This window comes from Ammodytes marinus, assembly GCF_949987685.1.
Source record: "Ammodytes marinus genome assembly, chromosome: 14".
NCBI lineage: Eukaryota > Metazoa > Chordata > Actinopteri > Uranoscopiformes > Ammodytidae > Ammodytes > Ammodytes marinus.
The window spans coordinates 5,660,592-5,804,770 of NC_137218.1; the positions used below are offsets into that span (position 1 = coordinate 5,660,592).

A 144,179-nucleotide genomic window follows, 5' to 3' on the forward strand; every position below is an offset into this window, starting at 1 on the left:
GTACTACCTTTTATATAAGTAGGCTTTTGAATGCATACTAGTAGCATTGTATTTTCGCAGTGTGGTATTGATACTTTAAGACTAATAAAGGATCTAATATTTCTCCCAACAGTGATCGTAACACATGCTGAAAGGTGTTAATGCGGCTTTAGACTTAACACCTTTAATACAACATTCAAGCTTATTTATGCTTCTGGCTAAGATACAGTATTGTGGTTCACAACAGAGACTTTGTTGTTCTCACTAATAAACAAGTGATAAACTAAGGTCGGGTCGAATGAGTATTAAGAGATATTAAATAGTTACACACTGCATACTTTGTCAGTGGCTAAACATTGCAGCTACTGTTTTTACTTCTATTCTGCTACATTTCAGAAGGAAATATTGCAGTTTCTACTCCAATTCAGATAACTATTCCAAAATGCTGTTAAGTGCACTAATAAATTGCAATGTTTGTTTTTATAGGTTCAACTACAAATAAGGTTAAATGAATTAAAATAAGCTCAACCTCAAAAGCAACTCTAACATTAGTGATGCTAACACAGAAATCCTTAAATAATTATAATGCAGTATTGTCATATACTGTAGTTTGCATCATGAGTCATCATCATATTTAATGTTGAGATGTTAAATGCGGGAAATTTACTTGGAGCATGTCTTTTTTTCACACTGTGATTTTGATACTTTTCCTATTTGACTGATCAGTATAAGACATGTCGAAAAGTAAACATCCCTGACATCCGACATCCCTGCATGTCACTTAGCAGTAAACAGTCGGCCTGGCCACTAGAGAGCATCAGAGAGCTGCTATGATTTAGCATACTTAGCTATTACTATAAACAAATTCATGCTGCAATAAGACCTTTTAGATTTTTTTTTAAACACTTTAATTTAACAGTTTTAATTAATCGTTTTATATTCAAGAGATGTACAGACAAAACAAAACAGAACAATACAAAAATTTAATTCCTTTATAAAGTGTCCCAGTTCTGCCAGCAGATCATATATCTTTCTTCATGTCAAGAAAATGTGCAGCAACAACGTACAAATTAATGATGTTCCCACTCAAAAAAACGCCCTGCAGTTCAGCAGATGCAAATCCTGACTCCTTTTGCTTCATGTTTGAGTGATGGAATAGGTTATGGTATCACTGTGTCTCTAGCAGAGAGTCAGGGTTTGTTCCTTTAAAGGTGTAGTCAGTGATTCTGTACGAATGCTTGTTAATATCAAGTTTAGTCAAAATCAGTGAATATCTCCTCACGATCCACTACCTGTCCATACTGTGTGTTCTGAAAAATAATACAGTGTTAATCCACAGCGTAGACTCTGTGCACAGGCATGTTGCTATAGCTACGGTGTCCCCTTTTGTTAACCTACCAATTTACAGAGCCTAGGCTGTGTATTAACATTGAATTTTATTTCAGCACACACACAGTACGGACAGGTAGTGAATCATGAGGAGATATACACTGATTTTGACAAAAAAGTGCTCTTGTCAACAAGAATTCTCTAGAATCACCGAATCCTCCTTGAAGTAGGGATCCAAAGTTTTAATTTTTAAATTTTGTCAGCGAGGCAGATTTCTCCTTAAACGACTTTTCATCACATTTAAATGTATGTAGGCGAGTTAACTGGGCTTCATCTGCATAACAATGAAAAGTAAAAACTGTCGAGAGGGAAAAGAGAGAAAGAAAGAAAAGCCAGACAGAGGAGAGAGAGAGAGGGCTGAGCGGAAAGTACAGCAGTGTCTGTGTCTTAATCTGATGGAGCCCAGAGCTGCTTCACTGATAACACTCGCAATTTATTCCCTATTGGACAGAGACAGGGCAAATTTACAGAGGTGGAACATCTTGTACTGAAGTTAAATAAGAAATAGTGCAGGCAAGACAGGAATACTTTGTTACAAGAGAAATTCTACTTTAAAGTGACTATGAGGAACTCTGAAATGTGTCTGAAACAGTCTAATTTTTTATCTGATTATTATAAATGAGTTTGACATGCAACAGCAAATGAGACCATCAGCGGAAAGAACACTGTTTTTTAATATTGTTATTATCAATGCCTTTGCACAGGTACGATTCCCTGCAAACTCAGACCAAACGATTTACGGAAGGCAGACCTGAACATCCTGTGTTTATGAACGGTACTAATAAATCAATGTTTAATTTGCTGTTTAATCATGGTCATATTAACCATAATTAATCTTACACACATAAAAAAAAAAAAAATTAACAATGGCCTTGTCCCAGATCTGATCAATTCTCTGGGTCGAACAGTTTCTCAAATGACTAATTATTAAACTTAACTCAACCAAAGTAACTAAATATTTAAAGTATCTTGTGTTGCAAAGAAAATTCTATATAAAATAAATATCCCCATCTAAACTCGTCGACACAAAGTCATGCCAAAAACAAGGACATAATTCAAATCGGAGAATGGCAAATGTATTTTATTGACCAGTCCTGAATCCACACGAATGGAAATCATTTCATGTGTAAACATGTCGGTTAAGGTCACTTGGATGTGTCGAGCGCGTTGGTAGGAAGATGTATTCCCACTGAAAGTCTGTTTCAATATTGAGTCAACCACAGACTGTATATATATAGTGAGTCAACATGCTCATGTTTAGTAATTCTGCTTTACGTAACAGCTGAGCATGCATAAGACCCGTTCCCAGCCGCCTTCGTTTTTTAATCACCTAAAGCGATTAATTAGACTTCAAGAAAATTTAAATTAAATTCCCCCCTCGGATCAATCATGTTTAAAACATCACAAGGCCTTCACAGATTAACAGTTCACACCCAGACGTATGGATTTAAATTAAGACGTTCTTCATAAAATAAACCGCTTACAGCTCATTAAATAAACTTTAAAGGAACATGTTAAAGGTCACCTTCTATGCAAAATGCCTTTAATGTTTTGCAACATTAATATGGGTCCCAGCGCCGGTGGTGTGACTAGAGATTCAGAAAGTATGAGAATAAATAACCCTCTAAATAATCTCTCTTTTTCTACCTCCATCTTTCAAACACAACAATAGATAGAATAAATCATCACACACAATAGATCAGATATTTCCCCTGATGACCTCATAAGGGGAGACACCATGCCCCCTCATTACCAACCTAACTTAGCTAACACTACCTCCACCTGTGATAAGCCCGCCACCCACCTAGATCCCCAGTTAGATTCAGGGTCAATCAGGCCAGACTGGGATTTTTAGTTGGCTGTGTTTGAAAGGGACAGGCTCTAAAATGGAGCATTTCATTCAGAGGCTGAAGAGAGCAGATTCAGCAATAGCACTGTGAGAAATATAAAGTTTTTTTTGGACACTACACCATGGGTTTCAGTTTTTTAGTACAAACCCAAATTACAGGTCTTTACCTAAACATGAGCATAATATGTTGTTACCTTTAAACATTTTGACTCGAGAAATCTTCTGATATTTTTGGATTATGAGCAACATGCACTAGATGAGGGCTATTATATATCATATGGCCTGATTGTTACGAGGCAACAGGGGTAATCACAGAGCAACTGTGCTCTCTTTTAATGAAGCATTTCATGATTAATTAGTGAAGCTAATGGCGCTACTGTTCATTTAGGAACTAATTTACTGGTGTGTAATTACTGCAGTGCTTTCATTTTTAGACGCTTATATTCCCAACGCTCACACACACACACGCACGCACGCACACACACACGCACACACACACATACACACTTCAGTTCCCAATTAAGCGTTTTGGATTATGCTTCTGCTGTCAGTTTTTATAATTTTATAATCTTTACATAGTAAATTTGTGAAACTGCTGCATATAAAAACAAATAATGAGCGGAACGTTGTCATATCAATAAAACCATCCCTGCGTACTGTACCTCAATATTTACATACTATATTATGCTGTGCTATTTAGTATGCCAGAAAAAAAAATTAAGGATGTCCCAATACATGATGTCAGAGGCAGTTTGTTAAAAATACAACCGGATGTCAGATAACATCCGTTTGTATTTTGCAGTGTGCAAACCAGCATGATTTATGGCTGTCTGGACCCACAATCCATTGCACAGTGGCAGTAACGTCAAATGGAATAAGCTGCTAAGAGAAAAACCAGCGATGCAACGGATCTGTTAGCAAAAGGGTCAATTTCAGGGCATTGTAATATTTGTTGTAAGATTTCATTGGAAAACACTGATGTTAAACTAGTAGTTGGATAAATTGGATTAAAGGTGGAGTCAGAAATTCTGAATGCTTGTTAATACACAGCCTAGGCGGTGTAAACGGGCAATGTGCAAACTAAAGTGAGCCCACTTTGTTTACATACCCTTTGTTTACAAATCCCAGGCTGTGTATAAACACCAGATTACTTTTCAGCATGCCCACAGTATGTACAGGTAGTGGATTATGAGGAGTTATTCACTGATTTTGTAAAAAAAAAAAAAAGTACAACAAGCATTCTCCAGAATCGCTGTCTCCACCTATAATCTTCTTGGGAACAGGAATGTCTGAAGCAAAATTCAAGACAATCCAAGGAATAATTTAGACAAAAGTATTTGATCTACATACAATGGTAGAAGTTTTACAGAAAACCAAAATGTAAATCTATTGGTGGCAGTCAGTGGATCAGCATTCTTTCTCTGGGAATCATACTTTGCATGGGAATACATTCGACAGTTTAATATATTGATTAATGTAGTTTTAAAAGTTAAGATTACCCAATGCAACGCAGGATTCAAGTGAGTGTAGCAGCTGTTTATGCTTTGGTGGTTACTCTGCTAAATCTCTGTAACAAGAGATCTTGACATTTTCATTTATTTGGGGCTTTTTCCTGTCATAGAAAGTGTTGCAAATGCACACACACACACACACACACACACACACACACACACACACACACACACACACACACACACTTTTTTATACTCTATTGTTCTTGAAATGTCGTCTCCACAGAGCAACCCACACAAACACACAACATCAGAAATCAGATGTTCAGACGGCGTCTCAGAGTAGATACAGCTGGTCAACTGCCAGTGAAAAGAGTTTTGTAGCTTTTCAAACCACACTCAGTATTCTATGCCCTCATGTATTTTGAATGAATATTTAGCTTTCAACTTTTTCCAGCTGCTTCATAAAGTATGCAACTTTCTTTAACAAATTAAATTCTTAAATTATCAATCAATCATAAACGGTCCCTATGGAGACAAAATCTGTTCAGGGAAGGCCTTCATTTCCCTCCATTTGATATTTCAAAGTGTGTAACTTCTGTCGCCCCTTTGTGGAATTCTGAGTAATTCATTTTAAAAAAAGGGGAAAAAAAGTTACGCACAATAGCTTTAATAAATAAAATTCCTAAATTGTAAATCAATCATTTTGTCCCGTATGGGTTAGAAATGGGTTAAAGCTTATGGAATCTGTAACAACTAAAGCATGTTTCCGCCCACTATAGCTTTTAAGACGGATGAGGTTTCCATGGTGAGGGTCACCTCGCCGACACAGTTAATGGATTGGGATTGTGAGTGGTCTTGACTTTTCTTCCCCTTAGTGATATAAACCAGTGACCTTCCCGACACACACCTGCAGACAGTGAGATAAGTGCTTTTATTCTCTTCCGTATTAAACGTACATTGCTTCTGTAAATCAGAGACTATAGCTTTAGGTTTAGAGTAGAAAGAATTAATTGATTTGACATTTCCCGCTCTGTGGCTCGTTACTCTTTTATACGGCGGCTATAGAATATTTATTACGGCAAAGAAGTAATGTCTACCGGTTGCAAACACTGACGATATGAGGCCAGTTCAGTCAAATGCTGTTCATTTCTCTTTATGTGTTGACCAGGTTTTTAATTAGTTTTCTACTGAACTGAAAGTACTTCACACTTGGCACTGCACTTCCCCGGGTCCTCAACAACACATACATGAATAGTTGAAGGACAAACACAAAGACAGAGACGTCTAATTTAACTGTATGATATTCTTGTCTCTTGGCATTGCATATGAAAAATTTACTTTGCTGTAAACCTGATTTTTTTGACCCCTCAAATGAATCCTGTGCCCCCTTATGAGGACCCAACCCATACATTGGGAACCACAGTGCAGTTAATCTTATCTACTGAACTTGTATTTTGGTTTATTGCATTTTTATATATTTTCGTATTTGTTTGCTGGTTCCTGTTTGTCTTCACTTACTATGCTTCACAACTCACAGCTGGACCAGTGTCAGAACATATGAATAAGGATTTTACTCCCATTTACTTGTGGACAGGTTGTACCCACACAGACGTTGCTATAGTGTTGATGAGTAATGCGTTATGCTTCAATGAGTAGTTGTGACTCTGGGGCTTGTGCGAGGCCTTTTGGGTTTTAAAAGGGGGCTGGAAAATGTATAAAAGCTTTCGTCTTTAGATCATTTAGCATAATTGTCTCGTCTTGGAAAGTAGCTGTCACAGCAGATTATGGCCGTGGCTGGTCTGTGCAGCCTTCGAGCCTATTTCTGGAGATTTTACGATACTAGAACTAGACTAGACTCGAGTCACAAAATGTGTTCAAGATTGTCCCAGTGTTCGGATTTTTTCCTACCTACTCTAGTAGAAACACAGCAGGACGTATTAACATTTTGTGGCTGAGCTGTTTTCTTTTCATGTATTTGCTTTACATATGGCAGCTGACAAGCTTGTTTACAAAATGGCTTGCAGCTCCGTAGACACTTATACAGTTTCAGTGTGTAGACTCCCTGGAAGAGGTAGAAGGATTTCAATAGAATAAATAACTAAATACATCTCCACCTAATCACTTGATATTGTGGAAAGACTTGAGGCAGTGGTGGATGATCCCATCTTTAGTAACTATAGCTTCTTGTCCTTGAAGGCCACCGTAGCTTCTGTAACTTCTCAGAGCAAGGAAGCGTTGTAATCTTCTAGAACTTTCACCACTTCTACATCTCGGTAAATACTCCAATATTGCACACTGTACCTAAAAAGTGTCACTTTTAAAGTTTTTTAAAGTGTCTATTGGAGCTGCAAGCCGTTCTGCAGACGTTTGTTTCTTTTCCTTTTGACAATTATGTTGAGATGTGTTGTGCCAGATAACACAACGCCTTTTTAAGCTTAAATGCTTCTCATGCATATCATGACATTTAGAGGACTTCCATATCGTTCTTATTTTAAGTTGTAGATCCATAAACCGTTCATATACGAGTCCCCTTGAAATTCACCTTTAACTCGGAAAGACATTTTATCAGGTCTACCAGCCACTGAATACAAAAAAAAACTCAGCGATGCATTCAGATGTTAAAGCATGCTGTAATTTATTTAACAGTCCGCTCCCTGGTTTATTTATTATTTTATTTCCCTTTGAATGTCCAAGTTGACATTTCCTTCCTTTTCCGTTCCGTTGTAACTCTGAGGTGTTTTGACAGCACGTGTGTCCCTGTGTGTGTGTGTGTGTGTGTGTGTGCGTGTGTGTGTAGCTTTGTAGAGACACGGAAATGTCTTGACTCTGATATTATTAGCTCTTCTTCACTCACTGAGGCGCTGATAAGTTTAGACATCGCCCACAATCAGCTGGTGTGCAAATGAAACAAACGCCTGCTGTTATAAGCTACCTCGACTGAGATGTAAAATCTGCCAGAATATCTAGGGGTGTTTTTTTTCTCTTGTTCAGTGAGTGGCAGCAAATTATTCAAATTTCAAATTCTAAAGCAACATAAATGTATTTATATTTTCTTATTTTATATTTATATTTTTTTTTTATCAAAGAAGGCTGCTGGGATGAGTCCTTGAATAGAAAAAGATACACACAATTTATCTTAGAGACCAGACAAACATATCACCACAGTCGCAGAAACAAGCATTTTACATTTAGAGCATTTTTTTAACACATACTGTATGTAAGCATCCCATCTTACACAAACATGAATTATCTGGCCTGAATAAAAAAGTCATCAAAAGGTGGAGTCCGAGATTCCGGAGAACGCTTGTTGTCAAAATCACGTTTTGTAAAAATCAGTGAATATCTCCTCATGATCTGCTACCTATGTGTGCTGCAATAAAAAGTCCAGTGTTAACAGGCAACCTAGGCTCTGTAAACTGGTCTGTAAAACAAAGTGGGCCAACCATACCTAACAACATGCCAGTTCACATTGCATAGGCTGTGTAATAACACTAGATTTTATTCCCCCTGCACGCACACACAGTATGGACAGGTAGTGAATCGTGAGGCGATATTCACTGATTTTGACAAAAAGCGTTCTCCAGAATCGCTGACTCCACCTTAAAATGTAGGCCAGGTTGGATTCTTCAGACAGCACTGTTACAACAAAAATATAAAAATAGATGATTGGAGATGATTTGGTTTCTGATGAAATGGTACAGCATATTTTTTTGTTTCTCTTAAAACCCTGAGTGGACACACAACTGCATGTTTTAGTTGGAGCCAGCGCCCAGTTACATCGAATGTTTATGAGCAGATTATTTTCCCAGATGTAGTTTGACATTTTGTGGGTGAATAAACTTACTGTATTTCCTGTCTTTGTCCAATGGGAATACAAATCCACTTGCTAGAGCATTTACAAGTCTCTAAATAACTCTTTACATTTGGATCTGGTCACATTTGAATTTTTAAAATGCATTAATTATGTTCAAAGCAAGAAATAATTCCCCAAATGTTTTGTGATGAGGAGGTAGGGTTATAATTAAGTTTTGATCACAAATCAAACTTTTTTCTTTGCATATTAAAAAGGCGAGGTATCCTTCCTTTATTCATTAAGAGATGAGAGACAAAACCGTGTATTCAAAGGCATACAATTAAATAAAAACAATTAAACAAAATAAATGTAAAAAAAAAAAAAAATCTGGCAAAACTGGATTCATGATGAGAAAAACTAAAAATATTGCAAAGTATCTTCCAGTTTGGAGAGACGAATGTCCTTGGCACATTCCAATTTCATTCACTGATCAGAACAAGTTTCATTGTTTAAGATTTAACATTGTATGTGTACCAGAAAACAGAAGAAATGTTGGCAAAAACAGCATTAAAATGACCCAAGATGAAAAACAAGAAATGACACTTGTAAAGGAAATCCTCAGAGCCTTGAAATGCATTTCCAATTCTTACTTACAAGAATATTTCCCAAGAACAACACTTTCTTAACAATGTAATCTTTGGAGGTTTTATGCAACTGGGCACTGGCCTGCAAAAGGCATTTTCATGTACTTTTTTTTCAGCTGTAGTAAGCATGCACTTATATGAGTTATTCATGAGGAAAATGTTTGTTGAAGAACAGAAAACAATACAAAAAATAAAACTATAATCCAAAACTTTTCCCTTTAAATGCTTAAAGCTATAGTGCGTAACTTCTGTCGCCCCCATGAGGAATTCTGAGTTATTAAAGCAACACTTTCGTATCTACATTAGGCAAGCCTTCTGTGATCGCACATGGATTTTATACCTTCTGCTTTATGTCCAGGTTTTTTGCTTAGCAGTAGAATAAACAACTGAAACATTTCTTGGTTGCTTTTTGTAGATTTTGATGAGCTGCACCTGTGTCGGCGGGGCGACACCAGTTTGTAAATGCTGCCATACTGAGAAATACAGAGAGAGTTTTGTGGAGCTGATAGGCTCAATCAACTTTGTGTCAACTCGTTTAGCAATGGCTTGATTGTAACCGAAAGTCATCATTGATGTGAAAAAGTTACGCACTATAGCTTTAAATGCTTGAGGACGGATAATAAGGGAAGCCTCCTTCTTGCAGAGAGAGAGCGTTGGTATTCTCATAGAGATTAAATTCCCACACACTCTGAATCTCATACCGGAAGAGGGTTGAGTGGTGTGAGAAATAAAATAATAAAATATGGCTGGCTGCCTTGATCTGGAGGAAGCCGCTCTTAATTTAGCACGGTGAGCAAGAAAGCTTTGAAGTCGGCCATTTAAAATAGGATTTACATGAATAAATAAAAAAATCGGGCTCGAGCTCCAACACTGTTCATGAAAATCGCACAAGAAGGCAGACGGCTTTGGGTAATCGCCTGTGATGCTGAGACACACACACACACACGCACGCACACACGCAAACACACACACACACACACACACACACACACACACACACACACACACAATCAGTCTCTAACACACACACACACTACACAACAAATAATAATATTGGACGGCTTATAGTTTGGGAATACATAATAAATACCAACCGCTCTGTTTGTTTTTGTTTAAACTTTGCTCTGCAGTAAACACAATGTCGGCGTTCATGATCTTCCAAAAAGGTTCCAGTGATGTCATATGATCGCTATTATGATGTAATGGATACAGAACAATGGCTGTGTATATTAAAAACCACTTAATTGATGCCATATTTCATGTCAACGACTCCTCACACGGCATCAAGTTGTATGATTGAGCAATGGGATACTTTTTTTGTTCCTTTAAAATCGGCGTTGAAGATGTGCTAAACAAACCCTGTGCTTCATGTCCTTCTGTGTTAAACATAAAAATAATTATAGAATTAAAAATAACTATAAAAAACTGTCATGTACTCCCTAGGGATGGGGTCCGATAGCGCTTAATCGGGTTCAAAATGTGGTCTCGGATCGAAAAAAAAAAATAGTAGTCCCTTGTCGAATCTTGTTTTCAAAGGCCCATGGTGTCACAGTGATTCATAATATAATAAGTGGTTGATAATGTAACAAAAATGCCCAGCCCAAAACATGATTATTTTTTTGCCCATCATTTATTTGGGCCTTGCGTCTGAATTGTTATTTTCACCCAAAACTCGGTGTCATCATTCCAACATTTACACGCTCTACCTTAATACAATATTTTTATCTTTATACTTTACTTTATTCGACTTGCCTTATAGTATGTTTTAACTTTGAATTGCCTTGTGTCTGTACTGTGAACTGTGCTGTATGAATAAACTTGCCTGGTCTTGTCTTGCCTGATGCATCCGGCTATCGGGGCCCATCCCTGGTCCTTCCTGTCAGTGTTCTCTGCTGTCTGTCTGTATCTCTCGCTCTCTCTCTTCTGTATGTCTCTCTCTCTCTCTTTCTCTCTCTCTCTGTCTGTCTCTCTTTGTCTCTCTCTCTTTCTCTCTCTCTTTGTCTGTCTCTCTTTGTCTCTCTCTCTCTCTTTCTCTCTCTCTCTGTCTGTCTCTCTTTGTCTCTTTCTCTGTCTCTCTCTGTGTCTCTCTCTGCTGTTTACATTTGTATGTCATGAATGGAGAATGTAACCGGACTGCAGCGCTGCCTGCCTGCATGTCTGTCTGTCTGTGAATCAGAGTCTTTTGCCTACATGATTGTGACAGCCCCGGTTTGGTTCCATATCTCTAACGACCTTTCAAACCTCAAATCGGGCTTTTTTTTTATTTTCTTCTTCTTCTTCTTCCCCCTTTTTCAAGTTTATTTTATCGATATGGCGGTTCTGCCTGTTGCATGTTGGGCCTATAAAGCTGCTGTACTCTCACGGGCCGTCCGTTAGCAGGCCAGCCTCCCGGTAACTGTCCGATAACCCTTAGTCCCACCGGTTGAGCGTGTCCGTGTCCCGTGTGTGGGTAAGTCGGGCTCAAAATATGCGTCTGTCCATGACCATGTGGAGAATGGGGTTCGGGTAGCGGACTTGGGCAGCACGGGGCGGAGGCAGGGGGTGAAACGGGGTAATGCGGGAGGAGGATTGCTGGCGTTAGGCCGTAGCGAACTTGGAATACCCTGAGAGGTCCCTGGGCTACGTAGCCGTTCGGCCGCTGCTGAGGCTCTGGCGGTTTTTCAGAGTCCTTCGTAACCACTTCAGGGAGTTTTCCGTTTACAATTTTGGGTTTGCGCTTGGCCTTAGCAGCAACGTCCTGCATCTTCTCGGCTTGAGCCCGGCGGATGTGATATGTCTTTCGGGAGCTTTGGAACGAGTCCAAGAATTCATCCAGGCTTACGTTCCCCTCCATGAATTTCTCCAGCAGCTCCTGTGTGAGAAACGGGGGGGGGGGGCAGACAAATAAACCGAAAGTTAGCGGGACAGGGGCAACACACACAAAGGGAGGTCCCATTGCACTAGTAGGGAACTGTTCATAGTTTAAACAAACCCTCTGCTAGGAATATAAAGAGGATTTTAATTAGCTCTTGGGGATGTTTACCCTTGAACATTGGGATTGTTTTGCCAGCTGCAATATCACACTGCAAGTAGATTTAAAGGTGCACTATGTAACTTTTGGAGTGTCAGAGAAGTGAACATTTTGTAAGGTATATTCTCATAACTGAATAAGCAAACCTTCCTCATAGGAAAATTGGATCCCTGGAACACTGTTTGAAGTGAGAAAGCGTCCTGAATAGTTACGGTTTCACTGTTGTTGTTTACAGCGGCAGGGCCCACAGTTTTGTCGCAACAATTTTTTTTTTATATATACGATAGAAGTTATTCAATACTCAGAATTACATGTATGAGTGAATGTGTTTTGTAGACTAACTACAGGCTCTGTGAATGTGAACAAATCCTCCTCTTCTGAAACTGCATAGTGCACCTTTAACACCGCTAACAATCCTCCGTATGCTGCAACTGTTATATTTGGCAAAGCTTGAAAGCCGAGGGATCTGTGAGTGAGTGTGTGTGTTCCCAGGATGTGAGAGCTTGAGTGTGAGCCTCGCCTAGTAGCGGAAAGAAGTTATATTTGTGAAGTAAACGCTTCATAAACCGCAGTGATTGTTCAAAGGCCAATTCTGACCAAGACACTAAATAAACTAAAAAAAACTATGACATAGTTTAATTAATTAAAAGTATGTATCTCACCACAAAACACAATAAATGCTACTTGTCATGCACATTTGTTGTTGTTGTAAAACCCTTGTTTGAAGCCTATTTTTGAGTCAATATTATGGCCATGAAATCAAAAAGTAACTGTGTTAACCTCGATTCTTTAATCCTTTACAAATATTCAGGAAACCTCATTTACGTGAAGGGTAGAACTTTGTTAACTGTGAACTTAAGTGCATGTAAAGACCAATTCATCATCACATTTAGGCTACACATACAGACCCACTATTTGCATTTATGAACAAGAAGAATATAAATTAAAGGTCCAAAATTTAAATAATACCCTTGCTATTTTATTCCAAGGACTTCAAAACCAAACTAAATCAGAATTGGCACCAAAAGTAACTTAATTTCTGATACCTAATAGAATCAAAAGATTGGAAAGATATGAGAGAAATATGATTCAGCATTATTTCTGCTGGAGAATTCTTCATTTTCCACAACATTGTTCCCCTCTTGGCTGCTCTCCGGCCGCTGTGAACCCAAAACTAAAAAACCCAAACCAGTCGAATCAAAATCAACAAGCTTAGTTTAAAGCCTGGAGGATCATTTGAACAACAACAAACCTGTTATTGATTTATACAAGGCAGATATGCAGCCCAACTACAATGTGCTACAATGTTCTTTTAAATGTGTTTTAATTGCATTTGTTTTCAGTTCTTTATTGCATTTAAGGCACTTAAGTACAGTATGACATATATATATGATTTAGATGGATTGCTGTTTTTTGAATGAGTATGTTAGTATAAATGTAAGGGAATATGGGTATTTAATTGATGTGTATATATATATATATATATTTTATACGGATAGACTTTCTAAACTGTTTTAAATTCTGCCTAAATTCTCTTGCAATAAATTCAAACAAACACAGAGGACAACAACAGCACCTTTAAGTAGTTGATTTTTCTGTTTTCATGTCGGTACCTGACGAAGAATCCACTTAATGAGGAAGCTTGTTTGACTTTAGGCAGAATAGTAAAATGCTTTTGGCCTCAGTCTTCAAAGGGATTTCAGAGATTTTTCCTTTAGACAAGACAGCCGAGGGAAGAACATGCTTTTCCAGATTCTCATGGTCACGGTGCCACTTCTGGGTTTATAAATCAAAATTAAGAGGTTTTGGAAACGGCTGTATTTGTTGCATAGCTACGATGGAAATAAATAAGAGAATTTTTTTTTTTTTACTAAAGCGATGAACCTCTAAGGGGCCTTATCTCTCGTCACAGAACAAGAGAGGAATCTTTGCATTGTTTCAACTTCTAAATAACACAGGTTGTGTAGCGCACACACACACACACACACACACACACACACACACACACACACACACACACACACTAGGGTTGGGTGCTTACCGTATCCTGAGGGTGTTTCAAATTAACTAAGGTATTCCTTTAAGTACCGTCATTAAACAATCTGCTGTGTAATGTGTGTGCTTTAAGGGTGTGTGTGTGTGCGTGTGTGTGTGTGTGTGTGTGTGTGTGTGTGTGTGTGTGTGTGTGTGTGTGTGTGTCTGTGTCCAGCAGCAGCACCAATGCCTGTCTTTGAAGACGCTATCAAAGTGATGACAGAACTCCTGTTAATGATGATGGCATAATTTGTCAAATAAAGAACCTGTCAAAAAATGACAACGCTATTTAGACGAAGCACTTATACTCGCTATGCTTAATGTGACAGCCTCTTCTCAGATCATTAGTAAGAAAAGATAATGAACGCAAAACAGTTGGTCCCAAAATGCAACTTCTGTTTCATTGTGTATACCATCTTATTTGGAAGAATGCAGCATAAATAACATTACAAATAAATTACATGCAGTGATTGTGTTGGTATCCTTTGATTGGAAAGAGGTTATAATTAGTTACATTGTGATGTGTTCAAGTGCTGTTCAGTAAAAATGTGTATTTGGCGACTTGATCGTGATTAGTTCAATGAAATCTTGTATCGAAAGCTAGAAACGTAGACAAATCGGTTACAGTTGAAGTAGATAGAGCTATTACCTGACAGTAAAATGGTACAATTTGGGGAATGTAGTATATAAAAGATCACAAATTGGATACAGTCAAACCTTACTAAACATATAAGATCTTTACCATGCAGCATTAACTGTTTTGAATATATGTATATAAACAACTATTATGTATCTATAAAATAAAACGGCACCATCCATCTAATGCTAAAATGCACTGAGGTGTTTAGATATGCGATGCTGTCCTGCCCGGTATGTTGCTTAATCAATAAGCAGACAGCCTCTCTAAAGACAGAGACATGGAGATATTGATTGGAGCCCGGTGTGGTGAGGTGGGGGAGGTGTGTGTGTGTGTGTGTGTGTGTGTGTGTGTGTGTGTGTGTGTGTGTGTGTGTGTGTGTGTGTGTGTGTGTGTGTGTGTGTGTGTGTGTGCTGGCGTGGATCAATCTCAGCCTTGGGGGGGGGCAGCAGTAGTGGTGTGTGTTTCATGTGTAAATAAGACTCCATGCTCAACAGCAGGACCACTTCCTAATGCATTATGTTACAGGAGTGAATGTGAGTGATTATTGCAATTCAATTCATTATACAATACACATTGATACATTTCAAACCCACAGGAAGAAGAGTTAATGTCCCTGCAATGTTGCATGACAGCGGAGGATACTGTTCTACGTTTTTTCTGCTTGTTTGAACATGTTTGGATTGATAGAAACAAAAAGAATCCAGACATATTTGGTGGCCATTTTGGGGCTTTTGGTTAAAGGTAAAGGCTGATTTTAAGCCACTCACATAAAGGAGTCACGCAATACCTGCCATGTCCAAACATCTTGCATCCCTGCAAGTCCTCTAAACTGGGTCAATTCCAGGCCACTGTAGCTATGTCTACTGGCATCTAATGCTATGTCACACAGAATGGCATTTATATTTCTCTCTTCTGTGGAGACCAGTAACACAGGCAAAACCCTAATTCAAATAATACAGCCTCTAGCGTGTTTGCAAACTGTTGTCATTTGAACATAAAGCCGTTTGTAGTAATGCAGTGATGAAGATCTCATCGGCCTTTCACAGATTATGAACGCTTCAAGGTCACACCAGATAATCTATTCTCCCTCGTGGCTTCAAATGGTTTTGGATGTCTGGATTTGTGTCCTACTGAATTTTTATTTATTTTATTCACAGAGATTTGTTGATTTTCCTGAGTAATAAGCGTGATGTTTTTCAGAAATAATATTGTTTTCAGCTTTGAGCAGCGCAAACAAAACACACTTTAGATCTTATCTCGTATCACAAATCTCTATAAAAAAACATCACAGTTCTTTTAAATCAAGTCTGAAGACTTTTCTGTTTCCATTTTAACCTGCAATTTTATTTTATTTAAATGTTCTATTTCTAATCATTAGCTTTTAAATGTTTTATTTCTATTCATTCGCTTTTCTAATGTGTATTATGTATTTTAATCTTGCCCCCTGTAAAGCACTTTGAATGGCGTTGTGAATTGTGCTATATAAATAAGCTTGCCTTGCCACAGTCTCTTGATAGATAGACTGCAGTACGGGCTATGTACAAGAATATGCTTTAGGGATGTGTTGTGGTCGGTTGATTCTGCTTGACATACTGTATATCAGAAGCGTTTTGACATTGCCCTTTATTAAGGAGGCTGCATATTCATGTTTTGAATTAAACCGACAACGAAAATGAATTAATAACAAGGTTTAAAACATTAAACTGTGAACTCCATGCCCCCTTGTTCTATTCTAGAATATCAAATACGTTTTAACATTGTTTTGTAGCATTCACATGGTGTACAGTTTCCAAGTGAAAAAACAGGAGGATTTAGACGCCTACAATAATACTTTAATGTTAATCTCAAACACAGCCACGTTCACATTATGTCTGTTTCTCCACTTTTCTACATAAGTCAGGAAAATGGACTCACACGTAAGAGTTAGTTCATGCAAACAAAAACATTTAAGCATCCTCTTGAATTTTCATCCCCAAGAGGGATCACTCTTAGGACATTCATTTTATAATAGTAGGATACAGAGAACGGGATAAAACATGTTGGTGCATCTGAATGCAGGATTGAAAGAACACATGTAAAGGCCATGAGATTCCCAATAGAGTTGCCATCTTGACCAACATCATAACCTTTTATTAAGTGCAAAAATGGCTTGTAAAAAAAGGCAGAGAAGCCAATCTCTCCAATGAACTGTGCTTCGACATAATTCAGCGAAAAGGCCTGCATATGTGGTCAGCCATTGGACACCAACCGTCAGAGCCAGAAGCGTAAAGTATCTGTACACACATCAAACTCTAACAGTGTAATTTGACAGGATACTGTAGTATATAAGTGAGCTGCATTTGAGGAGCTTTCGAGTTTTATTTGTGTGCGTTACCTCCGATTGATCCTCTGCTCGTGCCACCTCTTCCTGTAGGACGTTCTGGGCCGTCTGCACACTTTGCTTCTGGACGTGATTCTCTGAAAAGACAAAGAAAACACACTAGTATAATGTATCCAGAGAGAGAGAGAGATGTTTGTATTATGAGAGAGAGAGAGAGAGAGAGAGAGAGAGAGAGAGAGAGACAGAGAGACAGAGAGATTTTTTTATAATGTACAATGTTTGTAGTATTGTATATATTGTATGTAAATTTGAACTCATCATATTGTAATATCTGTAATGCAATTTGGTATTGTAATGGAATTTAATTGAATTGAAAGAGAGAGAGAGAGAGAGAGAGAGAGAGACAAGATAGATAGATAGATAGATAGATAGATAGATAGATAGATAGATAGATAGATAGATAGATAGATAGATAGATAGATAGATAGATAGATAGATAGATAGATAGATAGATAGATAGATAGATAGATAGATAGATAGATAGATAGATAGATAGATAGATAGATAGATAGATAGATAGATAGATAGATAGATAGATAGATAGATAGATAGATAGATAGATAGATAGATAGATGGATAGATAGATAGATAGTGAGAGAGGGGGGAAAACCAACTTTCCAACTTCACCGGAGTTGGAAAAGACTAGAGAAAAACCAGTAACCAAGAAGGAACTGTCGCCGCAGTAGCAGAGAAAAATATTATTTTCCAAATCACACCAAGCCTTCAGGCGATGTATATGTGCTGACGAGGAGATGGTTGGTGGTGGTGATGGAGTGGACAGTTGGCTACAGAAAAGGGGAAACAGGGGCTGTAGATATTCAACTTTTAGCTATTTTGGGAAGCTGGTCTTTGCTTTGGTTTGACCACGAAACTCAATTTATCATTTTTGCCATCCACTTATACATGAATCAGATTGCATCATGCCTCCTGTATGCAGCCAATAAATTTAGAAAACTATAACAAACAATACATATGAATGCATCTTTTTTCTCTATTTCTTAGAATTTATTAAACTGTTGTTACAAAGTATAACCCATCTAGGTTGTTCTGGATATATTGTTATTTTTTATAGCTGTATAACGTGTTTCAACTGTCCCGGTACAAACATAATACTAGTCTGTTAACACTAAATTAACCTTTTTGGACCAATGCACATATTTTTTATACTGCTTTTATTTTAAATTAGAATTAATTAAGTCTTATTTTAGCATAATGCGTGAATAAATATTTCAAAAAAAAATTCCATAGGTTTCCTGGACATTGTAAGTCAGCAACAATGCTCAGTGTTCATGCACACACACATGTACGTTTGAATTATTTATATCCATAACACAATAAAAAATGCATGGAGCCTCAACATAAAGATGGAAGAAACAGCTCACAGAAAACCCCCACATCCACTATAATCTGCCACAACACATTGAAACGAGCTCATATCAACATCATACCAGGAACATGGAAGCGATGCCATGACGACTGACAAGATATTGTTTAGACACTGTGATGCCGTTAGACAGCAAACTGCCAGGAGACAATAACGCACTCTGAATGCTCCCTGTGTTCCTGAAGGGTTATATTAGAATATCTTAGTAGTTTGGTTCATGGTTCTGAAAATTATCAATTATGTACACGGTATATATCAAATAAAGATATTTTTTCTTATAAATTGGGTCTTATTGGCAGACAAAATATCATACTTTTGTATTTGTAGGATCTGGGAATGTTACTACAGGAAACACAAGCATTATTCGATCAGACAACATTATAAACCATGTCATATACTGTATGAAGATAACACTTTTAGTAAAGTTGGGTATATTGAAGCTTTCAGAAAAATCCAGTTTTGCAGTTGTTATTACAACTAGAATGTAAATAATACAAATTTAAGTTTTGCATTGAGACCTTTCTGATCATATCACTCACATTAACTTTTATGTTGACATGAATGCTTATTTTTATGTTGTAGACTTGTGATTGTGATTTAAGGTACCCACAAGTGGAGTAGATCGAAATTTAACAATTGAGTCAGCCGAGACAGCGAACTGTGATGGATTGCTTGCAACAATTTGAATGTTCAGCCTTTTTCTCCTAGATATAAAAGTTTGTGTACCTTAGAGTCCAGTCTGATTGCTCGTATTTTCTGGCCTATTGGAATTTATTTTTAGCAATGTCATCATCACCACGTTCCTCGATCTCAGCAGTTACAACGGCCAGTTACAATGGTGTTATTACAAATAGGAATGGTGGCCTAAATACAAAGAATGTTTACCCAAGCCAAGTCTGCCCGGATGTCGGTAATGATGCACTTATTTTTAGATTCAGTTTGAGTGACTTCTACTTCCAGAGAACATCATGAAATATATCCATCACGATTTAAACATCCATAGCTCAGCTCAGAAATCCTTAGAAAATAAACTGCTTTCAGAATTATAATTTTTTTTTAAAGATTTCTTCAGTATGAAAATATTCCAGTTATACTTTTCTGCACTCAGTGGAGGATCCGGAAAATTTTACATGGGGTGGCGAAGGGGGGGGGGGCAAGAGGTCTTGGCAGGGGGGCATGGGAGGACGGTAGAGGGAATCCCCATACACTGTGTGCAAAATGTTTAGGCAAGTTGTATTGCCCCCCCTTACCTCCCTGTAGAACCGCCCCTGCTGCACATTGACATAGATGTAATACTCTGTTTCCTGCCCAGGGACTACAGATGAAAATTTGCTTATAGCTAACTCTGGTACTGCTAATGAGCTGTGCATTGTCCCTGTTAAATAAACAAATAAATAAAACATCCATATAAACGCTGCAAATATGCTGGTTAATTAGGCTGTCTTGAAATGATGCAATTTGGCCCCAGTGTAAACAGCATATACAGCTCCGGAAAAAATTAAGAGAGCAATCTGGATTTTTCTTCAATCTTCATCTCTACATAATTTATTGAAAATGCTCTTAATTACTAAAATGTATTGGAATTTGGTAGAAATGTTTATATCATAAAACCAAAATGTTCATTCTACTCAAACATATGCCTATATAGAGTAAAACAAGAGACACTGACAATTTGGAGTGGTCTCTTAATTTTTTACAGAGCTGTGTATACAGAAACACATGGTTTAAGATGTAGCACAGCTTGAGATGTGACAAAAACAACACTTCATTACATACAGGAAGCAACACCAATGTCATAGTGACCAACAGGCACTGGGTGAAAGGGGCACATCCTGCCAGATAAATATGTTTTAGTATGACTTAACCACACTCTCTCTCTCTCACATGTACGCAGCATGTGTTGGCTCCCGGGGACTGGGGAGGAGGTCCTGATTATTAACGAGCTCGGGCCCAGCTGACTGTAGCCACGGTAACCCCCCCCCGGGTCAAACGGGACGGGGACTGAGTCACAGTAATGACTCTAATAACTCTATAAGCCCCTAAGGGAGATCTCCACACACCCTAACACACACACACACACACACACACACACAAGCCAACGTCTCGCACATACACACACACATTCAAATACACACACACGGCAACGTCACACACACACACGCAGGCGTACACACACACACGCCAACGTCACAACCACACACACACACACACACACACACACACACACACACACACACACAAACGCCAATGTCTCACACACACACACACACACACACACACACACACACACACAAACACACACCCCAACGTCTCACACACCCAACGCACACACACACACACACAAGCCAACGTCTCTCTCACACACACACACACACACACACACACACACACACACACACACACACACACACACACACACACACACACCAACATCTCACACACACGCACACACCCTCTCACCCACCCACTCATCTGCACTGAAAGAGAAAATGCACAACATGTGCATCATGTGTCACATTTGCAGTCAAGATGTCCTCTTTGCTTCTCACTGAAGGATGTTAAAGGTGGTGTCAGCGATTCTGGAGAATGCTTGTTGTCAAAATCATTGAATATCTAAAACTGGCATGTTGCTAGCTAGGGTGTGCCCCCTTTGTTTACATTCTCTTTGTTAACACACCAGTTTACAGAGCCTATGGTGTGTATTAACGCCAGATTTATTTTCAGCGCGCACTTAGTACTGATCATGAGGAAATATTCACTGAATTTGACAAAACGTGATTTTGACAACAATCATACGATACCCCACCTTTGGGATACCGTTGCTATTTTAAAATTCCCAGGGATACGCTATCACCATATTACCGCCGACCCTACAGTAACCTCTGCATTACTAATCTATTGCTACACATCACATTCAAGCGCTCTGTGGCTATTGTCGACATACTGTAGTAAACAATACACACGCTTTAGGGGAAGGGGCTGCTCGCGACCCCGACCCTACAGATGTCGGGTGATGGGGGTCTGATGAGAGGTGACAACGAGGCAAAGAAATGCTCCTGTAGCAGCTGTATGTGACCTACATCGGAGTAGGGGGTTATACGGAGGGTAGTGTGTGTGTGTGTGTGTGTGTGTGTGTGTGTGTGTGTGTGTGTGTGTGTGTGTGTGTGTGTGTGTGTGTGTGTGTGTGTATATGTGGTCGGGGTTGTGTGTGTGTGTGTGGTCGGGGGTTGGGTTTTCTCATCTGCTTCTGTGTGAGTGCGCGTGTGCTTCTGTGTGTGTGTGTGTGTGTGTGTGTGCGTGCCTCCGTGTGATTGGGGGTTGGGTGGACCCAGGGGCCAGTGCGGACTCATGCTATGCCTTACAAGTGAATGGTGTCGGTGATGGGGTGACACACTGTGTCTGGCAGCGAACATGAGAACATTAGAAGTCAAGGGCGGGTCACACAATGCAGCTACAGCTCTCAGTTCATCCATATAACGTTTCCCTGAAAAAGGGTTTTATGTTGCATATGATTATGAGTGTTTCTCTAATTAGTTTGTTAAAGGATGCTGGATAGGTTTTTATACAAATTGCACAAAGATTATATCATCGATAATAATGAGTGCTTGTGTTGGGAATGCGTACATTTACATACTCAGTCTCTTATTATTATTTTCTATGTGTCGTATGCATGTGCATGTAATTTCTATAAATATTATGTCTGTTTTTTCTTTCTTTATTTGTCAAAAAATGGAAAACTCAATAAACACATTGCTTAAAAAAAAGGGTTTTATTGACTAAACAGCTGGCCTTGATTACAACCGAAACCATTAGTTAATGAATAGATCGATTGACAACAACAGCTGATCTTATGAAGGTTAACAAATACCATGGCGTATTGATATGGCACCCCACGTGTTAAAAGTGCTTTCAATTACTTTGGCTGACTGGATATATGGATGTTAACATTGATTTGTTTTCCGATATTGGAGCTTTCAGAAAAATTGTATCCACCAACATGTTATCACAGCTTCGATGCTGAGTGCACAAGTTGGAAAATTGAATATACAGTAATTCCCATATTTCACATGGATAATCTGGCAGGCAAAGGGATGGACTTCCTTTTAGCAATGGCATTCCCAGCTCTAAGCAATCAACTTGAAGGCCTATGTTGTTTTACAGACATCTACCAATGCATACCGATAATAATACTATTAAATTAAATTATATTGTAAATTTAATATCTGGCATTTTTTCAGGATTTTTCTTAAATTTTGAAGACCAAATTAATGACAGATTATTCGGGAAAATTTCAGATGACTATTAACAAACTATTCTGGATTATCTTGTGAGAACAGAAGGATGCACAGAGGGAGGGATGGATGGATGGATGGATGGATGGACAGGGCGATGGACAGATGGACACAGTGACCTCTCCTCCCTTTTGGCACTGCTGTTAAAGGGTCAGTCAGAGTCTAAATGATGGGGGGGGAAACACATGGCCTCCCACTTCCTCCTGGAGGCACCTGTTCATGCAGATCCTTAAATTGGTATTTGTCCCATTGGATGAATTTGTTTTGTAATGTTGACACTGATGTTTATTCTACTGGAGCATTTCATTTACATTATTAATGAGACACATCGACTTTGTAATTGCATGCTTATTAGTTTTTAAACTGGTGGTCAATTCCTCTAAAGGAAATTTGAATTATTTATTTTTTAAAATAAATAAAGTAGAAATGGTAAAATAATGGTATAGAGCGACAGGCACCGATATCGTCAACATGTCCAGACCAGTCAAGTTTATATTCAGCCTTAAAATCCTTGGCATTGAGTCCATTGTGTTCTGGGAAGGCCCCGTGCTGTTGTAATGTGATCGTTGTGGCAGGTGCCGTCACTGTTTGGCAAACTGCTGATGTCAACAAGCTAACGCTAACGGCCTGCACTCAAACCCTGAGAAAGAATACAGCAGTAATTCACCTGTATCGGATTGCAAATAGTGGCTACTGGCTATACAGGCTCTGCTACGTCTTACAATTACATTAGTTCCTGCTATGATCTAGTCCTTTAAAAGGATTGTGTGAGAAAATGCAAACCTTGAATACTGCCTCTAATAAATACTATCAAAAGCTTAGTTTTATTTATTTATTTTTAAGATTTTTTTTGGGCATTTTTTTATGCTTTATTGATAGTGTAGAGACAGAGTTGAAATGGAGCAGAGAGCGGAGTGACATGCAGAGAACGAACGCGGGCTGGAATCGAACCCGGGTCCGCTGCTGGCCGAGGCCCATGGGGGGGACGCCCTACCAACTGAGCTAAGGGCGCCCCCATTAAGCTTAGTTTCAAAGGTGCAGTGTGTGTAATTACGTGTATTTTGGTGTCATCTATTGGTGAAATTTCTGGATTGCAATTCTCTGTGTCTACCCCTTGGGTAGAATTTACAGAAGCTATGGTGGCCTTCAAGGACAAGAAGCTATAGTCACTAAAGATGGCATCATCCACCACTTCCTCAAGTCTTTCCACAATATCAAGTAATAAAGGGGAGATGTATTTAGTTATTTTTTATATAGAACTTCTTCTTCGGCTTTCAACAGGTGCATTTCCCCAAGACACCAACTATACTGTATGAAACACAGACTGTTTTCCCGGCGTTCCATGTCTACCCATGACTTATTTGATGCAGAATTATTTTTTGGGGCATTATTATTCCACATTCTAATCCATCATGAGAGATACTTTTCCAATCGGTGTAAAAACGGTATGCATGTCTTTCAAAATGGAACGGGAACTGATTTATTGTACTCGCAAAAATGCACATAAACGTCAGTAAAACATCAATGCTGCATAGCTGTTGTTTTTGCAGTATTTATTGTTGCCCTTAGCAACACAGATTTCCACACATTCCATGCCTGACCGGCTGTTGGATATCAATGCAACCGACTTGACGGAGCGTACCGCTTTGAAACAACACAAAACACAGAGACATGCCATCGGTCGACAATGATACAATGAATTATTTCCCCTTCAAAAGCTGCTAACTCCACTGCACTGTATGGTGTACTGTAAGGAATGCAGTAAGTTGAACATGTCGGGCAAGTGATTATACGCAAATAGGTCACGGTATTGCAGATGGGGCCTTGTAGGGCATGGATCTATCCCAGGCTTGAAAATTAGCCAGCGACGACAGAGTCAGCATGTGAATTACACCCCTGCAGCGCTCCAGACGCGTGTTTGTCCTTTTCTAACACAACATGTTACTAAGCGTGACAACCTGAGACCAGATCCAACAACAGTGTGATAGCAGCTTCACTGTGTGTAAAAACTGGCAGTGACACATTGCTGTTTTTAAGTCCATTAAGGCCAGAAACTGCAGGCAAAAAGCACTGGTCAATTTTGAGATTTTTAGTCTATTAAGTGCTTAAGAAGTGGAGATGTTTGGTTCAGAATATTAACAAAAATTAATGTTGCGATAATGGCCGTTAAATGTTCATTTTGGACCTTTTATTACTAGTATGAAAGAAGACATGTTACGGAAAATCTAATACAAACTGACAGTAACCGATTGCTATTTCTGAGTCCATTAAGAGGTCTCATGTGAAAGCTGGCACGCTCCACTGAGGAGAAATAATATTTGCAATCAATATCAGTCCGGTGCATTTTTTCCACCATCTGGCCCTTTTACGTGCTGACCACTGTGGTGAGTCCCGTCAATCAAACCAGTGTGATCGGCACCAAGACATCCTTTTCCCCACTGTTGTTTTGAGTTTTTGTGGGTTTGTGATCTTTTCTCGGCCTGTTCATTCACGGTCAATGCAGCCCATGGGATTAATAATACTGGCTTTATATCAGCTGTCCAAAACCAGAACTTGTGTTCCTACAAGTGAAAGAGCTCCTCTGAGAGCGTTTTTATTCAAGCTATTCCAAGGATTTCCCTCTGTTTTATAAGCATTCGGAGAACCCAAGGCCCTTTTGCATTTCCGTCCATGTCACTGGTAACTCTATTGTTGCTTCATGGGAGGTTAAGCCAAAAAATCAAACCCCAACTGAGCAAGTCCCCCGACAACCAAGTTTGACATTTGAAAGAGAAAATGTTTCAACAGCTAAAGACGGCATTTTACTTTGAACTTCTTGTATGATTAAAAATGTCAGAACAAGCGAGTGACAGTCTAAGCCGTCAGCTGTGGACTTCATTGTTGTGTGTAAACCTGTAGACATAGTAGGTGTAACTTGTGTTTACTCTATCCAGCCAAACAAGACTTCAATGAAACTGAAAACACCCTTTTAATCTGACATCTCCAAAAGGACAGCAAAAATACACTTTGTCTGGTTAATTAGCTGTCTGCATGCTTGTGTCTGAAGTTGAATTTACACTTGGCCAAAGATGGAGTTTTTGTTTTTTGCCAAGAGGAGACATGGATCTGTATCATTTCAATCACAAAATAACAATTGGTTGTGTCGTTTTCCAAAAAAGTATTTTCTTCTACATGGACAAGAATCCATTCTGTTGCATAACCAAGCCAACAAAAAAACTCTACTGGGTATCCTACCCCTGGGTTTGGTATACAGGAACTTCACACTTGTACTGAAAGGCTACCAACTGTTAGTAACACACACGCACCATCTTGACTTGTTCTGTGTCCCTCTGAAACAACTTCTTTCACTCTGAACTTCTGAAATATGTATCAGACCCTGAACCCCGTCACAGATTAAGAAAGCAAATCTGACCTGACAGCATGAGTCATAAATGTCTAAAATCTACAAGATGAGTTGGTATCACGCACTGAGAAACACAATGAAACATTCCCCCTTTTTTACATCCTTAAAAACCACATCTAACATTGACTTTGATAAGTAGAAGGCCTTTATTCAAATCTGAAGTTGGAAAGTCCCAAACAAAAAGGGGCTTTGGTTCCTGGACACTACATGCACTTCCCAGAGGAAGTTAACACAAAAGCTTCGTCTCCCAGTTCACACAGTTTATTTAGATCTGGTGTGATGGCAACAAACAAGCCCGTAATCCCATTAGGATTACCACACCCAACATCACAAATAAAAGTATTAACATGAGACGCAGCACGCACAGCTCAAACAGCAGATGTTCAAACGCTGACCTCCGCTTGTCCTGAACTAAGTGGGTGTGTGGAGAGTTTAGTATGTGGTCGGTGGGTAAAAGGTTCAATTTGATATTATATCATATTACATGTATTTATTTTTTTGGTCACATGAATGTTATTTCTGCAGTTTCAAGCTATATTTTATGTAAAACAACGGTTTGGCACTTGGATATCAGGAGACAAAGGAAGAATTGTAACAGAGGGAAAAGGTGCCGTCTGGCCGTTGTCAGTAGACTGTTAAAACAGCTGAAAGCCTTCAATGGCATCAAATGATCTGCCACGGTCTACCTACAACGTTTTGACTAAACTGATGCCAGGAACCAAACATGCGGACGCTGCTTACATAGCTGAGATACAGTGTTGAAATAGAAATAGTGTTGTTGTTTCAAAGCTGTCAAAGTCATGCCTCATTTTCATGTATCCAATTATGATACAAAAGTATTGATATATTAAAAATTTGACCTGATACTGAATTCAACATCTAATAGCAATAGGTAAATGTAAAGGGTTCTTAGTCGTAGTAGGAAAGAGTTATATATAAATATAATCCATCCGCAATGTGAATCACTTTAGAGCAACGTTTTGCAAAAGAAATTGCCTACCAATCGCAGATTTAACGTTGTAACTTTAGATGGGTAATGACAGCCTCTCATTTCTAGCTGACAACCATCTGGCTTCAGGTTTTCCTTCCAACCAGGCAAGAGCACACCAGACTGGACTTATTAAATCAACTGATCTGTCTTCACACACAGTTGATTTGTTGGATCAGGTGGGCTCTTCCTTGGTTGTGAAACCCAACAGCGACACTGGTCTTTTCATTGATCAGTTTGACACCCTCGTGCTAGCAGATTTTGTCAATTTACTAGCTTATTAAGCAAACACTATCTTCAAACAAACAAATGGTTGAGTAATCTAATTGTTTCCAGCTGACATGTTTTAAAATAAGGATCTTTAAAAAGGTGACTTAAGTATGTACTTAGTGGCACTGGCTACTGGCTACATATAAGCCTGAGAATGCGTATACTAAACCAATCCCAAGTAAGCATCCTAACCATGTAGAAGACATTTAATCAAATAAACACTGCAGCATTGTTCTTGTAACATGTAAAGTGTGTTAGTCCTTGGAAAATAAATGTGATAAGAGATTATTGTAACCAAGGCTCTCTTCTTAGCTTACTTACATAGATATGTATTGTGTAGTGTGTAAGTCTGTATGTATATTTGTGTTATATGTTTTGTAAGTTGAAACCTGTACCAAGCTTTACTGACAACAAAGTCCACCAGCCTGGCTGTGTGGTCATTAAAATAATCAATCAATCAATCAATCAATCAATCAATCAATCAATCAATCAATCAATCAATCAATCAATCAATCAATCAATCAATCAATCAATCTATGCTGTTGTGGTCATTTTTTGACTGTTTATTTTCCACATTTCAAGAGACAGGGCTTTTAGCAAGAGGACTGATCAATGGGTTGGACGTATAGTGAAATGTATTGCGAATGGTGAAATCAGATGGTGGTTCCAGGATTGTAAACTTTGCTGATTCCAATAGAGCAAGCTGCCAATGGTAGACTGTATTGTGATATAGTAGCATCCAGGCCTTAGGCTCCCTAGTGGGTCATTACCGGAGCTTTTAACCTGTAACTCCTCAAAATGATGGAGTATGAAATGCCACTGGCCTTGGAAATAAAACACTGTGTCGTGTCACTAGTGTAGGTTACAAGCTTGTTAGCCAGACACACACTAATGTTTGCAGTTTACTTTGGAGCAGACATACACAGTTTTTAGCTGTATTTTTAGCTCAGTTGTATGAAGTACGGCTCTAACCTTGAGGGAGGAATTAAGCGAACAGTCAATTTACCTCCGAGAATAGTTCTTAAGTGTTGCAGAATTCTTTTCAACACCCACAGAGGAATCAAGAGTGGCCAAATGGGAATATAAATACCGCAAACTAGTCTGTGCTTCGTTAACATTGACACTTACAACTTACAGCTGCTGAATGTTATGGCTGCAGTCAGTGGCGAGGCTGCTGTTGTAGCTTGAAATATTGGCATCTCTTCCTTTGTGTCATTTTAAAACCATATCTGCATAATCTTGAGAGAAGCATGGGCTCTTTGATTCATAGTAAGTAACACCATATCTGACAGCGGGTGTTGATGTTTTAAATAGCACCGTCGCTGTGCCAAAATTATCTCAGCGTGATCTGATACTGTCAAAATAGACCTGCTAAGCCTTTTATCAGTCAGTTACTTGGAGGAAATTTTTTCTTTGAAGAACTTATCTGCTCTGTAAACTATCAAAACCTCAAATCATTGTGATCTCTAGCTGAAAGTTTCAGTTCCAAATATGTCTACAATCCATCATATATACTGTAGGTGTGCTCGGTAGTAAAGAGGGGACAGATCCTTAATGATATCAGGTGCCGAATCTGCCGATACGGTCGCAATTTATTGGCTAACAGACTGAAGTCTCCGATCCATATTCCAGAGGCAGTTTCTTTCTTGGTTCTCTTGGTCTTTAATGATGCTGTTGCTATAAAATTACTGTTGCTGGATTAACATACTGCCAAACTTGATTTGTCCTGTTCAGACTTAAGAAGCAGCCATTGTTGTTTTTGAAATGCAGAATAGATCTCTCTCACTGATCACTTATGCCCCACTAGAATGTGTTGAGGGGAGTTTATCAACTGTATTTTGCTTTGTTTTGGATCACAAACATTGCGACATTTTCGAGCATCCACCAATTGAGCAGTGAACCCTCAAGCAATAACAGCGCGAGGCTCATGTCGCTGAGGCGAGCTCTGCCATAGTAGGGCGCACAGCATGCTAAGCACGAGAAAAGGTTTTCATTTAAGTTTTTTAAGTTCAAATAAAATACTGTATCTGCAAAAAGTCCACTGGCATATTCCCATTCTCTTCTCTTGTGACACAATATCTGCTCAGAGCAACTAAAGCCAACCAAAGTTGTTTCAATGGTTACATTTGGGCACTTAAAGCCTGTTAGTTCTGGTAGGGGAAAGTTCACAGTCTTGGCTTGATGTTGGAAAACTCAGCAGTGACTTAAAGCAAAATAAGTGTTTATTTTAACTATAAACATTCAACCTAATTAAGTCAACCACAATCTCTCCCTGGCCACTGCTTCTGTAACCCAAACGTAACCACACCAGATTAAAATCCATAATTAATAGATATATGTAATTCCTAAGAGAGACAGGGTTGCTTTAGAAGGTCAGCTACTGTATCCGTGTGTGTGTGTGTCTGTGTGTGTGTGTGTGTGTGTGTGTGTGTGTGTGTGTGTGTGTGTGTGTGTGTGTGTGTGTGTGTGTGTGTGTGTGTGTTAAGGGTATTATCTTTTATCGCAAATGTTTAAAAGTCAGTGCGGATGATTGGAGACTATCAGCAGAAAGAAGCTGAGAAAAAAATCAATGCCAATAATGTGTTGTGAGCAACGTCTGGAGGAGGCGATAAGACATACTCAAAAGAGAACCACAACCACAGCAAATCTGTCTGCCAGGTTTCTATGGCCACAGATCCACATCCACTCAGACAGCAGGATGTATTAAAGCAATACAGCTGTCTGCGATGATCCACTCCGAAGTTTCAATCAAAGAATCGATAAAAAAAATTGATTTATAAAGCACCGCCACCGCCACCTTTCAAACGAATCTCATGTAGTTTAAGGCTTTACATTGATTGCAATATAGAGAAGAAAGAAAGGAGAAATGGATGCGGAGACCAATGCAGGCTAAGCATTAAAATATGAGTGGTAGTTAAAATGATAAAAGAATTAGAAGCAGTCAATAAAAAAGTGATAGCAATAATAGTCAAATATAATAATACATCTTGAATTAAAACTGTTTAAAAATAATAAAATCTAATAATACAATTAAAATTATAAAATGTTATATAAAAATATTAAATCAAATAAAGTTAAAACTGAGAAAAATAGATTAAAAATGTATAAATACAGTAAGAATAAATCATAATAAAATGTGTAATAATAAAGTACTACAATATTTCTTCAATATTTTCTGCTCCTCTTAGAAAATATTGAGTTTTTTATTGGGTTTTTCTCCGCTACAATAACTCGCTTCAAGGAAACACTTCTCAATCATCCTCTTATCCTCTACAACCCTCACGTCCCGTCTCCGTTGTTGCAGCAAATGAGAATCAGATGTTTTAGCAGAGGAAGGACAGCCCCCACCCCCCACCCTCCACCCCCTCCACCACACCCATCCTGCTTTGCTGGGGATTCGGGATAGCATCTGTGTATTGCGCACACATTGACAGGAAGTTTAACATTCCACCCAACTTCCATCACCGGCCGGCAGCTGAGCCCGTAGCACAATCTTGGCAATGCCTCTTCGTTAGGGTGAAACAGCGCTTTGCACCAGTGGGCCCGCGCCATAAAAGCGTGCGCCCAAGAGGTATAAATAAGCAGCAGTTGACATTAGTTACCTCTGGAAAAAACTGCATCTGGATATATTTTATCACCTGCTCGCTCGCTGCTTGCCACTTATGTCAAATGGAATTCCTGCAGCTTTGCCCCATGGGGCTTCAGAGTTAAAGGTGGAGTCAGCGATTCTGATGAATGTGAGTTGTCAAAATCACTTTCTGTCAAAATATCTCCTCCCACACGCTGAAAAAGAATCCTGTGTTAAGATACAGCCTAAGCACTGTAAACGGGCAGGTTGATAACTACCAAACATGGGCCCCCTTTGTCTACATGTACCAGTTTACAGAGCCTAGGCTGTGTATTAACGGAAACACCAGATTTTTTGGTCAGTGCCTGCACACACAGTATGGAATGTCAGAGGATCATGAGGAGATATTCAGTGATTTTGGCACCGAGCGTCCTCCAGAACCGCTGACTCTACCTTGGAGGGGCTGATGTCTAAACAGAAGACATCCTCTGGTGCTGCTCTAATAGCTGCTCTGTCAAAAGCCTGGCTTGCCTAAACAAAGACAAGGGCCCTTTCACCCCGCAAATTCCTTGACAACTGCTGCAAAGCTTCCTGCTGGCATTTGATATGCTCCATTTCGTTCCCATGACCAAACTTACAGTCATGCTGAGGCTTTCGCTGAGCACTTGAAGGCTTGTCTCTGAGCTGACACGTCAAGCTGGAGCTTTCTCTTCTTTAGTCATTCTCATTCTCTGCACCAGCGAGAGTGTCACAGCCAGTCAGAAGCGATTTAACTTTTCATTTTGCTTTCTATGTCTCAAAATCATGCTGGTTTTTTTTGTTTTGTTTTTAAATCATGCAAGAAAAGCCATATTTCACGCAGCAGTTGCAAGGTGAGACAATGAGGAGCCACTGTGGGAACTTACATATAATTAAGTTTTAACCTTGGCTTGGCTCGGACGCTAGCTTTTCTTGAGTTTTATGCGATTTCTTCTTCTGGTTTTCACTGAAGTTCACATAAAAATCTCAGGAAATCTCTGTGGCCCTTTTAAACCTTTAAACCCCTACGAGGAATTCTCATTTTTCATCCGATGATCATAAATGCCCTTTTAACAGCAAACGAGAGAATCAGCAAAAGGATTCCTATATAGTTATTATAAATGCATTTGCTCTGGTCTGAATCCCCGCCAACTCAGGCAAAACGATTAAGGGCAGGCAGACCGGAACATCCTGTGTTTACTTTGCTTCACGGTCGTCATATTACCATCATTATGAATCTGACAGCCACAGTGATTGGTCACATATAAATACATATCCTCATTGAGATGCATCCTGTGGTTTCTCTTCCACTTACTTCTTAAACAGATGAATGCGCTGCCGGCACTTGCTTGGGTGCTGATGACGTAAAAACACTACTGCTTTTGTCCAAAGGGGGACGCTAGAATCAACACAAACTGAAAGCTACTTGTAGTCAGTTTTAGTAGTGTCTACAACATGTCACCAGCCGTTTAAGGACACATAGAAAGTTGTCTTATCACAAAAATGGCAGCAATGCTACTTACGCTGGCCTTTTGAATGCTTGACATGTTTACCGATTCAGTCCTGGAATCTGAACTCTGCGACCTTGTCATCACCACCACACTCTGACTAATGTCTCGACAGCGATCGTCCGCTGGCATCCTAAATGAAACCAGAACCGGCCCCCCACCCCTAGACACACACACACACACACACACACACACACACACACACACACACACACACACTCTGGATAAACTAACTCACCAAGCTGACTCTTCTTTTCACAGCATGTGGTTGCCAGGTTGGACAGTTCGCGGTATTTTTCCGCCAGTTGGAGTTTGCCGTTACACAGTCGGGGTCGTCGGGCGAGACTCTCCTCGGCCAGACTCCGGTTGGTGGTCAGCAGCATCTCCCTGTCCACCTGAAGGTCCTGGAACTGAACACAAGGCAACACGTGACTGATTAGTCTTTCATTTTAACCTGTCATTTTTTTTTTTTCATGTTCTACTTCTATTCATTCGCATTTAAATGTTTTATGTCTATTCATTCGATATTCTAATGTGTATTATGTATTCTAATCTTGCCCCTGTAGAGGCACTTTGAAGGGCCTTGTGTCTGAATTGTGCTATATAAATAAACTTGCCTTGCCTTGCCTTTCATGCATGATGTATAGCATGAGTACAAGTGTGTGTTGATTCCCTAAACAACAAAACGTACAGTATATCTAACAGAATGTCTTGCTTAGAGTATTTAAGCGGCATATTAAGAGTTGCACAGAATGACAGAAAATGTATCTGCAACATATTTTGATGTTGAATTAATCGTTTTAAGTCGTTTTGCAAGGAATATCTCAGATCTCTGTCTGGTTCCAGTATTTTAAGTGCCCTTTCACAACTTAAAGTCCAAACCAAAGTAATTGGGAGTCCAGCATAGTGACTTGTGGCAAAAGGCAAGTGGTCCAAATAGCTAGAGGAATAGCTGCTGCTTTATAGCGCCCCTTTAGAAAAACTAACAGTCTTTCTAAATATTGTATTCCTTCTGCCATCAAGCTCCTAAACCTAAAAGTGGTGAATTCGAGTGAATAAATTGTTGTATTCATTTGAATTCCTGTTTTGCCTCTCATCATATAATGGTTTACACTCGAAGATAGACTCTCATTTCAGTGGCCTATTTGTTTGTTCATTTATTCATTGTCCATACATTATCTGAATGTAGGCTTAACTCAATGTGCAGTGCATCTTCTTATGCCTCATCTACTTACATGTATATTTTATTTATTTATCATTTCAACTGTGTATTTCACATTGCTATGTCCTCCTGTGTGTAGTGCCAGTGAGCATCTCTGTTAATGTACTGACTGTTTTATTTATTGTCTATATGGCATAGATCTGTCTGTTTGTTTGTATGTTTGTAAATGTATCTGAATGGCCTCCTCGGTTGACTGATTAAACTGAATTGCCCTTTGGGATATAAACAACTGAACTGGAAGATCAGAGAAAATGTATAGAAGAATGACCCTGTAGATGATTGTATTTTCTACAGATGTAGTCAAGGTATGTTGGTGCCTTTGCCTTGAAATAAATTGTTGTTCCAATGGATTTAGTGTCCTATACACACACATTCACAGCTAGTCCCTCTACAGCTGGATGAGTTCACACAGCCCGAGTGACCCCTAGAGTTTGGAGGGAACGTGGCTGAAATGAGAAAGTTTTTGGTCTATTTGAAAGTCCCTCGGAGCTGCCTGATATAATCCCTTTGCTATTGGATAATAGACAATGTAGTGCACAGGACATTGAATAACCTTTAAAAAGTGGAGTCAGCAATGAAGAATACACTTATTTTCTAAATCACTTTGTCAAAATCAGTGAACATTTCCTGCATTTTTGGATGGTATTGAGGCATCTTGGTCGATGCCAAAAAAGTATGGAACTTTGATACCCAGCAGCACTACTCCAACTTAAACCAGCTCTGAAAAACTACACCTGCTTCTCAAACAACCAACACCATCCTTGGTCAAACTAGACTTAAGCAGAGCGCAAACAGAAATTATACTTTGACATGTCTCACATTATCTCCCTAACCGCCTTTACATCCACATTATTTTCATAATGACAAACAAACATAACATTTGAGGGGCCATCTCCGATATCAACTGCTGCTTGTCTTGTTTTGACTTAAAAGTAGGTCGCAGCTCAAACAGAATTATTTATATCTTCCAAACACCATTTTTTTCTCAAATCAAATCATTTTAGAATACACCCCCTTGAGCATGTTTGTGTTGAGTTTAAGCATGAGGTTTTTTTTTCTTAAGAATATGGATTGGAACGCAAAGGCAAATAATCCATGAGTCACTGGGATGGATTATTGATTATATACTATCTTTGGGCTCCACTAAGGCTGTCTGGTGTCACAACAGTCTCATTTTGAACCAGTTTAGTTTGTCTTAGTAAACTGAGCTGCACAGCCTGAGACAACCTATTATGTTGCAGGTTCAGGTTCAATGTAACTGGAGAAATGAGTCAGTTTGAAGGATCTCGACAGGGAGAAAACTACTTCTACCAGTAGGCTGCACAGATAATCAAATTTAAATCAACAATTTTGCATTCCCATGATCAAACTAACATGATTTAGCTATGTTGAAATTGTGTGCCTGCTGAAAATTCCTAAATATGTACCATTTTGATTTGATGCTAGTGTGATGTTCTTTATTTCAGGCACCGGTGGGCGATTTCACTATGGTGGTGACGCCAGGCTGGTGGAAAACCCTGTAAATCGTAACTGTTTTAGGACTAAAGAAGTTGAATACTTATACTAATACTCACAGACCTTTGGATTTTGAATACCGGACTTTTACTTGTAATGGAGGGATTTGTTTTCATTATCAAACTAGTTATTTTACTTCTTCTATCAGTGAAATTGTGGCTTTTAGTTTTTCTGCGTGATGTATCCCCACTGCTCATATTCCGTGCCCAATATTACAATTCATTTTATATGACCCGTTTTCTTTTGATGTCAGTGGTGGTCTTTATTTCAGATGACGCCGGGCGATTTTACTATTAAACGCTGGTGGAAAACCCTGAGCCGAAGGTAATAAAAGTAATGTGTGGTGAAAGATCAGAATTCTGGATGTTTATGGCTTCATCGGGCTGTCAAATGCATTTATCATGCCATTGGGGATTTGAGAGACGGCGGTGTAGGGGCATGTGTGTGTATATAATGTGGAGGGGGAGGGGTGGCCAATGTCTGTCACTAGACCATAAGAGAGCCATAAATTATTTAAAAGGAAAGCCACTCCCTTCAAGGACTGGCAAACAATAGCATTGCTGTAAAGAAACCGGTCTCAATCAAGGACACAATACTTTTCTTGCACAATTGCTTTCTCTCAACAGTCACTTTCACCTAGGGCCTGAATTTAGTTCATTTGATGAGGTTTTAGTTCATTTGAATCCTAACCCTTTTTTGTAATATTTACTCATTCATTTGATGTGGAAATTGTTTTAATTAATTCTATTTAGAAACAAAAAGGGTTTAAATTTTTTCTTGTTTTTACAAAGAAAGGAAATGTGCATTCACTGAATATAGTATGTATTGTATTTGCAGTTATACCATTTTGTAGTTGAAATAGTAAACAAAGTCATAGTTCGTCTGTAGGCCAAATCTCACTTTGTGTAAACAAATCTTGAGAAAATCGTATCGTGAACCCAGTGTTGTGAATCGTATCAAATGTGAGTTGAGTGAATCGTTACATCCCTGGTAAAATCTTTCACCAGACCATAAGAAAACCATAAATAATTAAAAAGGCAAGCCACTCCCTTCAATGCCTTCTAGACAAAAGCATTGCTGTTAAGAAACATTCTCAAACGAGGACACAATGCCACTTTCAAAATCCACTTTGGTCGAATCCATCAGATATGAACATTCCTGTGATTCTGCCCAGTCGGATACTTTTTCTTGCTCAATTGCTTTTCTTTCAACAGTCACTCACTTAAAGCCCGAAGGCCATTTGAGTCCGGCACAGCAGTGTGCTGCATCTGTCTCACATTTAACGGGTCACCAAAAGGATGTATGAGTCCCAAGTTCAGAGGAATTTGCAGAATGTGCCCCGTGGTGAAAAGATGGTCTGTCCAAGAGCAGAAACAGGGCACCCCAAAAGGATATCCAAGTAGAATTTAAGACTTTTTAATACCCTTTTAATGCCAATGTCAACTTACTGGCTAGAGTGGTAAGGATATAATGGAAATTCTGATGCATTTTAAGGTACTTTTTTAAAGAACATTAGGTGTAGTATTTATTTTATCCTACAAAAAGGGCAATCAAAAATGTGAAGCCCGACTTTGTAAAGGAAGATCAATACTGTGTTGGTGAAATCCATTACTTTTAGGCCTTATTTTGAGAATATTAAATGTAATGCTTTTTTGATGCTTTTCAGACCCTGCGCAGGTACCCTGAGAAAGAATCACTACAGGTCTTCTGATCATTGTTTAAGAAAGAAAAAGTTGCAACAAGCTGCAAGAAGAAATGTATCAGTTTGTTTCAGAGGACATTTATCCGCCCTGCATTTCCTTAAGCATGAGTCAAAACGGACGCTCCATTTCCTGCTTTGGCTCGTCCGCCTCTGTTCATCAAACAACTGCTGCTCTATAGTCTCCTGGGACTGGAGGAGTGTGTATGTGTGTGTGTGTGTCTGTGTGTGTTTTCGTATTTTGATTCACAGGCTGTAGAGCAGAGCTGACAGTGTTTACCATCCTTGACAAATGTCACTTGGGGAGCACTTGGAGGAGCAGCAGCTGAGGTTCTCTTGGTGGTTTTCAGCATGAATGAATGAATGAATGACCCATGGCGAATGAAATGAAGTAAATGGATGTTTCTCTTTGATCTAAAGACCCCCTTTGACACGGGCCAAAAAAAACTGCTTACTTCCTGCTTTTGTCTGAAGTGTGAATATGTACAATCCACATTCGCTCCGGGTCAAATGACTCTGCAGTAGACACACAGGTATTTATCGGATTCATTTGTTTTCTGATTATCGTTACTTCCTATAAGTCGCGGTCCGGAGTGATATTGACCTGTGAAAACTGATTGGACGTCATAGCCGCTGTATGCTTCTATGCTTCTATGCTGTATGCTTATCACGGCTATGAACCAATCAGATAGCTTGATTTGAGCTACCTGTTTTATAAACCAGCTTATTAGCTAATGTTGTGTTCTTCATTTTGCCAGTTTGAAAGAGGGACGAAAGTAAGGTATGATAAAGTAACGTACGTACCACTGTCTCACTTGCTTCCATGCTGCTTCTCCTGCTAATTACTGACATGTTATCACAGTGCATTTGTGACATCACCAAGAGAAACATCATTGTCTATTATTAACGAGAATATGAAGAACTCTCGAACAATCCATCAGGCCGTGCTGATTTTGATTATGACTCATTATGAATGATTTAACTCGTTGGCTTTACATAACGTACTAGAGATTAATGAAGCATTCTATATTCCATGAGCTCATATGGCGATGGGCAATGACAGTACAGTGCATGACATGTTTTTAATACATCCCATCTAGCGTAAAGTCAACTACAGCACTGGGATAGATGTGTCTGTATTATGAGGTAATGACGGATAAATGCTCCCGGCGGCCGGGGGAATTGACCTCTTGGTGCGTTTCAGCCACTTTAGCTCCAGGTTTCAAATGTCACATCCTTCATCCCGAAGAACAAATAAGTCATGTCTTGTCTACTCTGTGGCTCAAAGGGAAAGTCACATGATGACATGCAGCTTCTGGCATCTTTAGGGCGAGACCAAGGAAAATACATTGTTTTATTAAGCACTGGTCAATTTAAGATTTTTGGCTATTTTGCTATGTCTTCTTTCATATATAAAAAGGTCCAAAATGTACATTTAGGTCTTTGTTTATTCTACTAAACCTTGTTTGTTTGCATCTTCTACTACACAGCCATCTTCAACAGCCATTATCTCTCAACATAAGTTTTGTCAATACTCTGAACCAAAAATGTCAACTTCTAAAGCACTAACATCAACTTCACTTTCCATAATCATTCTTAGCACTAATCTGAAGGACATTAACAGGAGGATTTGTTCACATGTTGTTAATTGTCTGATTTACGATTTGATGAAGAAGATGATTGTTTACGCATAATTATTAAGATATTGGCAAATTTGGATATTTATCTAAACATTTCTGAAAACATTTCTGATATCTATAAGTTAAAAATTGGTACCCTATTCAACTGCAGTGTCTCGACTTGGACAATGACAACAACATGCATGACGGTTACTCTCCCACCCAGGTTATGTTTCACTGGTCACACTGTTGTTACCACTCCACCCATAGCTGTGAAACCAATGCAATTCTATAGCCTAAGCCTTAAGCCCACTGAATCCTGACTGGTGGGTATTCTCTGTTTGAGCACCCCCAAGGAAAAAAACTCATCAAAATGGGGCCCTTGGAAAACTTTGGCAACCTTTGGTGCACCTTATATGTATGTATGTTTGAAAGAGAGAGAGGGGGGAGAGAGAGAGAGAGAGAGAGAGAGAGAGAGAGAGAGAGAGAGAGAGAGAGAGAGAGAGAGAGTGGTGTAGTATCCTATAGCTTTGCGTCAGGAAGGTCATTATAGCCCTGAAACGAGCCTCTCAAATGCACGTGGAGTCCCTTTAAAAAAGAAGGCAATTTTTAATCTACCATGTTTAAAAAGCAAAACCACAACTATGTAAAGACAAACTTAAGATGTATTGTGATTGTCAGGGACCATTGCTCAATTCGGCATGAATCAAACCAATTAAAAAGGCATTTTCACCAGAGTAAAAGTCACTTAAATGTAGGAGTATGTATGCTCCCTAACGAAATCTTTTGAGCGCAATGAACAGAGGATAACCAGTTATAAAAGTTGAAATTGTATTCAAATAAGCATTGCTATATAAATGTAACTATTGCCGAATTGAAGAATATGTGTTATAACTGTGATATTACCTCAAAGCTTCCATATCGCGCGGATATTATCTTTTCAATGAAGAAACATCAAATTACCAGATTTTTTCAATGGTAGTTTTGTGAATGAGCTCGAGTAACATAACGGCGCGTATGGGGGTCGTCTTCCAACACCTCGATATGATGCTCCCCAACACAATACAAAGGCTTGTAAGGCAAATAATCACTTGTAGAGACCACAGGAATACATTTTGTTGCGTTTTTATCATAGCTTCTGTCATTAAATGGCCTAATTAACCGCAAATATCATAGCACTTTGGGGGTGTCTATGGAAACGAATTGGAAATACGACCACTCGCCACGCATACAATCGATGAGCCCATGCAAAGCGGATGGGATTTACTTACATTACATACTAAACATGAAAACACATTTAGAAAAAACAATGAAAGACAGGAAAAATACAGAACCAAATCGATTATAGTGAATGAAAATGTTCAGTATAGCGTGTAAAAATCCTCCTACCACTTTGGCTGTTCCTTACCTTATCATTGAGACGAATGATTTGGTCCATTTTATCGTCGTTTTGCAGCAGCTCGTTCAGCTCGCTCACACTCAAAGCCCTGTAGCCGTCGGGACACGTGTTGGCTTCCTTCACGGTCGACATTTTTTAATTTGTAATTCCCCTTGTTTTAGAAGATTTTAGGCTGAAAACCATGGAAACATGAGGAGACCAGCGGTTACATCTCCGCTCACATCGGAATGCAACGCGATCATCTGCCCGCGTGCAGCAGCAGCAGCGTCAGAGAGAAAACAACCAACCGTCACCCGCTACAGTTCCTGTGAGCGCCTTCAAAATAAACCCATGGAAAGTCAATTTTGAGGTACTTTTATATGAGTATTTCGATGAGTATTACTTTAACCCTTACCCGATTTTATATTTCATAATTTTGTACGCCATTTGAGATGGGAACAGACGCATATTGATGAAAAAAGTTAAGCCTTAAGCCTACTTGTAATAATGCAAGATTGTAGCCAGTTGCTAATTTTCCTTTGGTAGATTATTTAATGTACAAGTTAACTCACATCACATCACAACACAATCAATTTGTGGATTTGTGAATTTGGGGTTTTATTTCCTAGCTGACTTTGTAGAAAATAATTATAATAACCATAAGTACGTTTAATTTAGTGCATAATAGCTGAAACATTTTTTAGAATTATTTTTCCCCCCCTTAGAAAGGGTCTCATATATGTCTATATTTCTCCATACCTGGACCAAGGCATTGGCGCCGCCATGTTGGAAGCGTCATAGTTGGAATGTCACCAGGTGCATTGTTTAGAATTTAGAATTGTTCTTGTCCTTGAAGGCCACTGTAACTTCTGTTATTATTCGAAAGGGCTGGGGTTACTACTTAGTAGAATTTTCCTAGAACTTTCTTGGTGATGTCATATTACACACTGCACCTTTAAATGCTAAACTTCTAAAGTTTTAAAGTCATATTGCTTATCGCCCTATTGCACGAGTTTACTAAGTGCTGTTATGCTATAGATTGCGTTGCACAATGTCCTATTGCACATGTTACACGTGTGCAGGTATAATTACACTAGGTCAGCATAGCTGCCTGTAATACACACTATTGCACAGCCACATTTTTAGCATACACAGAGGTATGTATAGTATGCATATAAGGTTAAAGGCCTGGTTTTGTCCCCAGCCACGTCCCCAATGTCAGCCCAACAAGGAACTTGAAGCCCAAACATACAAGATACAAACACATCCAACAGATTTTTTTAAAGATAGATAATGAGTGTAGTTTAGATTTTTTTGTAACCATATTCTTAGGTGTTTAGTAAATGAGGACAAGGTTGGCTGGTCCCGAATGACCCTTGGTATCGTGTTACAGGAGCTACAGTCCATATTTTAAGATTCAAGATTGTTTATTTGTCATATGCACGACAAAAACAGTAGCCAGCCGTGGTTGGTAAAGCAATAATGAGTTTCAGGTTCAGTCTCCCTTCACCAGATAAATGTATGAAGAAAATTACATAAGTGACAAGTGGACCATCTCTTCTAACTCTGCATTGAATTAAAGATTTGCACTATTTTATTTCTTGTTGTCATAGTATCAATAATAGTTATTTGATGTCATTACATTATCAATATATCTGTTACAAATGGCCCCTAAAGGCTCATTACAACTTTTTCCATAACCAACCAATGATTTTAAACTTCAGATAAATCAGCAAAAGGTACATTTTTATTATTAAATAATGTGTTTTACATGTTTTTATTAATCAATGTCCTTTTTAGTTGTTATTCTATACAATACTTAATATAATACTTTCTTTGTACAGCCAGTGGTGATGAGTTTCTTTCCCCTCTTAAAAAAGTGACAAACTATTGTAGTTCTTCTTTTCCAAGTTAACACTTTTCACTGTAGAATAACATCCGTTTTGGGATTTTCAACATAAAGTAAAAAGAAAGGAAAGTGATAAACCATCACAATGCTTTTTCTTTTTCAAACCTATGGTACAAAATACAAATTCACTGAAAAAAAAAACTATCACAAATTCAAAGCAGCAAATATTTACATTTATGAGGCTGGAACCATGAAACATTTCTGCATGATGGTTATTGTTTGTTGTCAATCAGCAGGTATTCACTAGGTAGTTGTAAGAAAAAGTGTTTATTGATGTATTTCACAACAAATATAACTCCTCCTGAGTCCAAATTATTTTTTGTACATAAACAAATCTAATCTATAAAAATCTAATCAATAAACTAAATCAGATGCTGCCACCAGGGGGCTTCAAAACAACCAGTGTGACATAAAATATGAAAATGAATGGATGACAACTTTTGGAAACTTCAAATTATTCTTTGTCACGTTTAAAATGTACATTTTCAAATCGACTTTTGACCACTCTTATTCTGAAAAATGTCTGTTGGAGATCTGGACCAGCATCCATCTATAAACAACATATTAACATTAATGTGACTTCCTATCTATTATATAATGATTTGCTAATATTTGTAATTGCATTTAACCAAACCTTTTGCTGATTGTTTATTAGACATTTATACCGTTTATAAATTACTTACTTTGTGGAGCAGAACTTTCTTCATCTTACTACCACTTACTACACCTCTCTTGAGACCCTTTGGAGGGGCCCAAACCCTAGGTTGGGAACCACCGGACAAAACTTAACTGTATTTAACTAATCAAAAATATCTCCACCTTCATCAAATGGATGCATCAGTCTTAAAATCATATTTTCTTACATAAAGACTCATTTTAATTTTGATATTTTTTGCTTAAGTAGCTTATAATAATGCCTGCAGTTTTATTAAAGTATATATGATGCGAGTATTGCTTCTACCGCTGATTTTAAATTATTACGTGTCCCACCATGTTGACTGTAAGTGCCTGTGACAGCTCTCTTGCCCTCTGAGCAGTGAGATTTGTTTTCATTACCGTATGGGTTAGGCAGCAGGAGACCCACCACATCACCACTTTTGCTGACTGTTGTGTGTTGCTGCTGCTGTAGCCAATCGGTGGTCAGAAGAAAAAAAAAATCTTAAAAAACGTATTTAGTTATTTGAGTTTTTTTGTAGATTGAAGAAAATGTTTTGGTTACAAGTTCTGACATTCTAACCAAAACTAAATGTTCCAAGAGTGTTTTTGTTGGTCAACGCACCACCACTGCTCTCTGAGAATACGTGAATCCACATTTAAAGAGACTGTTGGCGACTCTCATCCTCTCTTTAAAGCTGCAGGAGATGCCGTTTCTTGGTCTGTGGGTGTTTTTATGCCTCCGCGGTGGCCATTGCAGAAGGCCGGAGAGATCTTGTTTCTCGGTTGCCGGCCATCCGTCCGTTTGTGTTTACATCTCTCCAACAGTCTAGGGAATTCTTGTGAGCGCAATATCTCATGAACGCTTTGAGGGATTTTCTTCAAACTTTGCACAAATGTCCACTCTAATTCAACGATGAACTGATCAGATTTTGGTAGTCATAGGTCAAAGGTCAATGTCACTGTGACCTCATGCCACATGAATGCGTATGAATGTGTGTGTGAATGGTAACGTGGAAATGGGAACAGGTCTCCCTTGAAAAAGAGTCTTCGGTCTCAATGGGATTTACCTGTATAAATAAAAAATAAAAAAATGCAATATCTCAAGAACGCTATGAGGGATTTTCATCAAATTTGACAAGAACTCACACCTTGATTAGAGGATATACTGATTATATATTGGAGTTCAAACCTCACTGTGAAATTGTGTATTGTGAACGAAATATCTCATGAACGCGTTTGGAGTTTGGGGGAAGTTTTGTCTGACATGACCTTTCTTACGCACTTCAACGAAAATGAAAAATAATATTAAACAACTGAAAGCAAACAAATGGCTGACGAACAAGCCACAAGCCAACAAACAAAAAAGAAAAGAAAATAGAGAAAAATCATATGGAGAAAATTACCCCACCCCAAAAACAGATATTATTCATCCACTCAAGAGTTTAAGAGGCATGTTTTAAATAGCGTTTGACTTTGCATAGCAGGTGAGACGAATCACATTAACGATGGCTCAGTCCCAACCAGTCTTGACAGCGAGCCAGCAGCACGCACAATACAAGCAGTTATTTATAATTCAATCAGTCACCACCCAGCTTCTCCTGCTCGCCAAAATGTCTGACGTGAAAAAGGTTTATAGTGAGCCCTACTGGTTCATGTCCAAGAAAGAATTTCAAGTTAATTGTCAATTATCAAAATGAAATAGCAACACTCACTATGGTGGACAGTGTTTTATAAGGTGTTGAGGCCAATTTTGGAAAATATAAAAATATGTCAAAATTGAGAAAATGCCCGTAGATTGCCGAGGGTTAAAAAAAATCTCTTTTGTTTGCAAATTAAACAAGCTAGATATAACGTTTTGGACAAAGGCAGGCTTGCTGTATCCCCTTGCTTTCAGTCTTAATTCTGGCTAAGCTACACATGAGAGATGTATCAACCTTCTCATGTTTTCCCACGAAAGCAAATGATATAAGTATATTGTGACCAAACACATTTCTCTGAACTGAGTCCACTTCTCTTAAATGTTCAGTTAGTTCTGTTTACAGAAATGATGCAGCTAACCACAGGTCCAAAATGCCCAAATGTAACCACAACACATCTCTGGTTCAACTCCTTTACACAACAGTAATACTCATTGAAGGTATGTTATATTGGTTGTATTATTGTTTTTTTGGGCCTGTACTACACTTGAGGTTGTTTTGAAGGTGCTGTATACTGTAGATACACACTGACTTGACCTCTTACCACAGACGGGATTATACAATAAGTATCTCGCTTGTCTTAAAAGTTTTTAATTTTTTTCTCAATAGAAATTCACAAAATGAAACTAAAGAAATTGCAGTAAGATGATACAACACTAGACATATGTACATACTCATTGAAGATACAGTATCAGATATAGAAATAAAGCTAGTGCCTGTCAACCGTTGTTATTATCCCGAGATTCTTATAAGTGAGCTGTCCCGCTCTGAGCCGCTTCCGACCCGACCCGCTCTACTCGGTGGAAACGAGGTACATGTTCCCACCTTGTGTTCTCTCTTGGGAAAGTATCTTTTTTTGCCTGATCCGTCCCTGGCAATCCCCTGCAGATATAAGTCCAGACCATCCCGCAATCACTGCCTTCAGGAGGGTCTTCTGATTATGAATCCACTGGTCTTAAACTTTCCAACCTCTGCGCTCTGTGAGGAGAATCATAATTTCTCTGTGGGAGTTGAGTTGAGATCTCTTAGGTTTTTACCAAAACTGCCAACATTTGTGCCAACTTAATTATCTTTTGTTGAGATCATTTATCATTCATATGTAATAAAAACTTATCTTTCATATGTCTTAAAACTTTTGAGTTCTACAAACTATATAATTTCAAACCCCATACACATAGAGGCTCAGTCCTCTTCACAGCAGACCACAGGTTAGAATCCGGCCCGTGGTCGTTCTCTGCATGTCATTCCCCTCTCTGCCCCATTTCACCTCTGTCTCTCCACACTGTCTAATAAACACAAAAATGCAAAAAAAAAAAAATCTTGATAAAAAATTGGGAAAAATACCTTAAAAAAAATTCTAAAGTGTCTTTTCAGAATAATCTTTCGTCCCTATTCTATCCCACGTCATCATAATCCTCTTCCTCCGACTCTTCGGCGTCTATGTCATCATAGTCTTCTGTCGAGGCGTTGTCTGATGCTTGGTCGTTGTACGGTGGGAGAGGGAGAGAGAGGGTAACCTGCCTCTCCTCCTCCACCTTCACATAGTCGGGCAGACACTTCTGGCTCTGTTCATAGTCTGGGATTCCTTGCACGTAGTCCGGGGCATCAGACAGGTTCTCGTAGCTTTGGGACTCTGAAATCACAAATGTAATATTTTTTTTAGGCAGAGTTCTATTTCAATATCAGGTTTTAGAGTTAGTAAGTTAGGTAGTTCTCTTGGTTTAATGCAATTGTTTGTACAGTTGTGTCTTTCTGCAAAACGTCCAGGTTTATTCATTTGATCTGTTTTTGTTTAATTATTAATCTTTAATATTAACTGTAATTTTTTTAAACTTCTGTATTCATATTTTATTTCCTGCAATAGGTTACAATGAATTTAGGTAAATATGATTTGTGATGTAAATGTAAAGTTCAAGTACATTTTGTATTTCTGTATGCATATATGTTTGTTTCTTTGTATGTACAGTTTATGTGTGTGTCATGTGGTGTTTATTAGCGAATTAAAAAACAAAGTGTAAACGTACTCTCATCTATCATCTTCACATAGTTGGGCAGGTCGTCCAGGCTCTGCTGCACATAGCCTGGGACACTCTGTTCATAACCATCATCCGGGTCACTCTGCACGTAGTTGGGTGCTTCAGCCAGGTTCTCATAGCTTTGTGTATCTGAAACCACAACATTTCATATTTAGTTTTAGAGGTACAGTAAAACCAATGGTGGAAATATGAAGGTGTATTAATTGAACTCTGAGATCCTATGTAGTATACATGTGCAAACATTTTAGAAATCGGTTCATCCTAGCCTGAGAAAAGGCAGAAAGAGTGTTTCATGGTCTCACTGTATAACCCTACAAGGGAAGACTGAGGAAAGACTGAGGAAGAAAACCCTCATTCATTATATTATAATAACGATTTTATAATGATAGAACGCCGGTTCCATATGGGTGAAGAATTCCTTTAACTACATTTAATTAACGTATTTACTAAGTATCCGTGCGTTGACCAGTGTGTAACAGGCCAGTGACCAGTGTAAGACCAGTGTATAATAACAGGCTTGCACTGTAAAGAAATGGCTCATGTATTCTGATAGACACCAAGTAAATAGAGCATGTAAAATTGTTACTTGATTTATATGTGAAAAAATGAAAAAGAAAAGCCAAACATTTATCTTGGTCTGATTTGATAAATACTGGCACTTCTCTTGTTTGGACCTTACTGTGAACATCATCTACATTTGTCTCTGATGCGTGTAGGAACTTTGGCTCAGAAACCGCAACTTGGATTAGTGTGTGTGTGTGTGTGTGTGTGTGTGTGTGTGTGTGTGTGTGTGTGTGTGTGTGTGTGTGTGTGTGTGTGCGTGCGTGCGTGTGTGCGTGTGTGTGTGTGTGTGTGTGTGTGTTTCTGTATTTGTTTGATTTGGTCCACAAATTCACGAGATATATAAAAAAATATATAATCCTCTACTTTTTTCATCTTTTTTTTTGGCCTTAAGACTTTTGGCTTGTTGTCAGGTAGGATGAGGTTTCATAGTCAGTTCTTGTGATAATGTGGTTGAAAGTGAGTGGAACATATGTGGTTTAGAAAGGGAAGAGGGATTATGATGAGGTATAGCATTCAACTGCGTCATACGATCCATTCACACAGATCCAAATAGAAAGAGTCTTCTCTTGCCTGCTGTTGTTAGAAACTGGGTCCGGGGAGGTAGAGGTGGCGTGTCATCTTTCAGTTTTCTTTCGTGGAATTTGTCGCTCCTAAGAAAGTCGAGAAGAAAAATAGTTCTTGGGTGAGCGTACCCATGACAAAGACATTAAGAAAAACTACCGGTATATAAAAATAGCATTCTTTGCACTGATAGTCTTGTTTTACTGTTTCATGTAATTTATGAGGAAAAATGACTGTTTCAGAAATATTTAAAAGTTCCTCGTAGCACCTTTAAGTCGAGATAAGGCAGGCAAAAATATTGATTTTTCAAGCTCTGGTAAATTTAGAGTTTTTTGAGCTATTTTGCTTCCATAACATGTCTTCTCTCATATATAAAAGGTTTGAAGACAGGTTCAAACATGTACATTTAGGTGTTTTTTGACTAAACCTTGTCTGTTTGTGTGTGTATATGTGTCCTATACAACCATCTTTAACGGACATTATCTCAACATTAGGTTCTTATTTTCAATACTCTGAACCAAAAATCTCCACTTCTAAAGCACTTACATTAACTAAACGTTATATAATCATTCTTATCACTATTCTGAATTGATAGATAGATAGATAGATAGATAGATAGATAGATAGATAGATAGATAGATAGATAGATAGATAGATAGATAGATAGATAGATAGATAGATAGATAGATAGATAGATAGATAGATAGATAGATAGATAGATAGATAGATAGATAGATAGATAGATAGATAGATAGATAGATAGATAGAAAATTACTTTAATACTCCGGAAGGGTAATTATTTTTGTTAAACATCTACTTCAACAAATCCATGTATACATTATCAAACATGAGAAACATCCAGTGCATTATATACATGTATTCATATCTTACGGGAATGTATAGTCAGATGCTCGGTGGAGATTTGAAATTCTCTGTATGCCTGTGGAAAAAGAAAAGATTTGCACAGTTAGAATAATAATTTGAATAATAAAACAAACATGAACATAAGATTATGTTGTTGGTTAAGTTCATTAGCAGCTCTGAAGGGATATGAGGCCCGAATAAGCTGTTACAAATTAGGACAAAAACATACAACAGGATATTTAAAAAAAATATATATATAATGAGGTTTTAAGTATAGGACATTATCGCCACAAACCCCTAACAATAAAGATTCCCCTTTGCACATCGGCTGCTACGTTAAAACGTTTTCATGTCTAGATTAATACACATACAATATTCATGTTTTCACACGCACTAACCTCTTTTATCTACATTATGATGATGAGTTGTGTGATATTTTGTTCCTTTGATTTGCTCTGGGTTTATAAACACACACACACTCACACACACACACGCACGCACGCACGCACGCACACACACACACACACAAACACACACACACACACACACCGAGGAACAGTGTCTTTGCTGCGGCAGCTCCCGTTTCCCCCGAAGGGGTCATTAAAGTTTCATCTAAGCCAATCAAATCCTAAGAGGGACCCCACCACTAATAATAGCAAATATTACAATTATAATTATGTACAGTATGTTTTATTTTTAGCAAAATCTTTTTATCTTTTGAGGGAGATCTCATGGCTAATTCTGGCTATTTTAATAAAAAAAAATGTAGTATGTTTTATTAGTGTGCATTGTCCCTGCTCAATAAACCTGAAATAAAATAAATAAATAAATAAATAAAAATAAAAAAAGTTATTTTCTGCTCACAGTAATATACAGTAAGTGCACTGTACAGTGACATGTCCGTAAGGTTTTGGTTTCCGTTCCTTGTTCTGAATCATGATTCTTGGTAATACAGTAAATCGTTTCTCAGTTAACTAAAAAAAACAGGTAGTAACTTATATCGAAAATGAACCAAGTACATTTTCACTTCATTGTTAGTGGTATTGTAACTTTTACTAGACATTCTCTTTAACACAGAAGCCTAATGAGCACATTAGATGAAGTACTGTACGTAGGCATTTTAGAATAGTGTTCAACTTCTTCTATTCTATTCTCCTATCTTCATGTTTCCAAAGTGTTTGTAAGTCCCATCCCAGTCCACAGTGCGGTGCCCCAGCCTCAGTCTGGTCATCGTGACTTTATACCTCCTTTCTTTCCTCCCAAAACACTTTCCCTTTGTGACTGTATTCTGCAAGCTGTAGTAACGCCTCCCTTTCTTCTCCCTCTCCCACTGCTTCTGCCACACAGCCATGATGTTCTTTTTATGATTGACCTATACTCACTTGACCCCAGCCTCACTTTTACTTCCACATCTTCCCTTCTTAAAGCCATTTTCGCTGCCCCGTCAGCTATAGCTCATTCCCCTCTATCCCCACATGAGCTGATGGGACCCACATGAACCCCACTGACTCTCCCGCCTGCTCACTCCTCTACATCAGGGTAAGAAGCTCCACCATAAGGTCTGACCCTTTATATACTATCTATGGTCTGACCTGGCTCCAAGCCCTCCCTGCCTCAATGTCATCAGCACTGATGCAGAGTCAGAGCATATCACAACCGGCCCCATGGCCTGACCTCCTCCACCCACTGCATAGCCCAGAATATTGCAAGCAGCCCAGTGGTGTACACTAAAAAACCCTCAGACAGTCGCTTATACAGCTCTGAAAAAAATTAAGAGACCACTCCAAATATTTAGTGTCTCTCGTCGTTTGTCTATTTATAGGTTTATGTTTGAGTAGAATGAACATTTTGGTTTTTAGAGCACTTGTCACTCCAGCATTTTGAAGTTTAAGTAGTTTTAGTCTTATACTTTAAAGAGACTATGATTAACTTTGAAATATTTCTGAAATAGTCTATTTCTCCTCTGATGTAAAGTACTTTGAACTACATCTGACTTGGAAAAGGAAAATTAATTATATAGATATTTTTTGGCATAATAAATTATATTATATTGTACAGTATGTATGTAGCACTTTATAAATTGACTCACTCAAAGCTAATGTACTAACATGATTCTTGCTGTTTTAAGTGTGTACCCTCATGGTTAAATGCATTTATTGGAAGTCACTCTGTATAAAATCATCAGCTAAACAAAATGTAATGTATTGTAAAAAAAAAAAATGCTGCCGAGTCATTCCACCTACCTCTTTTCTTGGATATGCACTTGTTGATGAGAACGAAGATGAAAACGATTACCACACTCATAAAAAATATCACAATAATCACCCACAGCCAGAGGTAATCACGTAACAGAGCCATCGGTATTATGCTCCACACCTCCGAAGACTAGACAGGGAGAGACACAAATATATATTTATCACGTTAAAACTGTGAAAAAATCTCCACACACACAGAACACATCCAAACTCTTGCTAGTCAGTATATGTACAACACTGAATGTTATAGGAAACAAAAAGCTTTGACCACTTCCCCTTTTTGTGAGTGTTGACTCTTAAGGTTATTTCTGTATTAACGTTAGCAGCATTCTGAGAGTCAAACGATAACCTCCTGACAAATCGCTAGGGACTTTTTGCTATTGCCAAGAAGTTGTATTAGCAACAACACACACACACACACACACACACACACACACACACACACACACACACACACACACACACACACACACACACACACACACACACACACACACACACACACACACACACACACACACACACACACACACTCAATAAAATGTAATTCAAATTAAATAAAAACGTGATGGATTTTTTAGTTCTAAGCTGAGACGTTGTACAGACCATTTTTTATTGTTGTCTCTTAGCTGAGGTTTCTGTGTCATAAACTTGAAATGAATAGTTAATGCTGTCACCATGCTAGAATTAGAAATAGCCTACATACTAGTTATGCCCCCGTATCTGCATAAACAGAATGACATACAGTAAATGTTTCTGTGTTTATCTACATGCCCCATATCCTCAATGTGCTTCCTGCCAACTTCCAACAAAAAGTTGCAAGTTCGACAAATACTGCTGATTCAGAGTGAAGACTGCAAAAAAATTGACTTTAAAAGTTTCAATTAAATCCATTTCTTATGAAAAATTATCTTCTTTTATATTAGATAACAATACAAAGACGTATATTCTGAGTAATCTCATAGTAAACAACAACTACAACGTGGATTTAAGTCACTTTTTGTAAATCATACATTAACCTCTTCCCTACCTTTTACAGAAAACAGCTGATGGCTTCTCGGATTGGTTCAAGATGGGTGGAGTTCTCAGAAAATGGAGGATAGAAGTGGCTGGCGTGATACGACAAAAGTCACCATATACTTTATTTGCATGACAGTTTCAAATGTTCTTAGTTTAACCAAAGAAAAGGCTGAGACTGTACTGTCCCCTCCCCACCCCTCTGCCATCATGCTCCAGTGACTACACTAGTGTGTGTGTGTGTGTGTGTGTGTGTGTGTGTGTGTGTGTGTGTGTGTGTGTGTGTGTGTGTGTGTGTGTGTGTGTGTGTGAGAGTGAGAGATAGAGTCATACAGGCACACCAAAATACATCTGTGTAAAGAGCTCGCTCAGTGTTGTGAATTTCTAACCAAAACCATAAGATAAAATATAATACATATGCACCAATGCTATATATGTCTTGTGACAGCTTATGTTGAGGCCGGAAAATAACTTTTCATGCATATCCGAGTCACTTTACTGTGTATTTTCAGTTCCTTTTTATAGCAATAGTTTGTCACATAAGTACTGCGTGTACTTTTATCCTAAAACCGTGGTTTAAAAGTTGAATGGTCTTTTATGTGAATGAATAAGGCCTACTCTTGTTTTATTTATATGGTGCTCACTTTTTCCTTTGTCTGTCTGTCTGTCTGTCTGTCTGTCTGTCTGTCTGTCTGTCTGTCTGTCTATCAAAAGGGAGAGACCTTGAATTTGAATGTAAAACGTAGTAGTTCTTATTCCTCTAAACAAATATTGTTTAGTGTAAATTGCCTCTATTTTGAAAGGTGACACCGGAATCAGACAAGTTAAATGTATTACAGGAAACTTGCCTTCAAAATAAATGCGCAGAAATAATAAAATAAAATAAAAAGATAAGATAAATTGTGGGAAAAGCTATTAGGAAGTGGCATTTTACTATGAAGCATTTCATCTTAAATTAGTTATATCATTAAAAATGTGTTTTACTTTTTGTTTTTAACGCTGGTGCACGTTAATGATCCCAACGGGCTATGACGAAGCGTGTTTTATTTTGAAGGCGTAACCAGAAGCCGCGCTGTTAACACCATCTGTAGATGTTCGCCTTGTTTTCTTGGACACTCCTAGCGCTTATCCCACTTCCCTGCTAATAATAATATATAGCCTGAAGCCCCCCTCTCCCCGGAGAACCATGGCTGAGGAGGCCGCGGGACCCCCTCCGCTCTCCCACCAACATGACGGTAACACCTTACTCTTTGTCTGTGTGTGTGTGTGGAAGGGTTTAATGTGGAAGGGGTTTGTGAGTGTGTATGGACCAGCAGCGGCCTTTCGCATCCTGCAGCACAACATTAGCTCAAGCTAGCATCATCAGGGCGACGTGTCACTGGCTGTCACTGGCTTATAATAGGCGTTTAACGCTCAGTGCAGGTGGTGCAGTTACGAATACAGCTAGTTAATATGGCGGTTATGTAGCTGACTATGAGTTATAAGCTATTGCATCATAATGTAGTAGACTGCTAGAGCTTTGCTGGATCCTGTTAGCTTGGCCCCAAAGGCTATTACATGGATCATATGGATCTTGTGTGTGTGTGTGTGTGTGTGTGTGTGTGTGTGTGTGTGTGTGTGTGTGTGTGTGTGTGTGTGTGTGTGTGTGTGTGTGTGTGTGTGTGTGTGTGTGTGTGTGTGTGTGTGTGTGTGTGTGTGTGTGTGTGTGTGTGTGTGTGTGTGTGTGTGTGTGTGTGTGTGTGTGTGTGTGTGTGTGTGTGTGTGTGTGTGTGTACATCCTGCCCACTCAGAAATTTTAGGATCATAATAACAAGGAGGCTGGACGTTGCTCAAACAGGGGTTCGGAGACCTAACTGGAGTCCTCTGCAATAGAAATAGTGTTTCAACTGGTCTTTACAGTCTGGGTACAATGTGCTGTGTGTGTGTGTGTGTGTGTCTGTCTACACATGTAGCCTATCCTCGTGTCAATGTCACTGAGCTTCCCTGGTTGGTAAATACAGTAATGACAGCTTGTCATCAAAACAGAGCGACTACATCAACAGAAAAGGGATTAAGTCTAACAACTGGGATTAATGATTTTAAACCTGAAAAATTATATTGTGATTTCAATGGAGTTCTGTGATGCTTTTGGTATTCGGACCCATAATGACACAATCAAAACAAAGATGGATTCCTCCCTTTTTAATGTCGTTAACTTGAAATCATGGGGTTAATAACAGTGTATTGCTATCTGGAGATAACCAAATAATCAACCCATTATCACATGAGGTTGTTTTCTTTTGTGTTTACTTATTATCTTGCGTTCTTGAGAAAACAATGCTGGTTTTCTGTTATAACTGATAATATTTATTTAATGTCGTTATCTCGAGCAGATCATGAGAAAATAAACCTTTTTTTATCAATTTATTTTATTACCGAGGGGTACTTGTATTATTATTCAAGTTCCCCTTAATAATCTTGTGCTCTTGATAACATTGCCTTTTGTTTTCTTGAGATAAAGGCCTTATAAACTCAAGTATAGGCCTTTCACACCGCCGCAAAATCGGAGCTAGTTCTGGGCTTGTTCGGAGTTAGAGCCAGTGTTTTGGTTTCACACCGCCAGAGAGCCTGCTCCGGGCCGTAAAAACCGGGGGAACTCATACCCCAGGATTGAGCAGGGTTTGATAAGAACTGCTTGCGCGAACGGTTGGGGGAGGGATTATCCTGACCAACCAGAGCAACTCAAACCTCATGCCCACCATATTTAAAAACACCGCTACTACGAGACGTAAACATAACATAATTACCGAACGTAGCGATCAAATTGACCGGCGAGAATACGCTGTATGGGTCCTGTTTGCTTAAGAAAGCAAAGCGAGAGCCAACAAGTGTAAAAATAAGACGTATTCGCCGCTGTTGTTGTGCTTAAAGCTAGCGGTAGCTTTAGCGTTAGCCACAAGAGCAGCGGCGTCGGGTGACGTACACACACGTTTACAGTGACGTCATGACGTTGCTCTCTTGCCGGCTCCATGGCTGTCTCCGGTCGATGTGAAACCAACCGGTTCATAACTGGGATAAGGCTGTAACCAGTTTTGAACTGACCCCAACACCAGCCTGGAACTGACTCTTGGTTCATTTTGGTGTGAAAGGCCTAGTATAGGGTAAGGATCACGATATAACTTGATTGAACAATTATAGGCAGCACGGCCATTCTCCGCTTCCATAACTTTATCCTTTTAATAATTGTCTTTTCCTAAACTAAATGAATTCGTTTTTTGACAAGTCAGCGAACGTTTACTTGAGTAGATAGATATTATTTTATTAATTTAAAACCATAGAAGAGTTACATATCCCTGTGCGTTATGAGTCAAAGTGCATAAGGAGCTTATATATTAATATATAGCTGTGTCACTGTGCTTAAAGTCCACTAAGAACCTGTGTGAATGTTTGTGTATGTGTGTGTTGGTGGAATGTCTGCTTTGGAGTTTGTTCAGACGTCACATGATCGGGTCAGAGTTGTGCTTCTGCTTGTAAATGTTTCCATTGGGTGTGTGTGTGTGTGTGTGTGTGTGTGTGTGTGTGTGTGTGTGTGTGTGTGTGTGTGTGTGTGTGTGTGTGTGTGTGTGTGTGTGTGTGTGTGTGTGTGTGTGTGTGTGTGTGTGTGTGTGTGTGTGTGTGTGTGTGTGTGTGTGTGTGTGTGTGTGTGTGTGTGTGTGTGTGTGTGTGTGTGTGTGTGTGTGTGTGTGTGTGTGTGTGTGTGTGTGTGTGTGTGTGTGTGTGTGTGTGTGTGTGTGTGTGTGTGTGGATATCATCATCACCTCTCTGCTCCGCTGGTTTTGAATGAGAATGGAAATAAATGAGATGCAAGGAAGCAAGCAAGCAGCACCATGTCGGAAAAACTGCTGATTCAGGAAAGTTTGGGAGACTTTTGTTCATCAGTGTAGGCTTTGGAATAATCTAGGCCTATTATTATGTTGCAATACTGGAAAAACCAAAGAAGAAATAGTCGTGCCATATACTAAATGACAGATGTGTTTCTAAATATACATTTTGGGAAGACTTGTAAATCACTTGATTAGGGCTGCAACTAACGATTATTTTGATAATCGATTAATCTGTGGATTATTTTCTCGATTAATCGATTATTAATCGATTAGTGTTTTGGTCCATAAAATGTCAGAAAATGGTGAAAAATGTTGATCAATTTTCCAAAGCCCATGTTGACGTCCTCAAATGTATTGTTATGTCCAACACACACAGATATTTCAGTTTACTGTCATAATAGGATTAAAGAAACCAGAAAATATTCACATTTGAGAAGCTGAAATCAGAGAATTTGGAAATTTTTTATTAAAAAATTACTCGAAACGATTAATCGATTATCAAAATAGTTGGCGATTATTTTAATAATCGATTAATAATCGATTCGTCGATTAATCGTTGCAGCTCTACACTTGATTCATTGATCATAACAGTGCTTTAGAAGTTGAGATTTTAGATTTTTGGGGTAATGACTGTTGAAGTTGGTTGTATAGGAGAAATATACAGATGCAAACATACAAGGTGTGTTAACATAACCAGTAACCACCTTAATGTACATTTTGGAAATTTTATTTAAACTAGTATGAAGAAGACATGTTATGGAAGCAAAATAGACAAAAATCTCAAAATTGACCAGTGCTTGAAAAAAACTAAATTTTGCCTGTGGTGTCTCATCTTAACAGAGAATAAAATGTGTCTAAACTCTAAAGCCTAAAAAAGGAGTTATTTTTTTATGCTTTTTAAGGGGTTCATGTGCAAAGAAATGTTAAAATCTATGTGTTAGTGGATATGTTTGTTGGCCTAGCAGTTCATTTCACTTGGCTTGTTCTTGTCTGTTGCTGTGGTTCCCAAACTGCAGGAGGCCAACAGTGAGATCCCAGGGGTTATTATGATTTGATTAACAACAGACAATAACACACACTTTACTATCACAACATTATGATTTCTGAGACTTTAATTCCAATCCTTCTTTGTCTTGTGAGTCACTGACATATTTTAACTTTCTCACGCCCCTAAAAAACAATTCAAACAAATGAATCCTTGATGGAAAATGTAGTTTCTTTTGGCAAAAATAAGGAGAATCTTTGGCAATGTGAGGTGATGAGACACAGATGCTTCGTTTTAAGGGAAGCATTGGTCGAATGTCAAAGATGAGAAAACTTTCTTCACTCAAAGAGAATAGAAAAATAAAACTATATATTTTAAACTATATCATAACATTATGACAAATACAATCCAAGATGACATCTAATCTCATATCTCAGTGTTAGTATTATGCCGTACGTGAAGCTTCACTGCTAACAATCGATATATCAATACGTTTTTTAGACAGTTCACAAAATCAGGGCCAACAAATGAAGATTTATTGCCAGTATGGATGACTTGTTTGGTCAATGAAATATAAGAGGATTGTGAGGAATTTCCCCAGATCCCAGGCTTACTTTACAGTTATTTGAGAAGCATGTTTGGCTTGATTCGCTTGAGAAATGACTGAAACAATTAAGAGAGTCATCTATTTTCTGAATATTTTTCTTATTTTTTTGTGTTATTTTTAGCCCGTTTGATCTTACTTACTTTTTCGATTCTGGAGAATTCATGTTGTCAAAATCACATTTAGTGAAAATCAGTGAACATCTCCTCATGATCCGCTACCTGTCCATACTGTGTGTTAACTGAAACAAAATCCAATACACAGCTCTTTAAACTAACATTTTGCAAGCTACAGAAGGCCCCATTTGTTTACAGTTTAAAGGGCCTAGGCTGTGTATTAACACCTATGTGATCAGTTTGATTAATACACTTTTTTTTGTGCCTGTGTCTGTGTGTCTGTCTGTGTGTCTGTCTCTCTCTCCGTCTCCCAGAGGTGCTTCAGCAGCGCGTGGCGGCTCTAGAGCAGGAGAGAGCAGAGTTCATCAGACTGAAGACGCAGCTCGGGGCCGAATTCAACCAGAAACGAGCAAAGTTCAAAGAGCTCTTCATGTCCAAGGAAGGTAATGGACTGTCTGGACTGATTTGATTTGAATTTTGAAAATACAAAAAAAAATTATTTATTTGACTGTCTGGGCCCAGGGTTGTTTCTTTTGTTAGATTAAACACACACACACACACACACACACACACACACACACACACACACACACACACACACACACACACACACACACACACACACACACACACACACAAGTTACTGATATAGATTAATAATAGATATCTCTGGTTATCAATAACCCCGCCACAGTACTCTGATACATAAATAATAAATAACCTGAAAGCTCTGATATGTAATAAGATCCATCTGATATACTCATAATGCACATTAGGCCTGCAGCCATCGATTAGTTTAGTAATCAGCTATTATACAGATTTCCTGATTGATAAATTGGATAAGGTTTTAAGTGACCTATTGTTGGAAAATGTTTTTTTTTATTCGATTGATGCAAACCGTTTCCAGCTACGGTTAAAACTAGCAGTGCACCGATTGCAATTGCAGATTTTTGTAAAGAGTCCAACCTATATTATTTTAAAGCCATAGACGTAAAACATGCCTGTGTGTGTTTTGAGTCAACGTGCCAAAAGGGGGTTTATCATGCTTTGTGCTCAAAATCCACAAAGAAATGTGTGAATGTTTGTGAAGTGTGTTGTAAATGCATTGACCCCCCTTCTTGGCGCGGCTGTGGCAGAGTTGGTAGGGGGTAGTTCACTGGGTTGCAGGGTCGGTGGTTGGATCCCCCGTCTCCCCTCCACATGTCCAAGTGTCCCTGGGCAAAGAGACACTGAACCCCGAACTGCTCCTGATAGTTAGCTTGCACCCTGCGTGGTAGCTGCTGCTATCGGTGTATGAATGTGTGTGTGATTGAGGTGAATGTGTACAAAACAATGTAAAGCACTTTGAGTCTGTGAAAAACCAGGGAAAAGCGCTATATAAGTGGAGTCCATTTACCATTTACCATTGGCCGACCCGCTCTACCACCTGAGCCACAGTCGCCCCACAAAGAAATGTGTGATTGTTTGTGAAGTGTATTGTAAATGCATTGACCCCCCTCTCGCCCCCTCTCTTTCCCCCCACAGAGGAGCTGAAGAGGCAGCAGGCGGCTCTGGACGGGGCCCAGTCTGAGCTCCAGTGTGTCCAGGAGCAGCTGTCCCAGGCCCACAGCGAGATAGAGACCATCAAAGAGGTCGCCACCGTGTCTGAAAACACCAAACAAGAAGCCATAGACCAGGTCAGGGGCCAGTGGCAGGAGGAGGTGGCCTCACTGCAGACCATTATGAAAGGTAAACATGGAACTTTTTTATTTTTATCAAAGATAATTTTTTGGCATTTTCAAGCTTTATTAGTCAGTACAGAGTTGAGACAGAGAGAGAGGGGGGGATGACCTGCAGTAAAGGTCCACTGGTCGAATTTGAACCTGCGACCACTGCAACGAAGTCAGTGATTCTGGAGAACGCTTGTTGTCAAAATCGCTTTTTGTCGAAATCAGTGAATATCTCCTCACGATCCACATACCTTTCCGTACTGTGTGTGTGCGCTGAACAAATATCCAGTGCTAAATAATACACGGTCTAGGCTCTGTAAACGAGCTGCGTTGGGCCCTTTTGTTAAAATACCAGTTTACAAAGCCTAGGCTGTGTATTAACGCCAGCTTTTATTGCAGTGCACACACAGTACAGACAGGTAGCAGATCTTGAGGAGATATTCACTGATTTCAACAACAAGCGTTCTCCAGAGTCACTGACCCAACCTTTAACAAAGAAGATGTTATGAAAAACACCAGATGTTGTATTTGTGCTGTGGAGGTTTGACTTAATGCCTTTGGCTCACAACAAAATCCCACTGTTCAAAAACAACTTCCTGCCATAAATTACATCTACTCTATTCAAATTGTTAGGATTCCTCTCAACGGCTCTGAATTTTTTTTACACTTGATACATTTATTCAAGTACTCTGATTGAGTACACATTTATTCAAGGTACTAGTACTCCATCACACTACTTATCCTACAGCTTAAGTTACTTTACAACTTTGCAAAAAACACATGCGCTGTGTGCGAAAAGCCCTACTAACGTCCTCCCTCCTACATACTCAACATGTACTCCATATACTCCTACTGTCTACTTAACGATGGATTGTGTATGCGAGGTTCGTCGGAGCGTTTACACAGAAGTATACAGAAGCAATAAAGAATAAAAATTAAAACCTTCCATGCCGTTTGAAAAGACGCAATGCATTGCGGGGCGGTCGAGTAGGAAAAGTATCCTATAGATCCATACACAAAATCTTCCCGGAAGTTAGTACTCATCTGGGCATTTCTCGCCTACACAAACTCGCATACACAACCACAACATACTCAAATTGACGTCAAAATGAGTATGAGTAGGACGTTTTTTTTTTGTTTTTTTTTAACCTTTATTTATACAGGTAAATCCCATTAAGACCGTAGACTCTTTTACAAGGGAGACCTGTTTTCCTTTCCCACACACATTCATACACCGATAGCAGGCTAACTATCGACATTCACACGAGGCAAGGTGGGTGAAGTGTCTTGCCCAAGGACATAACAACTATGACACAAGTGGCAGGGCGGGGATCGAACCTCCAACCCTTTGATCATCGGCCGACCCGCTCTACCACCTGAGCCACGGTCGCCCCAAACGTTAGTATGGCTTTTCAAACACAGACATGAATATCTCAGTAATAAAACTACTATTCTCTCTGTCCTGTCCCAGACACGGTGTGTGAGTATGAGGTTCAGTTCCACCAGCGGTTGGAGCAGGAGCGGTCCCAGTGGAGTCAGTACAGAGAGGCTGTGGAGAGAGAGCTGGCTGAGCTCAGGAGACGCCTCACACAGGGACAGGAGGAGGAGAACCTGGAGGAAGACATGAAGAAAGTAGGCCTCGTTTTTATGCTTCAATTGGTGTTTTCAGACTTAAAAAAAAATAATTCTACGGAAAAGTATTTGGGCCATTGTGTAGCAAAATACAATTTTATGATAACAGTTGAAATGTTGAGAAAATAATATGTTGTGATTGAAGTCAAAATGTTTAGAATGAACTTGACATTTCAAAAGTTAATATTAGTTCATATTTTGTGGCTGACATATATTTTCTTGAAGAGACGTCCTTCCTAATACTCTTTCATATGTTTCTGTGAGATTGCTGAATCATATTTTTACAGCTGTAAATTGAATGTAAAGGACTTGTGCAGCTAAATGCATGTCTACATGTTAAATAATGTTGTGTTAAACCCCTTTAAAGGCGCAGGAGGATGCAGAGAAGCTTCGTTCAGTGGTGATGCCTCTGGAGCTGGAGATCGTGGGCCTTAAAGCCAAACTGAGCACAGCAGAGGACCGGGTCAAAGAACTGGAGGCCTCCAAGGTTAGCAGTAGACTGTTATCAGTGATTCAGACTGGGAAAGATGTTAACCGGGCATGGCAGCTGCTCTTTCTTCACTTTAACTGTGTAAAATCAATGTTTCAAATGATGACATGTTGGGTCTTGAATATGGATGGAATTTGGCCTTGAATTTGATGTTTTAGTAGGTGTGGATGGATACCTTCTAAAAAGACTTCAATTTAATGTGCAATGGTATTAACTACTTTGTCTGGTCTACTGTATGTAGTTATATTGGTGTTGATAAGTGTTTGCAGGTCATTTTTAGTGACGTTGTACACACAACAAGTTTTACTTTTATGCTCAATTGAGTAGTAGTTACACTCGGGTTTAGCACAAACAAAAGAAACCACCAGTTTGTAGGTGTGAAAAGAAGCTGTTTAATTTCAGCAGTTGCAATTTTCATAGATAACGGTGGTTGTGGTTGTGGTTGTGGCTTGACTGTTACAATGCAGTGCAGGTTTTACTATTAATAAGACTACTACTCCAGTATATAGGTAATAAATATAATGCATGATTTTAGTTATAATGTGCAGTTGTAATAATGGCATTTTACCTTTTTTCTAAAGGGGAGTTCCTTTCCTCTTAGTTTTATAAAGAGGTTTTTCAGTTTTTCATCTAAGTAACGTTTTTTTTTAAAAGATACATTTTTGGCATTTTCAAGCTTTATTAGATAGTACAGAGTGGTAATGGGGAGACAGAGAGAGAGAGAGGGGGGATGACCTGCAGTAAAGGTCCACGGGTCTGATTTGAACCCGCGACCACTGCAACGAAGGCTGGAGCCAATATGGTACGCGCTCTATCCACTACGCCACGGGAGCGCCCCCTAAGTGACGTATTTAAGAGTTGCATATTTCTCACGTTCTTCCCCAGGTGAAGGAGCTGAACCACGTCCTTGAGGCAGAGAAGTCGTGTCGTACAGACCTGGAGATGTACGTGGCCGTGTTGAACACTCAGAAGTCTGTTCTGCAGGAAGACGCAGAGAAACTACGGAGAGAACTCCACGAAGGTACTGACTGAGAGAGGCTTCTTTATGACTTAAAGATAGTGCCTGTCCATAGTATGTGTGCATTGAAAAATCAAATTCAACCCGTTTTTAAAACCTAGGCAGTGTATCAACATGGGATGTCTTTTCATTACGCAGACAGAACACGGGCAGTTAGGGGATCGTGAGGAGATATTCACTGATTTTGACAAAACGTAATTTGGACAACAAGCGTTCTCCAGAAACACTGACTTTAAAGTCCTTTCTATAAATTGAAGACGTAATGGGTGGTTGAGTGTCGGAGCCTTTAGGAGCAGCTTTTCTGAACTGTCACATTTAAATGCAGTGTTGTGTCACTGTTTCTGTCACCTTCCTATAAATAACAACAACAACCCCTCTCCCTCTCCCTCTCTCTCTCCCTCCCCCCTCTCTCTCCCCCCTCTCTCTCTGTCTCTCTCCCCCCTCTCTCTCTTCTTCCCTACCTCCCCTCTCTCTCTCGCCCCCCCTCTCTCCCTCTCCCTCCCCCCTTCCCCCTTCCCCCATCCCCCTTCCCCCACTCCCTCCCCCCTCTCTCCCTTCTCCCATCCCTCTCTCCCCCCTCTCCCCCTCCATTTCTCTCCCCCTCCCTTTCTCCCCCCCTCTCTCTCAGTTTGTCATAAACTAGAGTTGGAGCGTCAGCAGCACAACCAGCTCAAACACACGTGGCAGCGCGCTAACGACCAGTTCCTGGAGTCCCAGCGTCTCCTCATGAGAGACATGCAACGCATCGAGAGCGTGCTGTCCTCCGAGCAGCTACGCCAGGTGGAGGAGATGAAGAAGAAGGACCAGGTAGACAGACAGACAGACAGAAGCACTCACTCACTCACTCACTCACTCACTCACTCACTCACTCACTCACTCACTCACTCACTCACTCACTCACTCACTCACTCACTCACTCACTCACTCACTCACTCACTCACTCACCTGCTTTTTAATGTGCACATACACAGACTGACTGACTGACTGACTGACTGACTCACTCTACTTACTCTACTTTTTATCCCAGCCATGTTACCGTACATTGCCCTTAGCGCCATCTGCAGACAAAAAACTAGTGGAGTTTATCCATTCTAACCAGTTAATGCAAACACACCTAATTCACTTTTTTTTTTTTTTTTTTTTTGTGATCTTTCAAAAGATTAGCTTCACATTTAGAAACCTTGCCAGTGTGTTTAGACTGAGCAGAGATCTACTGTAGGGGAAAAAAAAACTTTTACAGTAACTGGAAATACGTGACGATATGTAAAAATATGAGTTTTCCATTCTTTAATATACAGTCTACGGTTTACCAGCATATCGAGGCTGTGGTTTGACAGATAATTTAATTCCTTTTTTCCTACCGAGACGTGTAATCTTCTTTAGCAATAATGAAATGAATACGTCTGGCTGCTGTGTGAATGGATGGAAAGAAAGTTTGGCCAGGGGTGAGAGGGATGGATGGAGGGATGGATGGATGGATGGTGAGGCAATGGATCAAATTTAAAATATTCATGACCTTTGAATGTACCAAGCCAAACATTATGAAGTTAATCCTCAGTTGGGGGACAGTTTGGGAGGCTGTGATGTAGCAGACCTTATTCTGTATTATTAACTTTATTTGGGTTCACAGCTATGGTCACAGCTAGTAAAATATCAGCTTTTATCTTTTACTTATGATAAAAACACACCCAAAAGTATGAGGAAAAAACGACCCTCTCTCTTTATCTCCACCTCCTCTAACTTTTTGAAAACCTGTGTTCAAAAACCACAGTTATTTTTCTTTTGCCTTATGACATCATAAGGGGAGAAGCAACGCCCCCTCGTTACCAACATTATACGATGAAACCAGTTTGTAGTGGAAAACCCAAATTTGAATTTTGAGTCTGAAAATAAGCACAATATACCTTTTTAAATTTCACAGAATTACCTAATAAAGAGTATATTTAGTAGATGGAACAATAATATGACTATAATAATGATGTTAAAGCATATTTCTTTGTTCTTATCCATGGTAGGAGGAAGATGAGCAGGAGCGTCTGAGCCAGGTGAAGGACATCCAGGGGGAAGACGCCGGAGACAACACGGAGCCTCTGGAGGATATGTTCCTCGGGCTGAGTGTGGATATGGTACGAGCCCATTGTAACCAGAGACACACTCACAAAGCTATCAGGGCTATTATAGTCGACCGTCATATTATATTCCCTTTGAGTAATGTGAGCTTCAAACGGGCAACATGGCACCTTCACTTTGGTTGTGTTTCTAGCTGACATGAACCTGATGCTGCCTTTTCATGTTTTGTCTTAAAAAAACATCCTGTTTGCCTTTTATATTTTTCTCTTTTTCAGCATTAATGAAATATGAAACGGCAGTTTTAGTCCATGTATTATTATTATTATAATATAGTTTTTAATTTATTTATTTTTTCAACAATGAAAATCTATTCTATTGTGGATTAAAAATACATTTTATATAAGGCTCTTTTTTTTCAGTTGTTTTCCCTTTTTTGTCAAAACATTTTATTTGTGGAATTTCTCACAACGTTTCTTTTCCTTTTTTTCTTCATTCCCAGCCTCACACCAACCACAGCGCACACGGCTCCATGCTCTCCCTAGACACAGACCCGATGGCCTTGGACCCTTACAAGGAGAACCTTCGCAGAGCCCAGTCCACAGACAGCCTCGGTTCCTCAATCTCTACCCAGCAAGGCCTCAACCACAAGGCAAAGTCCGCCAGCCACTTGGACGAATCCGATTTTGGGCCTCTCGTTGGGGCCGACAGCAGCGTCACAGACATTAGCTTTGGTGAAACTTCGTCCATCAGTTCCATGAAGTTAACGGCGAGTCATTTCCTCCTGACTAAAGACCAAGAGAAGGCCATTAAAGCCATGACACCGGAGCAGGAGGAGACGGCTTCGCTGCTGTCCAGTATCTCCCACGCCCCCGACACAGCCTTCCTACCGCCGGTCGGCTACAGGCTCGTCAGTGACAGCGAGTGGAATCTTCTGCAGCAAGAGGTAGATAAATGTATTCCAGACTCAGGTGGTCCATATAAAATACATACAAAACACAGACAATACAAAACAAACAAACAAGTATAGGGTTAAAACACATACAGGCACCTATGCCAGTGATTCCAGAAGTCAGACAGATGTTTTGTGTCACTTTACACAGGTAGCAACACCACGGAGGGTTTAATAATCGATATATTGCGATATTCCTCATAGTTCACTGAAAATGTAAAAACTGAGCTGATATACACGTTGCTGTATATGATCTTGGTGGTCCTGATACATGCTGCAGCAAGAGTTAGCAACACAAAGGAGAGGTTCAACACACAAGATTTAATCGTTTTTATAGGTGGAGACAGCGATTCTGGAGAAAGCTTGTTGTCAAAATCACTTTTTGTTCTAAATCATTTAATAGCTCCTTGCGATCCGCTACCTGTCCCTACTGTGTGTGTGTGTGTGTGCTGAAAAAAATACACAGCCTAGGCTCTGAAAACTGGTATGTCAACAAAGGGGCCCACCGTAGCTAGCAAGATGCCATTTTACAGAGCCTAGGCTGTGTATTTGGATTGGATTTTTTTTCCCCCAACAACAATAGGTAGCGGATCGAGAGGAGATATTCATGGATTCGGACAAAAAGTTATTTTGCCCACAAGCGTTCTCCAAAATCGCTGACTATTAGCAATGATTTTATGATGCCAACGTTATTAATATTAAAATGTATTTCCCAAGTGTTAGAATTGTCGTAATCCCAAATATTCAGTTATATTAGGTGTTAGGCATGACATAATCATGTAGTTATTTTGAAGTGTTCCATGATTTTCTTGCTGTTCTCTCATTAGGTGAAAAACGCCGGGAGGAAACTGGGCCGTCGGTGTGATATGTGTTCCAACTACGAGAAGCAGCTGCAGGGCATCCAGGGGCAAGAGGCTGAGACACGGGATCAGGTTGGCTTCTTTACACTTTTATTTGCCTTTTACTACAAGATTTATTTATCTGTTTAATAATTGTATTTGCAAAGAGATGTAGTCTTCATACAGTCATGTAAAACATCCTTGTAATATGAGAATATTTTGCAATTTTTTTCCTCTCTCACATTAATACTTAAATAGTAAAAAAATTGTTAAAAACGAAGGATGTTATTATTATATATGTTTTTTTATACAGATAAATCCCATTGAAGCCGGAGACTCTTTTGCAGGGGAGACTTGTTCCCATTTACACGTTACCATTCACACACACATTCATACACCGATAGCAGGCTAACTATCTACATTCACAAGGACACAACAACCATGACACAAGTGGTAGGGCGGGGATCGAACCGCCAACCCTTCGATCATTGGCCGACCCGCTCTACCACCTGAGCCACAGTCGCCCAACCAATGTATTTTAAAGTGTGTTAAAATATAAATGTCCATTGTTTCGCAGGTGAAGAAGCTCCAGGTGATGCTGCGTCAGGCCAACGATCAGCTGGAGAGAACCATGACGGAGAAACAGAACCTGGAAGAATCTGTCAAAGCAGGAAACGAGGAAACCACTACGAAGGTTAGGACTCCGTAAACGTGTTTATCACTATAATGCTTTTGTAGTGAGAAAAGTTAGATCAGACAACATAAGCTGTTATAAAGTTTAAGCATGAGAGTTTAATTCAAATCAATGGTTTCTCGCGAGGATGTTTTGGTTGTGTACAGCCAGAGCTTACAGTACGAAAAGATACTTCTTCAGGTGAAAACAGTCAATTTAAATCATTTACACAAAGCTTCAACCACATGACACCATCTTTGTCATGTGATTGGTTTACACTTAAACAATAGACAGGAGTCCTAAATAACACCGCAGGGTGTGTCTGATGATGGGGGGTGGGGGGTGGAGGGGGAGACAGTCTGAAGACAATAGGCTGGTTGTAGGTGTGGAATACACATAGTACGTGGAGAGGGGGGAATTGGAAGTTTCTAAATGCAGACAGTTAAAAACAGCAACAGTTTAGTATTATTCAGAGAAATACAATATTGGATATACAATGTTTCCTATTGCAGATATAAGCATTCTATCATTTCAGATCATATGCAATATTTCCATTACACTTCCACACTTTTTAATTTTAATTTTTTTGTAGGCCTAAACAGGCACCCTGAGAAAAACGTAAAACTCTAATTAATTTTAAAATGTTAAAGTGACAGATGATCTGTGAGTCTTGACATATGGACCAAAATGGTTGTATACATTTTAAGAAGAAAGAAAATTTAGAAAAAGCTCAAGGTGAGGAACAAAAGTAAGCACTTAGCCAAAAGTCACAGAACAACTGACAGACCTATACACAATATGCCAAAAAGGCTCTCCATCAATGCATTAAAGAGAGAAAAAAAAGATGGTAAACTAAAATCAAGGGTAGAAAAATTGGTTAAAGAAATAAAAAAAAACCTTACTTCAATTTAGAGGAAAAAAACACTAAACCGAATATTCAAACATAGTCTATGGGCATGAATAAAATGTTGAAGCATCAAAAGGTAGACAATCAATCAGATAAGCAAAGGTCTGCACACGTGTTCAAAAGTGTTCAGATCATGAAAAAAATCAATGTCCAAAACAAAAGTCAAGGTTCAAAAGTCTTGGTTCTACAGTCCAAGAGTCCATCAAAAGAAAACAGCGCACAAAAAAGGAGTCTCTGTGAATGTTTATGTGTGCGGCAAAGATTTTTGTGTGGAAATGTGCAAAGGAAAGTTGAAGTGTCTGTAACGCTGTCAGTGTGTTTGTGCAGTTGTAGATGCTTGTGGGATATTTGTATGTGTGTCTGTATCTCCGTCAGTGAGGTCATTTGTGGTTTGCTTGTGTGTGTTTTGTGTTGGTCAGCGGTTTTCAGGTCCTCAGCACTAGTCCTGGGTCATAGGCATGGGTCATCTACTCTGCAGCTCCGGGCTTGTAGGCTAGTGTCATCTCAGCAGGAGAGGGGAAAGCGCAAATCCTTAGCGTGGTCTCAGTATTCTGGTGCTGATTCTTAGTTTTAGGTCGGGGGCATCTTCTCTGTGGCTCTGCGGTGATGGGCTGGAGGTAGCTGCTCAGTAGGCTGTGATGGTGGACCGTGGTGGGCTGGTAGGCTGGAGGTTGCTTCTCTGCAGGCAGTGATGATGGGTCCAAACATCCTTCTGAGGGGGCAAACAACTGATCTGTTCAGCTGGGCGGGGGGTGGTCAGCTGTTCAACATCTGAATGAGGACAAAAGAACAGAACGAGAAAGAAAGGTTGTTTTAGTGTGATATCGGTGAAAATGCCACAGCACTGGCAGGCAGGATGAACATGCAAAATGTTGTTGAAAGAAATTTAAAATGTCTTACCAGGTGTTTGCAGTCATGAAGAAACGAAACAACAATTTAAGTAGAAAAAAAAAAAACTAGCCAATAGGCTATACCAAACCCTTAGGATGTTCCGAGAAGAAATCCTCCATCAAAGAAGCTGCATAATATGGTTATCTTTTCACAATGGGAACAAGACTTGAACAATAATACATTTGCTAAATTGGTTTGTTAGGCATAAGGAAATACGCAGAAGGTGGGAAACAGTCAAAAGAAACATAAAAGAAACAAGATTTGGGAATAGAATAGTTATCTGTGAGTTGGGTCATAAAGTGATGCTAACAGCACACTTGTGTTGGCTCCAAAACAAGGTTTCTAGTGGTAGCTGAGCAATTTGGTCTGAATGAGACCACTCAATTTCAAATGGATCACTGCTCTCACATTTCGACGTGAAATGTAGGTCATTTAGGGGCATATATGCTGTGCCATTGATCAAAGTCATGCTACGAGCAAAAGCAACAAGTTTAGCAGAAATAGCATTAACACAATCCTTTGTCCACCCTCCTTTGTCCACCCTCCCATGTCCTCCTAATTGTCATTGTGATGTTTAGCTAAGGCGATGTGTGGCAGTGAGGCATTAGCATTAGAAGAAAACTGTGTGTTGTGTTGGAGAGAGATGCTAATAGCACACTTGTGCTGGTTCCAAAACAAAGTATCAAGTGGTAGCAGAGCAACATGGCCAGAAAGAGACCACTCAATGTCATAAGGAGCACCGCTCTCACATTTCGACGTGAAATGTAGGTCGTCAAGGGGCATATATGCCGTGCCATTGATCAAAGTCCTGCTACGAACAAAAGCAACAAGTTTAGCAGAAATAGCACAGTCTGGCAACGGGGAAAACAGCTCGTTTCCACAGTAAGTCTTACCAGTAGGCAAACAGACAAAAGATGTGTTTTCAGGCAAGGTAAAATCATTGAGTCTCGAGACAGATATGCCGTTTTCGCCGGGAATTAAACAAATGCCTAGAAGGCATATGAGGTCCCGACCCATTAGATAATAGGGCAGCATTCACTTAGCAGAAACGAATGTTTAAAAGGCGGAAAAACACCAGCTGTACTTCTGCATAGTAGGGGAATAGAGAATTGTTCTTTAACGGAGTTACCTGTTGCGCTCCTGGAATGGACAAAATGGCCACTAAGCTTTGGATAGGTGGGAAAGATACCATTTTTAATAACAGAATGTGTTGCGCCAGAGTCCACAAGGAAAGTGACGGGGGTGCCGCTAATGTTGAGCTGAAAAGTAGGCATGCGTTGGTAAGCAATGTCTGAATAATGTGAATAAGTCCCAACAATGTTATCAGCATTTTCTTCGAGTGTCTCTAAATGAGCGATGGCCTCAGTTAACAGGGAACATGGGTGTGTGATGTTCTTACCTTCGGCGTCCGCAGGCCGCTGTGGATGGCCGTCAGTATTTTGCGAAGCGTCCTGTGGAGCCTTCGCTAGTCAATTGCCACCGTCACGGTTGGGACAATCGCGCTTCCAGTGCCCGAATTTCTTACAATGGAAACAAGTATCGCGGTCGACTTTGTTATTACGAGATCTGTAGTTGTTCGAATTGTAGTTCTTACTGTGATCATTTTGCCTGAAGCGGTCATTTTGTTCCCGCCCTCTCTCGTTCGGCGTGCCCTGAAACATCGCGAGGGATGAAGCTGTCGTGAGGTTAGCCTGGTGCAGCTCCTCCTCCCGCTTGACCGTCTGTTTCTGTTGTTCCTCTGCTAACATCGCGAGGGTTGAAGTCATCGCGAGGTTAGCACTGTGCAGCTCTGCAACTTTCGCCTCCAACGCCTCCTGTTCCTGCTTTTTTAGAAGTTTCTCCACGTGGGCTGCATACTCCTCGATCAACTGAATCTTGGCAGAATCCCATGAAACACACAATTGTTTAATCATATCAGCATTTTTCTTATGCATACCGTTATAGTAAGCGTTACGTAAGTGGGCCTCGTAAGCTGTAACGGGTCCTTCGTTCAGATTTTCCGGGGTGGGAAGCCCACAGAAGTCCTTATGGACTATAGTTAGACGAGCAAGATAAGAGGCAGTAGTCTCGTCATCGGTCTGTTTACATAGAGAGATTTTCATCATGTCAATTTTGGGTGGAAAAGCAGAAATGCAACGCTGGGCCAAATCGGTTATTATCTTATAGTAGAGGGCGTTGGAAGCGTGATCGTAGTCAACATGTAATAGTCTGACCTCCTCCACAGGGTACGTGTTAGAAAGCTTAGCCCAATCACTACCAATCTTTGCCATCAATAAACGCCGCAACTCTGTGGTGGTGGGCTTGAATTCCCTGCAGAATTCCAAGATGGCATCAGCGAAACATTTCCCCCCCGCGTCTTTTAACACGGGGAGGTGGGCCATTGCGTTTTCAAGATCAGCCATATGCCATGGCCGGTGAACCAACATAGGACCCTCCAGTCCCGCTACCTCGATCATAGGCAAAGGGTATTCAGTGTTATTGGTGCGATTAGGACTAAGTGTCTTAAAAGGCCATTCAGATAAGGGACCCAGTGGTTCTGACTGAGTCATAGGAAGAGCAAAAGCAGTGGTATTTGTGTAAAAAGGATTTGTACTTACCTGTTTGTGCTGTATCGGCTGTGGTTGGAAAGACAAACCTGAGCGTGTTTGGGAAGTGGGCACGATGTGTGTCTCTGTTACGGCCCCAGCACCTCCGCGATTGTGGAGCTGTGCCAGTGGGTACAGTGGCAGTGCATTGTCGTAAGGCGGAGGGTTTTGGTCGGCAGAATCCCAAGTTATACATTGATTTTTAATCATATCAGCATTCTTTTGTTTCATACCGTTTAAGAAACTGTTGCCTAAATGGGCTTCATAAAGTGGAACAGGGCCGTCATTTATATTGGCGGGGGGAGGTAGGCCAAAGATATCGTTGGGAACTACAGTTAAACGAGTGAGATAGGAGGCAGCTGATTCGTCATCTGTTTGTTTACATTGAGATATTTTGGTTATGTCAATTCTGGCTGGAAAAGCAGTAATGCAGCGCAGTACTAAGTCAGAAATCACATTTTTGTAGATTGCATTGGAAGCGTGATCGTATTCCGGGTGCACAAGTCTGATGTCTTCTAGTGGAAAATTATTAGAAAGTTTTGCCCAATCATTTCCGATCTTTGCCATCAGTAAACGTCGCAATTGTGTGGTAGTGGGCTTAAATTCTTTGCAGAAAATAAGTAACTCATCTGAGAACCGTTTTCCCCCCACATCTTTGAGTACTGGGAGGTGGGCCATAACGTTAGCAATATCCTTTGAATTCCAAGGCCGATGAAGTAAAATGATACCGTCTGCGCAGGCAGCTTCCACCATTGGAAGGGTGAACACAGTGTTTGTGTGGTGTAATGGATTTATACTCACCGTGCTCTGTTGCTTGAAAGGCAAACCTGATCTGGTCAGAGCGGTTGTCGCGATGTGTGCCTCTGCAACATTGAGTTGTTTCAGCTCTGGGTATACCGGGCTTACGTAGGGTAGAGGGCTGCTTGTTGTCTGTGCTGTGGACATGCTGGCTGCGGCAGCGTGTGTTGTCACCGGAGCACGTTGGTGGGGGCTCCTGGCGCCGTATAATTCTTCCTGTAATTTTAAGCACTGAGACACACATGGAGTTATTTTGTCCCCTGCTGGCTGGCATCCATTTCCCCGTCTTGTCACTTCGTCAAACCAATGGTTAAATGCCTGCCAGTCGGCGCGGAATCTTTTCTTATTTTTCATGTGTGCCGTACGGGTTTCCTCTGCCTGCAATTGTTCCTTTAGTTTAAGTATTTGACATACGCTAAAACTGCCATCAGTAGGGAAACCCAAACCATTCCACTCATGCATTTGAGTCACAGATGAAAACCCATAGTTTGTTTTCATATACATAATTGGCGTATTTGTGATGGGAATATTTTCCCTCGTATTCCTACTGGAAGCCTTTCCCATGTTACACTTAGCACAGAAAAGCTATATAAATGTGAAGCTATACAAAGAAAACAAACAATGCAAATAAAAACAAACTATGCAAAGAAAAACAAACAATGCCCACAATAATCAATTACCCCTGTTCCCAACCATTGATGTGAAACAAACACTCCTCAAAACAGCAGTTTACAATTACAAAAGGGCCTAAACGTTTTCCGAGAGAACGGCCTTATGCAATACTCATAAACAGCCTCCCATCAAGCATTATGATTTGGGCATGCAACAAGATCTGTGGGACTCGAACCCGATCTCTTATGTTGCGCAAAGACTGGATAAGGGCCCTGGTATACCTTATCTGTGGGACTCGGACCCGATTCTCATACCTTAATAATCCAGTCTACTTGGCAGTTACCTCACCTTGACTCAAACTCGGATCTTGGTCTATATTTTGAACGATTTAAAACTTAAATTGTAAACTATTGACTAGCAGGGTGGTTTAATCCTCGTCCTACTCCTAAATGTAAGGATTTAATCGCAAATAGTCACGTTTCGCGCTCACACACTCAGCCTTACGCACACTCAGACAGTCCCACACGTCGCATTTGGTTCTTACGCACACACAGACATGCAGACAGACACACACTTACTTACCCACAGACACTCTCGCGTGCTCAAATATGAATATGTGCCACGGGGCACTTCTCAACTCGTCCTGGTTTGAGAGAATAAGAGACCGAAAAAGCCGCTTTTTCGAGGTGATCACTCCAGTAACCCGGCAGAGGGTCCGAGCGGAATCGTGGTTTTCGTTGTGGACAGCCTGAGCTTACAGTACGAAAAGATACTTCTTCAGGTGAAAACAGTCAATTTAAATCATTTACACAAAGCTTCAACCACATGACACCATCTTTGTCATGTGATTGGTTTACACTTAAACAATAGACAGGAGTCCTAAATAACACCGCAGGGTGTGTCTGATGATGAGGGGTGGGGGGTGGATGGGGAGACAGTCTGAAGACAATAGGCTGGTTGTAGGTGTGGAATACACATAGTACGTGGAGAGGGGGGAATTGGAAGTTTCTAAATGCAGACAGTTAAAAACAGCAACAGTTTAGTATTATTCAGAGAAATACAATATTGGATATACAATGTTTCCTATTGCAGATATAAGCATTCTATCATTTCAGATCATATGCAATATTTCCATTACACTTTATTATTACACTGTAGTGCTTTAGTGCAACTGGCTGTGTGGATTCTGCCTGTACTATTTTGAGGGATTTTTTTTTTTAATTTCAAAATAGTTGTGATGGAATAATTGTGGAAAATGAGACCATTAACATGAACACCACACATTTTTTTATGGGCAGCTTTTTTTTCACACATTCTGATCGAGACGTTCTTTTTTATATATTTTTTAATAAAACTAAAAATGTGCAAGTTTTTCAGGCAAACTGAAAGATATAGCTAAATAATGAGTTAAAAAAAAATACTTCTATGGTGAATAACAAGCAGTGTCTAGCGCTTTACACAGCAGGCACACTACGTACTGTAACTAACTTTTCAGAACATCAGTGTGCACCTCTCCCTTTCCCCTGATCCTCCCACACATCCCCAGGTGGTCTTATCAGTTTGAAAACCTCTGAAGAAGAGCACCTTCTACCTACCGACTCATATTTTCATGTGATCAAATAAATAATCAAGTATTCAAGTTGTTACACTCCCTCACATCTAGCTCGTTAGGTTAATGCTAGAGTTTCTTAGCCGTGAGTCTTAACTTGATTTGCCAATGTATGAGTATTCCTTTATCTCTATCATAGATTACTTGCATTTTATTGAGTGATATTGTAAATAATAATCAATAATGTCTAAAGTCATAATGGTATTGTGGTTTTTTTTTCTGGTCTGTGTGGGTTTTGTAGTTGATGAGTTACTGTAGTGGGAGGAAAGGCGCCGTAGGAGGGAGTAGAACTGGTGATTGATCAGTGCAAGAATGCAACATTTGGTGCATCTATACTCTCCATGCTGTATCTTCTCACTGCAGTGTTTTCTTTAGGAATGTATCTTCTTATTCCTTTCCGAATTTACTAGTCTACTCACTGTTCACGCTTTAATATAATTTAAGGGCTAAAGCCTGATTTGTATTGCACTTTATCAGACACTTTTTTATCTTAACTAAACCTTGAATATCTTTTATCGCAAGTGCCGCCAAGCTCAAAACCAAAATGGCTGATGCAAAAGGAAGAAGCATTGTAATTTATCTGTGTAACGTCTTTTGTAAGGGGTAACTGTGTAAGCATATAACGTTGCAATTTATTTTTCCATTGTTGACATCATTTCTTTTCTGTCCAAATACCTCTTTTGAAGACCCTTTTCTGAAGGCTTGCTCTCTTCGTATTGTGTGTTGTAGGTGTCGGCCCTGCTGCAAAGAGTGCAGGAGTCGGAGACGCTGCTCACCACACTACAGCAGGCCTTCAGTGACGCTAAGAGGAACACACAGGAGCAGATGGTGAGTAGCATATCACTCCGTCATCCCTCTCTCTCTCTCCCCCCTCTTCCTCTCTCTCTCTCTCTCTCTCTCTGTCTCTCTTTCTCTTTTCTCTCTCTGTCTCTCTCTCTCTCTCTCTCTGTCTCTGTCTCTCTCTCTCGCCAGATGTTTTCAAATCTCTTGTTCCTTCTAATGTGTCTGTTAGAATGGTGTGCTAATGCTGCCAAGACTTTAGCATTTTGAATACACATTTTTCTTCTTTTTGACAACAGGCCCCTCTGCAGCCAAACTAAATTACAGCTCCTACATACAGACTTGTTATTGTTTGAGATTTTAGTTTTTTTCTCTCTCTGCTCCCTTTTGGCAATATTGTCACTTTTCCTTTCTACCACAAAATATTTGCTGACACGACGGAGCGCTTGGCTAAAGGATATATTATTTTTACATAACTGAAAAAAATCATGCATTATTAAGCAAAGCAAGGACGTTTAAATACACTTAGTAACATATATTACTTGTCAATGTTGATAGTGGTTCATTTTATGTCTCTGTTTAACCTAAAAATTAATAAAATTGTTTCACTTTCCTGGAAGCTAAATGAAAACGTTATGTAACATCACTGTTCCTCTCTGCCATAAATGTTTGCTGGCATTACGTGTTCTTGGCTGCATGATGCCTTACTTGTAAAAAAGATTTCTATTACAACAGAAATGCACTGATTTGTACACTGTGTACAATGTACATTACATGCATCGTTAAGTAAATGTACTTTTAAGTGCACTTAAATGTTTTTGTAGCCGAACAAAAAGCAGGAAGAAGTGTGAATCATTGTCAATAATGAATGCGAAGCTGGAAACTGTATCACAGTACACACTGCTTTGGCCTTTTCAAACAAACGTGTCCGCCAGAGGAATGACACATTCATTTTCCAGCTTGTGGCTTTGATCTTAAGAAACATGATTCCTTCAGGATACACGCAAGCAAAAAAGCAAAATAAGGCCTTAAAGTATTGACCTGCCTTACAAAGATCTTAGATTTTTTGATTGCTCTTCCTAGGATAAAATAAATACTAAACGGCAGCAACATGTTTTCCAGGTAAGGCCTTGGAGAGGGGTCGTTTTTGATTTTGTTATGAGGAGTAATTCACACACACTCTACAAAGCTATTGTTATATGAATGTGAGTTTATAATGTTCTTGATTAAAAGTACTGTAACTTAAAATGTGTATAGTTTTTCCAATTTATACTCTTCCTACTTTAGCCAATATAGACATGACGTTGGCGTTACATTTCATTTTAAGTGGCAATAAAAAGGTATTAAAAAGTCTTTAATTCAACTTGGAGATGGCTGGGGGTACCCTGTCCTAGCTAACCTTGCCATAAATTCATTCAAGATGTTGCACCAAGCAAAGTCATACAGCAATTCTGCAGGTGGAATAAGATGGAGAGTGGCTCTAAAAGTAGACACTGGCCGATGAGTCATGCTTCATTGTGTACTGGGTTCAAAATGACAGACACAATGACACCCTATGACATTTTTTTTTTTTTTTTTCTTCAAGATTATTTTTGGATATTTTTTGCTTATATTGGATAGGTTTGGAGAGACAGAGTTGAAGTGGGGCAAAGAGGGGAAGACATGCAAAGAGACGCCCTATGACATTTTTCGGGGTTTACTTAGATTTGTTTGTGTTATTCCAGGTTGTGCTGGTGAAGTCGAGGGAGTCGGTGGCAGATGAACTGAGTCGACTGCAGCGCGACAACGACAGTCTCCAGGGGAAACACAGAATGCACCAAGAACTACAGCAGCAGGAGGACTTTCACATGCCCACTACGGCACAGGTACGTCAAGACCAAAATCAAGCTCAATCAAATCATCATATTTAAATCATCTTTTTAAAGGGGCCGGTATCAAAGCTAAAAACTCTCTTTAAACCGACCGATATGTGTCTTTAGCACTTAAGGTCTAAAACTGTAAAGCCCAAATGAAGCTCAGTCAAATCAGCATATTAGCATCATTTAAAAGGGCTTGTTATCAGACGTGGTACCTTGAGTTGAGACAATTTTTATCACATAAACTGTCTAAAGTGGACGTCCATGCTCAAAACGTATTAGTTGATGTGAGGAGATGCAACACTAAACATTCGCTGCTTTCAGGAGGCTAGAGTGTGTACTTCAATTAAATGAGCAGAGGTATCATGCTGCATAGAGAGTGGGTGAAAGTGACACCAAATTATAGTTTAAAAAGAAGTCCATTTAACAGAGGCGGTCAGGAAATAATTGCTTTACCTGTGTGAGTCCCCTTGCTCAATTTCAGTGATTAATGGTCCCATTGCTCATTTTTCAGCTTTCTGTCAAAGTAAGATTATTATTATTTTTCTTTTTTCTTTATAGCCGTGTGTGCTATTTTAGGCTTATCAACACTGTTTAATCAGCGGCGACACATTAAAGTGGACAGAATGTTAACAGTTCCATCTAGGTGTCCATACATCAGGGGTTAATCAACACCTATGGAATCAATGTTCTCCAGCCAATCAGAATGGAGTATTCGCACAGACTATGGTATAACTTTCCTCAAAACACCCACACTGTAACTCTATAGCCTCTCAGTGAGTTTTGCTCTGGCAGTGTGAGTGTGTGGGTGAGTGGGCCCGTGCTTTGGTGGAGGAGGTACACTGGTGATGCAATGACATTTCGAATCTGGTTGGTGGTTAAATAAAACAAGCTGCTCATGTAACATTTAAAATCTGTTTTTACTGTATCAAGGGGAAGACACCTACATGTGTTACTTAAGACGGGGTGCAGTGTTACCTCTCATTATTCATTTACATATTTTTTTAATCTTCCTCCAAAGAATTAGTCTTCGTGATACTGCAAGTATGCAAACCTGAATTTGAATTAGGTTTGGTTGCAGAGGATATTCTTGTATCCTTTACAATATTTGTGTGTGAATGTTTGGACCCTTGTATGCAAGGCCTTCACTGTGTATGAAAAATGCTTTATAATTAAAGTTTGATTGACTGAGATGTTTTGACCATATGCATATAGAAGTGTGTGTCATCAGCATATTATGTCAAAAAATTGAAAAAAAAAAAAAAAATCTCAAGTAATGTTAGCAAACTCCTTCCAAATGTACAGCTATCTATTCCCACATTGATGCCCTCTTAAAAGTGCTACAAGGAACTTTTTAAATATTTCTGAAACAGTCTCATTTTCCCTTTGATGATCTTAAATTACATATAACAGCAAACGAGGCCATCACGGCAAAGAATACTATTTGTATAGTGTTTTTCTTAATGCCTTTGTCATGGGTACACTCACCCAGGAACTACAGCTGGCGTGGTAAAAAAAAACACTTCCGCTTTTGTCCAATGAGGGGGTGCAATTATTTTCACAAACTGAAAGTACCTCGGTCGGAGCACTTTTTTTTTTTTACTTTTTTTTTAACTTTTTTTATATGAGTATTTTTCCACATTATCCACACAATATAAACTGTGGACAGAAATTGCAGGACAAGGAGCGCCTTTTTTTTTAACATAGTCTTTCCTGTTCTTCAGGAGCTCCACGGGCTGGTGATGACGTTGCGTGAGGAGCAGGTTGCGTTGCGGACGGCCTACGACCACATGGAGGAGAAGCTGAAAGCAGAGATCCTCTTTCTGAAGGAGCAGATCCAGGCGGAGCAGTGTCTGAAGGAAAACCTGGTAGACACACTGCAGCTGGAGATAGACGGCTGTAAGGAGGAGATCGGTGAGACTCAGAATCTTAAACTCTATAACTCTATAGTTTGGTCATTTTCTACCCATTGAGAATTAATGATAGATAACTTACCAAAATCATTTTGAAAGCCTCAGTGAAATCTAATCAACATAATCCGTCTAACTATGTTATTTGGGGAGTTAGTCGCATGATAGTAATCCTCTGAAAAGAGTTAGGCATATTCATCAATCCAAATTAAAAATATAGTCATCAAGTTTGATAAACTTTGCAGAAATTCAGTTGAGATGAGGCGGGCTATGCTCTAGTTCTTACTACACAATAGGTCATTTGAACGGTGTAGACAGTTAAAGACTCAAAATCTTAAACTCTATAACTCTATAGTTTGGTCATTTTCTACCCATTGAGAAGTATCGACAGATAACTAACCAACATCATGTTTAAAGCCCCTGTAAATCTAACCTCACAATATTAAACTGTACACTTCATGATCATTTACTAATCATTGGGGCTGTCACTTTTTCGAAAAAAAATTGCTTCAAACAAATTTTACATTACTCGTAATTCGTTCAAATAAATATTTTTCAGTTGTGTTCGTCCACTAAAGCCAGCACTGCTTGCTTTTGTCCATATTGTAGCAAAACAGCAAATTAGTATTAGCTTGGTTTACTGATTGGGTACCTGGGGATGCAATGGATCAAACTGCTGGATCACAATGGTCCTTTTGAGACTGCAGTCAACATTTCAAAACAGTTCATTACAGTTAGAAAACGTTTTAAAACCCTTTCACTTCTGTGGGGATTTATCCAGCATACACATTTTTCATTTTCTTGGCATTTGTTTCTTTACATTTTCTTCTGTTTCTGCTTTTGTTTCTTCTCCATTGGTCACTGTCATTCAGACATCTTGGAAGGTATGAAACCACTTTGGACGAGCTCACTTTAAAAGCTTGTTTGTGTGTGTCTGTGTGTGCGTGTGTTACTGGCATAGCTCTCAGACTAATCACTGGTTAGCACACAACATAGCACTCTCCCTCACATGTTTCCCTAACTGTTCTTAGATCAGCTAAAATGTACATTAATAGATAATTCCCTCTACTGAATGTTGTCCTGATTTATATAATGTGTTTCACTGTGGATTCAGATGTGAAAGGTTGTATCTTGTTTCTTGTAACACTGTTAGGCAGCCAAGCTAAGCAGCGTGTGCACTCACAGCCCTAAAGATCCCAAATGTGTTGCTGTTTCTTACCCAAAATGTGCGTCTGTTTTTGGTTAATACCTCTGTCTGGTGTCACATTAACAAAACATTTGAACACAAGGCAACATTTTCTGCTAACAATTTTTGTAGAGAAAGTAGTTCCCTGAGGAGCATAAAAAGCTTGGCAATCAGTTTTTTTGTGGGGGGAAAAGTGCCTTAGTAGGTGTTAAAATGTCCTATTTTTAACTTTCAAAGGATGAAATATTATCTGTTACATGCTTTAGGCGGTAATGTTAGTTTTTGAAAGTAAAGCTTTTGTATCCATTACACATTTATTACCTTGAAGTGGGTTTGCTCCACCTAACCTGTAACTCAACACTGCCACTGGCTACAGAAGCTAAAAAGAGTCATCCCCTCATAATGGGCAAGTGTCAAATTTAGTAAAACTTAAATGTATCTTGTAAAATAGTCCCTTTTGAGTGTAAAAAAATATATATCTTATTACTTTGAGCACCGAAATTGCCCGTAATAATAAAAAAAAGTAAGTTTCTCGCTATTTTTTAAAGGAAAAACTATCGTAAAAGGGGAATTTGAGTTTGCACCTGAGCTGATCTACTGCAAAACACAGAGATGACTTTGGTAATGAGCAGAACACTAGAAAAAAAATCAATGCAGCCATTAAATGTGAGTGTTACGTTTGTCAGTGTTGTTTGTGTGTTAGTTCACCACTGCCTTGAAATGCTTCGTCAGTCTTTTAAAGCTTCTAGAGTTTCATTGTTTATATTTCTGTCTGTTTCACACAAGCACAAAATTAATTGGCAAATATTTTTTCAAAGGACCAAAATAATGACTTGAGAGAGAGAGAGAATATTCTCTAGGCTTTGATGTGATTCAGTTTCAGCTAACAATGTCTGTCTCCTTCCCACAGCGTCTTTCTCCAGTTTGAAGACGGAGTTTGAGCGAATAAAAGCGGAGAAGGAACAGGTAAACTTACTCCCCCTCAAACGAAATAGCTCTCTCTAATATACATGCCCCTCATATTTCCTGAGAAGACTTCATGTGATCAGTAAAAAATGATTTTCTACTATAACTAGACATTTCTTAGTCAATTTTTTTTAATTTAAAATATTTTTTTTCAGCTTGTTTGTCAAGTGGCAAAAAAAAGTTATAATCCATTTATATTGAGATTCTGCCACTGTGCAGTTCTTGGTATGACCTCTAGGGGGCAGAAACGTTGTAAATTCTCACATATACATAGACTTTGAAAACTGCCCTCTCTCCCTCCCTTTGAGTAGATAGATTTTATTATGTGCCTTATCTGTGTGTATTATTGATGTATATAAAATCACATGTATATTTGTTGTGTATGTAGTTGCAGAGAAGTTTATCAGAGAAAACAGAAACACTGGAAAACATCCAGGGCTTAAGAATCAACCTGGAGCGGCAAGTCAGAGAGCTCACCACGAAAAAGGTCAGTCACACGTCAGACACAACAATCTCCCGCTTAAAGCAACAATGTGTAACTTTTCTACCTTAAAGAGCAAACAGCAATTCAATGGCAATTTAGTAGTCCAAAACATGATATATTTGCGCATAATCTGGTAATATGACTCTACCATCTCAGTCGATATGGTTGTTTGGCTTGTTAAACTGTCTTTGCCGGCTTCACAACCTTCTGCTGGTCAATAAATGCAGGTTGTCTGTTGGGAGGTGTAACAGCCACATGTGTATTTTTTAGTGCAGTTGCAATCGAAGACCAGAAATAAACATATAGTTGCTTTAATGTGGCCAATAATATGAAACTCATTAGGACATAAAGTAACCCTTTGTCAGTCTCACTATATGATTCATAACGACAACGATTCATAGAGACCGTTTTAATGTGTGTGGCTAGACAGAACAGTATATAGAAAATACTCATTTAAAATAAGGTTGTTGGGAGTAGCTTGGCGTGATCTTTTATTTCATGCTTCTCGAGGGAGAACTTGTACATTCAGTGTGTAAATGTTTTATAGCATTTTATAAAATGTCAGAGCCGCTTGTGATCTGCCGTTTGACACTGACTCATCCGTTCAGCCTGTGAGACGGTCTACCACGATTTAAATTATTCAGCAAATGTGTTTCGGTTAAATATTCATTTCATTCCGGTTGTGTGTGTGTGTGTGTGTGTGTGTGTGTGTGTGTGTGTGTGTGTGTGTGTGTGTGTGTGTGTGTGTGTGTGTGTGTGTGTGTGTGTGTGTGTGTGTGTGTGTGTGTGTGTGTGTGTGTGTGTGTGTGTGTGTGTGTGTGTGTGTGTGTGTGTGTGTGTGTGTGTGTGTGTGTGTGTGGCAGAGTGCACTAGAGACTCAGGCCTTTGACGAGAAGGACAAAGCTCAGCGGCTGCAGACGGAGCTGGACGTCAGTGAACAGGTTCAGAAGGACTTTGTCAAACTCTCTCAGACTCTTCAGGTGAGACAGAGTCAAGAGTTTATGGATTCTATTCTATTAAGTTTGTTTATTTAGGATCTTCATCAGCCTCTAAATTGTAGCGCCTATTCTGTGTCTTATGTATTATTATTTATAGTGCTGCTGTAAGGAAAAGCATTTTTTTTAATGGTTACACTACTGGTTAGATGCTAAACTGCATTTTGTTGTACTGGTTTCCCTTACTTGTGCAATGACAATAAAGTTGAATCTAATCTAATCTAATCTAATCTAATCTAATCTAATTCTTCCTGAGGTCGTTACAACCATCTTTACTTTGGGACAATGCAGTAATGAATTTACATCATAACACATTAGAATACACAGTTAACAAGACAAAATAAGACCTCATAAGACAAAGACTAAACACACACAATAGGATCATATCATAACACAACACATTGGATAATAAGAAAATACACAGACAAGATGAAGACTTACACATAGACAGGACAGCTCTACCAGTGCAGCCAAATAAAATACCGTATGTATAGCCTGTGTCATGTGATTAGATCTGTGTTTTGCTTTTATCCTGTTTGATTGTAATTCACAATGACTTACCCTAAAAAAATTGACTTTAAAAATCTGTCAACTGCTGGGATTTCAACTGATAATTCAATTATCAACATTCCAGGGGACAGCCGCCCTAGCCCACCACCTATCTATACCTGTATGTAACCTGAGAGGCAAAACCCAGGGCAAACACCGCCCTCCAAATCAATTGTATTGTAGATTTTATTTGACACGGACATGACAATATCATTGGACGAACCTGATGCATTGTTTTCAGTGTATTAGCATAAATGATAGTTTTCAACACCTGTTCACAGGAGGCTTTTTAAAAACAACAAAAAAACTAAACAAAGACAGAAACAAGATCAAATACTGATGAGGGAAAAACTGATAATTAGAAAGATAAAAATGCAATATACAGTGGTTAAATGAACCAATCAATACTTGTTCACCTGTGTCCTCAGGTGCAGTTGGAGCGAATACGACAGGCAGAATCCCTGGACCGAATCAAAGTCATTCTGAATGACACCAACTTGACTGACATCAACCAGCTGCCAGACACATGATGGCACTGAGTGAACCGCTGCCTTCACTACCATTCCCCCTCTCTCCCTTTCTCTCGTTCTCTCTCTCTTATCACTGGCCCAATAACATTATTGATCTGACCCTCCCTTTGCCCCGCCCACCTTACCCCGCTACCCACTACCATAACCACAGAAGAAGACTTGGAGGGAAGAGGACAAACAGAGGAGCCTTTTTTGTGTACGTTAAGAGTCTCGGATAGAATAATGAAGAAGAACACTACTAAAAGAAAAGAAAATGTAAATAACTAAAAACGTGTGACTTTTGGTCGAAAGGGGGAGAGGAAATCTGTCTGTCTGTCTGTCTGTCTGTCTGTCTGTCCTGTTTCTACTGTAGATATATGACTTGTCTGTGTTTAGCTCGACCAAAAAAAGGGTTTTGTCGTCTTCTGAAAGCACTTTTCATCTGCAACTTTACTCTTTCCAGGTAAATAGAAACACAATTTAAAAGATGCATAATTTTTCCCCTCCTGCTTGTTCTAAAAGCGGTTGATAATCGCTTCCTTGTTCCACTCACTACTTATTTCCTTGTATGTATGTATGTATGTGTGTGTAATTTTTCCGCCTCTGTCCAGTTTCTCAGACATTTTCCGCATTTTTTTGCGCTCATTTCACCCTGTGACAAATATGCCATGGGAAAAAAACTCGCACATAACTTAAAAAAACTAAAACAAGGAACATATAACCAAATCACATACTTTTTACTATATAATACATTCTAAATCAAGTTGGTTTGCATACTACACAATGAAATTGGATGTAGTATGGCATCTGGGTATGTTTGTGCATACTCCATTAGACATGCATGTATGATTGGGACATCCTAAATCTTTTTCTGGCATACTAAATAGTGTTCAGTTATGGGTATTGGAATGCAGGGATAATTTGAGCAATAGCCTCAATTTCTTACACATCCTACACTGTATCTTTTTGCTTCGTTCTTGATCTTAAATTCTTGACAGAAATCTCTTTTTTGTGTTGCCCTTTGTTTGTTTTTAAAGCTGCAGAAATACAGTGAACCAACATTCAGAAATGTCCAAAAGATTTATTTCACAGCTTCCCCATCGAAACACTAGTTAACCCAGTTTGTGTCCGGTAAAAGAGTTTGGAGGAAGTGTACATGCTAAAATAATGGATTTGAATGCACACTCCTTTTTATTGAATAACTCCCTCTTAAATGACAGTGAGTGGATTTTAAATAGTTTTTTATGGGGAGTATACAGTGGGGGGACGTCTTGCTTAAGGAAGTCCCAAACATGGTGGTAGTAAAACCCGCCTCTGACTTTCAAATTTGACCAGGAAAAATTCAGTGGGATAAAATATATCCCAACTAAACAACAACTGACTCTTTTTGTATCTATAATTTCTCTGTGAAATGGGGCATCCATCACTACAAGACCTTCTCTTATCTGTGTAGCTTCTAATTACTTCAATTTAAGTCGTCCATTGCCATAGAAACAAACATAGGAACAGCTCAATAAATCATGCACAAGACTGTGTGATGTACCAAGGGCTGACTGCTATAGTCTGCTTCATTAGAAATGATTTGTTTAATCTTCGGAAACTCCCTCGTCTGATGTCTTGACACCTTTACGACGTAGGATTTAGCGGTGTGTCCTCGACTTAAGAACTTACATAGTCGAATACGATTGGTCGAATCTTGCCTACGTGATTTAATGGGAGACGCCAAGCAATTCCATGTGAAATCAGACAGACATTCAGCACCTCCCATATATAGGTGAAATACAATGATCCTTGAGAAAAAGCATTTTATGAGTATTCGACTGTGAAATTGGTAATTTAACTAATTAAATATTTATTTCGAGCGATTAAAAAAAAAATGGACAGTCGACTATTTCGGATCACTCCTAGTAGGATTTTTTTTTTTAAACATTTAGTGGAGAGGCTCAATATGACCAAAGCCCAAGTTCATATTTGAGAAATGATCGCTACACCATGATTCTTTTCCAAAGAGAAACTGTCTGAAAATGTTAAAGCCATTCTCCCCATATCTAAACCACTATCTACTTGTCTGCCTGCTTGTCCATTGGTAGGGTTTTAAGCCACGTTTAAGGCACATTTTGAATATGCCCATTAAAAAAAGTAAGCATAAACAGCAAAAATGTGTAATAAAATAAAAAAAATAAAAACATCCCTAAATTACGTGGCTGTCGTAAGAGGGGGTTAAGATATTGTTAGACCATCCGACAGTCTCTTCGTTTTAAGCACACAGAGGCCTTAGACCACAATGAAAACTTTTGACTGTGCTGTATCCGTTTTAATAAATCATATTTAATCCATTCTGTTTGATTAAAAGTAGGAATTTTAACCAACAGGAAAGTCTGGGAGAGGCTCTCAAACCCATCAGTGTTTTTTTTTTGCTCATTACCTCCATAAATCCCTTTTTTTTTCTCTCTTACTGAAAAAATAAATAAATAAATGCAAGAACATTTATACAACGTTGTATAAGTTGGCATGATTCCTAATCAGTCTAAGTTTGTTTGTGGCCTCATTAACTGTACCAGGTTTTTATAACATATTTGATTTGATTTGACCAATTTACTGTACACACAACTCAAAGAGGTAGTGGTAGATGATCAGCTGCTGCACTTTTGTGATGATTTTAAGTATTAATGGAAGACTGTAGCTAATAAAAGAATGGGAAAATTAATCGAGAATGGCAACAAAAAATATCACAATAGCATCAGATAGAATGCACCAACTATAGTGTGAAACTGAAGATATATGAATTAGATGAATGATTTCTGTTATAAGAGATGTAAACCATTTCCCAGAAAATTTCAGTCATTGAATAAAAGATATGTCTTTGAATGTTCGGACACACGTAGCTGCAAATATGGAGGAATCTTCTGGACATGCAGCAGCGTTGTTGTAATGGTTTAAGGACAAATGTTAATCACTGTTTGTTTTGTTTTCGTTTGACTTGCATGTATTACATTTCCCCTATGTTGCATATGTCTATACTGTAGATATCTTGAGTTGATATTTATGATGCAATGTGTTGTGAGATGATGTGGATGTTTTTGGGCGAGCCAGACTAAAGTTGCACTGACAGGTGTGTGTGTGTGTGTGTGTGTGTGTGTGTGTGTGTGTGTGTGTGTGTGTGTGTGTGTGTGTGTGTGTGTGTGTGTGTGTGTGTGTGTGTGTGTGTGTGTGTGTGTGTGTGTGTGTGTGTGTGTGTGTGTGTGTGTGTGTGTGTGTGTGTGTGTGTGTGTGTGTGTGTAATAAGGCCTTATTGCATTAACGGCTTGGTGATGTGCGTATAATTTTATCTGTGACACTGACATTTATCCTCCCTCTAATGAAATATCCAGTAACACATTATTTTACATTTACAAACATTTCTTCGACCGTCTTCGTCACACATTCATGTTTAAAAGTTTTTTTTAATTAATATTTTCGCATTGATCCTGGCAGGATTATTTGGAAAAAATTGTGTATGTGAAAATCCCCAAAATTTGATTGGAGCGTATGGATGTTTGAAAGCTCACACTGTGTACTACTGCTTAGTTTTTAGTATAAATAAAAAAGTTAAGACGAATAAAGTGCACTCAAATCCCAAGTTTTTTTTGATCATTTGTGAAATCTAAATGTAATTGTTTTTTTGAGGAGTATGAAATGTGCTTATTGTAATTTTCGTAATGTTTACTGACAAACACAGCTGCTTTATTCACTGAAGTCTTTACAGCGACTAGATATGTAAACTCAAAATCCCAAACCTCAAAATATATGAAGAGCTCTAAGACAGCAGTTTGTGCATCATAAGAATTGGAATAAATTATTTAAAATATTTTGAGTTTCCATTACATCATAATATTGAACTTCCAGGATTTAGATTGGACCTTTTTATTTTATTTTTGAAGATTATGATTTGTTTTTTTCTTCATTTTATTGTTAATTAACCTTTCAGTTATTCTGTGTGTGCACAGTTTGAGCTTCTAGCATTCCATTTATTTGTGATGAAGTAAAGCAATGTTATCATTCAAGTTTCACCTATGATCTGATCTGGGGTCAGGATGATATTCTGATTTAGACAAGGTTAAAAAGAGTTTATACCTTTATTTTATTAACCATAAATCAGGCATTGTTATCTCTTCTGTTTAAAGGAAATGTGTAAGCGTGGGTTTCAGGCTATTTCACAACGACGCAAATCAAACCTTTTACGTCTGGAATACTTTTATTTGATTTACAATCATATATTGGCTAACACTCCAGAAAATAATTATCCATATCCTTCAAATACCAGTGTGTGTGTGATAACCTGCAAGTCCACTTCCTCTGTCCAAAAACGAACGGTTAGGTGTCGAAAGAAATGAGAAGCAAGCTGAATGATGAATATGATGAAATTTAAACACTATTTACAATATAAAAGTTCTGCCCTCTGATGTTGTGTGTTGCATTTTTTTTCATCAGGACATGGTGGTTATCTTGCACCGAGGCATAACCCCACACTATCAACTTTTAATGTACAGTGGAGGTAAACTGAGACCACTTTGATATGTATATGTTAACCTGGAAATAACATAGCATGGATGTTGTAAGTACAGATACACTGTGCCCTATTATGATTTGTCGAGATTATTAAAGTAAATCATGAATTCAAACATTGGTGCCATTTTGAAAGATATGGGCCGGAAAGCACATCCGAATAAAAACTGTCAGGATCAATCAAGCGTGTATCATGGGTTCCATTATACCAAAAGTTTGTAACTTTTTCAAACGAGAGTCTTTCACTCGTAAAAGTGCATTTTAAATATGGTGTTAGTCATTTTAATGTATTACATTCTCTAAATACTTCGTCAAGTCTGCTTATTATCATAGCCTACTGTAGTGTACAATTAAGATGCAGCTGCAAGTCGTCAAACCGCCTGTAGGGGGCAGCAGTCGCATTTAGCGCTGTGTGTACGACACCACTGCAACTTTCCACGAAGAAGATAAATATTTGTACGCGATTGAGGGTGGAAAAAAAAGGAGAGGGACTACTCCTGTTTACAACAACATAATGGAGCTTAAACGGTCAAATATCATCTGCAAGCGAGTTTTATTGACTGGATTTACGCTATGCGTCATATTAGGTAAGTGTTAAACCCCTACTTGGGCTAGATAAAATCTGTATTTCTTTGTTATTTATCTCATTATTGGGTTGGCTAGCGGGAGACACCTACACTACTAACACTCACCCCTATATTCACAAACAAAACAAAGAAAACAAAAGCTCCATAGGAGATTTCACACCGCCGTAAACATTATTTTATAGATAGTGGAAGATACACCCTCCTTCAGCACACCTAGGCAAAATATTACAGATAATATAATATTGAGTTTTTAAGTTAGTTAAAATGTGAATGGGGTTTGGTTCAGAATGGTAGCTACCGCCCTCGTGAGTGGAACGTGTTGGTGAGACGCACCGTGGAGGCGCCGTTAAAAACAGAGGGTGACCACTTATCAATCGTGGATATTACGTTGAAATAAAAGTTTCTTGGTGTGTTTTATTTATGCCGATTTGATGAATGACCAATTATGAAGCAAAAAGATTCTCCAAATGTGTTATTTGATGCACGTTCTTTGAGCGATAGTCAAAGCAAAATTAAAATGCTGTATTGTTGTATAGGGGTTTCGTAAGGCGTGAGTGTTTTGCGGTATTTACGTGTCATCCAGGGGGATAATCATGTTCTGAAGCTAGCCAGCACACCAAGTTAACACTATTTATAACCATTTACAGCACATAATATATTTTATCGCTAGCATTAACTAACATTTGCTCCATTTCATTTACAAGCAGTGGCCTTGTAACGGTGCCAACACATCTGTTTTGTAAGCTTACTACCTTGACTAGCTTAGCCTACAAAGGTAACACCTCATTTCCTTGTTGTTTTACCTCCTCCTGTCCTGACCCACATATAAAGTTACCATTATGTACACATAGGCATTAAGCGATACTAGTAGCAACACAGCTGTATGTAGGTGATTGTTACGATGAGTTTACCTCAAGATTTGTATGATATTGTGGCAAAAAACTAAGGTTAGCGTCTTTTAACTACGTGTTACTGCTGCTACATCTATTGCTAATGGGCTGGCTATGCAAACAAGACAAAACTCTGCTCAAAGAAAAACAAATCTGGTCCGTTTTGTTTGAAATAAGTATGTTTTACCCTCAAGCAATTCTCTCATGCTGTAGAATAAGCTCCAGACTGAGGTATTATGAGGTAATATTTGGAAAGGAAATAGGAATATTTTGATCTAAGATTGTTGCCTTATGTAAGAAAATTGGTTATTACTGAAGATTAATCGTTCCAATTGTTGACATCTCTCACGTTTTTTTTAATTATAAATACATCTGTTTCTGACGTTATCTACATATTATTTTACATTTGGGTAATTATCATCTTCATTCTAGTAACTGGCAAACATAATAACTGTTCCTTTGTTAGTAACACAACAAAATTCAGTGTTACCACACAGCCTTGGCTCTGTAAACAGGAATGTTGCTAGCTCTGGTTGGCCTCCTTTCCTTTGTTTACATACCTTTAGTTTACATACCTGTTTACAGAGCTTAGGCTGTACATATTAAAACCAGATTTTTTTAATTGTTCACACACAGTAGGGACAGGTTAGCGGATTGTGAGGAGACATTCACTGATTTTGACAACAAGTGTTTTGACAACAAGCATTCTCCAGAATCGCTGACTCCTCCTTTAGCTGGTTTAGAAAGGATTGCAAGTTGTTTTTCTTCTCACGGAGAAAGATGTACTTCAGCATGATTGCAAAAAAGATTTGACCGTGTAGACTTTTCAAATGTATTGTTGTTTTGAATGTTGGTCCTTAAATTTGGAACATAAATTTTTATGTGCTTGGTGTTGTGTTTTATCATGAGTTTATTTTATTGTTTAATTTTCACTTACTTTTTACATGAATCCATTTTTCCTACTCTTCTTCAAGGTTGAATGTTATATTTTCTTGTGTATTTCATTGAATGCACATCCTCTAAAAGACAGACATTGCGAGAAATAGACGTGTGGTTTTCTGCTCTGACTCCCAGCCTAACAGCATCTGACAGGAGGAAATGGATTACTTCCGTTTCAAATTGTGAATTGATTTCACCCTCCACTGATTTCCGACTGGCTAACTGTCATAACATGCATTTTATTAACACTTATCCCCCCCTTGAATCTGGCTCTCTGTAACTGTGTTATTCAGCAGAAAAAAACAAAGTGCCTATAGACTCGGAGCATGTGAACTATCTATATGTATGTTCCTCTTTTATTCGACCCCCCAAGTCAATCAGAACATGGTGATATTGTGGAAACAGATGTTGTGGAAGTCACGTGTCTGTGTGTTTGCAGAAGTTGTGTCCCGTTTTTCATTGTGACATTTAGGATGAGTGTGACATTAGTGTACCGTCAAACATTCACCCGTTCAAAAAGCTGTTCCTCTTCAAGTTATTGAGTAAGCTGTGCAGTGAGTCATAATTATAAACCCGGTCCTTAAGAGAGACAGAGGTGATATTTTTGTTGAGCAAATAATTAAATTTCTGAGAATTTGGCTTTACAAATGAGTTATCCAACCATACCAACCATGGAACATTTCTTTCATACAAATGAACATAAACAGATCTGTTATCATGTTACATAAGGTTGTTACAGGATAACGCCAGTACACCAATAATTCAAAGATCGACGTCTGCTCAGTCTAAAATCTCAATCCACTTAACTTTGTCTGTGATGTGACCTTCACTGCACAGCTGTCAACAAGAACTACTAAGAATAGCATACAATACAACACAGCAACAAAACTGCTATATAAACATACTAACCTAAACAAGTAGTGCCTAAAATATAAACATTTGTAGTAATAAGGTATTCATTAATAACTAAGCTCCAGCCTACACCATTTTGGTCATTTTTTTCATGTTTTTTCTTCTTTTCTTTGAAATCAAATGCCTTTGTTTATTTGTATGTGTATTCCTGATGGAAGTCTGTTTATACTGTATGTAGTATACTGAAACATAAAATACTACATTATTTCTAGGCTACTACAAAACAATAAGGAAGTTTATAAGGACAAATGGAAGCGATTGCGATAAATTAAACATTAGTTAATTGAGAAAGAATTCAGCTATTTAATTAAAAGCACAGCTGCCAAGCCACAACAACCTCTAACCTCAGTGCTAAGTGATATGATAACTTAATGGCATTCATGTGAGTGGATTAATTTGGTCATTTTAAGGGCACGTCTTAGTGAAATAAGGGCATACGTGAATAATTTAAGGACATTAATTATTAACTCGCGCTGAGAGATTTTATCCTCAAGTGCACCAATGACGCTCGATATCTGCCGGACACAATAGGACTGTGTCAGCTGCTGCTTGACGGGTTTGATAATCAATTATTTATTAAAGTCATTTTTTAAAAGCAAAAAATTCACTCGGTCTGGTTTCAAATGTCAGAATCAGATTTCCACTTCATTGGCCACGTATAGTGTGCACATGAAAGGAATGAGAATGTTGTTTTTCAGTGTAACACATTATACACACAAATCAATTTACAGGAAGACAGATAGAAATAGAATGAAAGGAAAACAAATAGAAAAAAAAAATCGGTTATTGTTTTTTTTAAATTCTTCCTTAGGTTCTTTGCATTTTTTCCCCCATTACATGACATTTAGTCTGGGAGTTTTATCTTTATAAACGAGGGTCTAAGGAGAGAGGAGAGATATTTTACTGTATAGATAAAATTGACTTGAACTATTGAACTTGAGGCCATGTTGGTTCAGAGACAGACTTGACGGTCTGTTGCATCAGGTTTGATTTGCATAGGGGACTAAAAAATAAATCATCCGGCAACAGTATAACGAGGAGGAACAAGTTCTGATGCAAAGTCCCCTGACGTCAACGTTATCTACAATCTATTTATTGTATATATTCCTTATTCCATCTTATCTGATTTGATCCTTTTGTACTTATTGCACCGTGGGTCTGAGAGAAACATAATTAAGATTTCTCTGTATGTCTGGCACATATTGCAGAAATTGACGTGGGGTGCTGCGATGTCCAAAAAAAAAAAATGCACATTTGCTGTATCTTCTGCTGTTTGTCTTTTTAACCATCATCATTTTGACCAAATGCTGTGATTAATTTGTAACATGGATGTAACATCCATTTTATGAGCGTGTTTTATGAACTCATACATGTGTTATTCCAAATAGACTTCCTGTATTGTATTTCATTGTCTCACTGTTACCTGAAACAACACTCGCCTCCCGCTGTGTTGTTTCCCCTTTCATATGTTTAGGCTGAAGCTATAGTTATTGTTCTATTATTATAACAGTCTTTTCCTGACCTTTCTAGATCCTTCAAAACTGCTTACCAGAAAACATATATATTTAATTCCACTCCATATGGGTGGTAGGATGGCCTAGAGGAAAGAGGTTCCTCCCAGTAACCATGAGGTCTCTGGTTGGATCCCCGGCACCGGACAGGAGGGTGCTAGTAGTAAAACTAGTGGTGGCTGCTATTGCATCTACGGTGCCCTCCATCTCTACCATTGTGTCCTTTAGCAAGACACTTAACCCCAAAACTGCTCCAGGGGCGCTGTATGACCCCCACTGCATGTGTGTGTTAGAGATGTAGGAGGTGACAGCGAAAACGTAATTTCGATGACCTTTTGTGACTTACCTTGCATGTGTTAATTGACAAAATAAAGACTTAACTTAACTATATGTATATTATTTTTAAATATAATTTTTTGGCATTTTCAAGCTTTATTGGATGGTACAGACTACAGAGTTGAAATGGGGAGACAGAGAGAGAGGGGGGAAGACCTGCAGTAAAGGTCCATGGGTCGAAAATGAACCCGCGACCACTGCAACGAAGGCCGGAGCCAATATGGTACGTGCTCTATCCACTACGCCACCGGAGCGCCCAACTTAACTGTATTCTTTATTCAACAGCCACAAAGCCTTCGTCTGCGATCGACATATACGCGGACGCTGAGGTGATGATGCAGAATGGAACCACGGGGATCCTGCGCTGCACCTTTAAGTCTGTGGAGGTCGTCAGCAGCCAAACCTCCGTCACCTGGAACTTTCAGTCCAGTCAGCCCGATAGTCCCTTCTCCAAAGTCCCATACACGGTGAGACCCAGCTGCCTGTGTGTGTGTGTGTGTGTGTGTGTGTGCGTGTGTGTGTTTGGGTGTTTGGGGGGCAGGGGGGGGATTTCCTCACAGCTCCAGGATGTTTTCACTTTGATTGTCTTTATCTGCACTGACATGTGAAGAAAGGCTTCAGCTGCTTCTCATTGTTAAGACACAGTTTCAGTAGAAGTTTCTCAGTCACTGCCTTGCATTTATAGACACTAGACAGAATAGGACTGGGCTTTATGACTTAAATCTCATAAACAGATATAGGTTATTATTTTATATCCTGATAATAAAGATACATATCACAATATAGCATAATGTCTGTCAATTCAATTAATAAATAGCAAGTGAAATTAAATTTTTATTTCTGACAAAATGATTCATGAAGCTGGTGATTTGATTTCCACTCATGTCATTTTCAAATGATCAAGTGATTCACTATCAATTGCTAAAACCACCTAATCAGTGAGCATAATACGCTGCATATAAGTGTGATCCTTCTAGTTTATACTAATCCACTTAACTGTGTAGAGACTCATGTTTTAACAGCTTCAAGTCACATTTTAAAGAGGATCTATGATACTTTTTGACTTTTATGACCTATAAACGTTGTTATAATGATTTATAGTCATGTTTAACCATACTAGCGTATCAAATAATGACGTACATGCATTTAGACGTATTCCCTGCTGCGTCTGGGGTGGCTGTGCAGAGCACTAAACACTGGCAGCCGGTCGAGAAATCACGTGTTCAAATCGGTTCAGAATTTCCTGATATTCTTGTCGTCACGAAAAGCGGATGTTTCCATATATGGTAATGCTGCAACCTGCTGCTCAGGCAAGCTCTGGCCATGCCCCCACCTTCCTGCTCTCAAATCTCCCCGCGCGCTGCTGAAAGTGTTCTGGAAGGAAGGTAACCAATCACAACGGAGTGGGGTTTGCAGGAGGAGGGGGGGAGGGGGGGAGGGGGCAGAGAAGCACAAAGCCGAGTGTGGAGCAGACTACTGTGCTCGCTCAGATGAGAGGAAGAGTTTCCCGAAAATCTACATGGTTTTTTGTGATGTGATTCGTGTCAGGTTTCTCTATAGCAGTTTTTAACAAGAAATTAAGACCAGAAAAGTAGTATAATAGGAGATCTTTGAGGATTATTTTCTTTTGTTATAGTTTTACAGTTGGATCAAAATCTAAGTCGTTTATCACCACTCATCAAAGTGTCCTGGTAACTTGTGGGTCAGATCACGTAACAACCCAAAATATCTGCACCTTCTTTTTCTTTTTCTTTTTACAATATCCAAATGAGATAGGCATGGCTGGGGCCTACCTGTATCGCCTGCAAAGATAATGACAACATAGCCGTAGGGGGAATTTAAAATTGCACAGTAGTCGTCATGCCAGAACAGATGCATTCAGCCTAATGTTTGGAGTGTGTCCCAGCTAATCCCTCATCTTCATTTTGTACACAATGAGTTTTTTTTTCTCTCCCCGCAGACTTTAAAAAAACAAAACCAACCCTTGTCCTCCACCCTTTAACTAAACCTTTAACTGAGCCTTTAACTGAGATCTTTCAAAGCGCTGTCGTAGAAGTTGTTTTACAAAGGACAGTCCGTGCTTTTAATGTCAATACACCTGAACACACAGCCGCCATTATTAACCTGGATTTGTGATGATTTTGTCAGACGTCGCGATTATATTTATGATTATTTAATCACTGCTATGGTTAACCGTTCATTTGTCAGACAGAAGGACAATACAAACATGTAAATGAGAGAGACTAAAGTGAGAATTTAGCTTCTTTACATCAGTATTTCTGCCTGTTTAAGTTACAGTACAGGTATTGTGAGGATATGAAAATTCATGTCATGGTATTATGCTGGCTAAACTTATTGAAATGTACAATATTAGCCCACTAATAGTCATCAAAATAGTCTTAAAAAAACTCTAAGAAAAGAAACAAATATTGTTTTTGCATCACAGACGGGACACGCATGTTATTTCAATAAACTTGAACTTCAATGAAGAATGTAACGTAGACGTAGTGAGATAAGCAAATGTTTTCCAGATCTGATAATATAGCTATCTGATAGTTCACTATGACAATAATCTGTCTCACCCCGTGTTCCAAATCGCATACTCTTTTTTTCCTATTCTACATACTACATCTGACCATACAAATAATCTAGTAAAGATGCAGTAGGCATACACTTGCATACTTTTACTTATTTATTTCATCCTAAATCTTTTTTCTACCATATTGAATAGTAGATAGTATGGGTCAGGGTTCAACATAACTTTTTTTTCCTACTGGCCCGCCGGGCCAGTGGATCCGAGTTTTACTGGCCCCTTGTATATTTTCACTGGCCCTGCACACACTTTTTTTTCTTCATAATTTAGTGTCAATAATTTTAATACCTGTATTAGAAAAATAACCATATCTAAAGGGAATATCTATACTGTAACAGTATAGATATTCCCTTTAGATTTGGTTATTTTTCTTTTAGTTAATTATATGAAATGTTGATATTGCTCATACACATAATATAAAACCAGGCAAACATATTGAATTTGAAGCCTACAACTGAAAGTATGTTGAAAGAGTGGGCCAGTATTTTAAAGTCCAGTAGTTTGATGATTGTTTTTATTCTTGAATTTGGGCAGTTTAATGAATAGTTCACCTGCAGAAGTCATGTTCAAACATAAAAAAAAAATAAGAGATGAAGGTCTGATCATTCTTTGTGGTGTGGTAGGCTGTTTTTATTACTTTCTCTATATGCATTAGGGATGTGAATGTGTCGACCGAATGACCGGTTTTCCACTTGCGCTCAAGTTGACTTTAAAAATAGAATAGAAATCCGAAAATCAGTGGGTTATGCCGTTTTTTTAAATGGGAGATTTCACCGTGTACGAGTTCACGTCTGGTCGTGAGCGCGCTGCAGGAGTGTCACTTCTCCATGAAGTGTCAGCTTCACATAAGAGTCCGGTGTGGGACCATTTTTTCAAACTATTGATAAAAAATAATGCAGTGCAAAATATGCAGCATAAGTTAAACGCTCGTCTAAGACTATGACGTTAAATCACCTTAGAAACACACAATGCCTTCGTCCGATCACAGCAGCGTTTCACCGTGAGATCTCGCCAGCGAGTGAGCCGCTGCGCAGATGAACTGTGGTTTGTGGCTAAAATAATAACCGGGGATATTCTCCCCGTTAGCGATTTCAATGGGAAAGACTTCCGCGATCTGATTGAATGTCTCGAGCCTGAAAACACAGTGCCAAACTGCGCGACTATAGGAACTGTACAGTGAGCGGAGTCCGTCTGTTAGTTTCTGTCTACAACCGACACAATCACCGGAGACGCATTCACAGCGTTTAAATAAAGCCTCTCATTTGTATTACTATTGGGGCTTTGATGCAAATACTGCAACATTACGGCGGCAGATAAAGGAAAAGCGCAGTTATCATTTTCTGCACCTCAACCTCTGCTGTGGGAAGAAAGAAAGGGGGCAAAGCAAGTCGATTGATTTGTCGACTCGCAGGCGGACGGTAGGCAGCTCTGCCAACGGAGCGAGAGTGCACCCGCTTGTTGCTCCACCTGTCAAAACGCCCAGGCATCGGTTGTCCACTGGCCTTTCATTAAAAAAATATATTTTATATTAGGTTTATTATATTGAGTCCTAAATAAACACTGCTTTCATTCCGACTCTCAACGCGCATTTCAATGAACCATGATGTAGTCTACAAAAATATACTGAACTGTGATTGGCCAGTCACTGGCCCGGGCGGGCCAGTGACTGGCCAATCAACTTGCCCTGCATATGATTTTACTGGCCCCGGGCCATCGGGCTATACGTTATGTCGAACCCTGTGGGTATTGGAACTCAGGGTTAGTCTTCCTTCTGTAAAGTGAAACTGATATCAAACCTTTTTCCTGAGTCAAGTTTTCCTCAAATGACAGGAAACAATAAAAAAAAATAACAAGGACGTGACTCCACATAACACAAACCCCTCTCTTCTCTGGCTCCTGTCTCCCTGTGTGAATCACAACCACATTAGTGCGGAGGAGACTTAAACAAATGGTTTTATTTGCAACCTTGGCATCCTCCGCCACAGTGGGTGTGTGTGTGTGAGAGAGAAGAAATCGTGATCTTGATTTTTTCCTCTTCTTTTTATTTCAACATAACGGAAAGTCCGCCATGTTAGGCAACTTGTGAGGAAGAAAGCCAGTTGTTTTATGGTCCCTCCCTTGGTGAAGTGTCTTGACTTGATTATTCACTTTGCTGTTGTTTTATAATATCAGGACAGTAGTTACTGCTCATATCGGTGTGTTTTTCAATTTAAAGCTATAGTGCGTGACTTTTTTCCCATATAAGTGAATGGCGGTTACATTCAAGCCATTGCCAAATGAGTTGACACAAAGTTTATTAAGCCTATTATCAGCTCCATGAAACTCTCTCTGTATTTCTCAGTATGGCAGCGTTTACAAACTGGTGTTGTCCCCCTGACACTAGCGCAGGAGCTCAGATAAAATCCTAAGAAGAGCCCAAGAAATGTTTCAGTTGTTGATTTTACTGCTAAGAAAAAACCTGGACGTACTGTACAGCAGAAGGTATAGAATCCATGCGTGATCACCGAAGGCTTTACCTCATGTAGATGCGCCGACAATGTAGTTATAACTTAAAATTAGAGGTGGGCATAGATTATTTTTTTTAATCTAGATTAATCTAGATTAATTTTGAAATTAATCTAGATTAATCTAGATTAAAATGGCTCATTTGAATTCATTCATAATATGCGTGTGCTCCCTAAATAATGACTCAAAGTAAGTCTTTGAGAACGTGTTTCTCAAGCCAGGTGGCGCATCAGACCAGGGGCTCATCTCCTGTTTCCAACATGCATCACAAACTGCTTGAGGAAGCTGTTCTACTATGATAATTGGTGATGAAAATAAATAATGTTCAACAAGATGCACTTGTGTTTACAAACTGTTTATTCAGTTAAACATGAACTTTGAACTGTAGGCCATAAGAGGTAACGATGAATTGTTTAGGGCTGCAACTAACGATTATTTCAATAATCGATTAATCGGTCGATTATTTTTTCGATTAATCGATGAATCGGATAAAAAAAATAAACATTTGTAAATGCTGCATCTTTATTCAAAAACTGAACATTACTTCAAATTCACAGTGCACACTGAAGTGTCAAAACACCAGGTTATTGCTCCAACGTCCCGGAACTATTAAAAGTAATATTAAATGATAAAAAATTAATAATAAACTTAACTGGGATAACACAAAAAAAAACATACAATGTATGATATACATTTATACAGTATAAGGGATGTCCATGGTAAACCAGTCAACCGATAATATTTTTAACCGGTAAATACTAACGGTTAAAAAAATTAAATCATCTTAATTTCTCTCAGATGACAGGAGAGTTAATTTGTATTGATATTGATACCATTTTCAAGACTCCTTAACGATCCAAGTCTTTATTGATATCAAAATTGATAATTTTCTATTATTTTGTTGAAATAGAACTTGTATTATTGCTTTAATTGCTGATATGATCATAGCTCTAGATAGGACATTAAACAGGTCATAATTCCATTCCATCTTTACTATCTATTTTATCTTGCTGGGAAAACAAGTTTCGCCAAAATCTCAAATTTCTTTTTTTTTGTGTTGCATTTGAACACATCAATCATATTACTGAGCCGGCCTGAACACATCACAGTTGACATGTTTGCTACTTTTTTTAAGCTAACTAGCTTTATATCCTTCCGATTTTAACATGGATTTAAAATCTGGATCACTATTTTTAACTGACGGGACTTTCTACACCGTTCGGTTGTATGATTACTGCCGCTGCATTGAATGACTGTTGATGCGCCGATGCCGATTCTCCGAGCACGTCTGCACACCGTCTGCAGCAGCAGCTGACAGAGTTTTTTTGGACTAGACGGATACTGAGTTGATGGAGTTTTTTTTAACCCAAATAAAGCAAAGGTACAACACTTTTATATAGGCCTGCAGTCCAGTGTTAGATATGACCAAAATACAAGCTGTGGCCGCTCACACTATAGCTTTCCCGCACGTGAAGCGAGCCTTCACGTGCGGAAGGGGGTTCACCCCGACGGCGAACAGCATCTCCCCTGAGCCGAACAGGAGGTGGAATTAAGAGATTAACGGCGATATTTTTTTTATCGCCCGATAAGAGTTTGGCGTTAACGCAGCCGTTAACGCCGTTATCGGCCCACCACTACTTAAAATTCATGGGGGCAACATAAATTACGCACTATAGCTTTATGGAATGAAGGGAACAAGTCTAGAAATGTTTGAAAGTTCCAGGATAGTGCTTTATGCTGTAATTATTAAAAACTGGTTTTGCTTATGTTCGTGTTGCTCATAAGCAAATATAGTTTGTCGTTATCGTCGTTATTTTTGACATGTCACGGCAGGTGTGGACATGTTTCCCCCACTGTGACAAACCTAAATGTCTCCTGGAAAAATGCTGCATTGAGCCGGGAATTTCTTGCAAAAACACATAAGCACAAACAGCACATACAAGCACACATACATACAGACTCAGACAATGGTATAGACAGAATGACAGACCAATACAAACAGACAATATAAAGGCAAAAACCAAACAAAAAACAGAACATTTAGGGGGTGGCTCTCTACCTGAATTCAACCTGTTAATCAACTGAATACTCCTTGACACAACACAGAATACATTTCAGCCACAGTTTCCAGTCCAATATATACACACAACAAACTCGACTTTGAATAAAGCAAACATATAACAGCAGCCACAATATAACATGGGGCGGCTGTGGTGAAGTGGTTAGGGCAGTCCTCCACTGGAGTGCAGGGTCAGTGGTTTGATCCCCCGTCTCCCCCGCCACATGTCAAAGTGTCCCTGAGCAAGACACTGACTGAACCCTAAATTGCTCCGGATAGTTAGCTTGCACCCTGCGTGGTAGCTGCTGCTCTCGGAGTATGAATGTGTGTGATTGGGTGAATGTGTACAAAACAATGTAAAGCACTTTGAGTCTTTGAAAAACCAGAGAAAAAAAGCGGTATTTAAGTGGAGTACATTTACCATTTAACATAACCTTCCTAGGCTAAAACCTTCTAAAATCTAATGTTGCTGCATAACACAATATACTTTATGTTGGATACCCAGTTTAACCTGACCTTTTTCTTCTCTTCTCTTTGTAGATTTTCTATTTATCCAACGGTAAAGCGTTCCCGGGTCACGACCTGTTCAAAGACAGAGTGCAGTTTGTTGGAGACATTAATAAGAGGGACGTGTCCATCCAGCTGAGTCCGGCTCAGTTCGGAGACAACGGAACCTTCTTCTGTGACGTCAAGAACCCGCCAGACGTCACGGGAACCCCGGCCCGCACAGAGCTCCGGGTCGTACTGAAAGGTGAATATTACAAAGATCTCTTTTCACATTTAAAGGAATACTTCACTCATATGCAACCGGCGTTCTATCATTATAAAATCCCTGTTGTAATATAATACATTAGGTTTTTCTTGCCTCAGTCTTTCCTCAGTCTTCCCTTGGCCCAGCTGTCCTGTTAATCCTAATGCTACATTTTTCCACGTGTGATGTCACGAATGGGAAAATGTAGGGTTAGACAGTGAGACCATAAAACACTCTGCCTTTTCTCAGGCTAGGATGAACCGGTTTTTAAAATGTTTGCACATTTATACAACAAAGGATCTCAGTTCAATACACCTTCATTTACAATGTTTTTTTTGTGTTAAATTAGTTTTTTATATAAATGTGCAAATTTGGTCATAAATCAGACAATTAACAACATACAAAAATAGCCCACCCCAAAATCACAAAATTGACTAGTGCTTGATAAAAACCATCTTTTGCTTGCAATGTCTCACTTTAAATCTAGTGAATGCTCATAAGAATTTATTTTATCACGATAGAAGGGATGATAGTCAGTTTCAGCTTGAGGTAGAATGTTAGTTACATAACAGGGTTCTTTTTATGGAGCTGCTTGAATGTAGTGGCGGCCTTGGCTCTCTCAATTGTTGTCTTTCTCAATGTGGATTTTCACCCTCAAGGTTTATAACTTGGTTAAATTATCATCAAATGTAACTGAGTGGACAGGAGAGAGTGTGTTTCATCACCTCAAACTATATTCAACACCTGTAGTCAGTCATTGTTTATCTAAAAACGCCGAGCTCCAAAATCCAGTTCCAAAGCACACAGGATTACCTTTCAATCCTTATATACATATTAGGTAGTCACATTTAAACCGGGAACAAAAGGTCTTTAACAACAGTGAAACCAAATGTTGAATAAACATATGTGGCCTTCAATCCAACAGCATAAGAAAAGGAGTTAGTTCCCTTGGTTACAGTGGCGTAGGCGTTATGCTTTTTTTTCTTTTTTTTATCACAAATGACACTAGATCCGGTTGACTTCATTCAACTCTTCAAAATTCAAGTAGTATTTTCTGGCATTTCTACTTTTACTTTAATATTGAAGACTAATTCACTTGCACTATAAAATGTGGTGCTTTTGATAACATAAGAGTAACACAAAGTAAGTAGTACAAAGTAAGAATAAGTGCAAATACAAAATGTCAATAAAACTTTATATAAAATCCAAACTATACACAAAGACAAACCCAGTGTTATAGGTAAAGATCATAAGCTATGGTGAGAAAACAGCAGAGCACCAGCCTAGCTGAGGAATGCGTTGTTTTGCCTGGAGCTGCTGTTGAGATGAAAGCATTCAGAAAGCTTTAAAAAGGCTTTTAATGTGAAACCGGAGCGGCAGGATGTGGTGTTACATTACGTCTCCAGCAGCTAATGGTGTTAAATTGAATTATTATGTTGTGGCAGAAATGCTTCATTATCGACTTGAGAAACACTAACAGAGATGGACAGTTTGATGTTGTGTTGGTCACATGACAAAGTTTCATTTGAAAAAAATAATAATTTAAGTTCCCAAGGTGTTACCATACAAAGAAAATTCAGGCAATAATCGGAAATGTTGTTAGGGTTGGTGGGCCCCCTTTGTTTACATACCCTTTGTTTACGTACCAATTTATAGAGCCTAGGCTGTGTATTAAAACCAGATTATTTTTCAGTGTAGTAAGTTCACACATAGTACGTACAGGTAGTGGATAGTGAGGAGATATTCACTGACTTTGACAAAAAGTGATATTGACAACATGCGTTCTTCACTGACTCCACCTTTAATTAAGTCTTGTTACTATAGATTTCTTTAGCTTGAAACATCTCATCTCCTCACTGATGGAATCTGGTTTAACTGACAAACCGCTCCTGCCGACATAAGCATTCTTGTTATTTTGTCTCCAACCGCACAAAGGCCCATATGTGCATGTGATGGCTTGTTATCTTTTAATTCACTGGTGGTTGCCATGGTCTCCCCGCCCAACAGGTGTAAAGTTTGTTTCATATGTTACTATGCAGGAAGTAACACGGTGCCAATTCAGAAGAAGCTTTTGTGTTTATTTTGACTTTTGCAAAGAATTTTCTTGAGCACGAAAGTGTTTTTTTTTGTGGGTGGGACTCCTCCCTGTGCTTTCACCCTCACAATCAACTCACAGTTAATTGTGGAGTCAGCAGTTCTGGAGAACGCTTGTTGACAAAATATTTTTGGGAAGTATCTTATTCTCCACACGCTCGGCTACCTGTCCGTACTGTGTTCATTGAAACAATGAACCAAAATGAAAATATATATTATGCAGTTAGTTTAGGGTTGTCTAACTACCTGCTCTCTCACTTGAAAAAGTAAAAAATAAACTCTGAATTCATTTATTTTAATAAACTAACGTTTGTTAAAAAAAAAAAAAAACGGTTGAAAATTTCAGAAAGTTTGTAGTTGATTTTTATATTTTTAAAGCAACCGTGTGTCATAGTATTTTGTCCAGAAGTTCTTCCTCCAGTGTTAATACAGAGCCAAGATGCTAAACAAACACAAATGTTGACAAAAAATGTAACCAAAATGAAAACACTATAGACTCCTGGTAGTTTTTAAAAAGTGTTGAAAATGTCAACAACAACATTTTTTTTTGATTGTATATTTTTAAAACCAAAAAAATGTCATTGTCTGTTGTGAAGAGTCTCTTCCTCCGAGCAACATCTTCCTCATAGTGGGCGCGGTGTGTGGAGCGCTGTTGGTGCTGGTGCTCATCGCCGTGGCAGCCTGCGTCGTCATGAGGGTGCATCACAGTCGCCATGACTATGAAGGGTGAGTGCGACACATGATTTGTTTTATATAGTGCACTCACTGTTAGTATATATCTGTTGAATGGTGACGTGTGAAAAACTATTTGGTTATTACGCGGAGCATAAACATGTCAAATAAAGAAATCTTGAATGTTCAGTGTATATCACAGGTCAAAGGATTGTCAAGCTACACGTCATGACCATATTTCAAAATTAAACAATGAGATTTTTATTTTATTTCCAGTAATATTTTACTAATATGACATTTTTCAGAGATTTAATCATTGATCGTAACACCTGGCTTACTCTTTCTTTCTGCATGGGATGAAGGTTTACGCTCTCTCTCTCTTTCACTCTGTGTGGAGTAAAATAATGTGTGTGTTTTGGGCTGTTCTGGGATGATCTCACGCCACTACTAATGTATTAATACGTTTGAGAAAAAGACGTGCATTAAAAAACGGATATATAGCTTCCTTTTGTGTGTTTGAGGTGTTTTAGCCGTCACATGACCTGGTGAGACCAGCCTGATCTCACTTCAATGACCGAGCCAATCAGGGGCCAGTGTTCTGACATAACGTTCGTCCCTTATAGTGAAAGGCAGCTTCTGATTGGTTCATGTAGTCGTCAATCTAGCCTCAGCTGATGGAGAATGGGGGAGGGCCCTGTCTGACTGAAGGCTAGATTGACAGCAACATGAACCAATCAGGGGCTGCCTTCCACTAATGGACTAACATTATGTCTGAACCCTGATTGGCCAGGTCAATTTTCTACTAATGTGAGTCTTGTGGAATCAAGCTGGTGTCACTAGGATAACCGTCACATGCTCCAGCCTCAGTGAGAAATAACAGCTGATTGATCTATAAATATTAGGGGTGTAACGTGTAGCGTCAAAATACCTATAGGCTGCAATATGCATTTTTTTTAACAATTTTTGCTCTTAACTGAGAACCGTACCATGACTTGTGTACCATTACACCCCTAATAAACGCGAGAGGCCTTAACTGTAAGTCTGTTGGATAGTCTGAGCCTGTGTGAGTCTGTGAGGTAGCAGTGTTCTTCGGGTGGCGTTTTTCGTTTGCTCTGGTGCCAGTCACTTTCCTCCATCACTGTGTGTGTTTAACGCAACTAATTTCACACTTTTCTATTAAAATTATTGATAAGCATCATTGTCCGCTTTATCAGCATGTTGTCAGTTGTCATTGTCTATCATCGTTTGCCACTAACATTCAAAACTAACACCTGTCTTCCTCATATGTGTTCCTTCAACTTTTAAACAGAAGATTTTAATTTTTTATTTAATTTTTATGAAATATGTTTTGGTTCACACATTTCTTTTGGGGTTTGGTCACCTTGAAATGTTTCATTAAACTTCCTCTTTAACTGTAAATGCTGTTATTCAGTGTATTTTCGAGAGGTGTACTGGTGGTCAATTTTTTTTGATTTTTTAAACGTCATAAACTAGATGAAAATCTACAATATAACTCCCCAGAGCCCAAAGTAGAGCTCCATATTATGGCCAAAAAAAAAGAAAGACGTCCATGGCTCCTGCTATTACATCTTTCCACCAAAGCTGCTGCTAGGATTCTTGTCAAAATAAAAGCCCTTGGAGGCTCCATCAGCACCAGTCTAGTTTAACTATAAATCCTATCAGTGCACCTCTAAGTATTTAAATGTTGCTGCTTTCGATATCTCTGCAAAAACCCTCTAGGACCTGCCAAGCACTTTGTTAGCAGTGTCTCCTCATGTGCTCATCTCTCATTGTCTGTTTTATTTTGTCTTGTGTTTTCATTATCTGTCTGTCCGTCTCCATTTGACTGTGCACCAATCGAAACGCTCCACACGCTGGCCAATGGTAACTCCGTATTATAGATGTACGTCCTTGGAAAGCGTGAGCTCACAGGCTCCACAGCCACGAAAGAAGGCCGAGTCTGGGCTGGAGGGCTCCAGGGGGACCAGCCCCACAGGCCCACTGCAGGTAGGACCTAAGGGGCCACAGAGACACTTAGACTGGATCTACAAAGTTCACTGGGATAATGTAGCGTTTATGTTGTGCAGGTAGGAACTAAGGGGCCACAGAAATACAAAGCTCCCTGGGAAAATATGGAATTTAAGGATTTTTTATTTTTTTTTATACATTTTTGGCAATTTTCTAAGGCAGTTTTGGGGAGATGAAATGGGGACAGAGAGGGTAATGACATGAAGAGAACAACCACGGGCCGGATTCTAACCCGTGGTCTGCTGTGAAGAGGACTGAGCCTCCCGGAAATTATGGCATTTTTATGCTGTTTTTTCTAAGAGTGGGCTGAAATAAAATTGCCATATTCAAAATCAAAACACATTTTCCTATTATATTTGAAAAGGATTTTGATGAGAAATGATATTTAAAAAGACAAAAAGAAGGAACAAATATCAGAATGAATTTTAAAATTGTCAACCATTTATAACTTCTAATAGGAGGGTGACAATTTACTAAATAATCCTGTGATTTTTTAAAATCACAATTCTCCATAATACTGGGATTGCAGATAACTGCTACGTATAGCAATGCATTGTACATACATCTCCATACTTTATTAGTTATGAATTATATGTGAAAATAATCTCCTTATTCATCCAAGATATAATTTATTCTTAATAGCTGTTGTCTGGCATCTGATGAATTTCTCGTGGAAAACAAATTGAAATTAAAGTCATAAAGATAATGAATTAATACAAAAGAGGGAGAAATTAGGATAATGGTGGAACATATTCTTTACCCAAGATTGGGATAAGTGAAGAAAATTATCATATTTTCACACAAATATATATTTTTGTGTTTTTACTGACTTGTTTTTCTGCCTTCTCTCCTTGCTCTGTTCCAGGGCCCGGTGATATACGCCCAGTTGGATCACTCGGGCAGCAAAAACTCCTTCCACAAGATCGAGCCCGTGGTCTACGCAGACATTCGTAAAAACTGAAGAGGGGGAAAAAAAAATGAAACAAACAAACAATTCTAACAGTAAAGTATCAGACCTCTATCAGCTGCTCTTTGAAGGGGGAGGCGGGGGGGGGGGGGGGAATATTTCAATATATAAAAATGGGACAGAAATTGGTGCAGATTTCTTCTACTCTCCATATCTTTGTCCTCTGAAAGCATGATGCTGTTATAATATGATAATGTCTCAATGTGCTTTATTGTGAAGACACAAAACACAACACTAAAAAAAATCAAAGAAACATTTAATCACTACACATAACTCCCATCACGTCTGCCTTTGAAACTGCTCTCTGAAACGGGGTGAAAAAACCCCCACAATGCCTTCATAGAAAAAATCATTCCAATTGTAAGAATATTTGTATTTGAATGGTCTTAAGGTTACTGCAGGCTGTTGCACCGGGTCAACACAAGTTAACTCTTTACCTGTTACATTGTAACCTCTCTTTCATGTCTTTAAACTCACCACTTTGTCCAGTTACTACTAATATGTTTTGTTAACCCTAAATCCAAACATTGTTGTTACTACTAACTAGCACAGAAGAAAAAAAACTATTCGTCCTATCTTATCAAAGAGATGTTATCCGTGCCACAGTATACATATCAGTATGAGCCTTGCTATAAAGGGATTAAGTTCATCAAAAAAGAATGTTGTTACCAAGTTTAAAATTCAAAGAATGTATTTTATCATCATCAAGTCTGTTTTCGTTTAACGGTTATTCTGGAAGAAGCTGGGCAGGCGCTGTACGACTGTGTTACTGTTAACTCACCTGTCAGGGTTTTGTTATTTGAACTCCTTAACGTTGTTTGTTGCTTAAAAAAAGGGAAATGCAGAGCTACTTTGTACAATTTTACTGTTTAAAAGAATTTAAAAGAATATAAGTTATGGGAGAGCACATAGCTGGTTAGATGGCAAGAAGTCTGTTTTGCTAGAAAATATTTTGTGTCTTCAGCATTCAAAGATTCAAAAGATTTTAATTGTCACATGCTCATACAGTATGTGCAGTTAAATCAGTTGGGCCTTAAGGAAAAAAAACTGTGTAGTAAAAAAAGAAGTGAGCTTACCAGCCATATCTGTTAGTTCTAGATGGATTTCTGAATTGATTTCGTCGGTCTTAAATTCGTAAGTACAATTCTCTTAATCTGTACAGCGTCTGTCCAACTTTACGCTTGCCCCCAAAAAAAAAACTTTAAAGTCATATCTGTAACATTAAGCTGTAACTAACTTCTATGTTTCTCCAAAAAATGTCCAAGCCGAGAACTCTTAAAATGTCTGTCCATCTAAGCTACTGTACGCTTGAAATTTCCACTTAGCCGGTGCAACAGCCATAGTGATCCTATATCTATATGTGCGTATCATATAGATTCAAATCTAATACATTGCCTTCAGTAACTTTGCATGTAGTTCTACAGCACTAAATGCGGACTAAATACCTGGTACAAAAATCTAGTTGTTAAATCAGAAGAAGCCATCTGACGTTGTGTTACTGTGAATGCTTCAGTTTTCCGCATAGCGCTGGCATGTTGTTATGGTACCTTTGTTCATTTCTCAAGAAACCTGCCTCCCGTTTGAATTTCACCTCATTGGAACACGCTCTTTGACCATTTTTTTTTTGTTTCCTGCCTGCTGTTTTGTTTTTCTCTAATTTTCGTTGCTTTTAAAGCTATAGTGCGTAACTTTTTCACATGTACAAATGCCGGTTACATTCAAGCCATCACCAAACGGGGGTTGATACAAAGTTGATTTAAGCCTATCAGCTCCACAAAACTCTCTCTGTATTTCTCAGTATGGCAGTGTTTACAAACCGGTGTCACCCCCCCCTAACACTGGTGCAGGAGCTCAGAAAAAATCCCAAGGAGAGCCCAAGAAATGTTTCAGCTGTTGCTAAGAAAAATCCTGGAAGTACAGTAGAAGGTATAAAATCCATGCGCGATCACTGAAGGCTTTACCTCATGTAGATACGCCGAAAGTGTTGTTGTAATAACTCAGAATTCCTCATGGGGGCGACAGAAGTTACGCACTATAGCTTTTAAATGTCTGTATGTGTTATGTATGCAACGTAACCCACGGCAGAGTTTTGTGTCCTGCATCACACGTCTCACAGTTTATTTTTTTTTACATTTTATTTGAGGTGTAATATAAAACAATCAGCATTTGTTTTGATGCTAGTTTTGCTAGCTTAGTTTGAAATATGCATGTTAAGAAAACCAACCGTTCAACTGGGGTGGAATCTGTGCTACGAAAACTGGGAACTTTCCAATGCTAAAAACACTGTTTGCATGCAATTTACTAACATACCATCCATTATTATGGAAAAAATATCCATCCTTTTTTTTATTTCATCTATATATTGTGTAAAGCTCTTTTTTTTCCTCCAAACTAATGGGCCAAATATATTAGATACATTCTTTTCCAGATGCTTTTACGCTTTAAAATGCATTCCAAATTTTTGTATTTTCTATTTTATTATCATGAAGCCAAATTTTTTTTTATGTTACAGTTTTTTGTTTGTTTGTTAATGGCTCGGTAACCTATGAGACTGATATCTGTGTTTCAAAACCAATCTTAAAAAAAAGCCTTTTGCTTCTGCTTCCACTTGTGATTTTTTTTAAATGCAGTATTTGTATATATTTCTTGCTCCTGTAAGATATAGTGCTGTTTACTGTAACTCATTCCAGTGTGGGTATATGGCCGCCGATGTCTTTTCCGGAGAAAAGGAAAAGGAATTATAGTTTGCTATAGAGGTCTAGAAAGTTGGTGGCATGTTTTTTTATGTTCTCTCTCTCTCTCTCTCTCTCTCTCTCTCTCTCTCTCTCTCTCTCTCTCTCTCTCTCTCTCTCTCTCTCTCTTCTCAGTCTTAGTTATTTGTCAGTGTTCACCGGAAATGTTGCAGTGCCTGTAGGGAAGTGTTGAACCCGTTGATTTCATAATGGCTTGAATTAATCTTTCTTTAGTAATTATGATACACTAAATTAATGTGACATAGTTTGTTTCAATGCTACATTCATGTTAAAAAAATCAAATTCTTAATGTGGAAAAAGTTCAAATGATATTATATGTTTGGCCACTTGAGGGCAGCGAATCACTGTTTCTTTGTAAGTTCATCAATACTAGCGACTTTTTTCACATTATTCTAGACAATTTATTGTATAAAAATACAATTATAGCAGCTTTAAACCTATTTTATATGGATACTATTATGTTGAAGGAGTTCATTCCTTGTCTGAAGTAGGGCTGATTTAAATATTGTAAATGTGACTGATAATGTAGGTTCTCATTTATGTTTGCTCAATGACCATGGATAGTTTTATTTTATTTTTTAAGCGTAATATCATGGCAGTTAATGTAGAATATTTTCAATTAATTATATCGTCCTCCTTGAGCTACTTCTGTTGTTTTTCTAGCAAAGTAATGCTTTAACTTATTTCAAACTGTCTTATCACTTATTTCCTCTAAAAATCCTCCTCAATTTCTTCCATAACTACAAAATAAAATCTTAATTCAGTCCATTTTGACTTGACTGTGGCCTCGACACTCACTCTACAGGCACTGCAATCTTCCATATTTGTTCTATCTCTCAATGTGCTTTAGTTATAGCTTGTGTTTCTATTTTCAACATATTCACCAAATCAATAGAAAAAAAAATAAGAGAACAACTTGTAAGATACCGACAAACCGTTACTGCCTGTCGCTCTTTGCTTCTCAACGTGACTCGTGGCAGTGTGTAGTGCTGTTGTAGAAACTTGTAATGTAAAATTTAAATTATGAAATCATTTTTTTTCAGTTTTGGACCAAGCAAGATCACGACAAGTCTTAAAAGTGCGTCGCTTAAGTGTATTTTTGATGGTTAAATAGTTGTGTTAGTAGAGAAATGTTTGGTTTTTGTTTATGTTGTTCAAATCTGCACTATGTCTTGCATATCGAAGACAACAAAATGTCCCTGTGGTCTTGTTTTTTTATTTTTTTTTCGTTTTTATTTTCCGTTCATCTCTTTGGACCTTGGCCTCTCTGTTAAACGTCTCTTTAAAAAACAAAACTGGAATGTTGTACATTTAGTGCCTTTTACATTTCAACAGCTAATAGAAAAAAAAGATAAGATTCATTTATTTTCCTTTTTATTGTATGTATTTTTTTATACACATAATATCGCCTCTGTATCCACTGTTCAAAATTTTATATAAAACCTATTCCTGGCCAACTTACATGTGTGTGTGTGTGTGTGTGTGTGTGTGTGTGTGTGTGTGTGTGTGTTCTGATTATTATATTCTTATCAAACCGGGAACTTTTTTTGTACTTAATTAAATGTTTCTTTTGGATACACAATCACTTTTTAACAATAGTTTGCAGGTGATGACACATTATTGGATCAACAATTATACGCCTGCGGAAAAATACATTATTCTGCCAAACATTTACTTTTAATTTAAGTTCTTAAAGTATAGTTTGATGCTTATTTATTTTTACTTAATTGAATTTTTAAATGCAAGACTTGTACTTACTACCACTGTACCTACTAAATATACAGATGCACTGATTTCATACAAATTATTTAAATATGTATTATAGAAAACATATATATCTTAGATAGATAATACAAACTAAGATGCCACACTATTATTTTTTAAATACGTAAGACAACAGCAAAGGGGGGTTTACTAGTTAATTTACCTTAAAGGAGGAGGAGGACTCTCAATTTCTCTTTCAGTTTCAGAGGCAAATGACAGGGAACAAATACTATAAATGCTGAAATGTCTGAGGTTGAGCAGCAGGGGGCAGAGTTGATCTAACAGAATTCATCAGTCACTTGTATTTATATGCAAGTCACCTCCTGCTGCCTAGTCATCCAATCGCTTATAAAAGTGTTGGAATAACATCCTCATAATAACTCATCTAACTGTCCCTGCTCCAGGAAACTAATAGCTTATGGGGGGGATTTAGAAAAATCCAAAACAAACACACACACACAACATCTTTGATGTTGATGCCTTGCTACACGGAAAGGGAAACAAAAAGTGCGGGAATCCCGGGACAATCCCCCAAGGTGTGCATCATGTGATATGCTTTAGTAGTAGCCTAATATAAAGCTGTGTGTGTGTGTGTGTGTGTATCATGGTGTGTGTGTGTGTGTGTGTGTGCGCGCGCGCGCGTGTGTGTGTGTGTGTGTGTATGAACACATGACACCACTGATAAAACATAAAGGATGAGAGGATGGTGAACATGAAACCTGCATATGAACGAGACACTGCAGCAAGAGACAAGGTAAGACATCATCTACTAAACTTTAATGTATTTATTTATTTATTATTTTTACCTTATCTACATGTATCAGCACTTGTAGGAAGTGACAATGTACATTTACGGAAGCCCTGTAATATTTTGTACAATCCAGAGAGAGACAATTTTTGCGTACTTTAATAAATATTGTAGGCCCTACTTTGTATTATTTGACCTACTAACTTTTCTAAATGATGCCAATTCAAGTCAAGTTTATTTGTTTGGCCCAAAATCTCAAAACATGACCCAATAGGCTTCACAATCCCAATTAGTTGTTGAAGTGTGCAACCATTTCAATACAGTAAAAGTGCAACAATATAGTTAAAAAAAAAACAGTGCAGTCTAAATGCATAAAAACAAATAAAGACGATTTACGGTTGAGCATAAGCCAGAAAGCATTGGGGTTTTAACCTAGATTTTAAATCTCAACAGCTGTCCACCCTCCCTAACCATGGCTGGGTATCTGTTCCATAAATGTGGGGCACAATGAGACAAAACTCTGTTGCCTGCAGACTGTTTGTTAACCAAAGGAGTTTTTAGGAAGCCAGCCATTTGGGATGGAAGAGTGTGGGATGGTGTTATAAAGTGTGATGAGGTCAGATAAATAGGTCTAAAAAATTAAAACATATGTACTTCTTTTTACCTAACAATCTCAACTCAGGCCTCACTTACTCTTCCTATCTTTTTACTATGGCTTATATCACATTACAATGTAACGGAGATGCATCTTTTGAAACATGAGCCAAGGAGCATTTTATTTCCTTTCTTAACTTCAAATGTAAAACATCAAAGTTAAGATCTGAAACTGCAACAATGTCGAGTGAGTTAGTCACGTACTGGCTTTGACATCAACTTTCATCCTAACCACACAATCATCTTAATGCTTATAAAGTCAAGGTTAAAGTTGGCTGTATAAGGCTTTGAACACATCGATAATACTAATATTTGTAGAAGGAGTACTTTTACTTTTGGTATTTTGTTGACTATTCTTCTGCATGGAAGTTTAAGTATCTTTTAAAACAACAGCAGTTTTACTTTTGATTCTTTTGAGCTGCACTAATCATTGTTTGTATATAAACAATGGTTCAAATGAATACTTACACTGAGAGATGTTCTCACCCAGCTCTGCAGCTCTACGTAGTTCAACTTACAGGCCGCAACTTTACTCTTTGGTTCAGTTTAATTGCTACTTTTTTCAGTCAGAGATACTGCAACAAAGTTAGATTGAAACATCTTGCATCTAAAGATTCAAAAATATTTCCACAAAGGGCTCTGTGGAGACCGAATGGGTTGATAAAACTCTCCAACTATACGCATTTAAACTTTTAGGAAATAAGATTTTTATACAAATATTTCACTTTAAGTAGAATACCAAAGAAGCCTGTAGCAGATTATACTGCCAGAATGCCTTCAGTGCCTTGCTCAAGAGCTCCTGGGCAGGAGAAAAGTTTGACTTGTTCACTTTCCCGGCTACTTCCAGACATACAGACAGTAGAACAGTCATTTGAAGTTATTCATGTGTATGTGTGAACTGCTCTTACTCACTATTGTAAGTGTAGTTTGTTTACAGTATGGCGAACCAGATTTTTTTTTTTTGCCACATGACAAATCAGGCTTGATACTCCCACAGTGTTGGATAAGGATGTGTGATTTTTCAACACACACCCACACTTTTCGGATGGGCGGACACACACACACAAACACACACACACACACACACACACACACACACACACACACACACACACACACACACACACACACACACACACACACACACACACACACACACACACACACACACACACACACACACACACACTTTTCCAATAACTGCTGCTGACATTTTCAATATCTCCAGGGGCGGACAAATATGAAGAATCCACCCATTAAATTACCCATAAAAGGTTGTTTTAAGAAATGAAGGTGAAATAAACTTGAACCTTCAACTTTGTGGTCAAACATTAAAATGCCTCGAATTCCAGATGTTGATTAGCGTGAGAGAACAATCCAAAACATTTCTCAAGAAATCTTTGAGATGGATTAAGATATGCATTTTTTTTTCTTTTTAGGAGTTAGGGGGGAGAGAGAGAGAGAGAGAGAGAGAGAGAGTTGTGTCTCCTTGAAGTAGAGCATACTAACTGGACTGTCCCAACCCCCCTTATAAGGCATTTCCCTGAGTTGGGTGGGAGGGGGGACGAGGATATTCTCACAGGATGTGATGGCTGGACGGCAGCCGCAGCAGCCGTGCGAATGTGAATGGTTGTCAGCTGAGAGGACTAGAGGTTTCTGGCTTGCGGTGTTTTGCTTGCGGTTACTATCGATCCCTGAGTGTGTGTGTGTGTGAGTGTGTGTGTGTGGGAGTGTGTGTGTGCGTTGAGGATGTGAAATTCAACATGGTCAAGGCTCTGTCAAGATTAGTCATCAACTGAAAGTGAGGTAAATGTTCAACTTTGTTAAAATAAGTCTGTTGTTGTCTGTTTTTTTTGTGTGGAATAGTGGGGAGACTTGGACTGGACTGTGGGAGCAGATGTTGCTTGTTTGAGTATTTGTGCATGCATGACAATTTGAAGTGGTGTAAGATGTACTTAGATCTTTACTTAAGTAACAGTACCATTAAGGTAACTTAAAACATCTTTCTCTACCAATAAAGGTGGAGAAGTATTTTCAGGTAGTCGTTTGCAGACAGGGTTTTATATTGAAAGGGTAAAAACTGTTCATAACATCTGTGTTATTACTACTTTTACTTAAGTAAAGAGTCAAAATACTTCTTCCACTAGTGTAAAAAACTGCAACAAAAACTAAAAAACATATGCAAACAAGCAATAGTCTGTGTATTGGGATACCACCAAAATAAAAGGGCTTGAAATTTACAGATAAAATAGCAGTTTGCAGAGAGGATTTATCATTTTATATATAAGGTTCATACTCAGGTAAAACCTTTGCATTATTAGCATTTTTAGTTATTTAAAAGATTAAGATACCACATATATACACATTAACCTGCCTGAAAACAAATAATAATAATAAAAAAAACAAGATGAAAATTCTGAATAATTCACTTTGTGTAAAAATGTTTTATTAAATGTATCCGAGTATCGTGATACCGAAAAAATAAAAGGGCTTGAATACTGAAATACTTATATTTCAGTTTTTCTATTTAAAAATGCAGCTAAAGTAAAGACTCAGAGTAAACATAATTGTTTTAGCAAAATGTTCTTCAAGTATCAAAAGTAAAAGTACTCTTTCTAAAGTAAAAGTGTCCAGCGTGACTGATACATTATGATGAATAACATTATGAGACTGATGTTTGGAGGTGGAGCTATAGTTTAAACCACTTCATATACAGTTGAGTTTAGTGTAGTGGTACCCAAACTAGGGTTCAGGTCTCGCTCATAGGGTCACAAGAGGAAATCTGAGCGGTCCTGCGATGGTCATGCAATGCGTGATGAAAAAAACAGAAAATCATTCATCAACTTTTTTTTGTGAATTTGGATATATTAACTTCTCCGGGCCTCAGACATTATTTAAATGAAACCATGTGAGAAGTTCAGACGGGAAATGTGTCTTTGGTGAATCTGCAAAAAAACTCATAGACATCTGAAACGTGTCAAGGAGCCACGGCTAGACACACACAGGGAAACAGGTTGGAATCCACTGGAATATTTAACAATGCGTTTTACTTTACAAGTCGATTGTATGCTATTTTTTTTTTTTTTAATTTTTTGTAATATCTTAATGTTAAAAAATAACCAGTAACTATAGCTGTCAGATAAATGTAGTTTTGTAAAGTAAAAAGTTCAATCTTTCATAAAAGTATAAAAAGGAAAATGACTTGGCTGTCTATACGTTTTGCTTAAGATAAAGAGAAATAGTGTTGGACTTTTGGGCTGCTGATTAACAACCACAATCTATTATCAGATTGTCACTGTGTAAACGTGTTATGTAACTTAGTTGTGTGATTAACTGGGTGTTTTTTGAACTTTCCAAGTCATTAAGAAAAATCCGTCAAGTAGCAGATTCATTGGAACATAGTGTATGATTGATTTCTGAATGTTCTTATTTTGATTAGAAATGAGTTTCAAATTTTCTTTTTGCCGCCTGCCAACAATGCCAGATGCTTTTCAGTGGCACTAAATGATTGATAAGTCTGTATTTGATGCAGCTACACACGCTTACGGTTGGCATTTTCTCTAGAACCACTCTTAAAGTTGGCATTTACACTCTTAAAGTAAGTGCAAGCAGAATTGAATTTACTCTTCTAAAAGCTAACATGTGTTTCTGCGTAGATTTTACATTGAGGTCGAGGGAAGATCTCACATGAACTAAACCAAACTTTTGTCAAATGTAACTCTTAAAAAAGGAACAGTACGTGCGTTTTTAGATCTACATCATTTTCTAATTTGAAAAACCTGACTATTTTGTTTCACCTAAATTTCCACGTCCCTTATCGTCCCCAAAGGAAGGGTACTTACCATTACTGGTTAATTACTCCCACATTGTCTAGCCTGCTGTGTAGTGAGGTTTGCTACGCTGTTTTGTTTTGTTCAGGGGAACCTACTGTATCAGGAAAGCAAGTTTCCGCAGAATAACGATTCACAGACTGAACTAGTGTCTAGAGAAATGATGAGTCACTCACTGTCGGGCGCTGACACAAACAAAACAATATATCTTTTCTGTTTAAAAAAAAAACACAATAGCCTACAGTGCAAAAAAAAATATGGATCACATTTACTCAGAACTCACGGAAACTGGTTTTGCTTACTCATGCTCTTTCAGTACTAGTTCTGCAGCCTAATACAGTGTGTAGCCTATAGTAACATGTAAAAGAGAAATGTCATAGCCAAAAAGCCCCTTCTGTATCGCAGCGGGTTTAAATAGCACTGTCATAGGTCATCATGTCACAAGCTGTACGTAGGTAGGGCTACTTCCCTCTTCCTTCCCTTTTGGACTCATATCTACCTACAGCATGCTTCCTGTGTGAGTGTGTTTGTAACTCTGAGATCTGGATTGTCTTTGCAGTGACCATGGCGACCCTACAGCTGCTCTTCCCGCTATTGGTCAGCTGTGTGGCGGCATCCGCACCTCTCCCCCTCCACCTCCCTCCGTGCCAAGTTGTAAGTAAAGCTTTTTTCGTTTAACACTCACATTGGAAAAAGAAATATATTTTTCTTAAGTTTTATGCAGAGAGGTGTAATGTTATTGAATGCATTGGCTCCAGTACTATACTTAAAGCAATAGTGCGTAACTTTTTCGTATGAATGAATGTTGGTTACATTCAAGCGATTGCCAAATGAGTTGACACAAAGTTGATTAGGCCTATCAGCTCCACAAAACTCTCTCTGTAATTCTCAGTATGGCAGCGTTTACTCGACCCCCGACACTGGTGCAGGAGCTCAAGAAGCGCCCAAGCAATTTTTCAGTTGTTGATGCTACTGCTAAGAAAAAAAACATGCACCATAAACGAAGGCTTCCCTCATGTAAATGCGAAGACAGTGTTGTTGTAAGTACTCATTCGAATTCCTTTTTGGCCCGACAGAAGTTACACACTATAGCTTTAAACAGATCTTAAAGTTCATATCTTTCTCATGTTTGATGGCATCTCCCAAAGACACATTCCCAGTTAAATAGACACTGAATATGTTTTTTTTTTTTTTTTCTGTTGTGTTCTGTTGGTAGTTTATTTGTATAGGTTGCCCAGGGCGACAGAGAAGAGACAACTAATGCATGAGATGCTTGAGCTATTTTCAGATTATCTCCACACACAGACGGTTGTTTATTTTAAAAGCTTTTGACCCGAGCAGATCTAGTTTATTAGTTCTAGCTTCTTGAACTTTTGCCTCCCGCCGTCAGAAACACATATTTGAACAATGAAACGTTATTCTGCTTCTCTGGAAGAAAAAACTGGAAGTGTTTTTTTTTTATCACACTGCTACAGAGGTCACTACTTGTCTAGTCTAGCGTGCGTACATCCGACTGTGACATATTTAACTAGGTGTTTCTGTTGACTTACGTTTTAGTTTTGGCTTCTCGCGCCTCTGCAGAATACCTCAAGAGTAACATTACTTTTCCCAACAAATGTTTAAAGGAGCTTTAGTGAAGTGGCTATGGGTTGATTACTACTTTCCACTCACTCACTCACTCACTCACTCACTCACTCACTCACTCACTCACTCACTCACTCACTCACTCACTCACTCACTCACTCACTCACTCACTCACTCACTCACTCACTCACTCACTCACTCACTTTGGTGTTCATAAAACAGTTTGCAGACAAAATTATGGTCATGTGTCATCCGCCATAACTCTCTATAATTCCCTCTCATCTCTGTATTATTACTATTTAATAAAGGTGTAAAATCACCCAAAACAGTAATATGGTAATAACAAACAAAGGTTCCCCAATTGGACTTGAATTCAGGATTTATTGGGGTAATGGTTGGCACCTTTACGCCCCCTTTAGTCCACTCATTTCAAAAGTTAGTTCTACTGCACCCTGGGGTGCCACAAAGAAAGGTCAACACTGCTACAAGACTTAAATCAGAGGAGAAACTGACTTCATCTGTCAAATAAATAAGAATTACAATATTTACCCCTGAACCTAAGTGCAGAAGGAAGTTATCATAAATGTTTTTGCTTGGGTATTATTCCCCAGGAAAGATCTTTAGGACAGCATGGGCTAGTGTCTCTTTGAGTTCAATAGTTGAGGAAGTCAAAAATAATGATGTAAGCATATGGAAAAAGTCTTACTAATTTTATTACTTATTTAGAAAGTCATTATTATCATTATCTATGCAAATTAGACAAAAGTCCCAATCATGGTTCACCTATGGCAGGTAACGACAGCTCATTGGTTGACACTTGACAGTTGTTTTTTTACAGGTGGAAAACAGTCATAACAATGGATGAATAGATGTACTGAAGCATGAAAAATAAAACCAGTTTAAGTCTATTTTTAGTCTGAAAGTCTCTCTTTGTGTTACCTCAACCTCTGCCGGAGCTCAGAGTGGAATTATGTCTGGTGAGATAGACTGTAACTTTGAAGGATAAATGAGACTTTGGGAGACATATTACCTCCGGGCTGAACTTAGGGGATGTTATATGTGGACTGTGACGCCCCATCTCTCACTGTGGAGTCATGCAAGGAAGGGATCCCTCAAGGTTTCAACCCTGTTACAAATGAAAAAGTGAGGACAACTTGAAGTTTCAAGGCAACTGAGTGTCTGAAACTGCCTACATGAAGTCAACTAAATACCTTTTGTTGAGATATCTTATAATTCATATGTAATGAAAATGAAGCTTCATATGTGTAAAAACTACTTTGAGTTTTACATACAAAAAAACTAAAAAACCGCTGTCTAAAAAGCTTTGGTAACAATAAATAATGAGTTGGCACAACTTTAACTTTTTGGAATTCATAGTATGTAGAACTCAAAAGTTGAAGTAAGTTATCTCAAAAAAAGATAATCAGTTGGCTCAAATGTAGTCAGTTTTCCTTAACTTAAGAGTTGTAGTAGTCAAGACAGCTGCCTTGAATATGCTTTTTTTCCCCTAACTTTTCCTTTTTACAGTTTATGTACATATGAGCATGTCAGTACACTAGCAGTAGTCATTTATTACATAACTACTATGTCTATGTAGTATGACGTAAACCACCAAACACATATCAGATGTTATATAAGGGCTTAAGTTCAGCGTTTGTAGGAGTGTAAGGCAGATGCACTCCAAACATGCTGTGAGTATATCACTGATAACACACAGCAAGCCTCATGTTTTTAATGTGAATACTTTCTTTAAAAATGATGCCCTGTTCGTTCCTCAGTGCCTGATAACAGATACAAGATGTTTCGCCCTCTAATAATTCAATGTGTTTGTTTACGGCCCGGCTTGTAAGCAACATGGAATGCCACTTTAAGATTTACCACAAAAATGTCAAGAAGTTAAATGTTTTTTTGGTCTCAGAGAGAAAACAGAGGAGGAGACAGTTTTATGAGCTGTTTTTGGACAAGAGGGGTGGGGGGGTATGTGGCCATATGGTTCCAATTATAATCTACGCCTAATAACTATAATATTTGAATCTATTAAAGGAGAAAGGGGGAGAATATGACGAAATTTGAAGTTGGTTAGAAAAGTGTGAGGACAAAGAATAGAAAAATCCTGGTTGAAGAACTTTAGAATGAGCTGTTTATCATTACTTATTAAATAGTTATCTTTTTGAATTCACTCATGTTGCTACTTGGCTTCCATAACATGTCTTCTTTCATATTAGTATAAATTAAAGGTCCAAATTAACATTTAGGGTTTTCATTTTACTAAACCTTGTCTGTTTTTGTCTGTACATTTCCCATACAACTATCTTTAATGGCCATTATCTCAACATACATTTTTTCAATACTCTGAACCAAAAATCTAAATTTGAAAGAACTTACATCAACTAAACTTTCCATAATCATAATAATTGTTTCATGATGATATACGTTTAAATGTTTAACCTATTTACCTGCTGTGTCTTGACTTACATAGCAGCAGTTAACTTTTTGAAATAATTAAATAAAAGAGAAAGAGAAAGAGCTTTTGTAAAACCGTTTTTTTCTTATTAGATCAAATCACCATCTCAACCCTCAGAGGATACCGTTGCTGCCAACAGCGTGACTCATACATCGACCCCCCACATTTTATTTAAACATTTTGTCCAATTTGACAGAATACAGACATAATCAGACGTGTATTTTTTTAATTTAACCTTTATTTAACCAGGTTAGGTCCGACTCCCATTGAGATTAAGAATCACTTTTTCAACGGAGACTTGGCTGAGACAGGCAGGAGAAACTGTTAAACATTCCCAGACACAACGGACAAAACACATTATAGTAATCACAGAAACACATACAAAAAGATTTAGAGTGAATTAGATGAAATTATATATCTTAAAGCAGTGACAAATCAATGTTTCCGATTCCAGTTCATTTTTATTTAAAGATTTTTTGTGTGGCATTTTTGCTTTATTAAGAGAAAGTTTGCAGAGACAGAGATGAAATGGGGCAGAGAGGGGAATGACATGCAGAGAACGACCGCAAGCCGAATTCTTACCTGTGGTCTTCTGCTTCTGAGGACTGAGCCTGTATTGGGGGGGGGAGGGGGTGCTCTTACCACTACACCACAAGCCCCCCCCCCCCTTCTCTCTTTTAAAAGGTATTTAAAATGTATGACAGAAACCAATTCATGGGGCTCATTGACGTGTGTTTGTCTTTTGTCTCGTAGGTCCAGATGGATGTGTTTTGCAGCGACCTGAGCCTTCGAAGCGCCCCACACAACCTCCCTCAAGGCATCCAAATGCTGGACCTTTCTCGTAACCAGGTGCAAAATCTCACCATGGAAACGCTGGCCTACCTCACAGGCTTCCATCATTTAAATCTTCACTCCAACAAAATCCACTCCATCCAACCGGGGCTCTTCAAAGACATGACCGATCTGAAAGTCCTAGATCTGTCCAGGAATCATCTGAATGTTTTCGCTCAGTCCAAAGTCAACATTGGGCCCCTCACAGCTGTGCAGTCCCTTGATCTTTCCAGCAACGGGCTGTACACTGGAATGTCCGACTACTTTTTGGCTGATTCCCCATCGCTGGCGAATGTTTCTCTCGACAGCAACAGCATCACCAAGATAGCACAAAATACTTTCAGCGGGTCCTTGTCCCTGAGAAAAATCAGCCTCCACAACAACGTCATTTTGGAGATTGAAGACGGAGCTTTCGACAATTTGGATAGTTTGACGGAACTGGATTTGTCTAAGAATTCCATCACGTGTATCACAGACTTCAATCTGTTCAATTTGAAAGTGCTCAATCTCAGCAAGAACAGCATTGAGCTTTTCCACAGCTCAGAATCGACGGAGAGGTATCTACTGGTCCATCTGGATCTGAGTGAAAACAAAATGCATTACTTCCCTCTTTTGCCCGTGAAAAATAGACTCGAACATTTGGACATTTCACGAAACCGACTACAGACCATCAACGTCACGGGAAATCCCGAGAAAGAGACGGAAGTTTTTTTCAGTTGCCTCAGGTACTTGGATATGAGTTACAACCAACTGAAAAGCATTCCGGAATCCTTTTTCTACTGCATGGGCAAACTTGAGGTCCTAAACGTGAGCAATAACTGTATCAACTCCTTTTCTATCACCAATAAAAACCTTCTACGGACGGTTAAGATCATAAATCTCAGCTATAACTCGCTCCAGAGCTTGACATTTGGGGAAAACACTTTACCGTCGCTTGAGGAGCTTTTCTTGCAAGGGAACGACCTCACCATCTTGGATCAACACATATTCCAAAGGTTTCCAAGTATCAAACACCTCGAACTGCAGCAGAACAATCTGGAAATCTGCACCTCGGACCAAAAGCACCACGACTCTCCCAACTGTGTTTACTTCTCTTCCATACCCAACTTACAGCGGCTGAACCTCTCCGAAAACAACCTGAGGACATTGCCTAAGAATGCATTTGCAGACAGCCCTTTGAAATTGCTGGATTTATCCCTGAATCCGGGTTTAGAAATGGAAAAAGACTCTTTCAATGGTCTGGAGAACTCCTTGGTTCATCTTCTCTTAAGGGAAAACAACATATCCCATCTGAGCTTGGACCTATCATCTTTAAGAAGCCTCAAGCACATCGATCTATCCACCAACCAGTTGACCACTCTACCGATATGGAACAAAGAATCGTCCATTGAGTCGTTGAACTTGCAACACAATAACCTCGTCACCTTGGATACTAGCACCATTCTGGCTTTAGAACACTCACTAAAAACCATCTACATGGGCTCCAACCCTCTTCGTTGCTGTAGTAACCTGGACTTCCTTAACATGGTACAGCATTCGGGGGTGATCGTGCCCGATATCGAGACCGTAACGTGCATTCACGATGACTATTCGGAGCCGGTGAACATCAAGAAGGTAACCAAGGAAATGTGTCATAAACCAACTGTACAGAACTCTATCATCGCTGTTGTCGTGACAGCGTTACTTGTGATGGTCGTGCTGGGGCTGTTGGTCAGATGTTGCCACACAAGGAAACGAAAGAACAGCCGGAGCTTTAGCGCGTAAATGTGAATGGACAATTGCACATGCAAGCAGCGCCATGAAGGAAATGATATGTTTGGGGTATTTTCCAATTCATGTTGACGAGAAGGACATTACTCTACAGCACACACAGTATGGACAGGTAGCTGATAGTGAGGAGATATTCACGGATTTTGACAAAGTGGTTTTGTCGACAAGAGTTCTCCGGAATCGCTGACTCCACCTTTAAGGCAGATTTGACCAAAGACATTAGAAAAAACATGGATGTGTCTGTTGTCACCCAAAGTCTTTTGAAGGGACAATTGAAAAAGGCTTGATTTGGGGTTTGCCACTATAATATCTTTGTAGTGTGAACACATCCAAACTTCGGTCAAAAGAAGTGGAAGAAGCCTGTTTGAAGCTTAGATGGGATGACAATGGCTGACAAAACCTTTGCCATACTGTTTCCTAAATGAGGAGAATACAATAGACAATCTATTGACACCACAACTTTTGTGGAGAAATATTTCTCCTTATATTTGAAGGAAAAGTTTATTTTATTGGATTTCTTGCCGACAGCATTTATTGGACATGCCTAAAAAGACTTCTGGTTAAATCAGCATTGTTTCCCGATTGTTTAAGGTATGAAGCCACATGCTAACCTTCAGTTTAATGATTGTAAAAGGAAAACAAATCCACACTAAAACATTTCAACGGTGTTACCATTTTCTACAGACTGAAATTAAGCCATAAAATTTCAAATAAGTTATTTAGGCAATATGCTTTTTATGCTTTCTGAAGTTAAATGAGTGAATGAAAGTGTCCAGTGGCTTTCCCCTGTGACGTACACAATAGTGTAAAAGTATCTGAGAGTGGAATTTTCCTTTAAGCTAAAAATAAAGAACACATAACACTACAAAAGGTCATGCAACAATATGCTCTATTCATGGATGATGAAGTTTGATGATATGAAGTGTGCGTAGGTTAAATGTCATGTGAGATGTTTTTATAAAGCAATCCAAGCCGTCCACTTTACCCATTTATGTAGTTTGCACTTTAAATGTTGTTGTTTGTTGGATTTTATCTTGTTCTGTGACTGAAAACACTAAGAAATTATTATTATTTTTCACATTTTTACTACAAACACTAAGATGGACATTTCAAACCGTATATTTCCTATATTGATCCCAGGCCTGTGGTGCTTCCAATTTTTTTGAATCAATTTGACATGAAGATTTTCCCTTTTAGGATGAAGTTGAAAGCACTGAACTGAATAACTGTGATACTCCGATAGAAGTACAATATACACACTGTGTTTTGCTTTTAATAATGAAATACATATGAAATCCAGCGCTGTATTGAACTCTGGGATCCACAATTTCATATGATTTGAATGTGTTTTTTATTATACAATTAACCACAAATGAAGCAGATTTGTAATTATTCTTCATCCCTATGATGTGTTTTTGTAATGTCATTTTTAGCAATTTTTTGTACCAAATGAATTTGTATACACTTAAACACAGTGTGAGACATTATTTGTGTAACAGAAAAACATGTAATCCTTTGCACACAGTTTTCACACCAGTTTTTTACCTTATTTTTTCTCCTTTTATATTCAGTCAATATCATAAAACGATATTTCACTATGTGCGTATTTATAATGTTTGGTGTTTTGTGAGGAGTTTGGCTGGTTTCCTGTAGTTCAACACACATTATGGTAATATTTTTTATTTAATGTCAAACTCAAATGGCTTTGCTTACTTGCTAAGAGGAAGATACTGTAAGAAGATTGATGCCACTGATACAACTGTACATCAAATATGAAGTTACAAAGATTAGCTTACTGTAGCTTAGTACAAAAGCTGGGAGCATGCAGAAAAAAGCTAGCCTGGTTCTCCAATGCTAAACAAAAATCTTCCTATGGTGTAAATTTGTGTTGTTAGGCAGATTACAATTTTGTTTCCTATAGAATCAGGCTAGCAATTCCCACTGTTTTCAGTCTTTATGCTAAGCTAAGCTAACTTTACCTTTGCTCTAACTTTATTTTTTATACTTCAAAATGGCGTCAATCTTCTCATCTAACTCTGGGCTAGAAAGCAAATAAACCTATTTTCCAAAATGTCTGACTACGTCCTTAAACACAGTGTGTGTTCACGATAATTACAATCAGCACGCACAGGATTTAAGAATGTTAGTGAAGAAACCGCTCTTAATGATATGAGAATAAACTGAATGTACTTTTCTAATGTTTGTCTCCTGATTTTTGACCTCAAACATTCATATATATATTATTTGAATCCTTTATTTTTTGTGTGATCTGATGTCGCAAAAGACAATGCAGGTAGCCCACATGTTAACTTAGAAAAAAGCTTGAATGTCAGCTAATGAATAAATAATATAAGCAATGCAAATGATTAACATTGTTGCCTTAAAGGGAATGCACAACTGATGTACTCTTAGGGATTCTCCACCTTTCACACATGAGTAGGCTACCACTTTACATACTTTATGTACTGTAGGTAGGGACCAGATGTATTTTTATCTTGTGATGTCATGGTATTAACACTGTTGGGAAGTACTGTACTCTATAGAACATTGCTGAGGTAATTCTGCTTTACATATAGCATTTCCATTTTTCTGTAACTTTATACTTCTGCATCACAACCATAGACTGTAAAAAAAATAGCTATCACAACAGGCAAGTATACTACAAAACATTAATTTGATAACTTTGGCTTACTATACTTTGCAGATTATGACTAATAATACAAATTAGAATCAAGAAATAGAATATGATGTTTTATCATAGGCTAAGAAAACCACAGCCACATGTTTTTAACTGTTTTTGGAAAAAAAAAAAAATTCTCCAGAATCACTGACTCCATCTTGAAAACTTGATGACTCGACTTGGACTAAGACTCTTCTTTGGTGACTCGGACTTTAGAAGTGGTGACTGGACTACAACACTGCTGCATACTATAACTATTTTCACTTTTGCTTCACTAATGTGAAATGGAAATTTACCACCAATACGTTTTATGAGCTGTTATGTTTAACTGCAATATAACATGGAAATCTACCGGGTTAATGGTTGTTCTATCAGTACAACTTCCCCTCATCTGTCATAATGTGATTCTAGCATCATAAATACAGCTACTGACTGACATTATTTGCTTTATACAGCGGTTGTGGCTTCTTGTAACACTAAATCACCACTGGCCTTCCGCATGCAAACAGCTAGTAAGCGACCATGACATATGTTAAGAGAAAGCTTAAAAGACAGTTTTTGGTTATTTATTTCACATGAGAGATTTCTTGAAAATTCAGCAACATTTAGAATTATAATCCAATGGCATTTGGTTTGGTTGTCTTGTGTCTGTCTCAATCTCATAATAAACAAACACACACACACACACACACACACACACACACACACACACACACACACACACACACACACACACACACACACACACACACACACACACACAAACCAGATCCTGCTACTAATGGATAATTAAAAAGATCAAAGACAATGTAAGCTAAAAATAGATGTCAAAGCTTTTACTTTGATAGTTTTTAGTTTGGCCTGAGCTCTCTCTCTCCTCCAGTGTTTACGTTTGGATCAAGGCTTTAAGAATTGACAAAGGGCTGTTCGCTGTTCAGCATGAGAAAGCTTTATATTAACTGTCTAATGACTGTGTGACTCACTCCCTCCCTCCACACACACACACACACACACACACACACACACACAGAACACACACGCACGCACACGCACGCACGCACGCACGCACACACACACACACACACACACCCCAGAGGACAGCTAATTTACCGTCCAGGGTGGTACAGGAAACTGTCCGCAGGCCGTCCTGATTTACGTCAGAAAGGGAGGAAAAAACAGACTCTTTATCACGTTTGACTCAGAGAGGAGAATCTCATAGATGTGCTGTTCTGTTACGAATGCATTTTTTGGACTAAATAATGAAGAATTATGTTGTTTTACACTTTATTTCCTGGCGTGGGAATAACTTTTACATGTCAGTGGGTGTCTGTGTGTGATTTAAATGCTCTGAATAACATTGTGGAGTGTTTTAAGAAGAAAATATAGTTGAATTGAACTCGAAAGAAGCTCCTTTACGCTTTAATAATAAATACACTTTTAATAGGATATAATTTGAGTTGATTAGAACTCCCTACATAAATAAACAAACAGTAACTTTAGTCTTTGAATACACAAACATGTTAAAGGACCATGTGGCTTCTGTTCTGGTAACTCCGCTGTATACTCTTTCATGTTGGATTCATAATTGAGAATTTGCTCATTTAGCTGTTGCTACGCAGCGCCCGGAAACCACTGCAGTAATCTGTGAGTGTCTTTATTATCTCATATCTGGAGCTGTCTAGACTGTGTTTATGTGTCTGAGAGGAGGAACTGTGTTAGCTCATTAACAAGTACATCATGTCACATCAATGATGAGCTAAAGGGAAGTCAACTAATGCACTAATGTATGTGTACGAATACTGTATGTGTCCCACAATTTAATCCTTTTTAGCAAACCAGCTGTATTATATTTTGATCCTTAAATACAAATTTTACTGTATTACTATATGATTGAATATATTTTTATATATTTTTAAAGCAAAAATTTACTAAAACACTCTAGGGTACAGTTTTGTAATTTTTTTTTTTAAACACACACTGACAGGTAACAGATCGTGAGGAGATTTTGACAAGTTTATTTTATTATTATTTTTTTTTACAAAAAGCACAGAATCACTGACTCCACCTTTAAGAGAGAGAGAGAGAGATACATAGAGTGAGAGACAGAGAGAGAGAGAGAGAGAGAGAGAGAGAGAGAGAGAGAGAGAGAGAGAGAGAGTGAGAGTATATCTACACTGCAGTATTGCAAGTTCCAGTTAATATCCACTGGGAGATCAAATGAGACTAACTGCTCTCTCACTTTATTTATCTTACTCCAGGGCAGAGTAAGAATAATAAAGAATCATAGACAGTAGTGGATTCTTCTCTTCCTGGGGGAGATTCAGGGTCATGATCGTCCATCAAAATGTAAACTGTGTTCCTCTTGGGTCGGACCTACAAAGTATACTACTATATTTGATTAAAGACCGTTTAGCTTTAAGCCTTTCACAGCCAAAATACTTACTGTTCCCTGTAAAATATGAACCGGTAAAGCCCTAAAACATTATAGGCCTACCTCCTGTGATAGAAAAGCTACGAAGACCTTAAACTTGTGTCGCAAATGTTTCATTTAATTTTTATTATTCTTGAGTGGTCATTTCGGATGTGTAGGCTATATTTGTGTTATTTTTCCTAATCATGTATTGCTTCAACTCTTTCGCAGCCTAAAAAAAAGCTTAACAATGTCCGGGCAGCTCTGCCAGCTGTAGCGCCCTGTAGCGATTCTGCAAAATACTTTTTCCTGTTCTCCAGATTGTAAAATTCCAGCAGGTTTTTGTTTATGAGATGAGCACCAGATAGAATCAGCTAAAGGCCCAACGGGAAGTATGTGCGGTTTCCTTAATTGGAAGCAGACCACCACCTCAGTCACTTTTTCTTTCTCTATTCCTCTGTGAGCGGACATTGAGTCAGTTAATGGATATTATTAACCTGTATTTATCATGGTTTAGTCATGCTGGGATGAATGATAAATGTCTTTTTATATAAAGCTGGATTAGGGCACTTAGTCACAGTCAACACAAGAAAGTGAGAAGACTGAGAAACAAGATTCTTTCGGTGTTTTCTGAACACCTGCAGAAAACAAACAAGAATGGGATTCTTTGGGATTTTCTTTTTATTTACACCTCCTACGAGGAACTTTTAAATGTTTATGAAACAGTCTCATTTTACCTTTGATGATAATAAATTACATGTAACAGCAAACGAGACCCAAAACAGCAGGCAGAACAGAAAAAGACAGTTTCCTGAACAGTAAAAAATAAAAGACTTTGCTTCACTATCGTCATATTACGATTAACAGTCTGACATAGTCACATATTAATATAAAACCTCATAGCCATGCATCCTGCCGTCTCTCTTTCACTCGCTTTTTAAACAAATGCACACGCTGCTGGCATGCGCTTCGGCACTTGTTTCCAAAAACTCTACCTTTTTTCCAAAGGTGCCTCTTTAATCAACATCTGAAGATAATTTAACACTAATTTCCTTTTAAGGTGAGAAACAGTTATAATGCTCTGTATACCACTAACATATCACTGTTGGCAGGTGAACATGTGAGGACATGGAGGATTTCAGCCCTTTGAGGGCACGGAATCTTTCGCCTCCGTAAGAATGGCGACTGATTTACTCACTACAATCAGGTGTGTGGCACTGATTGGCTAATTGAGCCCAGGTGTGAAGAGGTTATATCTGCCCTGAGACCCCAGTGCTCTGTGCTGCTCATTGTCTCGCCCTCTGGGCTAGTGAGACGTTCTCTCTGTGTTTAGAGTTCCCAAGATAACTGTGGAGTTACTTGTGTATTCTTTCAACTGCTTGGCAGCGTGGTTTAGTTTGTTGTTTAGTGTGTTATATTAAAGGTAGCCTGTGTGGCCCTTACAGTTATGTGTTTTTTGTTTTCTCCCCTTCCCCTTATTCGCATTAGCGATTTAGTGGTTATCCCTCTGGGGATAACGTTCAGAAGCACCTGTGTCCCACACCCCCCCCTCCCCCCCACCCAGTCATTACAGAACACACCACAATAATAATAATCTGGGAAAATTGGGATGACCCCATATGGAATCAGGTATGTGTTTTTTGTTTAGTCAATTTATGGAACATGTTAAAACAATACAAACACAAAGCAAAACTTATAAGCAATAAAAATAAAAATAAACGGTATCCACAGCAACACATAAACAACAAATAAATAAGCAGAAACACAAATAAAATATTTCATGTTCAAAAAATTCGAAAAACCTGTTAAAGTTCAGAGCAATCGTTATTTAATCAAACTCTTCAGAATGTGCGTAGGCAATACAAATGGGAGATTTCTGGCAGCATGTTATTTTGTTTAGCTCACAGCCGTACGCCCCAGATCTTGTCCTGCTCATAAAAACAAACAACCTGACGTTAAACTGAAGAGACTTGGACTCTCAAACCCAATGGTTTTTGGAAAGACCTCAAAGCAATTAAGAGTAAATATACCGCTGTTTTTGCACAAACAGCAGATGCAGGATGTCTGATACCATTGTCTTGAGTGTGTGTGTGTGTTTGTGTGTGTGTGTGTTTTTGTGTGTGTGTGTCCTATTTGCATTTTCTCTGCTGCCCTCCTCAACCCAGATGTGAATCACAACAGCTGTTTAGCGCTACAACGACTTTAACAAAATTACCTCATTGGAAAGTTTAATACATGTAACAAAAATAAGCATTCTTTAAAGGTGCAGTGTGTAATAAAGGTGTATTTTGGCAGTATGTAGTGGTGAAAAATTTAAATTACAACACTCCCTTGCTAACCCCTCCCATTCTAGAATTCAAAGAAGCTGAAGTGGCCTTCAAGGACAAGAAGCTAGTAACTAAATATGGCATCATCCACCACTGCCTCAAGTCTGTCCACAATATCAAGTGATGAGATGAAGATGTCTTTAGTTATTTTTTTAACTAAGTATTTCTGCTTTGTATTCAAACAGGTGAATTTCCCCAGGACACCCACTATATATAAAAACAAGTTAAGCTATTAAGTTTGTCAGTTCTGTATTACTGTAGAAACATTGCAGTGCAACATTGTTACGCCCTGCTCCTATGTAGATATAAAAGGCTCATTCTAAGGTAACTAAAAAAAACAGCTTTTATTTTAAGCGCTTAAAACATACTTAGTAATATTATATTCCATTTCTACCAAAAGATTTCTGAAAAACTTCAATTTCCTCTACACACTGCACCTTTAATACATGTACAAAAAAAATCAGCATTCCTTCAAAATTCATGTAACAGCATGGAAATAAACACAAGCGCGCTCCCCTCTGACCTTTCCCAGGGTCCTGGGGCGATAAATTTAGGATAGTGAGCGCTGTGTGGGAGACTGGGATCAGTGTGTGGATGAATAATAGGATGCTGTCTGCTTTAGTTTGCCAGTCAGAGCTAGTGGAGATCGTAGGAGCAAGGCACAGACAATCATACACACACACACACACACACACACACACACACACACACACACATTTGTACGACTATACTTCTGAGGATATTCATTGACATACTGCATCCCCAAGCCCCTTTCCCTAACCTTGAGTATCAAAACTAAATTCCCAACCCCAACCCTTACACTAACCCTAACCCTAAACTTAGTTCATACCTGAACCTTAAAACCTAGTGTTAACCCTCAAACAGCCCTTTAAAGGCCTGTCCCAAAGTGAGAATCTACCAAAATGTCCTCACTCTTTAGGTCTTAAACTCAAATCGGTTCTCACAAAAATAGTTGTACACCCAGACACACACACACACACACACACACGCACGCACACACACACACACACACGCGCACACACACACACACACACACACACACACACACACACACGCACGCACACACACACACACACACACACACGCACACACGCACACACACACAGGCCAGAATAGACATCCATCTTCACCTACACTCCTAGTAACACATTTTTGACATGGAACAGATGGAGATAGGACTGAATCATAATTTTACTCACACGTTTAAATCGGCGCTGTCTGCTATGACTTACAGTATGAATATGGACTGTTTTATCCGTGCTTGTGGTGGACACATTGGTATGTTGCTTCAGACTAAAATATCTCAACAACTATTTAAAACATGGTCGTAATGTTTTTTACAGACATTCATGGTCCCTAGAGGATAAACCATGATGACTTTGGTGATCCATTGACACATCCCTTAGCGTCATCATGAGGTTGACGTTTCTGGTTTTTGAGTTAATTATATCAAAAACTATTGGATAGATTCACATTAAAACTTGGGTCCCTCTGAAGTGAATTTGTGATCATTATGGTCATCCCTCAACATTTACATCGATTGCTATCATCAGGACAATATTTAGAATTTCTTTGATACTTCAGTTCATGACCAAATACCTTCAAAACACAACCATCACCGTTATAAAATGTTGCTACGGGTTTGCTAACATGTTTTCCATATCCGCTTTATAAGGTGATAATATGTCATTGTGTTGTTTGTTTCCATATTGCTGCGAGGCCCCTAACAAAAAATTAATCAATGCAACTTTGAAAGAATCTTTTTTTTTTTCAAATGATTCACGCTCAGGATTCTTACTGACTGATTGATTACAATAAAGAATCATAAAGACTTTGAAAACCCGGGTATGTGGTACCGTTAAGCATAATGCAAACATAGTATAGATTTCTCTTGAGCCAAAATGTTCTCAGACTCAGCCTGTACTCACCATTAAAGACCTACTTCACCGGTGTGTGACATCACACATGGTAAAATGTAGGGTTATGTTTAAAGTCAGCTGGGCCAAGGGAAGACTGAAGTTAAGAAAAACCTCATTCATTACATTATAATAGCCATTTATTAATGATAGAATGCCGGTTCCGTATGGGTGAAGTATTCCTTTAATAACAGGCAAAAAAAAAGGAGTGATATCAAGTAAACTAAAGCTGAAGGAAAAAATGCTGCATCGGCTCTGGTGATAAGTGACGAACCCGCCCGTTACACCCATAGTCTGTCCTACAGGGTTCAACCACTGACATTAATTGTTAACAACACATTCAAACCGACCACCAAACACATTGTCTCATAGTGTGTTTAGTCATTGCATTGAACGTTTATTCTCATGAGGAAAAGGCAGCTGGATTTTGTTTGGATTTAAGGAATTGTTTCACCACTTTTTATAAATATTTCCTCAGCTGTACTTCACTGATAAAGTTAGTATTGAAGCATTTCAGATGGGAGCATGTTGAGGGCAAAATATCTTTATGACATATGAAAAGAGACACCTGTAAAAAGTTCACCCCGAGCTCACATCTCTACAGTGTAAACATATCCTGTGTGTGTGTGGATCTTTGGCACAGCGAGACGCTAAATAGTTTGATTCTAAAGAACGATATGTAAACTAAACATAGATGAAAAATGGTGAAGATGGAAGGGAGAAGGATTGTGTGTTCTATATGCAAAGCAAGAACAGGGACATGTATGGAGGTTAAGAATTTGATAGAAAAGACTCTTGTTAAAGGTATTCTGACCGTGATTACCAAATTAGCTCCAGCAATCTGCTACCTTATGACAATACAGTATTCCCTCTTTTTCCAGCCTGTAAAGTCAATTTAATCTTGCGAAATTCAGTCCAAAATAAATGTGATCTAGTAAAGCCTTAACATGTCAAACATCACGTGAAAAAGCTGTGAAGACCGTAAACTTGTGCTCAAAATGTATTGTTTGTTTAATTGTTATTGTTAAATCACTCTACCCATAATGCATTTTATATACTTGTTACAATTTTTTTGATCCAAAAAAAAAACATGCACTCTCTTAGTGTAGAGGGTAACATTAGTATTCTAATGCACACACATTTTAATGTCAGCACATCAGCAAACTTAATTTTCGCCACACTTGAAGGTGTCACGAATACCCTCTTCACCATAGAACAGGAGGAAATCGGGTTAATATATTAATTGATTTAATGGCATTCACTTGTTGACAATCTTGCTTTTGAAGGTATTTATAGAGTAGAACTTAAAGCTAACGCAGCTGTAGGTTGTTGGTTTGTAGACAGTTAAACAACTGTTAGCCCCAGCTGATGTTGGTTAAAGACACTGTTCAACAAGCAATCCCTTTGAAAACATCCTTAGTGGAAAAACAAATCTGAGTATGTGTTCTTAGCATGAATCACCATATATGACTGTTGCCCTACTATTGACTATGTGGACATTTTGAACTGTTTGCTGGCATTAGATAAAACATCAGAGTTTTGAACGGACTCAAAATTTCTCTGCAATTCAGCGAATACTTTGGACATACTTCACTGTGAACACAAGGATCTGAACGTAGATGTTCTAGCTTAAAAACAAGGGTGTTCTTTGTAGTCCAGGTGAGTCAGTGGAGCAGAGTAAACTGTGTTATCCTGTGGGACCTTTGGCAACCGTATCCAAGCAGGGGGGGTCGGGGGGGGGGGATTGTAGGGTGTAGGGGTACGGTAAGTCAGTATGCTCCTAAACAGAACCACATGTTTTCAAGTACAGGCCAACCAATCAAACGACTGCATGCTGGATATGAGCCCCCAGGAGTCCCGTGGATCACTTTCAACACCATGTGTGTGTGTGTGTGTGTGCATTAATGCTTTTACAAGTGTGTAGGGCCGAAAAGAAAAACCTCCAACACCCCAACACAGCGTCCAATAAAACATTTAAACTTGGCTCAAGTGCTTTTTTTATAACACAATAAAAAAAAAATTGTTACAAGAAATTCCAGGAACGGTTATTTATTTTGGCGGTCTGAGCTGATGAGAGATATATAATGGTTTAACTTGGCCAAAACGTGGCCTATTACACTGTATAAAACCTGATCTTTGTATTTTAGATATCTTAATATGTTTGGGCAGTGAGGTAACCTGTGAAGTGTGAAGAAATCAGAGGTTTGATCCCAGGAAAAGCACAGACTCCTGTCACACTGACACTGAGCATTAGGAAGATTGTCAAACATCAAAATGCTTAAAGGTGGAGTCAGTGATTCTGGAGAATGCTTGTTGTCAAAGACACTTTTTGTCAAAAAGCAGTGAATATCTCCTCACAGTCCGCAACCTGTCTGTAGTGTGCGCTGGAATAACAATCCAGCGTTAATACACAGCCTAGGCTCTGTAAACTGGAATGTTGCTAGCTGCGGCTGGCAACATTTGTTTACTTACCAGTTCACAAAGCCTAGGTTGTGTATTAACACCTGATTTCTTTTCACCACACAGTATGGAAAGATAGTGGATCTTGAGGAGATATTCACTGATTTTTGACAAAAAGTGATTTTGACAACAAGTGTTCAGAATCACAGACTCCACCTTTAATACTAACTTGTCTTGACATTTCAACTATTTGCTTCCAAGAGCTGACGTGTATGAAATGTGTACTGCAAGTTTGTTTGAAAAGCAGTTGGAGGACTTTTGCTTGTAAAATCTACACTGATGTATTGCTATACTATCCATCGTCTGACGCTCAAAATTCAATTGACTCTTTACTGCTCGTCTTAAAACCCTCCAGACTGTACTGGGCTTCCTGCAAACTTTACAATCTTTTGGTTTGACCTCAAACACAACCATGTGTCCAGTCTTAACCATGAACCGAAGAGGCTCAGCTTGTCAACACACTGCTTCACAAGCCGAAGCTCAGCCAAGGGAAGCTTCTGAAGTTTCTGTGTCAAAGTGTCAGCGTCCTTGTATCGTAGTAAGCCTCTCTTAAAAAGGGATTTCAGTAGAAAGGAGTGTCAACGGTAACTTCCTTCTCATACCCACAACAAACGTTTAGTCTTATTGGTGATAAACTTTAAAACCCAGTTAAAGATGTACTAGAAATGTCTTTGCAAAAAATTAGATTGGAAACAGCAAGGCATGTATGCAACTGAAAGGTGGAGTCAGTGATTCTGGAGAATGCTTGTCAAAATCACTTTTTGCAAAAAATCTGTGAATATCTCCTCACACGATCTGCTACATGTGCTGTACTGTGTTTGTGGGTGCTGTTAATACACAGCCTAGGCTCTGTGAATGGGCATGTTGCTAGTTACGGTGGCCCTTGTTGTTTACATACCATTTGTTTACAGAGCTTAGGCTGTTTATTAACCAGATTTTTTTCAGAACACACACAGTACGGACAGGTGGCGGATCATGTGGAGATATTCACTGATTTTGAAAAGTAATTTTGTCAACTAGCGTTCTCCAGAATCACTGTTTCTTCTTTACAACCAACAAAACGGCATAAACTTGACACATTCTACTCAGCGGATTTATTGTGCAGATTAAATGATTCCTCTCAACTAGTCTTCTAGTTCTGTAAATGTATAAAAGGAAATGCATAGAGCAAAACACACTATGCAAAAACTAAATGCTTCCTTAGTGAAATCCTCACAGCAACGTGTTTTAAAACCGCAGAATGTAGAATATTTTACAAAGAGAAAAAAAAAAAAAGTACATACATTTTTTTCCTTTTACATTACAATGAAGTCAGTTACAATGTAGAGTAACACACACACATGTTGGACAGTCTTATCCTTCCTCAAGGAATCTCTTCTGGATCTGCTTTATGTTCCACGCAGACGTTTAAAAATGGACTCCAGCTCTGTCCGTGTCCGTGCTTATGAAAAACTTAAATCCCGTAAGTGTTTCAAGATATTTTCCTGTTAGAAAAATTGCACTTCAGTCCAAAAAAAAAAACGGTAAAACACTGTTTTGTCTGGTAGTAAAAACATTCAGGTCTTCGAAAAAATTGTGTCCAACATTGACAAGAGAGTCATTTTATACCAACAAAAGATTGGGGGAAAATAGTATTTGAAAAGAACTGGACATAAACTTAAAGGCCTGTAAAAAAAAACAGTAGGATGTTTCTTAAATGATGCACAGTGGCACAAGACAGAGTGCCAACAAATTCCTAATGATTAATTTTATGAATGGGTTATCTGTCTGTGCAGAAATCCCCGCAGGTAACAATGTTAACATACTGGAACAATTAAAGTCCTTGTTTGTGTAGATGGAGGCTGTTTTCCAACTGTCTGGAGCTGCAATACAACGATTCCTTTCACCTCGCTCCAACATTTTAACATCCAGCGCTCCTCACCGGCAATAAAAACCACATGTCGCCATTAGTCTCTGGGATGAAAATAACAATTCTTATCAATATGAACAAACTAATATTTACACAGAAATAGACAATTTTTTTTTCTGTTACACTATATAAAAACAAAAATGCCAGAAAGTGTTTTGTCCGCTGGGTACTTGGCCATAAACACACCATGAGTCTTGCTCAAAAGCCAAAAATCTTCCGGAGCACTCGTGGTGTAGTGGTTACAGCGTGGCCACCACATAGAGGCTCAGTCCGCTTCACTGCAGACCTGGGTTAGAATCCAGCCCGTGGTCGTTCTCTGCATGTCATTCCCCTCTCTGCCCCATTTCATCTCTGTCTCTCCACACTGTCAGTAAAGCATGAAAAATTCCCCAAAAAATAATAATAATAAAAAAAAAAAATCATCTTCAATCGGGGTCTTTAAACGTTAGGTGTTTGTTATGGTTACGGTCGGTGGGCGGGGCTAGTTGCCGTGGCCTCGTCGTTGCTACTGTCCACCTCCTGCTCCATGGGGCTGTCCTCCTCCAGCTGCTGGCTGGTGTAGTTGGTGATCTCCAGGAAGCCGCTGGGCTCCACCACCACGTTGGACTGACTGGAGTCAGGCAGGATGGAGTACTGGGGAATCACCTGCATGTTAGTCACAGCACGGGCTCAGTCAGTTCACTTTACAGTAACGTAAGTAACAAAATAATTGTTTTGTACTACAAAGCCAATAAATTAAACTTAAATAAATAAAGTCATATAAATATATTATTACATTATTAAAGGATTATTTTAAACCAGGCCAAAAATGTAACAACCAGTCAATAATGTAGGCTAAAAACTTATTAAAGTAAGGGCAAGAAGTTATTACGTTATTGGTTCAGAAATGTTATCATGTTATTGGACTGCTTTTATTACATTAAAAACTTGACATTTATAACGTTATTGGCAGGTACAACATCCATCTGTATACAAGCCTCTTACCTCAATCACCTCCAGATCCTCTTTGCTCCTCTGTGCTGTGAACTGCTGTGGCTTGGTGTGGGACCGATGCATGGCTGCCCCGGAGCTGCTGATAAACTGACCCGCGTCCAATGTGCCCGACACGGTCTGGACCTCCAGGGATTTACCCAGGGGGCCACAGTCACTCGACGAGTCCACCACCATGGGCTCGATGCTGGGGTCGATCTCGGCCTCTAGCATCGAGATCTTCAGGATGTCTGATACGGAGGCCTTGCTGTCTCCAGAGGGGCCGGACGTGGACTGGTCTGGGGTCAGTTTGGCGGTGGCTTCTGCGCTGCTGCTGCTGCTGAAGACTGGGGACGAATGGTGAGAGCTCCCGAAGGTGATCTTAGTGACGGTGGCACTCTGGGTGATTATCGGCTGCTGTGGTGGAGATGGGTTGAAAATGAGAAAAAATATTAAATTTAGAAATACTTAATATGTAGATATTTTAAATAGGAAAATACACAAGGATTGGACATTATGCAAAATCTATAACGTCATCCTCTGATTTAGTTTTTTGATTTATTGTTGAATGAAGGGAAAGAGTTCAAATTCTAATCTGTCAATATGTTACTTGAACTGTCAAGTTTATCCCTGACATTTTGACTTATTTCACCAAATTGTATTTAAGCATTAGTCTTGATATTTAGATTTTTTTTTAAGTGCATAATAAAAAATAAAGAATATATTTTTTTCTCCCGTGGCCCTCACGCTTTCCGTAGATCACAGTAACATGAGAAAAGCAAAAGAGCCGCCGGAGTTACAACAACACTAAATCAATTTGCTGCATCTTATCAGTCTGCGGCCTGATCAAGGTAAACATGACACAAGATTTATTGTACTTGACAGGAGAGCAGGAAAACACCCAGCGCTTTTACATGAACTGGTTACTCAGGAAGGAAAAAGTATATTACGATTATTAAGGGCATGACTTTGTATGTGTCTATTCCTCAAAATACCCTAATACCAAAAAAAGGGAGAAAAAAAAAAGTTTATTCCATTGTGCCGTAATTGTTTTAGCAGTTATGTCATTCAATAAAAAAAACGTAATATTTTTTTTTTTAAATAAATAAAAATAAAATTTCCCCCAAAAAATATTCCAAATGCCTAAAGTTGTGTGTTTCATACACCTGTCCGTGTTAACCCACTCACCTGGCTTGACGTTGTCTTCTCTGTGCTGACTGGGTGGTGTGCCTGCAGTGGTGGTGGGTGAGACATGGGCGTGTGTAGCGGTCTGTGGTGGGAGGTTGGAGCCTGCTGGAGCTTCGGCAGCTGTGGCGTCACAACCAGGGGCTTCAGCAACGATGACATAGCCAGGATTGGGACCTTCTGCTGGGCTAGAGCAGGCGCCATGAGGGAGGGTCTGTCTCTGTCTTTGGGGATCTGCGTTACGACCATGGGTTTAGGCATAGTCTGCTCTCGAAGCTTGGGCAGTTTCTTAGTCAAAGGGGGAGTGGATGGGAAAATGGTGGATGAAGATGTAGGCAGGTTTAGCTGAGGTTTGCTCTGTAGTTGTGGCGGGGGTGGCGGCGGCGGCGGCGCTGCCTGGGTAGGGGCGGAGCTTAGCCGGCTCTGCTCAGCCTCTGATTGGCTAAGAGCAGGAGGTGGTATAGTGGTGGTAGAGTGAGTGGTTGGCTTTATAGGGTCCCTAGCTGTGGTCGTGGGTTGACTTGAACGGTAGAACAAACCGGTCTGAGGGTCCAATGTGTCACCTTCCATCTCGCCAACTTCTAACACGCTCTCAGGTTTACCCCGGCTCTCAGAGGGCTGAAACAGTCACACAAAAATAAAATAAAAGTTAGTATTGAACATTGTTTTTTTACTTCTGTTTCACTGTCACTTGCCTTCTTTTTACTGTTTCAGATAGCCTACTTTCTAAAAAATTTGGGTCATAAATGTCCCATTCGGCAAGTCTAACGTAATATGCACCTTGTGTGTAACGGAATTAAAATATCACATACAGTATGTGATACGCATACATTTGCAGCTAAGAAGACGGCTGCTAATGGGCACAGACTATCTAGGCGTGTTTATTTGTATAGTTTTTATGGTGGAATTGAATGAAAAGTAAACAAAAACTTTAGCAAGATCACTGACTATATATGACCTTAGGGAAAACACTATGTACCGTAAAAAGTTTGGAAAGAATCAAAGTGAAACTAAGGTATCAGGTAATGACCCAAGAAAAAACACACTGTCGTCACACTGTCATAAAAGTATATTTTAATTACCGTATTACCTGAGGTGCAAATTTTCCCAAAATACTTTTCTCACTCAGCTGATTGTGGTTTATGATTACATTGAAACACTAGTACCGGTACATCTGGAGGGATGGCACAGTTCAGTTCCTATGAAAGTGTGCCAGTCTGCTCTGTGGATAAACCCACAGTGGTTTTGTGGTACTAACAGTACATTTAAAAAAAACATTTTTCAAGGTTGTGAGACCAAAAAAACAAAATCCCACACACTTCTTTGTATACACGGCTGGAAGCATAAAAAAAATAAAAAAAATGTTTGAATGGTTAAATAGTTCAGGGAAATATTAGGGCCACAACGAGAGTTAAAAAATAAAATATATATATGAGAATATAATTGTAATTTTACAAGAAAAAAAAGTCGTAATGTTGCGAGAAAAAATTCGTAATTAAAAAAAAAGGGTGAAAAAGGGTGTCGAGTACATTTGGGGCCATGACATGTATAATAGCTTTTAGTGGACACAAGAGGGTTGGGTTATTAATATAATATTCCATGTACTCTATTGTTAAGTATCACTCTATCTGCTGTATTAGTTTACTTATTGTCCAGTGTGTGTCTTAGTATACCAAAAAAATCCCCCCACTGTAGTTACTGTATTCAAACTTAAAGGTATCACCATGTCCTCACCATGTGGCTGGCGTGTGAAGCTGCAGTTGCTGAGGAGATGGTTGCTGAGGGTTTGGTTACTATGGTCACCTGGCAGCTGCTGCTGGTGTTGCCCCCGACGACAGCAGCAGTGGTTTTGTAGCTTGTCTTCATCCCGAGATGCTGACTGGATGACATCACCACATCATCACCGTCAGCCGACAGTCTGCTGACTTTACCTGGAATCACAGTCAGAAGTGTTAGGTCATTTATAATGGTGGTTAAGGGCTACCACACACACACACACACACACACACACACACACACACACAGACAGACACACGCACACACACGACACAGCTTTCTTTCAATATGCCAAATTGCCAAAAAGAGAAGTGGTTTTCAAGGCATCAAACTTGAGGTTTTAGTTTGAATCTTGGTTTATTCCACAGAAATGTTGAGCTGCCAACAGAAAAAAGGAAGTGTGCAACCTACAGTGCTAATATACGTATATTTCAGTGGAATGTGACTAAGCACATTTACTCTAATATTGTACATGTGCAGATTCTTAAACACAACGAATAAACCATTATTATAATTTTTGCTAATGGACAAATATGTGTGATGATAAGTACAATGCTACATTAATACAAACAAAGAAAAATATTTAAAACATTTTAAATAGATAAAAACAAAATCTGATTTGTTTGAAAGGTACTATGTTAATATATTTTGATTGGGGTCGAACCACCAACTTTGCACAATGGCTGAAGCTACCCATCAGTATATAGAGTAGTTGCATTAAGGGCGTAGAGTAGTATAACAGTATTATTATTATTATTATTATTATTATTATTATTATTATTATTATTATTATTATATGTATTATTACCCGGTGGGACATAGTCTGTGCTGGCCTCAGCCTCAGAGCTGGAGGGTCGTGGAGACTCAGGCTTCTTGTCCTGGGACAGTGTCATGGGAACAGCCATCTGACTCAGGTCTATGGTGTGCTGACGGGGTTTGGACTCGCCTTTCTCCTTCACTGTGTCAGAGATAAAACAATGGCATTTAACATTAACGTAAAAATGCAGATTATCACATAATTCTCCATTTTAAATAGCTTATTTTACTAACCACTCATTTCTGATTTCTTAATTTTTTTCTATTTCATATGTGCAGCATACAATGAAATACCATTCACATACACCAGACAAAATAAAATATTTAGTGCAACATATCTAAGGGATACATTTGAATAAATAAATATTGGTCACAGAAAAATATGGGTCATAGGAAACCTAGTTAAAAGGCAGTGCGGAATAAAACTACTGATTCCAGTCGTTTGTAATTGGCTGCTCAGAAAGTGCAAATGCAAACTCAACACTTCCTGCAAATGTTTCAAATTAAAAGCCAACCAGGAAATGGAAAGAGCGCTGGAGTGTAAAACTTTCCAAAAAGCCCAGAAGGAGAAAGACGGACAGAGTTCCCACACCTTCTGAAACGTCAAATCCAAGGACTTTTTCTTTGCAACATGGTCCTTTTTACCATCTTCCCCCAAAAACTTTTTCTGTTGATATATGATATAATTTCAAGCCCTTTTAATGCCTCATGTCTATTTATTTTTTAATATCCATGCACTCTCAAGAATTTCAATGATCTGTATGAACCCTGGTATAGATAATAAGATAACAGACAATGACACTGGGCAATGATGCATACAATACAATAATACATCCATTCATTCACACCTCCCCGTGGACCTGTTGAACTGCTCTAGTTTCGTTTTCTATGTCACAGGTATTTGTGCTTATGGGAAAGTATCATAAAAAGAACACTGAAAGCTTTGTAATGGATCGCTCAGTCTAAAAAAAAAAACAGTTAAAACCACAAATATTCCATGGGAAATCTCTTATCTATGTTCTCATCAACCCAGTTCAGCCGGTTTGCAGCTAAATGAGTTTATTGTGAAGGAAAGCCTCTAGCAGACACATCAAAACTGTGGGACACAAGCTTAAATTGGGCTTTTTCTTTTGACAGTACGCTTTCCGAGTTCTTGGGCAAGAGCATTCCCCTTGACCTTATACAGTATGTACATGTGACATAGGCCTCTCCCTGCCACCAGCTCTTTCCATCAGAGCCTTTTAACATTTATATATTTATTTAGTCCGCAAATTGTTATATCCTATATACTGTACATTTTCAATGTATTTAGTTTTTTCTATACCGCTTAGTTTTGCCTCACTTTTTGCACTATTCAAAATTCTAATTATTTTTTTTTGTATATACAGCTCTGGAAATCTTTTTTCAGAATTTATCATGATTCCTCATCTCTACATAACTTATTGAAAATGCTCTTAATGAAAATGTAATTGGAATTTGGTAGAAATGTTGTCAATAGTTTATATAATAAAACCAAAATTTCAATTCTACTAATCATATGGCTATAAATAGTAAAACGAGAGACACTGAACATTTGGAGTGGAAGAGCTGTATTACTTGGTCGAAGGGAAACATATTTTCTTATCATCTGTATGACTGGTGGCACATACTGTATTGGAAAATTGATGATAAAGTTGATTTTGACTTTCCTATGACATACTGTCTGACCTGTTTGTTGCAGCTCGAGCAGAGCCTTGATGGTGGAGGTGGCAGACTGGGCTTCCCCTGCAGACACCTCCTGGTAGATGATGGAGGGACTGGACTCCACTGACACTTCCTCTGTCCAGTCCTGCTCTCTGGAGGACACCACATGCACTACAGGATGCTCTGAGGAATACAAGGAATAATGTGGGGAAAAAATGACACTTTTTAGTAGGGATGTCAAACGTTTTTTATAAAAAAAACATGTATCGTGATAATCAGAGAATTTCAATAGTTAATCGAGATTAATCTTATTTTTTTTTGATCAACTGTTGAAAATTCTATAATATTGCACTTTAAAATCTGTATTAACAATGTAAAGCAATTCTTACCACTGTGTCTTGATTGGATTCATACGAAAATAAATGTACTTTTTGAACTTGACGTGTATTTGCTTAATAAACTCTTGCCTAATTTTCCCTTAATGGCGACAAAACAAAACCACCTGAAAAAATAAAAGCGATAAGAATATTAACCTTGAGTGGTGCCATGTGCAGTAGTCTCCCCTGCCGCCCCCCCGGCCTCGTCCTTGGTGCCCCCGTCCTGTCCTGGTGTCTGTCCGGCCTCCACAGAGCGCTGGGTGGCCTGCTGCAGCGTCTCCGTCACCAGCTGACGCGTCTGCTCACTCACCACCGCCGTCTGGAACACCGGCTTAGGCTTTATGAGAACCTGGAGGGAAACCAGAGGGACACACAGAGCTCTGTAAAGCCAGGGGTTCCACAATAAGTAATACCCATTATCGACAACAGTAGGGTTGCACTATTATGGACACAATTATTATCACAATTGCACAGCAAATAACAAATAAATATTGCACCTCCCTGCGATTTGGGAAATTGCAGTAGGTCATATTGGGATTTCAATAACATTTTTATAAATTGTATGTCCTATTGTTAAGTAATAAAAACAAATCTAATCATTTTCTAGAAGATTTCTATATGCTTGCACACAATATAAATAAGTCTATTTTCAAAAACTAGATTCATAACTTTCAATGATCTG

At 38.8% G+C, this 144,179-nt stretch overlaps 5 protein-coding genes across 11 annotated transcripts in view; 3 read left to right on the plus strand and 2 right to left on the minus strand.

Annotated features, from left to right (window-relative positions):
- Positions 1 to 8,314: 8,314 nt before the first annotated feature.
- vps37d (VPS37D subunit of ESCRT-I) lies at positions 8,315 to 40,261 on the minus strand. Its single transcript, XM_080041576.1, has 4 exons — positions 40,067 to 40,261; positions 32,842 to 33,013; positions 17,167 to 17,249; positions 8,315 to 11,959 (listed from the first exon to the last, which is right to left on the minus strand). The coding sequence occupies exons 1-4, from the start codon at positions 40,187 to 40,189 to the stop codon at positions 11,411 to 11,413; spliced, it is 927 nt and encodes a 308-aa protein (XP_079897702.1). The 5' UTR covers positions 40,190 to 40,261; the 3' UTR covers positions 8,315 to 11,410.
- Positions 40,262 to 52,701: 12,440 nt separating this feature from the next.
- rabep1 (rabaptin, RAB GTPase binding effector protein 1) lies at positions 52,702 to 87,623 on the plus strand. The gene is made up of 18 exons (XM_080040677.1): positions 52,702 to 52,831; positions 57,479 to 57,607; positions 58,689 to 58,892; positions 60,345 to 60,505; positions 60,873 to 60,992; positions 61,881 to 62,016; positions 62,642 to 62,820; positions 64,029 to 64,139; positions 64,583 to 65,026; positions 65,860 to 65,964; positions 66,449 to 66,565; positions 74,676 to 74,774; positions 76,451 to 76,591; positions 78,307 to 78,496; positions 80,589 to 80,644; positions 81,033 to 81,131; positions 81,992 to 82,108; positions 83,101 to 87,623. The coding sequence occupies exons 1-18, from the start codon at positions 52,783 to 52,785 to the stop codon at positions 83,200 to 83,202; spliced, it is 2,559 nt and encodes an 852-aa protein (XP_079896803.1). The 5' UTR covers positions 52,702 to 52,782; the 3' UTR covers positions 83,203 to 87,623.
- A 569-nt stretch (positions 87,624 to 88,192) lies between these two features.
- mpzl1l (myelin protein zero-like 1 like) lies at positions 88,193 to 106,628 on the plus strand. The gene is made up of 6 exons (XM_080041587.1): positions 88,193 to 88,313; positions 93,187 to 93,368; positions 100,599 to 100,809; positions 103,500 to 103,629; positions 105,477 to 105,582; positions 106,469 to 106,628. The coding sequence occupies exons 1-6, from the start codon at positions 88,241 to 88,243 to the stop codon at positions 106,562 to 106,564; spliced, it is 798 nt and encodes a 265-aa protein (XP_079897713.1). The 5' UTR covers positions 88,193 to 88,240; the 3' UTR covers positions 106,565 to 106,628.
- Positions 106,629 to 111,771: 5,143 nt separating this feature from the next.
- On the plus strand, positions 111,772 to 125,162 carry lrrc32 (leucine rich repeat containing 32). 2 transcript variants are annotated; one of them, XM_080040546.1, is made up of 3 exons: positions 111,772 to 111,841; positions 116,879 to 116,973; positions 121,121 to 125,162. In XM_080040546.1, the coding sequence occupies exons 2-3, from the start codon at positions 116,884 to 116,886 to the stop codon at positions 122,960 to 122,962; spliced, it is 1,932 nt and encodes a 643-aa protein (XP_079896672.1). In that variant the 5' UTR covers positions 111,772 to 111,841; positions 116,879 to 116,883; the 3' UTR covers positions 122,963 to 125,162. The 2 variants fall into 2 exon arrangements, with proteins under 2 accessions (XP_079896672.1, XP_079896671.1); XM_080040545.1 differs by lacking the exon at positions 111,772 to 111,841 and adding an exon at positions 114,083 to 114,295.
- A 10,725-nt stretch (positions 125,163 to 135,887) lies between these two features.
- The window catches only part of emsy (EMSY transcriptional repressor, BRCA2 interacting), a 17,661-nt gene continuing 9,369 nt past the window's right edge, over positions 135,888 to 144,179 (minus strand). For 2 of the 6 annotated variants that reach the window (XM_080041653.1, XM_080041649.1), the window contains exons 15-21: positions 143,654 to 143,846; positions 143,145 to 143,303; positions 141,430 to 141,579; positions 140,580 to 140,776; positions 138,849 to 139,463; positions 137,676 to 138,074; positions 135,888 to 137,336 (exon numbers count right to left, since the gene is read on the minus strand). In XM_080041653.1, the coding sequence (XP_079897779.1) occupies positions 137,154 to 137,336; positions 137,676 to 138,074; positions 138,849 to 139,463; positions 140,580 to 140,776; positions 141,430 to 141,579; positions 143,145 to 143,303; positions 143,654 to 143,846 (1,896 nt within the window). In that variant the 3' untranslated portion in view covers positions 135,888 to 137,153. Of the gene's footprint in view, positions 137,337 to 137,675; positions 138,078 to 138,848; positions 139,464 to 140,579; positions 140,777 to 141,429; positions 141,580 to 143,144; positions 143,304 to 143,653; positions 143,847 to 144,179 lie in introns of all 6 variants that reach the window. The other 4 variants (XM_080041652.1, XM_080041650.1, XM_080041651.1 and 1 more) reach the window with 2 other exon arrangements.

Coding starts and splice junctions, on each gene's coding strand:
- vps37d (XM_080041576.1), bottom strand. CDS start 40,189: ATGTCGACCGTGAAGGAAGCCAACACGTGTCCCGACGGCTACAGGGCT. Junction 17,250..32,841: donor TGAAAAGAAGAGTCAGCTTG/GTGAGTTAGTTT, acceptor TTGTCTTTTCAG/AGAATCACGTCCAGAAGCAA. Junction 11,960..17,166: donor GAGCAGAGGATCAATCGGAG/GTAACGCACACA, acceptor TTTCTCACACAG/GAGCTGCTGGAGAAATTCAT.
- rabep1 (XM_080040677.1), top strand. CDS start 52,783: ATGGCTGAGGAGGCCGCGGGACCCCCTCCGCTCTCCCACCAACATGAC. Junction 58,893..60,344: donor ACTGCAGACCATTATGAAAG/GTAAACATGGAA, acceptor GTCCTGTCCCAG/ACACGGTGTGTGAGTATGAG. Junction 62,821..64,028: donor AGATGAAGAAGAAGGACCAG/GTAGACAGACAG, acceptor TATCCATGGTAG/GAGGAAGATGAGCAGGAGCG.
- mpzl1l (XM_080041587.1), top strand. CDS start 88,241: ATGGAGCTTAAACGGTCAAATATCATCTGCAAGCGAGTTTTATTGACT. Junction 93,369..100,598: donor TCTCCAAAGTCCCATACACG/GTGAGACCCAGC, acceptor TTCTCTTTGTAG/ATTTTCTATTTATCCAACGG. Junction 100,810..103,499: donor GCTCCGGGTCGTACTGAAAG/GTGAATATTACA, acceptor TCTGTTGTGAAG/AGTCTCTTCCTCCGAGCAAC.
- lrrc32 (XM_080040546.1), top strand. CDS start 116,884: ATGGCGACCCTACAGCTGCTCTTCCCGCTATTGGTCAGCTGTGTGGCG. Junction 116,974..121,120: donor ACCTCCCTCCGTGCCAAGTT/GTAAGTAAAGCT, acceptor TTTGTCTCGTAG/GTCCAGATGGATGTGTTTTG.